Source organism: Alnus glutinosa, chromosome 10 (genome assembly GCF_958979055.1).
Source record: "Alnus glutinosa chromosome 10, dhAlnGlut1.1, whole genome shotgun sequence".
In the NCBI taxonomy this organism is placed as follows: domain Eukaryota; kingdom Viridiplantae; phylum Streptophyta; class Magnoliopsida; order Fagales; family Betulaceae; genus Alnus; species Alnus glutinosa.
Window position 1 is genome coordinate 13,632,068 of NC_084895.1, and position 129,918 is coordinate 13,761,985.

The 129,918-nt window shown below is 37.9% G+C and overlaps 4 protein-coding genes across 5 annotated transcripts; 3 read left to right on the forward strand and 1 right to left on the reverse strand.

Annotated features, from left to right (window-relative positions):
- The first annotated feature begins 6,601 nt into the window (after positions 1–6,601).
- On the forward strand, positions 6,602–60,207 carry LOC133879697 (phosphatidylinositol-3-phosphatase myotubularin-1-like). 2 transcript variants are annotated; one of them, XM_062318397.1, is made up of 19 exons: positions 6,605–6,866; positions 6,950–7,018; positions 18,510–18,584; positions 27,272–27,343; positions 29,334–29,403; positions 33,812–33,861; positions 38,433–38,722; positions 38,843–38,916; positions 38,993–39,056; positions 39,279–39,344; positions 40,341–40,440; positions 40,542–40,655; positions 41,616–41,785; positions 53,116–53,200; positions 55,786–56,013; positions 56,851–56,910; positions 57,054–57,118; positions 58,172–58,451; positions 59,158–60,207. In XM_062318397.1, exons 1-19 carry the CDS (start codon positions 6,750–6,752, stop codon positions 59,677–59,679), a joined length of 2,571 nt encoding a protein of 856 aa, XP_062174381.1. In that variant the 5' UTR covers positions 6,605–6,749; the 3' UTR covers positions 59,680–60,207. The 2 variants fall into 2 exon arrangements, with proteins under 2 accessions (XP_062174382.1, XP_062174381.1); XM_062318398.1 differs by lacking the exon at positions 58,172–58,451 and having other exon boundaries at positions 6,602–6,866; positions 59,158–59,307.
- A 1,753-nt stretch (positions 60,208–61,960) lies between these two features.
- On the forward strand, positions 61,961–71,565 carry LOC133879412 (receptor-like protein 15). Its single transcript, XM_062317976.1, has 4 exons — positions 61,961–62,409; positions 68,138–68,293; positions 69,091–69,234; positions 69,369–71,565. The coding sequence occupies exons 1-4, from the start codon at positions 61,998–62,000 to the stop codon at positions 71,450–71,452; spliced, it is 2,796 nt and encodes a 931-aa protein (XP_062173960.1). The 5' UTR covers positions 61,961–61,997; the 3' UTR covers positions 71,453–71,565.
- Positions 71,566–87,994: 16,429 nt separating this feature from the next.
- LOC133878803 (cuscuta receptor 1-like) lies at positions 87,995–109,800 on the forward strand. The gene is made up of 6 exons (XM_062317342.1): positions 87,995–88,416; positions 105,349–105,507; positions 105,830–105,985; positions 106,356–106,511; positions 107,306–107,449; positions 107,604–109,800. The coding sequence occupies exons 1-6, from the start codon at positions 88,008–88,010 to the stop codon at positions 109,592–109,594; spliced, it is 3,015 nt and encodes a 1,004-aa protein (XP_062173326.1). The 5' UTR covers positions 87,995–88,007; the 3' UTR covers positions 109,595–109,800.
- Positions 109,801–117,091: 7,291 nt separating this feature from the next.
- LOC133879064 (uncharacterized mitochondrial protein AtMg00810-like) lies at positions 117,092–118,405 on the reverse strand. The gene has a single exon (XM_062317616.1). It carries the CDS (start codon positions 118,403–118,405, stop codon positions 117,092–117,094), a length of 1,314 nt encoding a protein of 437 aa, XP_062173600.1.
- Positions 118,406–129,918: the final 11,513 nt, after the last annotated feature.

A 129,918-nucleotide genomic window follows, 5' to 3' on the forward strand; every position in this document is an offset into this window, starting at 1 on the left:
CCCAATATGCGAAATTAAAACTGAAGCAGTCTCATCATCCGCCAGCCAAGGTTCTACGAGACCCAAAACCACAAATGAATCTCTGCCCTTGTCCAACGAAAGTTGGCGAATTTCAGTAGCTAAACCCACGGCTTTTGAAGAAGATTCAAAATTCATAATCCTAGCTTTCAAACAAGTAGTCTTTTCCTAAACTTCAGGTTCAAGAGGAACATTTATGGGCCGATCAATCCCCATTTCCTCCACAACTTCATTCAACTCTTCTCCATTCTGTCCATCTTGCTTGGGAAAATCTAAACTATCATCATCATCGCCAAGAAATGTTGTTGAATCCAATTCATCAGGCGAAATAGGAAGCCAAGGGAGAAGAATATCATTGGCACCCACAGCCTCCTTAAGCCAACCCGGTACTGATTCAAACTCTTCATCCACGCCTTCTTCCCAGAATCCATACCCAAGCAAGAAATCCATTCGTAATTCGACTCAGACAATGCATCGAGCGGATTGCACGCAGCTCTCTTGACCCAAAGATCAATAACAGATTATGAGTAATACGAATGGAAATGAAATATGAGATCAAGAACAGAGGAAACAGAGGATGAAAACAGAGAAGTCTTTTGGAGAAAAATGATCTCTTGTATATTGAATGTACTGAATGAAATAAACTGCTTACAGAACAAAGTATTTATACAGAAAGAATGAACTAGAATTCATCTACGAACTAAACTGATTCAACTAACAATAATCTAACTTCTATAACTAACATGCCAGCTGGTATATAACTAACATACCAATCTGATATACAAAATATCACTAAAACTCCCCCTCAAGATGAAGCAAAAATATTAATGGTGTTCATCTTGGACAATAGATGAGCAAAAAGATTGGAACCAAGAGCTTTAGTGAACAAATCAGCAAGTTGATGAATAGACTTCACATGAAGAGTTCGAATGACATTTTCCTGAATCTTGTCCCGGACTAAATGGCAATCTATCTCAATGTGTTTAGTTCTCTCGTGGAAGACTGGATTTGCAGCAATGTGAAGAGCCGCCTGACTATCACAAAATAATAAAGCTGGTTGCAGATGACAAACTTGAAGATCAGAGAGTAGACTCAGCAACCAAGTAATTTCACAGGTTGTTGCTGCCATTGATCGATATTCAGCTTCTGCAGACGAACGAGAAACAGTGTGCTGCTTCTTTGATCTCCATGAAATCAAAGAGTCCCCTAAGAAAACACAATATCCAGTAATGGATCTTCTAGTGTCCGGGCAGCCAGCCCAATCAGAATCACAAAATGCTTTAAGATGTGAAACTGATGAAGAGGAATAAAAAAGACCTTGGCCAGGAGAAGATTTTAAGTATCGAAGGACCCGAGTGGCTGCATCCATGTGAGGTTGCCGTGGATTAGCCATAAATTGGCTTAGAATCTGCACTGAATAAGATATATCCGGGCGAGTAATGGTGAGATAAAGAAGTCTTCCAACAAGTCTTCTATAACTAGCAGGATCAGCAAGTAGATCACCATTAGAAGAAGATAATTTCAGGTTAGATTCCATGGGAAATTTTGAGGGTTTAGCAGCAAGTAAACCAGTATCCTCCAGAATTTCTAAAGTGTATTTTCTTTGACAAAGAGAAATACCCTTTGAAGTTCGAGCAACTTCCAAACCAAGAAAAAATTTCAGATCACCAAGATCTTTGAGTTTAAACTGGCTGTTCAAAAATGAAATGAGTTGAGTAATAGCATCAGCATCATTACTAGCTAGGACAATATCGTCCACATATACCAAAAGAGCAATGAATATGGTTCCTTGAGATCGAGTGAACAATGAGTAATCTGACTTTGATTGAAGGAAACCATGATTGATCAAAGTGGATGAAAATTTGGCAAACCATTGCCGTGAAGCCTGCTTGAGGCCATACAAAGATTTAGTAAGTTGACACACTTTGTTCTCCCCCTTAACAACATATCCCGGTGGCAACTTCATGTAAACTTCCTCATTAAGTTCGCCATGAAGAAAGGCATTATTAACGTCAAGTTGATGCAGAAACCAGCCATGTGAAGCAGCAAGAGCAAGAAGGCATCTTACTGTTGTGAGTTTTGCAACCGGAGAAAAAGTCTCATAATAGTCTAAGCCCTCACACTGTGTGTAACCTTTAGCGACTAACCGGGCCTTATATCTCTCAATAGACCCATCTGCCTTAAGTTTCACCTTATAAACCCATTTGCATCCAATTGGAACTTTATTGGAAGGCAAATCTGTAATAACCCAAGTATGGTTATCTTCAAGTGCAGCAATCTCAGCATTCATAGCATCACGCCAATGCTGAAGTTTGTTGGCTTGGTGAAAAAATTGAGGTTCATATGTAGAAGATATTGATAGACAAAAGGCTTGATATGAAGGAGACAATTTATCATAACAAAGAGAAGATGATAGAGAATACGGAATACCTGAATCAGACTTCACAGAATCAGAATTTGGAGAAGAATGAGAAGCAAGTTGACAATGATACTGCTGTAGATAACCTGGTTTTTGTTTAAAACGAGATGATCTTCGAGGTACAAAATCATGAGGCGCAATTGTAGGAGTAGGTGGTGAAGATATATCAGCATATGAAGACAAAGAAGGATGCTGATATATAGGATAAGAATTGTGAAGAACCGATTGTGATTGCTGAGGATCAGATGATATATCAAAATTTGGAATATCTGAAATTTCAGTAATGACATTTGGTAAAACAGACTGTGTAGGAGATAATGAAGGAGAGAAAACACCATCGGAAGAAGGATTAAGAAGACCAACAGCAAATGGAAAAATTGACTCATGAAAAATTACATCTCGGGAAATGAAAACTGAATGTGTATGAAGATCAAACAATTTGTAACCTTTTTGTTGAAAAGGATAACCAAGAAACATACAAGGTTTAGCTCTAGGAGCAAACTTGGTTCTGTTTCTAGATAGAGTAGAAGCATAGCAAAGGCATCCAAAAACTTTAAAATGATCATATGTAGGAGGTTTGGCATAAATCAACTCATATGGAGAGATGTTTGATAAATTTGGAGTTGGAATCCGATTGATAAGATATGCAGCTGTTAGAATGCAATCTCCCCAAAAAATGAGAGGAAGATTAGCTTGAAAACGAAGAGAACGAGCTACATTTAAAAGATGTTGGTGTTTTCTTTCAACAACAGCATTTTGTTGAGGTGATTCTACACAACTAAGTTGATGTAGAACACCTTTTGTAGAATAAAATTCTGTCATATTGAATTCTGGACCATTGTCCGAACGTAAGACTTTGATTTTAGAACTGAATTGAGTCTCAACAAAGTTAAAAAATGATTGAATGTAACTTCTGGTTTGATCTTTGGATTTCAATAAATGAATCCATGTATATCGACTATAGTCATCAACTATAGTGAGAAAGTAATGATGATCATTTCTAGAACCAACAGAATATGGACCCCATATATCACAATGTATTAAATCAAAGATAGATGTTGAAGAAGTAATACTATGAGGAAAAGATAATCGTTTTTGTCGAGCCAAAGGGCAAATTGTACAAGGAGTAGTCAACAAATCACATGAGATTTGTGGATTATTGGAATGTAAAAGTTGAAGTCTAGAATGAGACAAATGTCCCAACCTATAGTGCCAAATATCTGTAGAAACAGATTTGACATTTGCAGAAAATTGAAAAGGTACAGAATTGAAATTACAAGAAGAAGATACATCTGTTGAAAGCAATGCAGGTTTCTCCAGCAAGTAGAACAATCCATTTGCTTCTCTACCCACTCCAATCGTCATCCATGTTGTTAGATTCTGAATGAAGCAATGGTTAGCAAAGAAAATGAAACAAAAGTTGAAGGTTTTAACAAGCTTGCTAACTGAAAGAAGATTAAAAGAGAAAGAAGGAACGCATAAAACATTTGTAAGTGTTAAATGTGCTGAAATTTTAACTGTACCGATATGGGTTACAAGAGCAAATTTGCCATTAGGCAATTTCACTTTGCTAGAAATGGTGGCTGTGATAGATGTGAAAAGAGAAATGGAGTTGATCATATGATCAGTGGCTCCAGTGTCAATAATCCATGTATGAGGTTGACACAAAACAGAAGTATGATATGAGGAAAAAACTGAGTACTGAGGATTTAAGTTCATGGATTGACTATGAATGAGATTAAGATGATTACCTTCATTTGATTGAATCAGGCGATCAGATGTAGTATTTGAAATACTACCTGCTTGAAGGGCTGAGGATGAAGATGTGAAGGATGGGTTATTCTGCATGAATGCCATTAATTGCTGAAATTGACTTTGAGTGAATGGCAGAGATGGATTGTCTGCAGTCTGAACATGATTTGCAGAAGAATTGCTATCAGGCTTATTTCGAGTGAACTTGAAACCGGGCGGGAATCCGTGAATTCTGTAGCATTTTTCAACCGTGTGACCAAGCACACCACAGTGGCTACAAGTAGGCTTGTTCTTGCGTGAAAACGACTTAACATTCTGATTATTGACAGCAGGAGATTTACTTGACATCAAGGCTGAACTATCAACAAATTGAGGAGTTTGAAAAATTCCTCCAGAGAGCTCTTTCTGTCTCTCTTCTTGTAAAATCAAAGAAAAGACTTTGTTGATAGGAGGAAGTGGCTCAAGTAATAGGATTTGACCACGAATGTTTGAGAAAGAATCATTTAAACCCATTAGAAAATGGTAAATGTATTCTTGTTGATGAAAGTCCATGACTGTCTTCATACAACCACATATACAACGCCCACAAGAACATAAAGGAACTGGACGATAATTGGAAAGTTCATCCCAAATACTTTTAAGTTGAGTATAGTATGAGCTTACTGAATTGGAATTCTGAGTGATAGCAGCAATTGATTTCTGAAGCTGAAAAATACGAGGGCCATTGCCTTGAGAAAACCGTTCCTTCAGGTCTCTCCACATAGCTTCAGCATTGTCAATGTAGATTATACTAGCTGCGATCTCTTTTGAAACTGAATTGATGATCCAACTCAGTACCATATCATTGCATCTTGTCCAAGCCTTGAAAGTTGATGAAGAATCGGATGGTTTTGACATTGAACCATCGATCAAACAGATTTTGTTTTTCGCACTTAGAGCCATCAGCATTGATCGACTCCAAGAATTATAATTCTCACCAATCAAAGGTTGAGAAACCAGAATTGAACTCGGATTATCTCCGTGATGAATGAAAAGAGAATCCGAAGATTGATCTTGAAGAACAGCGGAAGAAGAAGAGGAATTAGGTATTTCCATGTTAGGCTCTGATACCATAACAGATTATGAGTAATACGAATGGAAATGAAATATGAGATCAAGAACAGAGGAAACAGAGGATGAAAACAGAGAAGTCTTTTGGAGAAAAATGATCTCTTGTATATTGAATGTACTGAATGAAATAAACTGCTTACAGAACAAAGTATTTATACAGAAAGAATGAACTAGAATTCATCTACGAACTAAACTGATTCAACTAACAATAATCTAACTTCTATAACTAACATGCCAGCTGGTATATAACTAACATACCAATCTGATATACAAAATATCACTAAAAATCAAGGCCCTTATTTCCACTCAAAACGTTCCGAGCCAGCGTCGACAAGTCCCGTGTGCAAAACCTCTGGCGCTCATAAGCCAGAAAAGAGAGAACCCGAGCCTGTACTCGGTAAAGTCTCTATAAACATGACCCTGTTGATCAAAATTTGTAACAAGTCAAATAAACCAAAAAAGTTCAATCAAAACGAAGATAGGTTGTATAGATTTTGAGTAGAAGATGACGAGCACTCGATGACAACGGCGTCGGAGGGTCTTGTGAGCAACGAAAGGAAAGCGCTCGTGGTAATTGGGGTTGTAGAAGATGAGGCGTTGAACGCTTGGTGTAACCGTTGAGATGCTTCGGTCTCAGGTTCCGGGGATTTCAGGAAGATCTCGAAGGGTGCGACCCATGACTCCATTTTCGCCCTCTCTTCCTCTCTGGCGTGAGGCTGAAGGAGTTGCGTCTTAGGGAAGAGAAAACGCGCGAAAGTTTTCAGCTAAAAGAAACTGTTCAGAGAAAAGGACTCGGCTTTCCTTTCAAACAACATCAAAAGTTTGTGGGCCTCTTTGCTTTTTTAAAAAATAATCAATTTTAAAATCTTTTATCTTTATATTACATTAATAATTTATTATTATTATTATTTAAATAATACATATATTTTTAAAAATAACGATTTTAAAATATGGTATGAAAAAATAATTTTTAAAAACACAGTTAAGTGTTTAGTAAAATTGTAGTTTAACTTTTAAAATCGCATGTTCGGCTTTTAAAATTTTGCGTTTTAAGAAAAACACTCAATTGCCTACGATTTGAAAAAATAAATCGCAATTTTTAAAAAATACATTTTCTAAATGATTTATTTTTTCCGAATTAATTAAAGATTGTATTTTTTTTATCTAAAATCCACAATTCCAAACCTACCCTCGATAAAAATAGAATACGTGTATAATTTGTATTGGATAAGACTATCTGATTTGTAGCGATCCTAAAAAAGAAGACTGTCTGATTTGTAGTGATCCTAAAAACTGCCAAAGGAAAGCATAATACAGCAAGTAATTGAACGCTTGGCAGCCGCTAAAGCCTTTTTTGAACGGCAGGTGACCCGCAACAAACTTCCCACCCACGTTTTCTCTCTCTCTATCTCTCTCGGACAACCAAAACTTCGGAGTCGGTTCGCCGCATATGGCCTCGCCTAAGCCACGAAGCAGCGCTCGGACGACGTCGCTCCGCGACTCCGAAGAGTCCGAAAGGCTCGAGGCCACCTCTAGCTGGGAGGCCCTCGAATGGTTCAAAATCGAGGTTCGATTTTCTATTTCAATTCTAGGGTTTATTTCTCAATCCTCTCGTTGTCTCAATTATATTCTTTGGTTTTGCTTGCTCAGCCTGTTTCGCGGTCAGTCTCGCATGTGAATTTGGATTTCCTGCTTGAAGCTGAAGAACTTATAGTCGAGGTGCGTCCAGTGCTTGCTTGAATTGCTGAACAACTCTAATTATTTGGAGAGTTTCAATTTTTTTTTCCTCGTATTTATATCTTGAATTGGAAGCGAAATTCATGCACTTTTAGTTGATGAATGTGTAAACAAAACTTACTCTTTTTGTTTTTGTTTTAACGAGTTCTTGATTAATTTTAGAACCCTTATTAGTGAATATTTACAGTATTTATGATTGAATAATTTCATATAAAATGGAAAGTAAGAATGAAGCAATGAGCTACAGTTGGCGCCCTAATATTTCAAAAAATTATGAATTAGGAATCTTAGAGAATGTGAATTATAACCGATGGAATCAATTTGTTTCCTTGAACATTTATGAAGTGTTTGAAATTGTTAATATTTAGGATATGAAATATTGGGGGCTGACTTTGTAAGGGTTTTATTTGAAGGTGTGTATGTGTATTGGGAAGGAAACAAGATCGGTCAAGGTTTGACAAGATGAGAGAGCGGTTATCTGCTTAAGCCATATAGGCATAGTACATTCTTTATACTTAATAAGCACGTAGTTACATTTCATAAAACATTACTGTTATAAGTAATTCTGTTTTGGTTCTTTCACAGTTTCACTGAATTACCGAATGTTTAGACCCTCGCGTAGGATGCGTCATGTAGATGCTTGCAATGGAGTAGTGTACAAGTGATAATTTTTTTTGGATAGGTAATCAGAGAAATTTTATAAAAAGCGTAGGCGGCCTTGAGCATACAAGAAGTATACAAAAGGAAATAAAGATAGAAAGGGCAAAGAAACAAGAAAAAAACCCACAAAGACCCAAACCACAACAGAAAACCCAATAAAACCCGGCAAAAACCAGCCAAAAGACCCTCAGCATTATTACATCACAGCAAAGCCCTCTTGCTTTTGCCCCGAGTAGAACCAAGACTCCTAGCATCATAATTGATATCGCACTCAAGGTTATGAAGTTCTCTATTCCCTTTAATCTTAGGAGTGGAGACAGAGACCTCAAGGCGTTGCCCCTCAACCACTTGAGTCATAACATCCAAAAAGCCCTTCTTGTTCCCTCAAAATAAATCGCCACAGCTTGAAGGCACAACATAACGTTGAACATTGCCTCAGGAGAACCAATAGCCTCTTCAGAATCACCTCCCCTTGGAGATCCTCCCACCTCAAATGACGGGGAAGAAGAAATGCGTGGAAGAAGGAACCAACGCCTAACAAAGCTAACCGGAGGCTCCCTAGCGGCCACGGTCTCCATAGGAGGCGAAGAAAGAGGACCCAGCAGGTTTTTTGAAAACCTGCTTCTGAATATTATCTTTAAGTATGAATATGCTTAAGTTTAAATATGTAAATGTTGGCAATGGTGCGTTATTTGAAATTTAAAGGAACTTGGTAGTGGTGGTCTTCACAAGTATATTGCTTAAGTTTCCTCTTGCCTTACAGTGAGGAGAAGGTACTGGAAGTGGGGTTGTTAGCCTATTGGCTGGCTTTAGGGAAGCAACGATTATTGGCGTGATTGATATTTATGTTTGAGAAGAATTTTCTATTGTCATAGGATAGGCAAGTAAGGCTCCTTAAGGTCCTTGGAACAGGGGCTCTTTTGGAAACTGTTGAGACAATTGCTAGGATGGTCTCTGTGCTCACATGGACTATGTATTAGTTAGTTTTTAGGCAGACTTTCTGGCTAGGAAGAAGGGTCATCTTTATTTCCTTAGGTTTGTTGGGATGGTTGGGTTGCTTTAATGATTTATTTAGTTTCCTATTGGGTCTTAAACTTATGACCTTACTTTCCATCTTGTTCTTGTGGGGGAAGAAAGTGCTGTTTGAGCAAGAAATCATTGGTGGATGGTTGGTTGGTGGTTTATGCTCGGTCCTTGTTGAAAATGAATGTAGAACATATTACTTTTGTTGAAGGTGAAGTTTGAGCGACTTTTACTTGAACTCATGCAAGAGAAATTGCAAGATGGTTGCAGAGGGCGACGTTGAGCGCGTGTGTGACGTGTCAGAGCAGGAGAAGTCTGGCGCATTCAGGAAACTTCTCAAGATATTTTAATTGTGGATAGGCTGGGCTTGCGGGCATAGGGCGAGATTGGGCTTGCTGTCCTCATTTGGATTGAAGCGGTTATTGGGTGGTTTTGGCTTGGGCTGGGTGTTTAAAAGTGGCTATGGGTTGGGCCAGGTGCTTTCTAGGGCTGGGTCCAGAGGATTGGTTTTAGGCCCAATTTTAAGAAGGCCTCTAAGCCGGGTTTAGATCCGATGTCTTCATTGGGTTTAGACCCGGTTCAAGGATCCGATGCTGTTTCAGTGGGCTTGGGCTTGGGTCCGGGTCTGAAGTCAGGCCCAACATCTTCAGAGTCTGCCATTGGGCAAAACCCGCCCCGCCCTGCAAAGTGCAAATTTTAGTGTTGAAATCGCGGATCTGGGTATGAAATTGGACTATTCGTGCGTGGAGGGTCACATATATAAGTTTTTTAAAATCCCGTGTACCTGCCCAACCCCGCATTTTTAACCCTAAAAAAACCCTAACCTAATTGCTCCTCCTGCAGTCCTGTGCCGCTCACACTTGAAAGAAGGACTTTCTTTCTTCTTTGCCACGGTTAGCTATGTTTTTATGAGAGGAGGATCATGGAGAGGCTCAAAACTTACGTTGCTATTGGTGCTCAATCTTTTAGAACAACTAAGCAATCTTCAGTGAGGAAAAAGTTGAAGAAATGAAACTTTGAGCTCTCTCTTTAAACATCATTTGTGGTGTTACCTCCATCAGGGCCATGGTCCAGCCAAGTGGGGGAGGGCTTGGTTTGGATCCCTTGATCCCAATGGAGACTAAACCAATGCAGCTCGCGAAGATGGGGGATTGTCTTCTTGCCGATGTAGTATCGGTGGCTGCGACGCCCGATGGAGTGGCAGCTTTCGTGAAGATTGATGTTAAACATTCTACTCTGAGGAGGAGTTTCCTTCAGCGGGGTTTTCTCAAACCGAGTCCGGCAGTGCATGTTTCTCCTCATCTATTGCCTAAAGTGTCCATCATGTCGCCATCGACTCTGGTTGTAAAGGAAAACGGGGTTGAAGGGGCTCCCTCCCTTTTGGGTGAGGTTTTCAATGGTTTGCTCCAATCTCAAAAGTGGCTGGTAGGTTTTAGTCTGTCTGGGGAGATCATTGTGTGGGATTTGGGCAATGAGGTTTGGGATGGGGAGGATGGAGACTCTCCTGTCCCTTTGAGTGTTTTTCCTCTAGGCATGCCCTTGGATTGGGCATTAGATGGTGTTGTGGACGAGGATACGTCATTGGCGATTTTGGATGCCATTGGAAACCATTGAAAACCTCACCCGGAGGAGCCTCTAGCTGGAAGGTCTTTACCCGGAGGGCCAGAAGAACACCTCTCCAAAGCGAAGCAATCCACCGCCTACCAGACCATCTCCCGCTCCCGACCTAGTGTGATGAACTTCTCCATTGCACACCAGTCCACTGCCGATAGGACCAGAGGCCCAACATCTAAGACAAAAACCGGCAAGCTCACCACCTTTACAAACGACAGAAGGACTGGAACCTTACCCAAACTTTTCCCCACTTGAGCCCCATTAGAGGACGAAGACATTGTCATGGCTCCAAAAAAGGCCAAAGCTTTGCTTAACTTACTAGAAACACGCCCCCAACCCCGCCCGTCACGACCTTGAGAAAACAAAATCATCCCTCTCCTGCCACCCATAGTGTAAACTGCCAACTCCAAAAACCGTCTGGAACTTTTCCCACCCCTTCAAACAAAGGTCGCCTTTGAGCCCTCCTTGAAAGAATTAATGAATTCCTCAGACCTAGGTTTATGCAGCATCTCTTCTACCATCGACAGCAACCAGACAACGCATCGAGAGCCCAGCATAACCACCACTGAGAAGCCTTTCCTCTTCTCCACCACCTTCAACTCAACAGACCTTTTCGCCTCTGAAAAATAGAAAGGATTTAGCCTCTACAAAGAATCGACTCTCCATCCCCAACCGCACACGGCAACCCCCGAAGGGGATCGCGATTGCCACGCCACCACGCACCATGCACTTCTCACATGGCCGCTATCCGCAGAGACGCAAGACTACAGGGAGATGACGGAGAGATCGAGAGAGAGAGGCGCTGGAAGTGGAACTTGGGGTTAGGGTTAGACCTTATCTTCAAGAATTACCTTGTATCGTTCTATAAACTCTCTCAACGAAGTCTCCCCTTGGACATATTTGTCAAACCAAGAGCTTAAGCTTTCTGAGCGCAAAGTTGTAGACAACCCAGCAAAAGAGATGTCTTTCAAGGCCGATTGGGATTTCTTGAAAGTTTTAGACAACCCAGCTTAAGCTTTCACACGATGGGGGTTTCTTTCAAGGGAAGTGAGAAGGGTTTTTTGGATTTCTTTTTGATAAGTAAGGGTTTTTTGGATTTCTTGACTTTAGTTGATGAGGAGCAGCGCTTTGTCTCTGCTCTTAAGTAAAAAGGGAAAAAAGAGGTCAAGAATATAGAATGCTCAATGAATCTCGATGCTAGGGGTGTTGGTTCTAGCCGGGTTAGAGGCAAGAGGGCCCTTGCTATTGTGTAAAGTAACCTAGGTTCTTTGAGGGCTCTGGGTTTCTGTGGTAGGGTTGGGGGTTTCTTTTGTTTTTTAGGTTTTTTCTTTACTTACCTATATATATAAAAGAAATTGCAAGATATGTCACAAAAAATGAGGAAGTGTATGGGGAAAACTACACTTAGCCCCTCAATCTACCATTCAATTTCCGTCCCCGCCAATCTTTCAATTTGGTTAATGTGCCCTACCTATCTACCACTCAATTTGCAATGGCCTCATTTTGTACCCAAAAAGACAAAAATGGCAATAATTTTATTTTATTATTATTATTATTATTTATTATTTATTTATTTTTGCTGCGAGGGGGGGGGGGGGGGGGGATGTTTAAGGCCATTTTTGTCTTTTAGGGCATTGAAGGAAGGTCTATGCCCGAGCCTGGACTCCTCGTTGGGTCGAGGAGGTCCGAGTTCTTTTGCTCGGTTGAGGATGCAACCCAGCTTGGCGGCGGTACATGTGTCTTCGTTCTTGGGCACGGTTGGTTATCCTAGTGGGTATGTTTCAACTCCGGCTCAGGTGATGGGAGTAGCCCAATTTGTTCCTGTCAATGGACAGCACAGCTGTCCATAATTGTTTCCTTATTGCCCACGATTGTTTCCTTATTTCTCCATCTCTTATTTTGTATAGCTAGCATATATATTTGATAGAATATAGTTTACATGTATAGGGCTAGAATCATGCAGTACCTTATTTTCTTTCCATGTATAGCATCCTTGTAAAGTCTATATAATATACAGAACTCAAGGCTAAAGGCAGAAATTCAGATAATATTTTGTCATGGTATCAGAGCCCAATTGCTAAATTTTTTTTCCCTGCAAATTTTTTTTTTTTCTCTCGGTTCTCGGTTTCTAGTTCTCGGTGTCTGTCACTCTCGGCCCAATTCTCTTGGCTCAAGTCTCTCGGATCGGTTTTCTGCAGCTTGTGTTGGTGTCTTCGGCAGCCTCTGTTTGAGGTCTCGGTGGTTTTTTTTCTCGGTAACTGCTGGGTAGGCGGTGCTGTCTTTCTCAGTGGTTTTTTTTTCTCGGCACTTCTCTGGGCAACAGTGTAGTTAATCACTCTCGGTAGGTTTCTCGGCAATCTTCTCCTCTCGGGTTCTCTTTATTCTCTATGGATTTTGCTCCTGTGTGTGTTAAGTTTACAGGCACCAATTATGCTACCTGGGCATTTCAGTTTGAATTTTTTCTCAAGGGCAAAGCCCTTTGGGGTCATATTGATGGCACGGATGTTGAATCATCGTCCACTTCTAAGAAATCTAAGGCTGACGGGTCTTCTCCGTCCTGGGCTGTGTTGGATGCACGTATCATGTCCTGGCTTCTTGGTTCAGTGGAGTCTCCTATTGTCACTCACTTGAGGCCTCATCGCTCTGCTCAAGCTATGTGGGCTTACTTGAAGAAGGTTTATCATCAGGATAATGATGCTCGTCGCTTTCAGCTAGAACATGCAATTGCCATGTTTCAGCATAATAGTCTTTCCATTCAAGACTATTACTCGGCTTTTTTGACTCTTTGGCACGAATATGCTGCTTTGGTTACCGCGGAAGTCCCTGTTGCTGCCCTTTCCACTATTCAAACTCTTCACACTACTACCCAGCGTGATCAGTTTCTTATGAAACTTCGTCCAGAATATGAATCTGTTCACTCCTCTTTACTGAACCGATCTCTTGTTCCGTCTCTTGATGTTTGTTTTGGTGAGTTACTTCGTGAAGAACAACGTCTTAGTACTCAAGCTATTTTGGAACAATCTCATGGCAGTTCTGGGGCTGCCGCTGTCGCCTTTTCTGCCCAAGGCCGTGGACCACCTGTGCATTCTCGAAACTTGCAGTGTTTCTGCTGCAAGGAATCTGGACATATTGCTGCTAATTGTCCTAAAAAATTTTGCTCTTATTGCAAGAAGAAGGGTCACATTATCAAAGAATGTCGTATTCGTCCCTCGAATCGTCCAGCCCAAGCATTTCAGACTTCGGTTCTTGCCACGCCTCCTGCCGCTCTTGCTACTCCTCCTGCACCAGATTATTGCACTCCCGCAATGGTGCAACAGATTCTCATTTCGGCCTTATCAGCAATGGGGTTTCAAGGTAATCCTTCCCCTAAACTCTGGTACGTGGACTCGGCAGCTTCTAATCACATGACTCCTACTCACACCGCTTTGAGTCGTGTGCGGCCCTATGATGGTCACTCGGTTATTCAGACTGCCAATGGCAGTTCTTTGCCAATAGCTGCTGTCGGAGATGCCTCTTCTACGCTCACTGATGTGTTTCTTGCTCCTCAGCTTTCCACGAATCTTATTTCTGTTGGCCAATTAGTTGAACATAATTGTGATGTTAAATTTTCTGGTGATGGTTGTGTTGTGCAGGACCAGATAACGGGGGAGCAGATCGCGAAGGGACCTAAAGTGGGGCGCTTGTTTCTACTATTTTTGCCTGTTCCAGTTTCTTCTTCAGTTTCTTCTATTAAGTCTTTTGCTTGTAAATACTTATCAAAAAAGTCTTTTGCTTGTAATAATATTTCCGATCTTAGTATGGTGTGGCATCGTCGCTTGGGCCATCCTAATACTCAGATCTTATCTCATGTATTGAACTTTAGTTTACTTGGTAATAAAAATAGTTATTCTCTCTCTCTTGAGTTTGCTTCTTGCAAACTTGGTAAAAGCAAAATTCTTCCCTTCCCTTTGCATGCTAGTCGGGCATCTCACTGCTTTGATCTTATCCATAGTGATGTTTGGGGTCCTTCCCCAGTGAGTTCACATGAAAAATTTAAATACTATGTGACTTTCATTGATGATCATAGCAGATTTACTTGGGTCTACTTTCTTCGCTCTAAATCTGAGGTCTTTCGTATTTTCACTGAGTTTTTTGCGTATGTTGCCAATCAGTTTTCCTCTTCTATTAAGACATTACACACCGATTCCGGTGGTGAATATTTGTCTACTGAGTTTCAGGCTTTCTTGGCGTCTAAGGGTATTCTTCATCAACGTTCATGTCCTTCTACTCCTCAACAAAATGGAGTAGCCGAACGCAAAATCGTCATCTCCTCGATGTGGTACGTACTCTCTTGTTAGAATCTTCTGTTCCGTCCATGTTTTGGGTAGAAGCTATGAAAACTGCTACTCACTTGATTAATCGTTTACCTTCTCAAGTCCTACATTTGGAGTCTCCCTATTTCCGCTTATTTGCTAAGCATCCTAGTTATGATAATCTTCGTACTTTTGGTTGTGTATGCTTTGTTCATTTACCTCCTCATGAGCGACATAAATTATCTGCTCAATCTGTCCGTTGTGCTTTCTTGGGATATAATGTGTGTCAAAAGGGATTTGTTTGCTATGATCCTACCTTACATCGTACTCGCATTTCTAGGAATGTTATTTTCTTTGAAAACCAACATTTCTTTCCTGTGTCCTCTCTGCCAACATCTTCTATTGTGGTTCTTCCCTCCTTTGAGGAGTGGCTCTCAGATCTTCCTCCCGTCAGTTCACGATTTAAACCAGGTATTGTGTATACAAGACGCTCCCGCTCACAGACTCTTCCGGTAGCTCACCCGGTATCTGATCCTACCACGCTCCAGATTCAGTCAGTGGCAGCACCTCCTGTGCCTTTGGTTTGTCACTCTTCTCGAGTGTCTGTCCCTCCAGATAGATATGGATTTTCTTCTTCCAGTGGTGGCAATTCTATTTCAGCTCTTACTGCTACATTGGCCAATTTTGATATTCCCAACTGTTACTCACATGCTGCCAAGCATGAGTGTTGGCGACATGCTATGCAGGAAGAGATTGCCGCTCTAGAGGCCAATCACACCTGGGACATTGAGCCCTGTCCTCCTACTATTGCGCCTCTAGGATGCAAATGGGTTTACTCGGTCAAAGTTTGATCTGATGGAAGTTTGGATCGTTACAAAGCTCGGCTTGTTGCTCTTGGGAATAATCAGGAGTATGGTGTCAATTATGAAGAGACCTTTGCTCCAGTGGCTAAAATGACTACTGTTCGTACAGTTCTCGCCCTTGCTGCTTCCAGTGATTGGCCCTTACATCAGATGGATGTTAAAAATGCTTTTCTTCATGGGGATCTTAAAGAGTGTATTTATAAGAAGCCACCTCCAGGATTGTTTCCTTCTCCGACTTCACATGTGTGTAAGCTTCGTCGCTCCCTTTATGGTCTCAAACAGGCTCCGAGGGCCTGGTTTGATAAATTCCGCACCACTTTATTACAATTTTCATTCAAGCAGAGCAAGTATGACACTTCCTTGTTTCTTCGGAAATCCGACATGGGTATTGTTCTTCTATTGGTTTATGTTGATGATATTGTGATCACTGGTTCCGATTCAATTTTACTTGACCAGCTCAAAACTCATCTCTCGGAGTCCTTTCATATGAAAGATCTTGGGTCTCTCACATATTTTCTTGGTCTTGAGGTGCATCGTGGTCCCTCCGCATTTCTCTCAATCAACATAAGTATGCTAGTGACTTGGTGGCTACAGCTGGTCTTCAAGAGGCTCTTTCTGTCGATACTCCCATGGAATTAAATGTCAAGCTTCGCAAAGAGGAGGGCAACTTACTTGCTGATCCCAGTTTATACCGGAAGTTGGTGGGTAGCCTCGTTTATCTCACCATTACTAGACCAGACATTTCGTTTGCTGTCTAGCAAGTCAGCCAGTTCCTTCAGACTCCCCGTCATCTACATTTGACTGCTGTCCGAAGGATCATACGCTATGTTCACGGTACTTCTGCTCGTGGCTTATTCTTCCCTGCCAGCAATTCTACTCGTCTTGTTGCTTATAGTGATGCTGATTGGGCTGGGTGTGCAGATACACGTCGCTCCATCACTGGCTGGTGTGTGTTCTTAGGTGATGCCTTGATCTCCTGAAAAAGTAAGAAGCAAGACAGAGTCTCTAAGTCATCTACGGAATCTGAATACCGTGCTATGTCCCTTGCTTGTTCAGAAATTATTTGGCTTCGTGGTTTGCTTGCTGAGTTAGATTTTTCTTTGACCGACCCTACACCTCTACATGCCGATAATACCAGTGCTATTCAGATCACGGCCAATCCTGTCTATCATGAGCGCACCAAGCATATCGAAGTGGATTGTCACTCTATCCGGGAAGCCTTTGAAGCTAGGATTATCACTCTTCCTCATATTTCTACTGATCTACAAATTGCGGATATTTTTACCAAGGCTCTCACTCGTCCTCGACATTGCTTCCTAAGTCGCAAATTGATGCTAGTTGATCACCCTGCATCAATTTGAGGGGGGCTGTCAATGGATAGCACAACTGTCCATAATTGTTTCCTTATTGCCCACAATTGTTTCCTTATTTCTCCATCTCTTATTTTGTATAGCTAGCATATATATTTGATAGAATATAGTTTACATGTATAGGGTTAGAATCATGCGGTACCTTATTTTCTTTCCATGTATAGCAACCTTGTAAAGTCTATATAATATACAGAACTCAAGGCTAAAGGCAGAAATTCAGATAATATTTTGTCAGTTCCAGTGTTCCCTTTGGAGCCCATTACTCAGTTGTTTCCTGCAATCGACAATTGGCAGCATGGGGCTACCCCGGTGAGGGCAGATATAGCCGGCGGGTCTCCTTAGGTTGCGGAGGTGTAAGCAGTCCTCCCCTGCTATGCCCCTCTTGCGTTTTCGTCAAAGCTCACAGCTTAGCATGTTGACGAGTCTCGAAGCCTAGCAGTCTAGGCCTTGTTTGGTTCTGCAATTTGAGGGCTCTGAAGTTCGACATGTGATGTTGACTAAGCCTGTTTTGGATTCTTTGATAACATTGGAAGCAAATCTTTTCACGAGCTGTGCTTTTCCCGTGGCTCAACCCTCGACTGTGGTGCAGTCTGAGAGTTCTGTAGTCGATTCCTTTCTGTCGCCTTTACCATGTTTGTCGGCAAGTCTTCGGTTGGTTGGGTTGGACCCCTCGATTCCGATGGAGACTAAGCCAGTGAAGTGCTATAACCGTAAAACCAAGGATAGCCGGTTCACGAAGATGGAGGATAGTCTGCTTGTCGAGCCAGTGTCGGCATTCGTTGCGCCGCTAGTGTTGTCTTCTGTCGTTGTTGTGCCGGAGCCTTTTGGTAAGATCACAGCTTGTGCTGAAGGTTGCCCAAGTCCCAGAGTCGAGTGCTAATGTGGGATTTCTCCGTAGGGGTTTTCTCAAGCCGAGCTTTTCTACGGTTCGGGGCTATCCTGCTCCGGTAGTCTCGGTGTTATCAATCTGTCACGTTCCCACACCCAGAAGTTTGAATTTGGTCAGTCTTTGGAGATGGTGGTTAGTGATGGGGAGGATGGAGATTTTTGAGGTGAGGAGGTTGGAGAGTTTCCGTTATGCTTTGGGTGATTTTCCCCTTGCCACCTTGTTCGATTGGGCTTCGTGGGTTTTGAGCTTTGTTGTCTCTCTGTGTACTTAGGGGCGTCTTACGCTTTAATAATAAAATTTTACATTACTTATCAAAAAAGAAATATTGGGGAGATTAGGGGGCTAAGTGTACTTTTCTCAAGTTTATACCGTGTCTAGAGTAGTATTAGAGTGGATCTTCTTAGTGGATGGGGAAAACTAAGCAAAGTGGGTCTTTTAGTGGATAGGGAAGACTAAGCAAGACTGGATTTTATCCACTTCTTTTTTGTTTGTTTGTGGCACTGCGTAAAACTGGTCAATCCGTGATATTGTCAGTGGAAATAAGATTTTCTCAATAATTCAAAGGTTGTGATGGATGTGATATGCATCTAATCATTAAATTATATATGTTGATGGATATTGAAGACATCTTTTTTACCTTTATAGCTGTGGTATTGCAGTACTTTATATGTAAGTAATAGCGGTTCAATTTCTTTTCTACGCATTTTCGGGTTGTCTGAATATATCAATGGGGTTAATTCATTATATGTACTTTCCTTTCAGGGATATGGCGTTGTTCTCGTTAATACTGATGAGGCGGGTACTTTGATAGTAACCAATTTTCGTCTTATTTTTCTTGTAAGTAATGAGTTACAATTTTTTTGCATGTCAACATTGTTTGCTTGATATCTCAATATTACTAGCCTTTATGTGCATTGCATTCCTAAGTGAATTTCTGGTACTAATCCATCTCTTTACTATGTTGTGTCTCATAAACATGTTAGAAGAATGAAGGCACTGTTGTAGCAGCATTAAAATGTAGAATTGATTCTTTTTATATCTGGAAACAAGAGCTTGTTTAATTTTCCTTTCCCTTTTTTTTTTTTGGGGGGGGGGGGGGGGGGGGGGTGGGGTGGGGTTGTTGTTGTTGTTGCCGTTGATAAGCTGTTTGCACTAGTGGCTAGTAGCTCTATGGTTTTCTATTAGGTTAATTTACACCACCAGCTTTAAACCCTAAAACAAGCGGATGGAACTGCAAAGCACATAAAGCACAAAACTTAAATGCAGGTATCGGACTGCTCTCAGTGTTTTTATAGATGGTGTCAGCCAACAAATGTTGCAAGTCTAACCTGTTATGATATTGGTCTTTGATATACTTCTCTGGTGGCAAGTTGGAATGTGTTATGGATGCCTCTAATGACAAGAAAGAAGAAGAGAAGAAAAATTGGCATGGAATAGGAGAGATTTAGAATACCCAGAGAGATTTAGGATACCCTCATTTTATATTTTAGTAAGGACAACAAATAAATCCACTTAAAACTTGCTGATAATTAGAAATAGTGCTATTGCATGGTCGTTTGGCTTAATCTTGTTTGTTGCATTTGTTTTAGCTTACATAATATTGTTAGCCTATCTGGTTTTCGTGAACTTAAAATAGATATTGTTGGTGTTGATGCTTAGATTAGAGTGAGAATATGAAAAGATTGTGAGAGCCCAACCCTAGAGTGGCTGGCCTCTCTCTCTCTCTCTCTCTCTCTCTCTCTCTCTCTCTCTCTTTATATATATATATATATATATATATGTTGATTAGTAGATAGATAGATACACATATTATTAAAGATATAAAATTACAAGATTAATTATTGAAAAGCGCAAACCATGCCAACCAAATAAGTTTGCCTTGGAAATTTCCCAAACCACTCCCTTGGTGAATGTTTTAGGCCGTACAAAGCTTCTTCAACTTACAAACACTGCAATGATCTTCCCTTGTGCAACAAACCTTGGTGGTTGCTCGATGTAAACCTTCCTCAAATAAGTCACTGTTGGAGAAATGCATTTATGACATCTATCTGGAATAGTGTCCAATCAATATTAGATGCTTGAGAAATAATCACACAGATAGAAGAAATTTTATCCTTAGGCGAAAAAGTTTCTTTATAATCGGCACCATAAGTGTAACGACCTATCCCCAATGAAACAATATTTTCTACTTTTGGCTCTCCCGAACTAGATTTCTCAGGAGGTCTCCCATCCTGGTACTACTCTCGTATAAGCACGCTTAACTGCGGAGTTCTGATAGGTTCATAGACATCACTGCTTTAAAACGCGTTGTGTCAAGAATGGTGCGAATATACATATAAGCACATCCTCATTCCTATACCCAAGCGATGTGGGACGTCACAATCACCCCATTTGGGATCTAGCACCCCCGCTGGCGACCCTAATGGGATCACCCCATTCTTGGCCCCAACGAGTGCCCACTAGGGACCCTCATGGGCTTGTATACACTCCCCTTCTTTTAGGTTGGACAATGGCTCTGATACAATTTGTAACGATCCACCCTCAATGACACAATGTTGTTCGCTTTTGGCTCTCCTGAACCAGACTTCCCAGAAGATCATCCATCTTGGCACTACTCTCGCCCAAGTATGCTTAACTGCGGAGTTTTAATAGGTTTATGGCCATTAGGGCTTTAAAACGTGTTTTGTCAAGAAGGGTGCAAATATACATATATGCACATCCTCATTCCCATATTCAGGAGATGTGAGACGTCACAATAGGTCTATGTATATCCTTGGGTAACTAACAATGCTTTCAACCCGTCAAATAAGGCATTGGGATTAAACGCTGTCCGTCGAAAATGTGATCGTCCTCTGGGTCAGCCGCTTGGGTTCCGGCTGTTTTTTGAGATGGAGATTAGTTTACCGTGGAGTCGAAGACATTTGTCTTCTCGGTTCTGGATGGGGCGTCGACGATGAGGGTGGGGGAGAAGAGAAAAAGTTTCTCCGGCGTAATTTTCATCAGTCCCTCGTGCTCTGAGTGGTTGGCTTCGACGTTGGAGTCACTTGTGGGTGTTCCGGAAGATCAAGCTTTCATCAAATCTTTCAGGGAAGGTTCGAGAGTTCTGATCGCCCGGAGAGGGTGTAACCAAGCCGGCCGTTTCTTAGAAGCAGCTTCTTTCGGGATGGGTGGTCGGAAAGGGTTTATCCTGATTCCTGAGGGACGTGGAGGGTGGGGATGGATCAAATTCTCCGAAGAGCTGAGGAAGTCCGTTGCTCTTTTCTCTGCTTCTGTGGGCGGGGAGAATGGGTCCTTGCATGAACTGGTGGAGAATAAGGGGAAGGAAGTTGAGGTTTGGCCAGGTTTGGTTCCCTTTTCGAAGGGGCCCTCCTTTGTGGAGGTGTTGAAGGCAGGCTCGGTCGATGTCGTGAAGAAGGGGCCTACCATGGGGGGTAAATTTTCCGGGAGTAAGGTCGTGCCAGTGGTTCACTGTGAGCCTGATTTTCTTCCGGCGGCGAGGGTGTTAGATGCAGATCTGAGGACGGCGTTGGACTGTTCTACTTTGGAGCCGTTCGATCCTTTGGGTAAGGACCAGTATCGCCGTCCACTGGGTAAGTCTTATCGTCCACGTGCGAGTTTGAAATTTGAAATCTCTAAGTTGCGCACGTGGAGTAAGCGGGTCATAGGGTCCAACATGGCTTTGGGCCGGGCTGTTAACAAGCTACTGGGTCGTCTTGCAAGGAATGGACTGTGTCGGAAAGTTTTGCGCTTGGGATGCTTCATGCCGAAACCTAGTTCTTCACGGTCGTCGTTGCCGGAGACGACTTCGGTGGATTCTTCTGGGCTGTGCAATGTCGTTTCGTCAGAGATGGTGGTTCCCAGTGGGGACCTTTTGAGCAGAGACTGTTCTGTGCCGGCTACTGTGTTCGTCTTTCCACTGCCGAGTGCGGATTTGCCGTCGCCGGCGACCTCTGTTCCTCCGGCGTCGTCTGGGTCTTTGAGTGGTGAAAAACTCTCTGGTTTTCCTTCTCTCTCAGGAGCCACTGAGTTGGGGAAGAAGCTTCGATCTTCCTCCTCCCCCTTCTTGCTTAGCAATCCTTTTAAGTATTACTACAGGAGGGCTAGGGAGATCAGGGCAGGGCAGAAAGTGGTATGGAATGATGGGTTGTTAGCTGATTCTTTGGTAGCCTCAAAGCTTTCCGCAGATCCTATTCCTTTTAAGGAAACGGGTGGAGAGTCTCGTGCGAAAAAGAAGATCCAGACCCTAGCTAATCAGGGGCTTTTTAAGAAGGGTTTCCTCAATTTACCCCCGATTGTTTCTGTCCCTCACGTTTTGCCGCGTGAGGTGAAGGACGTTGGGGCGGTTGGTCTCTCCTCTCCTTTGAGTGGATGCATCTCTCCATGTTACATTGAGGGAAATGGTATCTCTCAATCTCAGAGGTGGCCCATCGATTCTGATCATAAAGGGGAGATTGTAGTTTGGGAGGAGGAGGAAGAAGATTATTGGGATGGCTTGCCCTTGGATTGGGCACTGGAAGGGGCTTTTGGGGAGGAGGCCTTGGCAATTAGGGATGCCATGGAAGAAGAGTTTCAGCGGGAGAAAATGATTGCGTGCCAAAAGTCTAAAGGAAAAAGGGAGCTTCTAAACCTACAAAGTTCCATTAATTATGGGGATGAGAAAAATCACTCTAGGAGGAGAAATGGAAAGGCACACTTGTAGTAGGTTTGTGTGCTGTGGTGGGTGGTGGGCTGCCTTGTTCTTTGTTGGGTTTGTTCTTGGGTGGGGTGTGGATTGTTTTGGTTCTTGTTGGTTTTTATGGGTTTTTGTGGGTTAGCTTAGGCTTCTCCTTGTATACTGCCTGTGTACCTAGGGGCGCCTTACGCTTTCATTAATAAAGTCTTCTTACTTATCAAAAAAAAAAAAACATACCCATTTACATCCAACAATCTTCTTACAAGGGAGAAACTACTGATTATTATAACATCCGATTATTACCAGAGGAAAAATTTACCACTAGCCGATTATTATAATAGCCGGTAACCGCCATATTCACTTGGTATAGGATAGAAACTACCGATCATAGACATTAACCGTTTCCTTGAACCTTTTGCACCATCAGGGCACGATTTACAGTAACCCCAATATAGTTGATGATGTCAACATCTTTTTTTGATGAATAATAATTTTTTAAAAAAGAAAAATAAATGGCCCTTGTACACTAAAAGTAAACAAGAGAAAAAATTACCCTAAAGGTGTTTGAAATTTAAAAATTTAACAAGATTTAAAATATTCGATGAGGAGAAATTAGGAACATAGACTACAACCCAATCCAAGAGATATCTCATAAAAGAGGATTTTAAATACACATTGGATGGTGTCAACATCTTTATCGACGCAGTGATGTTGGTGCTACCTTCCTCCAAAGAACATCTCACCTTGGTCACAAGGTTCAGTCAATCACTAATGAACCAAGCAGAAAAAAAAAGGAAGAAAATCAGCATTGAGGAGGAGAAATAAAAGAAATAGTTAGGTTTATGTGGAATGATGTTTGAAGAAGGGTAAAATGGTAATTTTGTCTTATTGCTATGATAGAAAATGTGAGGTTATTAGATCTTGGTTGGAGGAAGATCTCGGTTTATCTCCGGAAGATAAGGCAAGGAAATGTGAGGTTATCAGAGCCCTGGAGATCTCCATTCTGCAAGAAGAGATTAGCTGGAGACAGAAGTCTAGGGTTCATTGGCTTAAAGAGGGGGATAAATGCACTAAATTTTTTCTCCAGATTGCTAATTCGAACAGGAGGTCAAATGCTATGGAGTCTCTCACAATCAATTGATCTAATTCTTCCGATCAGCAGGTTATAAGGAATCATGTCGCTCATTTTTACGAGTCTCTTTTTTCAGAACCTTATTCTTGGAGACTAGGTTGGATAACCTTGTTTTCGACACTTTGGATGCGGTGGAGTCTTCGTCCTTGGAACTTCCTTTTGAGGAAAAGGAGGTCTTTGAGGTGATTAAAGGCATGAATCCTGATAAGGCGCCAGGGCTGGATGGGTTTTCTTTAGCGTTCTTCCAAGATTGTTGGGATGTAATCAAGTCAGATCTTTTGGGCGTATTCCAGGATTTTCATACTCACAGCAGATTTGTGAAAAGCATTAATGCTACTTTTCTTGCCCTAATCCCGAAGAAGTCTGGGGCTACAGACCTGAAAGACTTTCGGCCTATTAGTCTTGTTAGTGGGTTATACAAGATCATTGCAAAAGTTCTTGCTAACAGACTGAGTAAGGTAGTGGATAAGATTATCTCGAAGCCTCAGAATGCTTTTGTGAAAGGAAGACAAATTCTTGATCCAGTTCTTATTGCTAATGAATGTCTGGACAGTCGTCTTAAATCAGGTGAATCAGGTCTGATCTGCAAGCTAGATATTGAGAAGGCCTATGATCACGTTAACTGGAATTTCTTGCTATATATGTTGAAAAGGTGTGGTTTTGGGACAAGATGGTGTTCTTGGATAGAGCATTGTATTTCTTCGGTGCACTTTTCCGTATTAGTGAATGGGTCCCCTACTGGCTTTTTTAGCAGCTCTCGTGGTCTTAGACAGGGTGATCCTCTGTCGCCTCTTTTGTTTGTCACTGTGATGGAGGCCCTCAGCAAGTTATTCTCTGTCGCTGTCCTAAGAGGCTTTTTGTCAGGTTTCTCAGTGGGTTCGGGCAGTAATGGGGTGGTTAATATTTCACACTTATTATTTGCTGACGATACTTTAGTTTTTTGTGGGGCTAACCTTGATTATCTTCGTTTTCTTCAGGTTTTATTTGTGTTGTTTGAAGCTGTTTCAGGTTTGAAGATTAATTTGGCCAAGTCAGTGCTGGTTCCTGTGGGTGCTGTGGACAATCTGGATGAATTGGCCGGTGTTTTGGGCTGTGGTGTCTCCTCTCTACCTATAAAGTATCTTGGGCTTCCGTTGGGGGCTCCTTTTAAGGCCAAGTTCATTTGGGATGATGTTGTTGGAAAGATAGAAAGACGGCTGGCTAGTTGGCAAAGGATGTACCTGTCTAAGGGTGGTAGAGTTACCCTTATAAAGAGTACTTTATCTAACCTCCCCACGTACTTACTTTCCCTTTTTCCCATCTCTTCCAGTGTGGCTAATCACATAGAAAAACTTTATCGGGATTTCTTGTGGGGAGGCCTAGGTGATGATTTCAAATATCACCTGGTTAGCTGGTCCATGGTTTGTACTCCTATTCCAGAAGGTGGTTTGGGTTTACGGAATTTGAGGATGTTTAATCAAGCGTTATTAGGGAAGTGGTTGTGGCGTTATGAGCACGAGAAAGAGGCTTTGTGGAGATCAGTTGTGGATGCTATGTTTGGTTCTATACGGGCTGGTTGGTGTTCTCTAGATCCCCTGGGTCTCATGGAGTAGGGCTTTGGAAGTTTATTAGGAAGGGATGGAGTTCGTTTAGTAGGCATACCAAACTTATCTTGGGTAATGGATCTAGAATCAGATTCTGGGATGATTTGTGGGTCGGAGAGATGCCCCTCAAGGAAGCTTTTCCAGGTTTGTATGACATAGCTTGTGACAAGAGCTCGCTAGTTGTAGCGCATTTGAGTTTGGAGTACGAGCCTTTCCAGTGGGATGTCAGATTCATTCGAGCGGCACATGATTGGGAGGTGGATGACTTGGTTTCTTTTTTCGCCTTATTGTATTCTATAAGAATAGAGCGTGATGCGGAAGACAAGCTATGGTGGTCTCCTTCTCGCAAAGGGAAGTTTGATGTTAGTTCCTTCTATAAGACTCTTGTTTACAAGGAGTCTGTTTGTTTTCCTTGGAAGAGTATTTGGCGAACTAAGGCTCCTTCGAAAGTGGCTTTTTTCGCATGGACGGTAGCGCTAGGGAAGATTCTTACTTTGGACAATCTTAGAAAGAGACAAATCATTGTGATTAATAGATGTTGCATGTCCAAAAAGAATGAGGAGTCTGTGGATCATCTTCTTCTTCACTGTGAGGTCGCTTGTGTTCTGTGGAATGCCATTTTTTGTCGTTTAAGTCTGTCTTGGGTGATGCCTCGTCGGGTGGTAGATCTTTTTGCTTGTTGGTGGACGGGTGGTCGCTCTTGGAGTGCGGTGGTGTGGAAGATGGTTCCTTGCTGCCTCTTATGGTGATTGTGGATGGAACGTAATGATAGACAGTTCGAGGACAAAGAAAGATCAATGTAGGAACTCATGTATTTTTTCTTTTCTTCTTTGTATTCTTGGACGGCCGCGTTCCTAGCATCTTCAGGGATTAGTTTTAATGATTTTCTTGTTTTATTTTCCTCTTCTTAGCAGCCGTTCTTGTATACTCCCTGTGTACTTGATCGCATTTTGCGTTTTTAATAAAATTTTACTTGCTTATCAAAAAAAGAAGAAAATATAGTGATTATTTCAAAATTCTAAATATCATATAGTAATATTTATAGGAGTAAACACAATGTTCTAACTTTGGGACACCTCACACTTGGACACCTTATAGGGACACCTAACCACCTTTTGGAAAGGGACACCTCATCACTCTAACAGAAGCTTTCTAGGGTTTGGGAGAAAAAGGAATCAAAAGAAGAAGAGAAAAAAGATGGGAAAAAAATTAGGAATTTAGGGCAATGTTTTATACCATATGATGTTGATAGCTAGAGAGAGATATAATATGAAAAGATTGTTATAGCTTAATCCTGTTCCATATTGGGAGATGATGAGTACTTCACATAGAGTGAGTGGTTTGGTTTATAAAAATAGTCATGAGTGCTAAATCTCATATTGCTTAGTTACTAGATGAAATTAGGCTTTATAAGGGATTATAGGGAAGCTCTAAGTTGACTAGTCTTTTTGAGGTAATAGTCCAGACGTGGCTAGCTCTTTTCCCTGTGTCGTTACAAATGGAATCAGAGCCACCTAGTAATGCCAGGCCTTGTGGTACTGGAGCACCGCATGACATGGCTTTTAGGCCCTCTAACGAGGACATGAGGGGTTTAAGAAGGGGAGTTTGTAATACCCATGTCCTATATTGGGAAGATGAAGAGTAGCTAACATATAGTGAGTGGTTTATAAAGATAAACATGAGTGTTAAGTTCCACATTGCTTAGTTACTAGGTGAAATTGAGTTTTATAAGGGATTTTAGGGAAGCTCCAAATTGACTAGTCCTTTTTGGGTGATAGTGTAGAACTGATTAGCGTTTTTCCCTGGGTCGTTACAGGTTACCTATAAAATTAAATTGTCTTTGTTGTGTTTAATATTCTTAAGAGATATCAAATCTGTTAGATTCAAAATATACTCCATGAGTGTATCTGTTTAAGTATATGCATATGAGTGTGCAATGTGAACTGATGTAGGTATGCATGTGTGGGTGTGCGCATGTGAATGGATGTATGTATACACGTACACCCCAAATGCATGTGTTATTCATGTATTTTGTATGTTTACTTGTAAATATTTGTCCTTATCCAAAAAAAAAAAACTTGCAAGTATTTGTCAAATCCTCCATGGTTTTCTAATATTCTTTATTTTCTTTGGTAAGAGTGAGGGAACAAGGAATATCATTGCACTTGGCACAATACCGCTGGCCACTATAGAGAAGTTCACAAAAACAGTGAGTTCTCATTTCTGTAGCTTCTTCGTTTGCATTTCTCTGTTTTGTGTTCATGTTGAGGTGACCTTGAGTAGGAAACTTATTTGGTTCTCCAGCCTGGAGTATAAATATGTCTATAATTTCATTGTGCAGTTACTTTTTTGAGACAATGATCTGATTACATTGTAGAGGAGTTTATGCAGATTCATATCTGTGTGTTTTATTTATTTATTTATTGTTATATTATGGTGTAAATGAAGTGCTAGGATGTATATTCTAGTTGCATTTGGACCAACTCTGCATAGATATCCCTACTGTGCAACCCTTTCCAATTTTACCAGGACTCCACTTCCATCATCTCTACCTTTATCTGTGCATTTTCATCAGGTCCACCTACATCTTGATTGCTCCTCTCATTTCAACAGCTGTTTCTTTTGTGTCATTTCACTTTGCATTCCTTGTCACTGTTTTATGTATCTTCCGTGGCATGTATATCAGTCAAGAAATTGTACTTTTAAAATTTCTCTGCTTGCTTATAGAAAAAAGAAAAAGAAATTGTCCTTTTAATGCCCTTGGCTGCCTCCACGGATCCAATAGCAGATAAGTGTTTTTAATCCCCTTACTGGTAATCCATTAGCTTATTAGAGTTTGGGAGTTGGTTAGTGTGGAACCTGTTACTATTATTGAATACTTCTTGTCATCTTCCTTTTCTAGTCACCGGGAGAGACTGCAGTACCACTTGATGCACTTATTTGAGCATCTTCACCCCTGCAGAGTGCAAATTAGCCTTCAACTTCTCTGCCTCTGTCCCTGGTGGACCAGGAAACCTCGTGTTTGATTTTGGTGGGTCAGTTCTTCAGTCCAGTTTTCCTTACGAGCTTGATTGTCTTGGTTATTCTTTCAGCCAAAACTCTGTAAGCTTTTTTTTTTTTTTTTTGATAAGTAAATGATTATTCGAGGCTAGCAGTAAGAGTCTTGTTCTGACATGAAGTTGTTGGAGTTGGGTTTATTGCTTTGCATCTCTCATTACATAGGGACATTTGCCATTGATGGAAGGTTAGAAAGCGAATGGCAGTGGGTTTGGGATGATTGAAGATAAGATGAAGTAGGATTAAGAAACAAGGGAGGAACTGAGGATTATCTCTTCCTTTTTTTTTTTTTTTTTTCAGGTTTTGCCCAATTATTCTTCTTATGCATGGAACGTTTAATTTTTTTTTTCTTCTCCAAGTCTGGGGCTATTGTCTACTTCTACCTAGGTTTGACATGCATAACTGTCTGGCTGACTCCTTGCTTCACGTTACAATGGATCATGAAGTCTGATATGATTCTGTCACTTGTATCACTGGTAAATCCGTCTTGTGAATTATAATTTTTACAAGTGACTCCACCCTCATAGGCGTTGATAAGATCTTGTCAAACGTCCTTTTTCCCCTACCACTGCCTTTAAAGGGGTTGCTTGACCCATGTGTCCTTCCTTAGACTTAGTTACTTTCCCGGTGCTTAACCTGATATCTCTCTTCTATTTCTTGAATAGTCGTCATAGTGTGATACCTTGACTCATTTAGCTTTTATAAGATGCTCTGTTTTGATTGCTTCCTAATTATGATCCCTAACTTTATATACGAGCTATATGACCCCTTTACTAGCTGTAATGCTCTCTTCTCTCTCTTTGATCTTCTGGGGTGGGTTGTGGCAATACTGAAACATAAAGTACAGACATAGTAAAAGGTATGGCTTTTTGGTAGGCAAGATGAGGGGTGCTGTAATCTTTTCTCAAGTTCATGCAAGTTTCTGCTCCACTGTCATCATGCTGATCGCACTCAGGAAATGACGCATTCAATTATCTGATGATATTGATTCCCTCGGTTCTATTCTTTTGACTTGATTGAAATGTTTATATTTTTATCACTCATGTTATTTGACCTTTGGATGTTGGTCCCACCCCTAATTTTTGTGACTATTTTAGTGTGAAATAGTTGCATGTTTAATTTACTACTTTAAGGGCATGTAGGCTGTAAGGGTTCAATCAACGCTTCGTCAGTTTGATAAGACACCATCACGACGACTTCTTCAGGTCATTGGTATGCTTTCTAACAATTTCCTTATCTTAATTTATAGTTTTGATGTGTTAAATAAATCATCATGTATGATGTCTTTATTCTTTAACATCTTGAATCTTTGGACAACTGCTTTTGTCTCTCCTTTGGTGATTAGTTATCATGATTTCTTTGTTCTTGTTACTCCTACTAGCTAGGTGATTTGTCTTGTATACATCTTGTGTACCTAAGAGTGCTTTACGCTTTTAATGATATCTCGATTATTTATATAAAAAAAAATATCATTCTAAGATTGTTTTGCAAGCGAATTGTTTTTTTTGAAGATTTATTGGACGACAAGATGTTGTTTGGATCTCATTGAATACTAAGGGATGAGTGGATGTGTTGGCAGTTGATATTAGTGCACAAGGTGGTGATCTAGATGTTGCCTTGGTAGTGGTAGTTGTGTGAGCAAGAGCCCGTGGTTGTAGCCAAAATTAGGCTTTTACTTTCTCTTATGCGGGAAAGCAGTGCCAATTGCCAAAGGGCTTTAAGGCTATTTTTTAGGAGAGCCCCTTCATTCAGTACACTATTTGTAGAGAAGGTTTGTACATGAGGTAAAGCTAAAGAAGGAGACTAATACTTGAGGTAGCTAGAATGCTAAAACACGTTAATTACAAGAGAGGAAATGCACAAAATCTGGAGGCAGAGCATGGTCCATGTTTTCTGTTGATAGCAGTTTCTGGAGGAGAGTGTCCTGAAAATCTGCAGCTGTAATTTTCCTTAAAGTCAGCAAGTCTTAGAAGTCAGCTGCTTGTTTGTTGGAGGATTTCTGTGAGATTCAGTCATGTGGTTGTGGTGAGAGAGGAGATCGTTGACAGTGCTGAGCTAGTAACAGTAAGAGAGTGCTTAGCAAAGTTCAGGCGGTGGATTTGACGCCGGAGTCAGAGAAGAGCATGGATTCTCTAGAGGTATCGGGAGGATTGGAGAAACAACAACAACCGAGATCGGCACCATCACTGGAGAGACTGAAGCACCATCCCGAATGCAAGAGACCTTTGAGCTGCGCTTGTTTTGGAGGTCTGTAACGATGGCTCGGTGAACGACAGCAGGCGCGGTTCTAAGTATATCAGAGACTGTGGGGTGAAACTCACCGTTTTGAACATAGGTAATTTTGGAACTTTGGCCTTTAAAAGGTCACGTGCCACTCTTTTTGTCTCTTTAGATGGACTAAGTGGACGGAAGGTCCAGATTGACACAAGTGGTAAATGTCAAGGGGTTTATCTACCTAAAATTGAACATTGGGTATCAGATTGCCAATATGTGGATACATCAGGGGGGTAAAATGTAATTTTTCCAAAAAATTATTAAGGATATTTTCGTCATTGGGGGGACATTGTCAATTGAGTAATAATTTGAGAGGGAATATGTGGAATTTTCCTAAAAAAAGAAAGAAAGAGTAATGTTGCATGTATTTCCAAGTGCTTGCTTCTTGGTGTGGCCGTGAAAATCACAATTGATATATTATATACATATTAGCTTGTCCAAAATCTACTAGTAATTTTTACTGTCAAATTAAGGAGTAAGCACTTTGAAGTACATGTAGCATTTCTCAAAGAAAAATCATCACATGGTAGTATCAAAACACTAGCGGGTGGGATACAATTTTTTTAGATGTGGGTTCTAGGCTCCCTGTGGTTAATATCTCACACTTGTTGTTTGCGGATGATACCTTGGTCTTCTGTGAGGCTAACCGTAGCCACCTGCACTATCTGCGTGTTCTCTTATTATGTTTCCAAGCTGTTTCTGGCTTAAAGGTCAATCTGGCCAAACCCCTCTTAGTTCCTGTTGGCAATGTGGATGATTTTGTTGAGTTGGTTGACATTTTGGGTTGTGGGACTTCCTATCTATCCCTGAAGTATCTTGGTATGCCGCTAGGGGCGTGTTATAAGGTTAAGTCTATTTGGGATGGTATTGTGGTAAAGATAGAGCGTCGCTTAGCTAGTTAGAAAATGTTGTATTTGTCCAAGGGTGACAAGGTTACCCTTATCAAGAGTACTCTCTCCAATCTACCCACATACTTCTTGTCTCTCTTCCCCATTTCTGCTAGTGTGGCCAATCGTATTGAGAAACTCCAAAGGGATTTTTTATGGGGGGGGGATAGGCGATGAATTTAAATATCATCTGGTTAGTTGAGATAAGATCTGCTCTCCGATTTGTGAGGGAGGGCTGGGATTAGAAATTGAGGGCGTTCAATTGCGCCCTACTAGGTAAATTGATATGGGGCATTTTGGGTGTGAGAGAGATGCGTGGTGGAGAGTAGTGGTGGATTCTAAATACGGTAGCCTATGGGGCGGGTGGTGCTCTCTCGAGCCGGCAAGTGCCTTTGGAGCGGGTGGTGCTCTTTCGAGCTGGCAAGTGCCTTTGGGGTGGGGGTGTGGAAGAACATCAGAAAATGTTGGGATTCTTTCTGAAGCTTCACTAGATTTGTTGTGGGGGGATGCGGCTCTTAAGGTAGCCTTTCCAACTTTATTTGGTATTGCTTGTGTGAAGGATGCCTCTGTTGCAGATAATTTGGAGTTTTTGGTGGCTCCAACCAGTGAAATGTGAGCTTTACTAGGGAGGCTCACGATTGGGAGGTGGACGATTTTGCTTCTTTATTCTAGGCGTTGCACTCAGTCAAAGTGAGAAGAGGCAGCGAAGATAAGATGTGGTGGGTCTCCTCCAACAAAGGTTTGTTCAAGGTCAAGTCCTTCTTTTACTTCTTGTCTTGCTATGGGGGTAGTCGCTTTCCCTAAAAAAGTGTTTGGTGCACTCAAGCTCTTTCAAGAGCTACCTTTTTTTAGCGTGGTCCGCGGCTCTTGGCAAGATCCTTACCCTGGACAACCTTAGGAAGCGGCATGTTATCGTGATAAACATATGCTATATGTGTAAGAAGATCGGGGGAGTCCGTGGATCATCTTCTTCTCAACTGCTTTGTGGAGTAGTTTCTTCAGTTGTTTTAGGGTGTCTTGGGTTATACCCAGACGAGTTATCGACTTGTTTGTTTGTTGGTGGTCTTCTGGAAGGCCACAGAGTGTTGTGGTGTAGAAAATGACGCCTATTTGCCTCTTTTGGTTCTTATGGAAGGAAAGAAACAATAGGAGCTTTGAGGATTTGGAAAGTACCTTGGAAGAGATTCTATTCTTGTTCTACCTTACATTATACTTTTGGACTACGGTTTATGTTAACCCTTTGTCTTTTAATTTGCTGACTTTCTCGCTCTCTTTTCTCTTTCTAATTAGGTGTTTCTTTTGTATACTCCCAGTGTACTAAGGGGAGCCTTACGCTTTTTTAATGAGATTGGTTTCTTACTTACATAAAAAAAAAAAGATGTTGTGCATGGTTTCTTTTATATTACTATTTATAACATTGTTGATATCATCTGCTGCTTACCATATTTAAATGTTTTTACTTATTTGTTAAAATAACTTTCTTTGCACTTTCTTTTATTAGAAAATTGAATTAGTTTTAAAGTGCAAATTGTATTTTCCTACCTTCAACTATGAGGTCTGTTGGGATGTCCCTCTAAACTTTAAATTTGAGTGTTTAACCTCCTAAACTATAGGTCTGCAGTATCACCCTACTGTTAAAGTTTCTCCAATTTCTGTTATATTCAACCATAAATTCATGTGTTTATCTCATTATCTGACGAGCTTGTGTCCATTTTTTTTTTTCTCTCTTTCATATAATTATGTGAGAAGCATATGAATATTATGGTTAAATATATTGAAAATTGGGAAAATTTTCAATAGTTTGGGACGTAGTAACTAATCGTATAGTTTGAGAGTTTGATTGCTCAAATTTAAAGTTTAGAGGGAACATTTCAAATGACACAATAGGTTAAAGTGGGAAAGTACAATTTGGCTACATTTAGAAGTTGTTGATACAAATGAACGCCCCTCAATATATATAAGTCCTAGGTCTCCAATTTATTATAGCATAGATTATTTTTTTGTTACGATATAGTTTTCCAATTTTTCTTATTTCAAGCAATTGCTTTTCATTACCAATAATTTTTGCTGGTTTTAGTGTTATATTTATATTAGCTCTTTATTCTTATAGCTTAGGGGCATTCTTGTAATCTTGTTATATTTACTCTATATAAAGTGCTACAGTGAAAGTGCTTCTTTACGGGTCCTAAAACTCTCACACATTTTCTCTCTTCTCTCTTCCATTACTCTTTCCTTTCAACTCTACAGTTCACTTTTACACTTCAACTACTGGAATAGTGGCTATATGTATTGCCAGTTAGCTAACTTAACAAAAAAAATGTATTGCCAGTTAGCTATTTCTTTCTTTAACCTAGTTGGTCTTGTATAGCCCATACAATATATCCAGTTAGTCTAATGATTTACTTGGCCCTTCTTTGTGAGATTGTAACAAAAATAATGGTTCCTCTTATATTTTGCAGGCAAAGATATGAGAATTATTGTTTTTGCTTTCCGCCCTAAAACGAAGCAGGTAAATTTCACTGCAAGTCCTTACTGTATTCGATTTACTATGTTTGATGTGCAATGTCATATTTTTCAATATATTTACTCTAAACCTTGTTTTAATGTTTATAGTAAAATTTCAATTATTAATTTCCAAGGAGTGAACAAATAATATGTAAGAGCTATCCACAATGGGCTCCTGAAGTGTGTCTGATTTAGATGACATCTTTAAAGACAAGTAGATAGCTCATAGGAAATATTCCATTAGCTTAGGAACGAATGATTGGATTTTACTTTTTAGATGTTACTGCATGCTTGGGTTTGATGTGCCTGAGTTTAACACCACCTTCAAAAAGGGAAGTTGCTAAAAGGAATGCATTTTAAGTTCTTCTAATAAAGGGAATTCCTTAAATTCAAGATTCCGCACTTGCACAATTATTTTATCTTCCAAAATTTATCTTTAAACTGGGAAAATTTTAATCCAACTGAAAATGCAATTACACCTTACGTTTTTTTTTTTTTTTTTTCGATAAGTAATCACACCTTTCGTTTTTTACAATAACAAGGAAATGGGGAGGGATGATAGTATGGTGGGGCACTACTGTTGGTATGAATGAAGCAAGCGATGATGGATTTCATAAATCTTTAAAGAAAGGATGAGATGAGGTTAATGTCATCAAATGGATTAAAGAAAGAGAAGGATCTTGGTGATACCTTAATTTCATGGAAGAAGTGCTTCATCTATACTCCCGGGTGCCATAACTCAGACATGGAATCATGAAGAGGGACTATGACTGAGGGATTTTGTGATTAGTTCTCTCTCTCTCTCTCCCTCTCCCACCAACAACCCCCCGCCCTTCTTCTTCCCCTTCATTTTTTTTTTCCTTTTCTTTCTTATTGTGCTCTTCTTCCCCATTAATGAATTCAAAATTTACCCATTGAAAACAAAAGTCAATACTGAGAATGCATTAGATTAATTCACTAAATTCCTTGGCACATTAACGTGATGCATTTAGGAAAGAAGGATTCAGACTGCTGAGATGGAGTGATATTTTTAAGTAACCTTTCTCTTAAGTGTGGGGTTGATATAAAACCCAAAAACCACTTGGGAGCATTAAAAGAGCTTCAACAAAAGTTTTCTCGTTCTACTCTCTCTCTCTCTCTCTCTCTCTCTCTCTCTCATCCCAGACCAAGCGTTGGCGCATGAGAGCGCGTCAAGCTAGGAGACCCATTCTCTTCGCTTTTCTGCTCTTCATTGTGTGGGTTCCTCTCCACCGGCGACCATGTAACTTTCTATGGGTCGGTTGTTCTGTGTTTTGGGGGTGTCTTGAGATGGAGAAAAGTTTTCTCGTGGAGTCGAAGATTTTTGTCTTCTCGGTTCTGGATGGGGCGTCAAGGCTGAGGGTGGGGGAGAAGAGAAAAAGCTTTTCCGGCAAAATCGTCATTAGTCCTCAGTGCTCGGAGTGGCTTGCATCGACGATGGAGATTCTTTTGGGTTTCCCCGAAGATCAAGAGTTCATCAAATCTTTCAGGGAAGGGTCGAACATTTTGATTGCTCAGAGAGGTAGTAACCAAGCTGGCTGATACTTAGAGGCAACAGTATTCGGGTTGGGCGGCCGGAAAGGACTCATTTTGATCCCGGAAGGCCGTGGTGGGTGGGGTTGGCTCAAATTCTCAGATGAGCTGAGAAAGGCCGCTGTTTTCTTTTCTGCCAACGTGGGATGCGGATCTGGATCCCCGTATGTGTCGGTCAAAGATGAGGGGAAGGAAGAAGAGGCGAAGTTGGGAATGGTTCCTTGCTGGAAGGGTCCCTCCTTTGTGGAGGTGTTGAGGTCAGGCAAGGTGCCTTTCGTGGGGGGTAGTTGTTCCAAGTTGAGTGCTGCGTCAGTGGAGCCGTGTGTTCTGGATCTTTCCCCATCGGTGAGGCATGCAGAGGACGATTTGAGAACGGCGGTAGACTGCTTCTCTCTGGAATCACCTCCGCTTGATTTGTTGGACAAAGACCGGCTTATTTGTCCTCTGGGTAAGAAGCTTCTCTCACATTCGAATTTGAAATTCGAATTTTCTAAACATCGTACGTGGAGCAAGCTGGGCAACAGGTCTAACTTGGCTTTGGGCCGGGCTGTAAGGAATATTTTGGACCCTTTTTTCGGGACTGGGCTAGGTCGTAAACGTTCGGGTTTCCGCTTAGCCCGTCTCCTCCTGAAACTTTTAGCCTCCCGTCCGTCGAGAATTCAGCTGGAGTTGACGCCGTAGATTTCTTCTGGGATTCCTCTGGTCCGTTCTTCTTCTGGTGGCTTGAAGGATGCTTCGTTGGATACTATAGAGTGTGTGGGTATGATGTTGTCGGGTTTGCTAGGGTGCCCTCTTTCGCCGGATACTTTTGGGGGCTTGAGGAAGGCCAGAGAGGAGCTTGCCCCTGGGGTTTCTCCGGTTCTGTCTTCTTCCAGGGGTGGTTCCAGCAGCTCGCCGGGTGTTGGTTCTACGGTTGGCTCACCGAATAGGATGGTTCCCCTTCCTCATCCTTGGAAGATCCTAGGTCGAAGTCTCTGATTCAATACAAGCGTAAAGGGAGGAAGTCGAAGTCGGAGGTGGGTCAAGGAGAGCACAAAGATGTGGACTTTCTCAGGCGGGGGTTTCTTAAGTCGAGTTCATCCTCTCATTCACAGGCAGATCGTGGTTTCTCAGGCCAAGGTTGTTCCAGTCCTAGTCGAGCTTCTCTTCTTAATTCTGTGGAGTGGTCTTTGTTTTGCTCTTCAATGGGGATCGGGAAGGGGCAAGAGGTTAATACTGTGGCTTACCTCTCTGCCTTGGATGAGGAACATAGATAGTGGGATAAGATTGAGGATTGAGAGTTCTAGGGTCTTAGGGTTGGGTTGTCTTGTGGGTTGTTTCTTGTCGGGTCAGTGGTGAGGCTTTTGCTTCTTATATACTCCGTGTGTACTAGGGGCGCCTTACGGTGTTCTTTTAATAAAGGGTTAAATACCCCAGAGGTACCTGAGTTTTACGTGTTTTTAAATTTAGTAAGTTTCATTTCGTATCACAAGTAGTACCTGAATTTGGAAGAAAAAAGCCCTAGGTAGTACCTGTCAGATTTCTCGTCCAAATTTCAACTTTTCGCCACGTGTCAACCGCTGAGGTTGACACGTGGCACCCAAAAAAAAAAAAAAATTAAAAAAATGATTAAAATTAAAAAAATTAAAAAAAAAACTAAAAAAAAAGAAAAAAAAGAGGGGTGGCTGAGCCACCCCCCTTGGCCGGTCTGTGGTGGCCGAACCACCCCCTATGGGGTGGTTCGGCCACCCCACAGTTGAAAAAAAAAAAAAAAAATTTTTGAAGGGTTTTGGCCCTAGGGGGTGGTTCGGCCACCCCAGACCGGCCAAGGGGGTGGCTGGGCCACCTCCTTGGCCAAAATGGGGGTGGCCGCCCACTCCCATGGTGGCCAAGGGGGGTGGCTCAGCCACCCCTCTTTTTTTTTTTTTTTTTTTTTTTTTTTTTTTTTTTTCATTTTTTTAAAATTTTAATCGTTTTTTTAATTTTTAATTTTTAATTTTTTTTATGTGGTGCCACGTGTCAACCTCAGCGGTTGACACGTGGCGAGAAGTTGAAATTCCCACGAGAAATCTGACAGGTACTACCTAGGGCTTTTTTCTTCCAAATTCAGGTGCTACCTGTGATACGAAATGAAACTGAAGTACTAAATTTAAAAACACGTAAAACTCAGGTACCTCTGAGGTATTTAACCCTTTAATAAAATTATAATTATTTATCAAAAAAAAAGTGTGGGGTTGATAATAGATTACCAGAAACATCTAACATGCTTAGACAACATGTTTAGAAAAGCATTCATTTGGAGATGACAATGGTATTACAATTTGAAATGCTCGAAGTTTCTTTTCAGGGAGCTTTGTGTATCATTGCATTATGAAGGATGTAGAACAAGTTTTTTTTTGGTGCTTCAGAAACTATGTCGTGAGGGTCACATGCTAATCATACGCTATGAGTTAATTTATAAAGTGTGTATATGGTGAAATCCAGGGAAACAATAATGAATCAGTGGGGTCCAATTTAGTTTAACATCATATATCATGAAACTCTAAAATATGTCTACCTGAGGTGCATTCGAAGTTTGCTTCAGGAATCACATACGTGAAGTCTATCCAAAAGTCAGTTAATATTAAATGTTAATAAAAGAATGGTATTGGGAAAGCGAGTTACAGAAGATGGTAGATGCAAGTGGATCAGTGCTGACCCAAGATTGCTATATTTATTATCTCGTTTGTTAAAAAATTATTGAGAGGTTTATGAACAACAAATTTTTACGCATCAGTAATTTGTTTTTCCAGTTAGTTAATGTTTTTCTTTCTTTTTGTCTCCAATTCTAAATTTTAGTGTTAACTTTGTAGTTATAATAGTAATTATTTCTAACTAGGTGTTTCTCTTGTATACTCCCTATGTACCTGAGTAGTACTATTTTATTTTAATGATATTTCGATTACTTATCAAAAACAAATTATGCCAGTGCCTGGGAGTAATTTAAGCCATGATGGGTTATTATAAGTCGCTTCTTGCATGTCATATGATTTTTGAATCTTACAGAGACGTGCAGTATTTGATGCATTACTGAGGTGTACTAAGCCAGCAAGTCTACGGGATCTTTATGCTTTTTTTTGTGGACCTTCTAAATTCAACAATACTAACCCAAAGGTGCGGTTACTAAATGAGTATTTTCGGCTTCTTGGAAAAGGCTCCTACCATGCATCAATGAGTATGATTGAGAGTGGGTCATTCACATTTTCCAATGATGAGTGGAGAATAAGTAGCATAAATTCCAACTATAACATGTGCCCAAGTTATCCATTTGCCTTTATTGTGCCAAGAGGCATTAGGTAAGACAGCTAGTCTATACTTTCTGACTTCTCTCTCAAATTTTTTAAGGTTGATAAAATTTACTTCATTTTGATACTGGAATTGTGAATGTAATAAATTTGCATGGCCATTGATGCTAGTGATGAAGAAGTGATTCAGGCTTCAACCTTTCGTGCAAGATGCCGATTGCCTGTAGTTTCATGGTGTCATCCTGGTATGCAACAATTCTTCTTTTTGTTCTTTTGTTTGTCAGGACTTACTTATGTTTTGCTATACGTGTTGAGTTGCAGTAACTGGAGCTGTCCTTGCACGTTCCTCCCAACCATTAGTTGGTCTCATGATGAATATGAGGAGGTAATGTGAAATATCTGTCAAATCAACCGCCCCAAAATCCAGAAGAATTTAATGGAAACAGAAAGAAAGAAAAAAAAAACACACACACACAGAAAAGGCAGTGCAGATAAAAGATGTTACATTTATGGAGTTTGAAGGGAGTTTGAAGTGTTAAATTTTGTGTTTGTTCCATATGCCTCTTGTCGAAATTACATGGATTCTCTTCTATGCATTTGTCTGCAGCAACACTGATGAAAAGCTTGTTGCCGCACTTTGCACCCAACTTTCTGGTGTAATGGGGGAGCGGAGGTAGGTGTATAAAATTTCTTCCCTCTGTTTGTTCTTTATTGTTGTTGTTGTTGCTGCTGCTATATTATTATTCTGTAGTATTCATATTACTCTTATTGTATAATATCTTCACAATGCTAAAGATCCCTTCAAGTGTAGGAAAGACAAGGCACACATGGTGTAGGTTGGTGTGCCTTGGTGTGGGTTGCCTTGTATCTTAGTTGGGCCCTTTTGTCGTTTGCTTTTGGGTGTTTTTTCGGCTTCTGGGTTTTGCGGGTTAGCTTCGGTTGTTTCTGTGCATACTTCCTGTGTACTTAGGGGCACCACCTTTTTTAATAAAGTCTTCTTACTATAAAAAAAAAAATAAATAAATAATATCTTCACAATGCTATGGCTCTCTTATTCTTTCTGGACCTTTCTTTCTTAGTTTCTTCCAAAATATTGACATTTACTTCCTAATTTAATAGTGCTGCTCTACATAATATCATCCAAAGCAACTTTTTCCCCCTTCAGTCCATATGATGCAAAACTTTCTGTTTAAATGCCACTCTGTATTCTAGTGTCTACAATCTTGCAATGATGAAGCTTGTGTGTAGTAGTTCAATTATTATTATTATTATTATTTTGATAAGTAATTGAATTCCATTAAAAGCATAGAGGTGTACAACCCTAGTACACAGAAAGTATACAAGATAAACCCCTAAGATAGAAATATAGTCTAATTATTTAACTACTGCATGAATGAATATTATCTGAATATGAAGTGTAGAACCCTCAAAGATTTGTATGCATGTTATTACTTCTTTGTGTTACGTATTGTTATATATTTTATTAATCTTAATAAAGTTTCTCTACTTACCTATCAAAGTGTTTTGTTGCAATAATTGACTTATGATGCTTATTTCTTCTATAATGGGGGTTTCGATAGTTAAAGAAGTTTTTCTTTGAAAAAAGTCTATATTTCTGTTTTTGTGGGTTAAAATTGATTGATTTAGTTTTTTTTTTTTTTTTTTAAAGGAAGCTATATATTGCTGATGCAAGACCTAGGAAAAATGCTTTGGCGAATGGGGCAATGGGAGGTGGCTCAGAGTCATCGTCAAATTATTTTCAATCTGAGGTCTCTCTATGGCTTCTGCTGTCAGATTGTCAATATCTTGGTCATAAAATTTGAATTCACATTATTTAACAGCGATTTTTCCTTTTTGTCATTTTCATCAGATAGTTTTCTTCGGGATAGACAACATACATGCAATGAGGGATAGTCTTGCTCGACTAAGAGACTACTTAGACACTTATGGTGCCTCTTCCTCAGATGGAATGTCATCATTCTTGGTTAGTCTCCAAATTTTATATGGATCCTGGCTGCTATATCAATGCTAGACTATGTTAATTAATAGGTTTGTTGGGAAGAGAAGTCCATTTCTAGAGATAGGATATACTGTTATTTGAATTTATTGATGAAGGCTATTCTAGTTAATCCTTTATGATGTTAGCATTGAAGCAGTTTGATATGTTCAAAATTTAAAAGTTGGCCTTGGACCCTAGCATTGTGTATAAGCAAGGAGTGTTCTTTACATCTTCAAAGTCATCAAAACCAATGAAGTTGCTAAACTTTCCATATCAATAAAAAATAGTAGAAAATTAATATCATATGTTTGTGTTGTAATGATCTCTTACTCCCTTTCTTCAAGTAAGATTGACTAAAGGTTATCGTGATAAGTAGCAATAATGTGGATTAGAATTCTCTATAACTTACACGGTAATTCCATTTGGAGTTCTTAAAATCCTAACTCTCATTTTTAATTAAATGATCCATATTTGCCACCTCATCATGCAACTTAACAAGATATAATGACTTGAAGAACAATTAAGGATCCTCCAAAGGTAAAAAATGCTAAGATGGCAAGCTTTGATTCATTTACAAAATATCTGTTTAGGATTTTAAGAAGTTTGCTGCAGAGTTATCCTTGAAAATTTAGAGCATTCTTAGCCGAGATAATACTATTTAGGATGAAATTATCGGAGTATATTCTTTAATAAGGTTCATTCTAAGTTGATGCATAATGTCCTGTAAGCCCAGTTTGCTTATAATTTCTGTGTATGTGAGCTACACTTGAAAGGGTTTGTGATGTCTGAAAGTCCTAAACGTTCTTAGGCCTATGAAGTGGAGATAATCTTATGAGTCACTTTTGTCAAACCTTTTAATTGATGTCATCCTATGACTTATTAATGAGTTTCTAAAATGTATTGTTTGTAATGGCTGAGAGTATCTGATACTAACGTTATTGACAGAGACATGGTGGATGGACTTGGGGTGGAGGCAACCTCAGCGGTATGTCTGCTTCAGTATCAACCCTTGGTGATAGTGGTTGGTTGATACATGTTCAGAATATCTTGGCTGGTTCTGCTTGGATTGCTGCACGTGTAGCTTTGGAATCAGCTTCAGTACTTGTACATTGCAGGTGATTGCTTTATGCCAATTTTAATGTCTTGATTTCTCTTTTGAGATGTCTCAAAACACATTCACTTTTTAAAAGTTGAAGTTTCGGGCCCTGTTTGGTAAAATTTTGCAGAACTCTTTTTGCTTTTGAATTCAGAAAGACACTTTTAAGAAAATAGTTATCCGAACAAGTTTTTAGATGTGGCTTCCACCACTAACACTTTTCGAAACAAAATACAAAACACTATTCGAAAAACCAAACACTTTTCAGAGTACGTCTATAGGGAGGTGGTGAGAAGTTTATGGGTTGTCTACATGTGGATTGGTGTTATTTAGGAACGAGGAGCTTCTGGAGGGATTTTGATAATATGGGATAGAAAGGTGGTGGAAAAGGTAGAGGAATGAGTGGGGCGATTCTCCATTGCATGTTCCTTCAGAAATGTTAGTGTTGATTTTCAGTGGGCATATGCAGGGGTTTATGGTCCTAATCATGGCATTGACAGTAGAGTGGTTTGGGATGAATTGGCTAGGATTTATGAGCTGGTGGGAGAACCATAGTGTATTTGGAGTGATTTTAATGCTATTCCATATCTTTGTGAGAGATCAGGAGATACCTGTCGTTCTCTAGCCAAGATAGAATTTTCAGATTTTCAATTTGAACAAGGCCTTATGGACATCCTACTTCTAGGTAGACAATTTACGTGGTCTAATAATCGTGAGAACGAATCTTGATCAAGAATTGATAGGTTTCTTCTTCCTCCTGATTGGAAAAAACAGTTTCCCTATGTCGTTCAAAGAAGATTTCCTAGACTTATGTTAGATCATTTTTCCTTTATTGCTCAGTTGTGGGGTTGCGAGTAGGAGAAGTCGGTATTTTAAGTTAGAGAATGTGGTTGAAGTTAGAGGGTTTTGTGGAGCAAGTAAAGCATGGTGGAAGTCTTACAATTTTCAGGGCTCTCCTAGCTATGTGTTGACATGTAAATTGAGAGGTTTGAAAACGGATTTGAAAAAATGGAATGAAGAGATCTTTGGTGATGTTGGAAAGAGGAAAAAGGAGTTAGTGGATGGTATTTAAGAGCTTGATATTATTGTAGAAGGTCGATCGTTGGTTGAGAAGGGGCGCAACCCTAGTACACAGGAAGTATACAAAAAGAGCCCCTAATTAGAGGAAATGAACGAACAAGAAAGTAAAAAATCAGCAAACGACATACTACCCGGGCTATGCACCGACACCCAAAGATATAACATATGAAGCACATTTCGACAAAGAGCCCCCACCGGAACCTCCACATCCTCAAAAAGCCTAGAATTTCTCTCACGCCACAGGCCCCACAAAACACATAAAGGAACCTGCTTCCAAATTCGGTTAATAGTACCACGACCCAACAAAGTACCCCACCCACTCAATAAATCCAAGACACTACTAGGCATAACCCACTCCACCCCAAACAAGCTATAAAAAGAACTCCAAACAACCCGAGCCACGTCACAATGAAGAAGAAGGTGATCAACGGATTCCCCATGCTTCTTACACATAACACACCACTCTACCACCACAATACCACGCCTACGTAAATTGTTATGAGTTAAAATCTTTCCTAAAGCCGCAGTCCAAACAAAGAACGCCACCCGCTTTGGAACTTTAACACGCCATATACCCTTCCACGGAAAAGAAGCCGCCTCGTGACAAACTAAAGCTCTATAGAAAGTCTTCACTTCAAAATTCCTCCTCTTAGAAAGAGTCCACACCACCCTATCAACCTCCCCATGCCAAACCCGAATAGAGTATAAATGTTCATAGAAGGACATCACCATCTCCACCTCCCAATCCTGAGCATAGCGCGTAAAGAGAACATTCCAATGAGTCACACCTCCTACCACCGACAAGTTATCCACCACCCAAGCATCAGGAGAACGCGCGATAGTAAACAAAGCTGGATAATAGAGCTTGAGAGGCCTATCCCCACACCATACATCGTGCCAAAAACGAATATGAGACCCATCACCCACCCCCAAACGCAAATACTTCGCAAAATTATCCCACCCCCTTCGAATAAACTTCCAAACACTGACACCATAGGGTCCCGTCACCGGTAGTGAACACCAACCTCCCCTCACACTCTCATACTTCACCTCAATCACCGATCTCCACAACGCATCGCGTTCCTGAGAAAACCTCCAGACCCATTTCCCCAATAAGGCATGATTGAACTTAATAACATTACGAATGCCCAATCCACCAGCCTTGATTGGAGCACAGACACGATGCCAATTTACTAAATGAAATTTAGACTCATCCCCCATACCACTCCACAGAAACTCCCTTTGAAGCCGCTCCAACTTCTTAGCTACACTCACAGGAATAGGGAACAGAGATAAATAATATGTAGGAATGTTAGAGAGAGTACTGTGAATCAACGTCACCCTACCACCCTTTGATAAATAAAGTTTCTTCCAGCCGGCCAACCTTCGTTCCACCTTCTCAATAACCTCATTCCAAATAGAAATAGATTTGAACGGCGCCCCCAACGGCATACCCAAATAGGTCATCGGCAGAGACCCAATTCTACAGCCCAAAATATGTGCCAAAGACTCCACATCTTCCACCTCGCCAATAGGGACCATTTCAGATTTGCCTAAATTGATCCTCAACCCTGACACCGCTTCGAAACAAAGGAAGGTACATCTCAAATTTCGAACATGTTCGGCTTGTGCTCCACAAAAGATTAAGGTATCATCCGCAAACAGCAAATGATTCACCACTAAAGCTTCACTATCCCTGATGCCCACCGAGAAACCCGACAGCAAACCTTGGATCATAGACTCATTCAACATCCTGCTAAGCGCTTCCATAACCACCACAAACAGCAAAGGAGAAAGAGGATCACCTTGCCTAATCCCTCGCGAGCTCTTAAAGAACCCTGTAGGGGAGCCATTAACCAAAATGGAAAATTTTACAGTAGAAACGCAAAAATAAATCCATTCCCTCCACTTCTCCCCAAACCCACACCTCTGAAGCATGTAAAGTAAGAAACCCCAATTCACGTAATCATATGCTTTTTCCAAATCCAGTTTGCACAATAACCCGGCCTCCCCTGACCGCATTTGGCTATCCAGGCATTCATTAGCAATAAGAACAGAATCCAAAATTTGCCGTCCACCAATGAAAGCATTCTGAGAGCTCGAAATAATTTTCCCCAACACTGATTTGAGCCTGTTAGCAAGAACCTTAGAAATAATTTTGTAGACCCCTCCCACCAAACTTATAGGCCTAAAGTCCTTAACCTCCACCGCATCCGTCTTCTTAGGAATAAGGGAAACAAAAGTTGCATTCAAACTCCTCTCAAACTGGCTACTATTATGAAATTCTGAACAAACCGCCATAATATCTTTTTTGAGAATCCCCCAACATTTCTGAAAGAAGGCCATAGAAAAACCATCTGGACCCGGTGCCTTATCCCCGTTCATGTCCCTCACCACCTCCCACACCTCCTGCTCCTCAAAGGCTCGTTCTAACCAGAGACACTCATCTGCGTCAATGGAAGAGAAAGAAATCCCATCCACCCTAGGCCGCCACGAACTCTGCTCAGTGTATAATGTGTCATAATAATTCACAATATGATCCTTAATTTCCACCGGATCGGTAGACAAAGCCCCATTGATCCTCAAAGCTCCCACATAATTGTACCTTCGATGCGAATTAGCCACCCGATGAAAGAATTTTGTGTTATTATCCCCTTCCTTTAGCCACAGAGCCCGAGATTTTTGCCTCCAATTAACCTCCTCAAACAGTAATGTTTTTTCCAACTCCCTAATCATGTCTGACTTCCGTATCCGCTCCTCCTCCACTAGCCCCCGAACTTCTTCAAAGCACTCCAACTCCTTAATACCTTCCAATAACTCTTTCTTCTTCTTCCCCACATCACCGAAAACCTCTGCATTCCATTTCTTCAAGTCTATCTTTAAAGCTTTCAACTTGTTTGCCAGCACGTAACTCGGTAAACCATGAAAATCATAAGACTCCCACCAACGTTGCACACGTTCCACAAAGCCATCGTATTTGAGCCACATGTTTTCAAATTTGAAGTATCTTTTCCCTTCTCTTTGCGTACCACAATCCAACATCAAGGGGAAATGGTCCGATAAAAGTATAGGCAAACGACTTTGTGACACATCAAGGTAATGTTCTTCCCACTCCGGAGACAATAGAAACCTATCAATTTTAGACCATGCCTGATTATTGGACCAAGTGTACTGCCCTCCTTGGAGAGGAATATCCACCAAACTCTGCCCATGAATGAAATCCGAGAAATCTTCCATAGCAGCAGAAAAACCACCAACTCCCGATCGCTCACTCGGAAACCGCACCACATTGAAATCTCCCCCAAAGCACCACGGCCTATCCCACCAATTCATCAAACCAGCCATCTCTAATTCGTAAGAAAGCTAGTGCTGAGGGTCCGAGGATATTAAGGACTTCCGTCTTTTAAGTTTAGTGGGTGGTATATATAAATCTGAATGTAAGGTACTAGGAAACAGGTTGAAAACAGTGTTGGAAAATATCATTTCAAATTCACAAAATGCGTTTTGTAAGGGGGAGAGATACATTGGATATTCAGTGTTGATTGTTAATGAATATATTGATAGTCGAATTCGATAAGGGATCCCTAGCTTGTTCTGTAAGTTGGACTTGGAATTGGAAGTTTCTGTTGTATTTATTGAAGTGAAGGTTTTGGGGAGAAATGGAATGTTTAGATAGCACAATGTATATCTACGGTGCGATTCTCCGTTCTTGTTAATGATGTTCCCTCTAGATTCTTTAGTAGTTCTTGTGGTTTGAGACAGAGATCCATCATCTCCTCTTTTATTTGTGGCTCTTATGTAGGCACTAAGAAAATGATGTCGGCCATAGTGGAGGGATATTATCAGGTTTTTCGGTGGGTTCAAGAAATAATGGAGATTTTGTTGTGTCTCATCTCTTGTTTGCGGATGACACTTTTATATATAAGTAATGTAGTGTATATTAAATCAAAACGCAAAGATGCGTAACCCTAGTACACAGAGTATGAAAGAGAACCCCTAAAATGTAAAAAATGAAGCACATAACTCCAAAAACTCAGTAAAATTAGAGACATGCACACTATTCCAGGCCACTTTCCATGTATACAGGGATTGTAGCATCATCTTCTTTATCTCCAGCAAACCACTCTCACGATCTTCAAAATTCTTTGTGTTCTGCTCTCCAAAAACACCACATTAAACACAAAGGAGCCAACCTCCAGATTTGCAAAGCATGATGAGCTTCCAATTGTCCCCTCCAACTTCCTAACAAATCATTTACCCTTTAAGGCATAACCCAATCAACACCAAACAGCTAAAAAATGGCATTCCACAATCCAGTTGCAAATTCACAATGAAGGAATAAATGATCAATAGACCCCTCACACTTCTTACACATACAACACCACTCCATTACAATAACATGCCGCTTTCTTAAATTATTCAAAGTTAAAGTTTTTCCTAAAACCACAGTCCAAACAAAGAATGCTACTCTTGAGGGCACGTTAACTTTCCAAATACTCTTATAAGGAAGACAGGACCTTACATCATTAGATAATACTTGATAATATGACTTAACTTCAAATGTTTTCCTTTTAGATGGAATCCAACAAATTGTATCATTGCCGCCATGCCTTACTCTTTGAGAATACATCTCAAAGAACCCCGAAACCACTTTCATCTCCCAATCAGGCACTGGTCTAGCAAATATAATATTTCAATGAATGTTTACATTCTATAGCTGCATATTATTCGCCACCCACGCATCCTTGCCACAAGCAATAGTGAATAATTCCGAAAATAAGACTTTCAAAGGTTGTGCTCCCCACACCAATCATCATACCAAAACAGCACATGAGATCCATCTCCTACCTCATATCTCACATTATTAGCAAAACCATCCCATGCGCTCCTTATACATTTCCACACACCCATGCCATAGGGCCCCCCAATCTCCTTAGAACACCAATCTCCTCTCATACTATCATATTTAATACTCACCACCTTTCTTCAAAAAGCCTCTCTCTATCGCATACCTCCATAACCACTTCCCTAAAAGAGCTTGAGTAAACTAAATAATATTTTTCACCCCTAGACCTCCTGATGTTAATGGAGTACATATAGTTGACCATTTCACTAGTTGGAACTTAAACTCATCGCCATTACCTCATACAGACAGCCCCTCTAGAGTTTTTCCAATCGATTAGCCACTCTTAGCGGAGTAGGGAAAAGGGATAAGTAATAAGTTGGCAAATTAGAAAGAGTATTTTTTTTTATCAAAGTTAACCTACCTCCCTTTGATAAATAAAGTCTCTTGCAAACTACTAATCTATGCTCCATCTTCTCAATAATGCTACTTCAAATCTTGGAGGCCTTATAGTGAGCACTCAAGGGAAGACCTAATTACTTTATTGGCAACAACACCACCCCACACGCAAGAATGCTAGCAAAAACCTCCACGCCCCCCCACATTGCATACATGAACAATCTCTAACTTAGACAAGTTTATCTTTAACCTTGACTGCTTCAAAACATATGAACAAACATATCAAATATTGAAAGTGTTCCACATTAATGAGAACGTGGAATGGAAAAACCGAATCGTAGAAATGCAGTGAGCTATCCAACCTCGCCATCTCTCCCCAAAGTTGTATCTCTTCAATAAATATAAAAGAAACTCCCAATTGACGTGATCATAGGCCTTCTCCAAATCCAATTTGCATAAAATACCCGATTCCCTAGAGCGAAGCCAACTATCCAAGCATTCATTCGCCACTGAAACAGAATCCAGAATTTTTCTACCCCTAATAAATGCATTTTGAGAACTTGAGACGATCTTTCCCAATACCAACTTCGACCTATTTGCCATAAAAAATAAAAATAATTATATAGCTTTTAATCTCTCTCTCTCTCTCTTTTTCTCTCACCAGTTCCTTTCCCCTAGTGGTGGCACGTGAATGCGCGTCCCACTAGGGTTCGTCTCGTTTTGTTCTTTAGAGGATGGCCACGGAGAGGCGGTTCTCCGTGGAGGCTAAAACTTTCCTCCTCTCGGTGGAGGAACGTAAGTCTGTGCTCAGAATGAAGGGGAGGAGGAAAGACTTCTCACGGGTTGTGCGTTTAGGTTTGTAGTGCACTGCTTGGGTTGTTGTGGTGGTGGAGGCTTTGCAGTCTTAGGGGGTCGAGGATTTTGTCAAATCCTTTCGGTAAGATTCGAAGGCTTGGATCATCTGGAAAGGCTATAAAAAGGTTGGTCGATTCGTGGAGCTAGCGGTCAATGCAATGGGTGGTCGAAGAGGGTTCCTTTTGTTCCCGAAGGGATGAGGAGGGCGGGGCTAGAATAGAGTGGTTGTTAAGCTATGTGAGGTGTTGGCTTTCTTCGAAGTTGTGTTTGGGTCTCATCTTGCTGGTGTGTTGTCTCTGACGGACTGACGGAGAATAAGGCTGGGAAGAAGGTGTCGGGCCTCCATGATTTCTCAAAGGATTCCATTTCAGGGCACTCGAGTGGGGCTTGGCCCATCGTGTGTAGTGTTCTATCGTCATTCACGAAATCGTGCGATCTTGATTTCCTCTCGGCGGTGAGGTATGCTATCTCTGAGGATTTGAGATCGACGGTGGACTGCTTTGTGTTAGAGAAGCTTTTGCTTGGTTCGATGGTCAAGGCCATTTTGCTGTGTTCGCTGAGCAAGAGGCTTCATGAACATGATCTCTCTGATTGAGGCACGTCAGGCTCTGCGAGGAAGACAAGGGCTCGTTTGAAATTGCGTACGTGGAGGAAGCTTCTAGTGAAGATCAAGTCAGTAGTGAGCCAGGCTGTTGTGAATTTGTTGGGTCGGTTTGTTGGTTTCAGTTCGGGCCAAAATTTTAAAGGTTTTTCGACTAGGCCAGTTCATGACTAAGCCCAAATCCCAGGTGACGGATGAGGGCTCTGCGGTTACGGGTTTTTCGACTAGGCCAAAGACGTTGTTGGCGGTCTCCGAGGGTGATCTTTCTTTGGCCAGAGACATTGTCGATGACAAGACTGAACATGACGAAGTTCTTCTGGTGAGTTTGATATGTTGTCGTCTGCTTCCATATGCCTTGCAGGTCTGGCGATCTACTCTGGGCCAGGTTCGTTAGGGTCTGGACAGATCGGCACAACAGGGGTTGCTCCTCCATCCTGGATTTTTACGGGTTCTGAGTTTGCGAAGGGTGTTCATTGGCCGGAGATGTCGGCGGTCGCCCAGGGTGGTCTTCATCTATCGGAGACGATGTCGACGACTCTGACCTATTCAAAGCAGGCTAAACAGGGCGAAGTTCTTCCGGTGAATTTGTTATGTCCTTGCCTACTTCTGGGGGTCTTGCACGTCCGACAATTGACTCTGGGCCAGTGTTGACAAGGTCTGGATGGATCGGCACAACGGGGGATGCTCCTTCATCTTGGATTTTTGGTGCAGACCGAGAGGTGGTTTGTGAAGTGTTTACGAAGGGTCCTTCACCCGTGCCGGAGATGGTCATGGGTTAGGCGAAATCCCAGGCATGGCTGGCAGGCAATTGGTCAATTGTTTCTGAGGCGGCAGCGCTGGGTGAAAGACTCCGTCTTTGGCTTCCTGTGATGTCGGAGGCTGGGGCACCTTTATATCTGTCGGAATCCATGCTGGTATTGAGGTATTCTCGAAAGCCGAAGGATGCGAAGTTGATCAAATTGATTGTTGAGACCATGGAGGCAACCACTGTCTCTCCTCTGTTGAAGGGCTTCCTTCGGTGGGGGTTTCTTGGACCAACTTCTACAGTGCTGGTTATATCTCCTAAGCCTGAATGGAGTAGAGAGGTTAAGAATTTAGAATACTTGATTAACTTTGTTGCTAGGGGCGTTCGTTCTAGCCAGGGTAAAGGTAAGGGGACCCTTGTTGTGATGTAATGTAGTCTAGGGTGTTTTGGCGGGGTTTGGGTTTTGGTTGTAGGGCTTTGGGTGTCTTGGTTTTTGGGTTTGGGTTTGGGTTGTGGATCTTTGGCTGTCTTGGTTGTTTGGGTTTTTCGGGTCTTTTCTTTCTTTCTTTCTTTTCTTCTTCTTCCTTTTTCTTTTTATTTTTTTATTTTTTTTTTATGGTTTGGTTTTTTTTGTATGCTTAGGAGCGCCTTACCCTTTTTATAATATATTTCTTTGCTTATCTATCAAAAAAACCTATTTGCCATAACTTCTAAAATAATTTTGTACAACCACCCACTGAACTAATAGGACGAAAGTCCTTAATCTCCACCGCTCCAGCTTTCTTAGGAATAAGAGAACCAAACGTAGCATTAAAAATCTTCTTGAATTTTCCACGTCTATGGAACTCCTTAAACACCGTCATAATATCCTCGTATAAAACCTCCCAACATTTCTAGAAAAAGGCCATGGACAATCCATTAGGTTCTGGCGCCTTATCTCCATTAAAGTTCCTCACCACTTCCATTACTTCACTTTCCAGCTAAGTACTTTCCCCATCATCAATGGAAAGAACTGAAAGGTCTTCCATCTTTGGCCCCCACATATACTGTTCAGAATACAATTGTTTATAGAAGTTCACAATGTGATCTTTTTTACTACAGAATCTTCAGTCATATTCCCATCAACCACTAAGGATTCAACCAAATTATTTCTCCTACGTGAATTTACCAAATGATGAAAGAACTTCGTATTGTTGTCTCCCTCTCTCAACCATAGAGCCCTGGACTTTTGTCTCAACTCACTTTTTTAAGATAGATGCTCCACTACAAGTCTCTAAAATACTCTTCTTTCTTAATACTTTCAACTTCAGTTAAAGATCTCTCCTCTGCAAGCAGATCTAGAGCACAAAGACCCTCCACCATCTCCCTCTTTCGCTTCCCTACATCACCAAAAATCTCCTCATTACATTTCTTCAAATCAGCTTTCAATGCTTTCAATTTTTGTGCTAACACATAACTAGAATTCCCCTCATAATGATACGAACCCTACCACATCTTGACCTTCTGTACAAAACCTTCTGATTGCAGCCACATATTTTCAAACTTAAAAGACCTACTACCCCTACATCCTACTCCACAATCTAACAGCAATGGGAAATGATTAGACAATAATCGAGGAAGACGTCTCTGAGTTGCGTCAGAAAAATATTCCTCCCACTCTGTAGATAGCAAGAATCTATCAATTCTTGACCATGATTCAATATCCCAATTATTAGACCAAGTGAGCCTTATAATACCTCACAATTTTTTTTAACATTTTTATTTTGTAGTTTTTTGTTCCTTTTCTCATTAAGGTGGTTTTTTCTTATATACTTAATGTGTACTAAGGTTGCGACTTTCCCCACCTTTATATATAATGTTTTGAAAATACATGTTAAAGTTTTTTTTAAAAGAAGTGAAAACACGGCTTAGTTTGTCCAACATGCACAATAACAACTGGAGGATGGCCTTGTTACTCATAAAAAAATTTAAAATTTAAAGTGAAGGCTGGCCTCCATGTGGTGGAGGTGGGTCTCCCTTTCCCACCTACCCTTGTAGAGGGTGGAACTCCACCCTCTCCACCCTTTGTTGTGGTGGACCGTGTGGGGGTGAGTGAAACATCACCCTTATTTGTAGGTGGATACTGGAGGGGGAAAGAAACCCACGCCCTGTGCCTCTCTCAAAGGCGCAGAGCTATCGCCCTTCTATGTGGGGTTGGGTCTCCAGCTCCACAGAGTGGGGAACACCGGAGAGGGGAGGGGGAGACCCACCTTCCCCCTAGAGAGAAAGGGTGGTGGCCTCCAGCCCCACAAACAGGGTGTGGCATTCACTACCTGTGGAGGCCAGCCTCTAACGGCCAATTTTTTGGGTTTTTTGCTTTGTTTCTTTTATGTTTTGAAAAATTATTTTTAGAATTAAATCAAAATACTAATCAGTTTTTTTTTTCATTCTTTCAGACACATTTTTTAGTTATCCAAACAAGTTTTTAGATGTGGTCCCCAGAGACGGTACTTTTCAATTTTCTTTTTTTTTTTTTTAAAAAAAATATTTTTCAAGTCATATAGTCGAAAACACTGTTTTGATAACTTTTTCAAATGGACCCTTTATTTCTTCGATTTCCTATATCACACTTACCTCGTTTAAAAACCCACCCAGAAGATTCTTTTTAGAAGTTATTTTGCCTCTATAGGGTCATTTTTAGAGCTTCATCTAGTTAATGGTTATAACAATTGAATAAAGATCTTTCAACTTATTGGTTGTTTTAATTTGTAGTCAATTCAAATGAGGGATGTTCTACATTTTAGCCTTCTCTATTTTTGATGGTTTGACATTCTTTATTTTGTGTAGTGATGGATGGGATCGGACAACTCAATTGGTTTCACTTGCTAATTTGCTGCTTGATCCATATTATCGGACATTCACTGGGTTTCAGGTATTAACTAGAAAATTACTGGGTTATGTTTTTTTATTACTTCTAGTAGTAATTATATTCTATTAAAAATCAAATGGGACTAACCCTAATACATGGGACGTTACAAGAGTAGCTAAAAGAAGGAAGGAAAAATCCAAGATTTAAGAATGATGAGTGAGAAAATCCAAAAGGAGGAAGAAGTAAATTCCCAATTGCTCTCATCCAACTTGAAAGAGATTTGAAAAAACAATAATAATGATTTCAATTGAAGCAATGATTCTTTAGTTCCATCGAAAGTCATAGTACTACTCTTCCGTCAAATACTCCGTTTAGACACAAGGCTAAAACATTCTACACTTCTCTGATTTGATGTCTTCTAAAGCCATTCCTAACATGCCTAACACACCCTCACCAAATCATTCATAACCCAAGACTTCCCGAATAAGGAGAAAACTAACGACCAAAGCTCCCTAGTAATAATGCAATGTAGAAGAATGTGAGCTGTCTCACCACTTGCTTTGAACATACAATACTAATGAACAATGATTTTCTTGCACTTCCTAGGGCTATCCGATGTTAAGATTTTACTTTGTGATGTTGTCCAAGTGGAAAAGCCACTTTTGTTGAAACCTTTCCAAATGTCTCACCATGGAAAATCAACCTCCGAGTCTCCTTGCAAAGCCCAATGATAAGACTTCACATTGAAATTCTGATTTTAGATAAATGTCTATTTATAGAAATTGCGAACAGATTCATGGTCCCAGTCCTACAATTCCCATGAAAATCTAGAACACCAATGATAGTTGCATCTCTATCCCCAGCAATTACAAACAATTTAGGGAAAAGGAGTTTCAAGGGCACCTCTCCGCATTATAAATCTTGTCAAAAGTGGGTGTGACTCTCATCCCAAACATTAAAATCTTATATATTTCAAAAACATTTAGGAGTGACTTATAATGCGCTTTCACAAACTTGCATCACGTGCACCCTAAACTTCACACTTGTAGATTATTGTCTAAGTTATTTCCCCATATGAGTTTGGTCAGAAGCACCAAGGTTCCTAATATCCAAACCTCAAGATTTACTTATAAAAAAATAAAAATAAAAAAAATCCAAACCTCAAGATTTAGTTGGGGAACAAACTGTATCCCAATTTCCAAGTGGTACTTCAACCCATCTGCTGCCCCTCCCCCCGCCCCCAAAATAAATAAATAACTTAAAAAAAAAAAAAACTAAAAACCTCCAAAAAAGAGAAGAATTGAAATTTGCAATATTTCTTATCAAAAAGAAATTTGTCCTCACTTTTCTAATTTTGCTGAATTTTTGGACTGGTGTTTCTTTTCTCTCCTTGATTGGGGGTCTCTCTTGTATACTTCTTGTGTACTTGGGTCCCCTTGTGTTTTCTATTGAAATTGATTTACTTATAAAATTGTAGTTTTCCTTATCTCTTGGCAACACAATGGCATAGGATAAAACAACATACAATAAGTAGGTACACTAGATAGAGTACTTTTAGTCAAGGTGATTCTTCCTCCTTTTGATAAGTATATATTCTTTGATGTCAACTGACATTTCCATTTGTAACGACCCAGGGAAAAACGCTAGTCATATCTGTGCTATCACTCCAAAAGGACTAGTCAATTTAAAACTTCCCTAAAATCCCTTATAATGTATAGTTTTATCTAGTAACTAAGCAATGTGGGACTTAGTACTCATGACTATCTTTATAAACCACCCATTCTATGTGGGTTACTCCTCTTCTTTTCAATGTAAGACAGGGATGTTACAAACTCCCCCATTTAAATCTCTAACGTTCTTGTCAGGGTCACGCCATGCAGTGCTCCAGTACCACATGACGTTACTTGATGGCTCTAATACCATTTGTAATGACCCAGTGAAAAGGGATAGCTACATCTGGGTTATCACCTCAAAAGCACTAGTTAATTTGGAACTTCCCTATAATCCTTTATAACGCTTGGGTTTACTTAGTAACTAAGCAACGTGGGAGTTAACACGTGATTATTTTTATAAACTACCCACTCTATGTGGACTGTTACTCATCTTCCTAATGTGGGACATGGGTATTACACCATTCTTTCCACAAATACACCCTAAGTTGATCTAGCCTTATAAAACAAACTAAGCGGCAAACAAGAGTAGGTCTGTGGAAAGGAGCGAACCTTACGCCTTAGTACTCTGCTATCCACCCCACATCTTCTACCTCCCCAACTGGAAGCAGCACACCCTTTCCCATGTTCATTTTCAAACCTGAGACTGCCTTAATAAAGGTAAGATGTATCATCTATTTCCATTATGATGAGAAGCATTCTGATTTGAGACTTAGGACTCTCCCATTTTAGGTTTTATTTCTTCATTATTTTTTCGTCATTGCTGGATTATACTTTTAGCTACATGTTCAGCAGTGTTTAGGAACTCAAATATGTCTTGCATTTCAAGTCTTACCTATGTCTTATGGGGTCGCTTTGTCAAACATTTTGTTTGATCATATCTATGTCAGATGCTGACACCTGCACTGGTGACTTAGTTACATAGGATTTATTCCTATTCCATGTGTTATAAATTTTAGATCTTTTATCTTTATACAGGCACTAATTGAGAAAGATTGGCTAGCATTCGGTCATCCATTTTCAGATAGAATAGGAATGCCAACAATATTTGGTAGCAGCAACGTTCCATTCGAGTTATCAAGGCAGTCTTCTGTAGGGAGCTTCCCATCATCACCAATGCGCCAGGCATCAGGATCGTTTACATCTCAAGCTCCTAGTTCATCTCATGCACAGAATTTGAACAACTATTCTCCCATATTTTTGCAGGTGTGTGCCTTCATATTGAATTCAGGGGGACCAAACAAAAAAAAGAGGCTGAGTCACTATAATTTATTTGCTGTTGCTTGTCATGTCATTGGTATTGGCATCCCAAGATGATTAGTGCTTTCTATGGGCTCTGAATTGAGCCCAAAAGCTATGGAAAGGTGCGGAAATGACTGCAGAACCCCAATAGGCCCTGCATGAGCTGGAATGATCTAAGCAAGATTCAAAGGGGCCTGCAAGTCTTGATGCTTACTTTTCTTACTTGTTTTTGTCAATGCATTTGTATATCTATTGGCTGGGGACCAGAAGCCTTCTTCAGGCCCCTGTAGATCCTGCCCATGCTCAAAATGGTATTTAGGGCTCAAAAGGGGCTACTTAGGCCCTGGATGGGCTCCAATAAGCCCTGACTATAGACCAAAAGGTTCAGATGGAGCCCCAAATGAGTTAGCAATTTTGGGAGTGGCAAGTTGGGCCCCTTTTCCTTTCAAAAGAAATCGTGTAAGCCTTTGACTCTCCAAAAAAGACAGAAACCTAGGGGTAAGAATGGGGTGGAGGCTGGGGTCTGGACCAAATGGCACTTCCTGACAACTTAAGTTGTCAGAATTAGTGGTTTCAAGGGGTGACGTCAGTAGTAGTACTAGTAGTAAACTATTATTATCATTTTTGTCATTCTGTTCTCTCATTTGAGTACCTACGGTTTCTCCACTTAAGATCATGTCAAGAATTGATGTCAAGCATGGCATGAATCAAGTTTAAGATGATAATTTTTGCATTCCCCCCTCCCCCCTTTTATTGCTTGATGATTTGGTATTAGTTAATGATCTGGTATCTATTTTGCAGTGGATTGATTGTGTTTCACAGTTGCTGCGGATGTATCCTTTTGCTTTTGAGTTCTCCTCGGTATGTGTCCTTGCATATGTGACACTAAGTTTTCATGAACATTTGACTGTGTTGATGAGCATCTTATTTTCTTCCCCTTTTTATTTTGTATTTTAGATCAGAAAATACTTGCTTGCTGACATCTATACCATTTGGTGGTTTAGGGTTTCCTGGTGGATTTCTTGGACTGCGTGCTTTCTTGTCGCTTTGGAAACTTCTTCTGTAATAGGTAATTTGCTTTTATCAGTGTTGCTCTTGATACAGTGGATTAAAGTCTGTAGTCTCTTGCATGTGTTTGCTTGATGTACCCTTGCTATTTTGAATTAGACTGCACAACGTGATATCACAAGCAAAAACTAGTTAACTATCCTGAGAGAAACACATTTTTGTTTCGATCTTGGACTGCAGCAGTCTTACTTGGTTCATAAAGCTAAAACGTTGCTGATCATTGTGTAATTGTCATACTGATGCACAAACTGCATTGGCATGCTTTGGTGCTTATAGTGAGTATATGTATAGCATGGTACTAAAAATAGAAAAAATTGTTTGAAATGCTTCTAAAGTTGATTAAAAAAAGAAGAAGAAGCAGCTTGAAATGGAATGAAATTCTTGAAAGATGTAAAATATGCTAAATAGGAAGCTTAGAAATTGGTGGACAAGGCTAAATTGAGCATATTATGTGATTGAATGGAAATATTTCTCAGGCGAATAAACTGAAATCATTGTATTTTCTGTGTTCATCAATGAAGTTAACAATTGTCATTGATTTCATATTTCTAGTGTTTCAGCAGTGGAATCTGGTAGTTCATCTGTGTAATCTTTATTTCCCTTGTAGTTGATATGTCTCTTACTTCTTTCTTCACGTTATATTGTGCTATTGATTATTCTTTTTATGGAATATTAAATTTATAACCGCCATAGAAATTTACTTATAAAAAAATCCACCATACTACCATTGACCTTCAAATCTTGTTAATTGTTAACCTGGTGGTAATTCTTTTTTTGTTGTTGCACTGATTACTCATTGTACTCCCTTTCTGATGTTGTTCTAATTATCCTGCACTCTGATACTGAATTTTTGTTCTCATTAACGAATTTCTGCAATTCTAAATCATCCTAATCACTGGTTGATCATCCAATTATATAAGGTTATATCAGGTTGTAAAAGAAAAAAGAAAAAACATAAGAGTGAAATACACAATAAAGGAGTTCTGACTTTGGTGATACTGGCCACTGTGGAAGCAATACGTACCTGTTTTCTCATTGCATACTCTGATTTCAGTGAAAAAGAGAGACAGCAATGCGTTGTTTCTGAAGCTTGTGGATGTTTGTGGGCATATTTGGCTGATTTGCGTGCTTCAGAGGGAAGCTCTCATGTGCATTACAACCCTTTTTATGATCCATTGAAACACAATGGTCCACTTTTACCTCCAGCAGCAGCCTTAGCCCCAACTCTCTGGCCCCGGTTTCATCTTCGTTGGGCTTGCCCTTCAGAGGCCGAAGCTGGGGAGGTTGAAGGTCAATGTAGAAAGATGGCTATAAAATTCTCTGAATTGCAGAAGGTATTAATATTACTTCTGTCCTCTGTCCAGTACATTTCCCCAATATCCCCCTCCCCCCTACGCAAAAAAATCTGTTTTCTGAACACTGCTGACATTCTAATGAAGTCTCTTTGTGGTGGTGGCTTTGCCCTACTGATCACAAGCAATTTTGAGCATCAGCTTCATTGTCAAGGATCTTAAGTTTCACCCTGCCATCTGGTCCAGCTTTAATTTTTTTTATAATTGTTTTTTTCATCTCTATAATTCTTTTTTCTTTTTTCACCGCAGTTATATAGTGCCTTGTTACGCATAAAGCAACAGTAATGCCAATTTTTCATTCATCAAAGATAACATGGTCATAGTCGAGGGTTAGGCTTGACTTTATGAAGTTAGCAAAGGGTTCGTTTTACTATAATGCTGGGTTGTAGGTGATCTGGAGTTGTCTGATGATATTCTTGTTCACTCAGATTAAGTAGGATACAACAGGTTTTGAGTCTAGCCGTTGTTGCAATGGATAATACTGTTTCTGTTGACAGACTATCATGTTTGCAGAAGTCGATCATGGTTTTCTTTTCTGTTTATGAATGTTGTTAGCTAAAAGCCTGTCTATCCCCCCCCCCAAAAAAAAATGAAAGACAGTATGTTTGGATGGGTTTTAATTTGTTCCAACATTGATATTTATATTTAGACTATTGTATTTTTTAACAATGTTGTATGTGTTAAACAGGCAAAAGAGGTAGCAGAAAGGAAAGCTAAAGAAGTTACAATTGCCATGGAATCATTAAGTGCAGATTTACGACATGAGAAGCAGCTCAGCAGCTCGGCTGTGAACCTGGCAAAGAGGGCTAGCAAGGAAAGTGAGGCCATAAAGCGAGCAGTACAGTCACTGGGGTGCAAGGTTCACTTCGCAAGCACTGGTGATTGTACTGTTGGCATTGAAAGCTACCCAGTAGATAATCCACAGAAATTCGCTTCTTCTCCTTCAAAAAGAGTACCAGATGGTACTGTGCAGCTTGATGAGAAGTCAGATCTCTCCGTTTCTATCACGGTAATGGCTGAGGATGCTATTCCCAGCAATCCCGTTGCTGGAGTGTGTGAAACTTTATGCCCACTACGCACTCGAGATGGAGTCTGTAAGTGGCCAGATGCTGGTTGTGCACAGCTGGGTAGCCAATTTCTTGGACTAAAGGCAAATTTTGAAGCATTTGATCAGCTTTCTATTTATGATAGTTACTTTCGGTCTGAGTAAAACCTGTGGATTTGAAGCCAAGCATGAGTTTCCACCTCCAACTTCTGTTGCAGTACTTGGTTGAGCTTATGCTTTGGGAAAGGGTTCAAGTAGGTTAGATTTAGAGCTTTTTCAGAACAGATTCAAGATTCTTTTGAAGCTCACCATCAAAATAAAATGGAAATGCATTAAGATGGATCCTGGCATTTGGAACGGGTCCCGGGACTGTTTGTACAGGGCATAGAGTCTAGCCGATAACCTTCTTCGTATAGACGGAGGAATGCAGAGGGTAAGCTTAAAATATACCTGCAAGAGCTAATGTATATTAGGGTGGTCCAGGTCCATATCTTCATAGTTTTTGACAAGGTGTTGGCCAGGTAGTTTTAATCACATTGCCATTCATTTCCTGAGTAAGAGTATGGCTTCTGTACATGTTTCGGACTAGTTACTTTTTGTCACATTCTTATACCAACACTATGTAAACCAGGGCTGTACAATTAGTAAAATCTTCTTGCTAGTGAATATTGAATAATGCCAAGGATTTCTGCATGCTTTCTGGTGGCCGTCCTGTACTAGGTTTTCCAGAGCAATTTGAAATTAAGATTTATACTATTCTGGGACTATGGAAGGGTATTAGAGCTATAGATGGGAGCTTTTTTTAGATTTGTAATTTTTTCAGATCCGTGACAGTGGATTTGGCTTAGGTGCTGTAAAAAAAACTACAGCATATCTCTTGTAATTTTTTAAACGATCCAGGTTTTATTTCAAGTTTTTCATGAGAAAGAAGTATAAACCAGCCCATGTGGCAACTTTTACCTTCTTTTTTTTTTTTTTTTTTTTTTTTTTAGAAAAAAAAATTCCTAACTAGGGGACCACCTTGTCACATGGACAAAATAATCAAGAAGTATATCTTAGGGTGACAAAATATCGTATCTATTGAAATATTACTTGTATTTTGTCCTCATTTTACCTAAAGGACAGGTCAAATTCAATTTTGTTTAAGATGGTTAATTAATTGTCCCAACTCCGGTGTTTGACGGTAAACTTTTATAATTAAGAGATACTTCAAGGATATGATTAAAGACGAGGTAATTGAATAATGTTTTGCCCACTATTTTCATTCCATCGAACCCTAATTTTTTGAGTATGTATCGTTTAATAATCAAACTCTAGTTTTATGTTCACGAATAGTTCATTTATTAATCGAGTCAAGTTTTGTCGAGCTGAGTTTGACTAAACTCGCAAGTAACTCAACTCGTTAATTTATATCCCTATTGAAGATCATCTATGCATGTACAAAGATTTACTATATGTGTTCTTTTTAAAAAAAAATTGAGGTGGGGTTTGCTTTTCATTTTGGGGAGCATCTTGTTCATGCGGTGTGTGTGAATATATAGGAATATAGTATTGTTCATTTTTCTTAGCTTGACTGGCTTTGTGATTTGGATTTTTGCTAAAAGTCTTGATTGGTGTTCTTGTCTTGGACGATCATGTGAATGTTGCTAAAAGTCTTGATGGGTGTTCTTGTCTTGGACGATCATGTGAAATGTACGTGGAGATGTTTCGATCTGACATAAAAAGTTAAAAAAAAAAAAAATTATTAAAAAATTATTGATATAGCATAAAAAGTTGAATGTTATGAATTTGATTTTCTTACACACACGTTTCAGTCTCTTTCTTCTTTTCTTCATGGAGAAGCTTCTTGACCGACATGTACAAGCAGGGGGCATTGGGTCTTTTGGGGAAAAGTAGCAACTTGGTGGGAGAGATGAGAGTGACTTTCAGTTGCACAGCAAAAGAAAGATAATCGTCAACTTTTACTGTTGTTATTGTTAGAACAGAGTTCGGTACTTTGTTGATTAAATCAATAAGATTTTAGAGAATTAAAATATAACAATGAATCAAGGTTCTTAAGAGGAATTTTCGTCCTTTTTTACCTAATACCTCATCCCCTTTATAAGGATATTTTGTAAGTAAGTTATTGTGTTTCATGTTCATGTCATGATCAAATGAGACCCCTAGTGAGATCAGATAGAGGTTGAGTGGTGTTTCTCGTTCATGTTATAATCGAGTGGGACCCCTAGTGAGATGAGATAGAGGTTGAGGGGTGTTTCACGTTCATGTTATGGTCAAGTGGGACCCCAATGAGATGATATAGAGGTTGAGTGGTTGAGAGTAGAAGAGTGGTAAAATGGGACTCATAGTCGGATTTTATTCCCAACAACTGTGGACCCATTGATCGTGGATTCCGAGGTGAGATTGTCGAACTTCTTTCTATATATATATATATATATATATATATATATATTTGTCAATGTGCAAACGAAGAAGCTAGAAAAATGAAACAATATTTGAGAATGGAGTGTCCTTTACTGAAAGTCTTGTTGTGGGGTTTACTTGTTTTTCTTCAAATTCATGGACACACAGCTGCCTGCCTCCGGGAAGAAAGGATTGCTCTGCTGGAATTGAAGGCGTTTCTGGAATCCAATACTATTCATGCTGATGCAGATGATCACCGCGGCCTTCTTCCGTCATGGATTGACGACACAAAGAGTGACTGTTGTGGTTGGGAGAGGGTCACATGCAACTCCACCTCCGCTCACGTGATCAAGCTTTCCCTCTACAACTTAAAGAAAGAAGATCCTTATAACAACCGTTGGTTGCTAAACGTGTCCCTGTTGGTGCCTTTTAAGGAGCTAACAACTCTTGATCTATCCTACAATGCAATTCGTGGTTGCCTACCAAACGAAGGTATGTTCTAAGCCACTCCTTTTTTTTTTTCCTGCTTTTTATTTATTTATTATTTATTTATTTATTTATTTTAATGCTACGTTGAAGAGATGCCTTTTGAACATCTTCCATCAATCTAATTCCCTCCATCCCAAAAGAAATAAAAAGTTAAAATATTTCATGGAGCCCTTTTGTTCTCTTTGGTCATAAAATTCAGAATTACAGAGGGTTTGATTTATAGTGTTACCTGTCCTTGACCTTCTTAAACTAATTACCAAAACTTCAAGTAATTCTAAATGTCACTTCATATTCTTTTTGTGTTTTTTAAAATTGATGTGGCTTTTAAAATCTTTATTAGATCAAAATCCAATAAGAATCTATCACAAGTACTTCAATAGTAACTTCAAAAAATACTATAAATTTTCAGAGGACACACGAAGGACATGTAGTAGTTTTTCAATTTTTTGCAATTCCTCTCCCATTTACCAGGGTAATTATGAAAACCCAACCTCTCTCCCAATAATTTTTCACGTATACCTATTTATTATAGTTTTGATTTTGTTGATAGGATGGAGACCTTCTTACAGATGGTTAAGTCTGACCGGTTAAAACTTAAAGTCTCACATTAGATACTAGTTAAAAAATGAATTTTCAAGTGCACTAATATGACCTATCAAACTATCAAAGTGTGCCAAAAATGCAATTTTTGTCGAAATATTCTTATAATACCCTTATTCTCTTAAAAATTAAAATAAAAAGTAGATAAAAAAAAAACTTTTTTAAGAGAATAGGGGTACTATTATAGGAATATTTTGACATGAGTAGTCTTTTTGGCATACTTTGGTAATTTGAAAGGTACACTTGAAAATTCAGAGGACTTTTTTATATTTTTCCCTTAAAATATATACATGTAAATAAGAGTGATTAAATCTAGGAAAAAATACAAATTAGTCTCCTAAACTACTGGTCATTCTCCGGATAGCCCCCCAAACTACCAAGGCTTGAACTTTAACCCCAGAACTACCAAAACCTTTGAAAAAAAGGCAAATTTTTCACGAAATATGCCCATAATATGCTTGCCATGTGTCATTTTTCAATTATTTTTTTTTTTTAAAAAAAAATTAAAAAGAATTAAAAAATATTTATAAAAATTAAAAAAAAATAGAAAAAATTAGATTTTTTTAATATATATATATATATATATATATTTAAAAAAATTGCAATCAACCGAAGGACGTACTGCTTCTTCCCAGCATTGTTGTTGGGCATGATGCAGGCTTGTAGCTCGGTGAACTCCTCCCGGCATCTCCGAATGTAGACATGACTAATTTCCTATCCTTCGATGTCTATGATATTGATCTTTTGAAGGTTATAAACGATTCTAATCTGAATTTTATTTTGTTACAAACAAAGAGCAAGTCTATTATCATTGTGAAAGACCTTGATCGGTTTTTTATGGAGAAATCAAATGCCGTGAGCTCATTCGTAGATGTTCATATCCATTTTCCTCTCTGTGATTTTTTGGCATTCAAAATGTTTGCCAATAGTTATTTGGGGCTCAAGGATCACAAGTTTTTCTCTTAGGTAGAAGATATTTTCCAAAGTAGGGCGAGCTTGAGCCCGGCCGAGATCAGCGATCTGATGATTACGAACCGAAACTCGCCAAGCTGAGCTATAAAATTAGTCATCACAGTGTTGCAAACGAATGGTGGCCGGAGGAAGTGTCCGGAAGATCAGATCACAGTTGGAAAACAACGCCACCCCAAAAATAAAATAAGAAATAAAATGTCAGTTTATTTATTTCTTTTATTTTTTTGAATTTTTTATTTGAAAAAAAAACGTGGCACGGGTATTATAAGGATATTTCGTCAAAATATGCATTTTTTAAAGGTTTTGATAATTTGGAAGGACAAAATCCAAGTCTTGGTAGTTTGGGGGACTATCCGAAGAATGGCTTGTAGTTTGAGGAGTTAAAGTGTATTTTTCCCTTAAATCTAACATCAGGGCAGCTCAATAGTAAGGTAAATTAGCCTCTGCTTAAGACTTCTTAATTGTTAGGGATAATTACCTTTTCTCCCTCATCAATTATCAGCCATTGTCAACATGCTCCCATGAACTGACACTTCGACCAAAAAGAGCATCAAACTATCACCTTTACATACTTTGGCTCCTTCTGTTAGGAAATTCTGTTAACTTGGATGGAATATACCATTTTTTAGCGTTAATTTTGGTTTAAAGACAAAAATGCCCTCTATAATAATCAATAAAAAAAATTAAAATTAATATATATATTTTTTTTAAAAAAAAAAAAAAAAAAAACCTAAGGGGGTGGCTGCCACCTCCTTTGGTGGAGGGGGGTGGCGCGTGAACCACCCCCAGAGGTGGCTCCGGCCACCCTAGCTATTTTCTAGGATGGCCGTGCGGCCACCCCAGATTCCAAGTTGGCTACGAGCGACCCTAGAAGTGGCCGGAGCCACCTTTAGGGGTGGCTTGCGGGCCACCCACGGCCTCTGGGGTGACCGCACGACCACCCTAGAGATAAATTGGGGTAGCCGCGCAACCACCCTTGATTCAGGGGTGGCTACGCGTTTCGGGGTAACCGTGAGCCACCCCAAAGGTGGTTGAAGACAGCTCTGGGGGTGGCTCGTAGGCCACCTAGCCACCTCAAGGGGTGGCAGCTTTTCCTTTATTTATTTATTTATTTATTTTTGTTTAAAATGAGGGCATTTTGGTCATTTTTGAAATTGAGTTAGAGCATTTAAGTCTTTGCATAAATTAGACTGACGGAATAGGCCAAAGTATGTAAAGATGGTAGTTTGATGCCTTTTTTTTTTTTTTGTTGAAGTGTCAGTTCATGAGGGATGTTGACAATGGCTAGTAGTTGATGGGAGAAAAGGTAATTACTCCTAATTTTTAAAAGCCCTCCCAAAAAATAAAGTCCTTTATATAAAATTTGTCCAAAAAGAAAGAGTGAGAGACCTCAAGAATACAGTGAGTCCGCCCTCTAGGTTTTTTCTCTGAGAGGACTCACGAGCTAGGTGTGTGATTTGAGTCTCTTGCCAATTTTCTTGGCTAGAAGTTTTAGTCTTTTTGTTGTTCTAGTACCATATTCTGCCATTCATGGGCACGAGGGGGATGGCTGAATATACAGATGGTGAGAAGCTGGGCCATAACCGAAGATGATATCGCTGACTTACGTATGAAGAGTGGAAGATGCCTCATTGAGAGACTCATGTCTGACCGCCGCATCCAAAAAGAAGCATTTCGAATGATGATGTCCTGGCTATGGAAAACTCTGGACAGTATGGCGTTTAAGGAGATCCATGATAACCTGTGGCTGATCGAGTTCTCTAACGAGAGTGATAAAAACAGAGTCAAAGACGGAAGGCCTTGGTTATTTGATCGAAGTGTCCTCGTCCTCAAAGAAGTGGAGGAATGTATTCCACCAACGCAAATGGATTTCACCAAGTCTCTCTTCTGGGTTCAAGTGCGTGCATGAAATGCCTCTCACTTGCATGAATCTAGAGGTGGGGCATAGGATGGGGTCAACTTTGGGGATGGTGGAGGAAGTGGATGTCACCGGTGATGGGTTGGATGGGGACGTTGCTTGTGGATCTTGAGTTAACATTGACCTTACCAAACCATTGGATAGGGGTCGAGCTCTTCATCTAAATGGTACATGTAACACCCCGGTCCCATATTAGGAAGAGATGAATAGTTCACATAGAGTTAGTAATTTATAAAGATACTTATGGGTGTTAAGTCTCACATTGCCTAGTTACTAGGTGAAACTGGGCTTTATAAGTGATTCTAGGGAAAGATTCAAATTGACTAGTCATTTTGGGGTGATAGCGCAGATGTGACTAGCGCTTTTCCTTGGGTCGTTATAGTATATCTCTCTGGGTGCCTTTTAAGTATGAGAAATTGCCACAGTTCTATTACACTTGTGGTCGGATAAATCATGCAAGTTACTATTGCAAGGGGAGTAAAGGATTCCGACTCAATGAGGATAGTCATGCAAAACAATGGGGGGGGTTTTTGGCTAAGGGACGATGATCTTCAGTATAAGAAGGAAGTACCACCAAGTTCATAGTCGGCACAAGCAGACTCTAATCCAGAGCTAGAAACTGAAACAAACTCTGGCACGGCCAGAAAATCCAAATGACAAGGGGTGGCGACAAGGAAATTTTCGACCCTACAATCATGGAGGCTCCCATAACAGACTATCAGGCTGATAAGGAAATTCATTATTTTGGGCGTGATTCTGGGAGCATGGAAGGGAAACAGATGCCCGTTACAAATGCGGAGGAAATCTTATATGTTGAAGGTGATTTGGGCTCAGGGGTGGTTTTAACCAACCCCCTACGGCCGATATGGCTACCCCCCAAAACCCAAACATACCGGACGACCCCAAAGCTGATATGGGGTGGCCAGCCGCCCCTTTTGTTATTTTTGGTTTTAATATTTTTAGTTTTTAATTATTATTATTTTTATAATTTTTAAGTTTTAATAATTTTTTATTATTAAGTTTAAGTTTTGCAATTTTTTTTAAATGGAAAACGGTATGTTTCCATTACAGCATGTATGCGGTAGTTTTAAACTACGGCATGCAAGTTGGATCCCCATTAAGGAGTCTATTCAAACGGTGGTTTTGGATGGGCCTGGAAATGGGCCACTCCAGACAAATCTGAATCTAATACAAAGGACTAGGGGTATCTAATCCACAGTGCATGAAATGCAAACACCGAAGGCCAACGGGGGTACGTAACTTACATGTCAATCCAACAGAAAAAAGGGGAGGATCCTTACAGGCCTGTAAGAGGAAGGCATGGGGAAGTTCCAAGGAAGATGAAGCAATCTCGTTGAAAACAGAACCAACAATCCCTAGCAACCAGATTCCCTAAAAATCCCTCAGAATTCCCAAGGGGGACATGTTAAATGGACCAAAATACCGAGTAAGGTATATCATCAGTTGGCAATGAGAGAGGCTGTTTCACAGCCCGCCTGCCACAATGATTATCATCAGCTGGAACTCTCGAGGGCTTGGGAATTCTTGGACAGTTCGTGACCTCTACCAGATGGTAAAGGAAAAGCAGCCCAACTTAGTGTTTCTTATGGAAACCCTAAGTCAGAAGTCTCATCTTGAAAAAATAAAGCAGAGGTTGGGGTTCGATGGTCTCTTTGTGGTGGATCTGGTGCACAAAAGTGGGGGATAGCACTTATGTGGAAAGTGGCTAGAGACCTTGGAGACCTTAGATATTGCGAATTGCATAGTTTTTTTTCCTACAATTTTTTAATAGATTTACAACAGGTTTTGAAAGTTTGTCAAGATTGGAGAACTTGAAGACCTTAGATCTTAGTCACAACAATTTCAACATAAGCATCATAGAATTACTCAGTTCAGTCAAATCCATTAAGAATCTTAATCTTGCTTCGAATCAGATAGAAGGATCATTTTCTACCAAAGGTATGTTGATCTTCTGTGTTACTTTATAGAAACAACAAGCAGTTCCAATCATATTTTAATTTTTCTATGCTCTCTTTTATGTAAAATTATCGAATTTTGAAAACTTAGAGAACTTGGATTTAATCTATTAGATCTCTCTCTCTCTCTCTCTCTCTCTCTTATATGTTTATAGGCCACAACACAAATATCTAGTTACTAAGCTATAAAATGCTATTATTCTTTTACATACTGTGAATAGCAAAGTTTTGTTTTACTACAAATTTTTTAATAGTTCTACGACAGGTTTTGAAAGCTTGTCAAGATTGGAGAACTTGGAGATCTTAGATCTTAGTCGCAACAATTTCAGCAGAAGCATCATAGAATTATTGAGTGCAGTCAAATCCCTTAAGAGTTTGAATCTTGCTTCAAATCGGATCAAAGGATCATTTCCTGCCAAAGGTATGTATGTTGATCTTTTGTACCACTTTATAAAAATAGCAAGCAATTCCAATTATATCTGAATTTTTTTTTATTTTTTGTTTTTTGCTAGATTAATTGGCTTTTGAAAAATTGGAGAAGTTGGATTTAAGTCATAAAGAATTCAATGGCTCCCTAACAATCAATGGTAATGAGAGAAATACACTTAAGCATGTGGTTTGTAGTTTTGGCAAATAGTAGTGTGAGCTTTAAAAAATAATTAATCACTCTATTGGGTAGGAAAAAAAAATAGTATTTAGAATTAGAAAAGTTGATAGAATCTGTTAATGTGACATGTTTCACTTACACTAAAAATAAAATTAAAATTAAAAACATTAAAAGCATGCGAAAAAAAAATGCAACATAAGGCGGTACAAAAATGTAATGTAAATTTGAATTATGTAAAAATATCCGCCAATGATATAGGAGTTGTAAGGATCACATAATAAGCAAGTTACTAAGAAAAGACTCAAGCTTTCATGGATTTTTTGATTGACTGCGTTGAGCTTTGATGATTCAATATAATCTTGAAATGTGAAAATAAAAATGTAAATGCTAAAGAAGAAACAAAAAATCTTAATTAACAATGAAATGTTGTCCTCGTCTTGGGAGGTAATCAACTTAATGGACGGCTACCGGTCTCAAGTAAAAAATTCCATCATCTAATCTCAGGACTAATATAATTTGCAATTGAAAGATGATGTCTATTTAATTTCAAGACTAATATAAATTTCCATCTTAAAGATTTTATTGACACTGTCTCTCTTCACTCGTGGTAGGTTTGTCTAATTTCAGTAGGTTGGAGATTTTAGATCTGAATGGAAATTCTTTCACTGGAAGTATTTCTCCATATATCGGGGCACTATCTTCTCTAAAATCTATATCATTAGGTTACAATGACCTTAATGGCACTTTACCTGAAGGTAAGAATCAATTTTTTATAATTTGTTAGTCTAACCTGTAATTAATGATCGACAATTTATTAGGAATATAAAAACAGATTATTTTTTTTTTACATAATTACAATGGGATTTGCTAATGTTATTCCTTTTGACAGAGTTGTGCAAACTGAATAAACTGGAAGAGTTAGACCTTTATGGTAATTTCTTTGAAGGGATCGTTCCACCATGCCTAAACAATATGACGTCTCTTAGATTGTTAGATATATGTCTAAACCAATTCACTGGAAACATCGCTTCAAATCTGATAGCCACCCCGACATCACTTGAGTACATTGATCTGAGTTACAATCTTTTTGAGGGCCTATTGTCATTCAGGTTATTTGCTAATCACTCTAAGCTTGAGGTGATTATATTGGTGAATAAAAACAATAAGCTTGAGATAGAAACTGATAATTCGTCAGGTTGGAACGACCTCTCATTTCAATCGTTAAAGGTCATTGTACTACATAATTGTAATTTGAACAAGCCCACTGGAAATGTTCCCAAGTTTCTGTTTGGCCAGCGCAAATTGGAAATAGTTGATTTGTCTCACAATAAGTTGAAAGGAAGCTTCCCCAATTGGTTGTTTGAAAACAACACAGGACTGCAAGAGATAAATCTTCAAAATAATTCTTTCGTGGGTCAAATTCATTTTCCACCAAATCGCAACAAGAGTATTTCGTTTATGGATGTCTCTAAGAATTGCTTAGATGGTCAACTTCAAGAAAATATTGGAAAGATAACTCCATACTTAAAATATCTAAATCTTTCCCAAAATCTTATTGAAGGTTATCTTCCGTCCTCAATTGCTGACATGAGATATTTGGAGACTTTGGACTTGTCCTTTAATAATTTCTCGGGAGAGTTACCAACAGAATTATTTGCCACTTGCACCTCCTTGACTCTTTTGAAGTTATGCAATAATCAGTTCACAGGAACAATTCCTGAATGGATAGGAAACAAGACACGTTTGTTGAGTTTTGTCTTGAGTAACAACTTTTTTGAAGGTCAGATTCCTTGTGGACTAGATTCAGTTCAATTAGTAGACCTTTCTCATAACTCACTTTCGGGATCGTTACCTTCTTGCTTGAATCTACGGTTTGTCGAGCACCTACGTTTGCATGGAAACAAACTTACAGGTCCAATACCAAAAGCTATTTTCAATTCATCGTCTCTTTCGACATTAGACCTTAGAGATAACAGCTTTTTTGGCAACATTCCCGATGAAATTGGTGCACTTTATAACTTAAGAATACTTTTGTTGAGTGGCAACTTTTTCAGTGGTATAATTCCAAATCAGTTGTGTTGGTTAAATAAGATAGGTATAATGGATCTTTCCAATAACTCTCTTTCTGGGACAATACCGCACTGTTTTTACAACATGTCCTTTGGAAATATAGATGATCTTGTCAATTATAGATATTCTTCTCTGTCCTGGCTCAGTGGATTAGGTTCCACATTCCAAAGGCTCCAAAAATGGAATTGGGAAGGAGATAATATGCTGATGTGGATAGAAAATGATGATCATGTTGAGGTTGAGTTTGTAACAAAATACAGGTCTTACTCCTACAGTGGTTATATCCTTAATTATATGACCGGATTGGATTTATCATGCAACAAGCTAACAGGTACAATTCCACTGGAACTAGGAGAGTTATCTTCAATTCATGCATTGAACTTGTCTAACAATCAGTTGACAGGTTCCATTCCACAAAAAATCTCAAATTTAGACAATTTGGAGAGTTTAGACCTTTCTCACAACAATTTAAGTGGAGAAATTCCTTCGGTAATGATTGATATGAACTTTCTAGAAGTGTTTACTGTGGCTTACAACAACTTATCAGGTAAAGTTCCAGACATGAAAGCACAGTTTGCAACATTTAATAAGAGTAGTTATGAAGGAAATCCATTTCTTTGCGGGCAACCACTAGAGAATAGCTGCACCAGAGTAGAGTCACATCCATCACCAACAAAATCTTCAAATGCAAGTGAAGGGAAATGGTATGAAATAGATCCTCAGGTCTTCTTTGCAAGCTTTACCGCATCTTATATTGTTTTCTTATTGGGTGTAGCTACTCTTCTTCATATTCATCCTTATTGGCAACAACGGTGCTTCAATTTAATTGAGGATTTTAAGTACCAGTGTTATTATCCTGCTTTTTATAGCTTAAAAAGATTGTCAAACCGTCTATATCCTTAGATATATTCGGTTTCCATGGACATCTTTGGTGGTAGTGATGATAGCCAGCTATATATTTGATTATGAATAATGGTTAATTGTTGTAATCTAATATGAGACAAGTTGTTCACTTTCACTTGCTTTCTTCTGTATTGTAATTCTTGTCATTTGATGATGTAGATTATTCATGTAGTTGGAAATATTATTAATAGTATGAATTAATAAACTTAGTTTCTCCATACACATGATTTTTGAATACTTTTCCAATAGGGAAACAATTCATTGTATGACATATCCTTAGAAGAAGGAAGAGATCGAAGGGATGAGTACTCACTAGTCAAAACAACAAAAGAGTAATTAGACATCTTTCACTTACAAAGACATACTCTCAAGCATGCACCAAGATTAAGAGACGGCAAATATTGTTTAATATAAAATTAGTTGTTGGAAATATATAAGATAGTATAGGGAAAATATGAAGGCAAAAATAAAATTTCAAGGTTCAATCATAACGACGATATATATCTTTACTATTTATTTTTCCCCCTTTCAAGTGCTAAGGGTATATGACAAAATAGTCCACAGGATACAATGAAGCTTAAAATGTGAGTTGAGAATTACACTTTTTAGAGTAACAAGGAATCACTCTTACAGAGAATTGAACAAAATAAATTTGTATGAGGAAGAAGAGAGATTGTGTGATGGTGTGCTTGCACATGACCAAATGGTCATGTTTATATTGATTTTTGGATCCAAATTAAATCAGTTAATCCAATGGTCACAAATTGTAAGCACCAAATCCAGCTTAATGGACACTTTAATAGCGTATTAATCTCTTTTGTAACCACCAAATCCTTAAATAAACTCCAAATCTTTAAGTAAAATATATTTCAAAATTACCCAAAATAATTAATTTTATTTATTTATTTAAATAAATATAACATTAGGCACTTGCCAGTAACCACTCAAAACTAATTAGTCCCAAGCACATGCCGTTGCTCCTATTCCTAAATTAATACTAGCTTACATGGATGCATTGATAATTTAGATTAAGCAAATGTCTATAGTTCCAAAAAGAGCATCCCCTGCTTTCACAGCCTCCTTAAAAGCATCCACATTTTTCTATCAACCAGAGCAGCTTCACTGCACTCAAATAGGTGCTTATGGGCAGACCACATATATACCTCCACAAAATATGAGTCCTTACCCCTCCCAATTCCTTCTCCAATTTTCTGTAAAAATTAAACCCAGAAAAATCCGAATAAAGTACACCAATTCTTCCAAAATAAGAAGAACTGGTGAAAAAATGCACAGAATGTGAAATTCGAAAAATATGTAAAGAACAACACACCTGATTGATAATTTGAATGGCAAAAATTAAATTAAAAATCAATGAAAAAGTAATCTATTAGGTGGAATGAGAGGTTTAAGGTTTAGGGTATGTGAGAGCCTTGTCCAATTAGGTTGAGATATTTTGTCCCATTCTTTGGCAATCTGTTCGTAGATGTTATGACTTATACAAGCTTAATTATTAAAGCTAATCTGACTCAAATTTATGAACAAAATAATGACTGATCTCTCAATATCCTTCTTTGATTAAATGGAGCTCTAATATAATTCATGCACTTGTCAGTTTTTAGCTGATCAATCTTGCGCATTGAAAAAACTGCTTTTCAGATCTTATACATCATAACAAAGGGTATTGATTTGAACTTATATTTTGGGTGAGATTACATATTATGTCTCTTTGTGCAATTTGGTTTTTAATTTCATTTGAGAATGAGGAAACAGAGGAATCAGGACTGCAACTGTATTTGATATCTTTAGATAATTAATAAATCATACTTAATGTGGTCAGCTTAATTACAGAGCCATCATGCTTTCTACTCTTAATTAAAGTTGACCCCTATGTATTCATAGACTATTTATGTTGGGTTGATCTTCTTCATCTAAATAAGCTCTAAATGGCTTATACATTTTTATCAATGTCGAAAAGAAAAAAAAAAAAAAAATAGGATTCACATTAGGAGAAAGCTCTCCTCAGTCAAAGAAATTTATTGAATCTATTATATTAAATTGGCATGTGTTTAAAATGTATATAAAAATTATATGTAATTTTAATTCTCATGTGCATTTTAAAAATTAATAACACATTTTTACATGTATTTATTATAAATACATGTGAGAATTATGTACATTTTTAATTCTCACGGCTATTTTTAATATAACATGTTATTCTCACTTGTATTTTTATAAAATACACGTAAAAATCACCAACATTTTTATATTGTTCGGTTGATGCTGCAGAAGAATATTAAATCTATTTCTTCGGCAGGAAGCATAGTGCTGATCTTAAAGCATATATAGGTAATATAATAAATAAATATAGACAGTATCTGTCAATAATTATATTCCATATTTCTTTTTTTTTTTTTTTTTTTGAAGAGAACATTTCTTTCTTTTATTTTTATTTCTCTATTCTTTTTCCAGCTGGTAGAAGGATTTCAAAGGCTCAAAGTGCTTGGTGCAGCACAATGAACTCTTTATTAATTATATTCCTCTTAATCTGTACGTTCAAGTCCTTGAAGGGCTCTCTGAGTACTCTCTCTCTCTCTCTCTCTCTCTCTCTCTGTGTGTGGAAACACACACATGCATGCTCCACGTCAAACATATATATATATATATATATATTTAATTAAAAAGTCGGGCAGGAGCGACTAGTGTAATTACCCACCTTAGGTGTGATCATCGGAGTTCTCACCCGTTGTGAAATATTTAATTTGAGCTATATCTATTATCTTGAAAGACGAATCCGTCATTACAGCCTCACCAAAATGTAAGTTGATAAAGCCCGATAGTAGCATCTGATTCAACAGATATTAATCCCACAGGACAAGTCTTACATGATATTTCCCAAATCCCAATCCAGATAAGATGATGTTAATTAAGAATAATATTATGGGATATACTCTTGGCTCCATTGACCAAAGGTAGCATAGAAGCCGACGGGTTTTCACCATGATCCTAGAAAATTTGAAACTATGACCATTCCTAGCATCTTTTTATTGATTTTTTTATTTTTTTAGAAAAAAAAAATATTTAGGTAAGACAACTACTTTTTGTACTTCTCTACTCAAATACATTCCATAATAACTTTACTTAATCTTTTCTTATACCATATTTTCTGTGTAATCTTCAATGACACCGAACTCAATATTCGCAAACAAAAAGCTAGTCTGCTTGGTAAAAAAAACTCAAAAAGTACTTCTTTAACTTTTTGCTAAAAAAAAATTGCTAAAACACACTTTTAGGAAAAGCTTAAAAATTAAGCTTTTTTAGCTAGCTTTAAAAGCTTTATTTTCCAACGCAATCTTAAACAAGCTATAAATTGTTACGGGCAATGATCATAATCTTATAACTCAGATTATCAAACGCTATGGCATGGTCGGTTTTTCATCCAAGATGTAGGTTCACTTCATTACTTTCTTGGATTAATTGAGGTGATTTCAATGTCCAATGGCCTCTTTCTCTCTCATCAAGAATACATGTGTGCGCAACCTTCTTCAACGATAAATGTTATATGCACTCCTAAATATACACTTTCAAGTATATGTGACAGTGAAAATTACTATTAAATTTTAGATGGATAACTATTAGATTTTGAATTTAATAGTGATTTTTACTGCTACGTCAAAGAATATAAACTTAAGAGTGCATGTAACATTTATCCGCACCACATATAATGGTGGGTGCCAAAGTGGTTCAAACTCGTTTTGCATGGACAAGTTCATTGCCCCTTCAATCTTCATGCATGATGGCTCTCCACAGTTGCCACTGAGTACTGTGATCATACCATTAGAGCCTTGCCATACTTAGACTCTTAGGAATGAAAATGAGTATTGGTAAGGATACATTATGCTGCTTAGGAAAAAAAAATGATACAAAAAGTTGGAATGAAATGACTATTTCTATTCTTTTGTTTGGTGACAACACGAGATTAAACAAATTTCCAAACTGAAATTAGATCATATTTCTACTAAATAAACTAAAATACCCTAACTCTTAAAATCATTTCTCAAAAAAAAAAAAAAAAAAACATTTATTTTTATTTTTCTAACCATCCAAAAAATAAAAATAAAAAATAAAAAATTTGTCCCTAGGGGTGGCCGATCACCCCCAAGGAGATGGTTGACCACCCTAATAGATTGAAGCTCTAAGGGCTCTAGGGGTGCAACTACCTTTGATGCCATCGAGGGTAGCCAACCACCTCAGAGTTATTAGGAGTGGCTGCAGCCACCCTTGATGGTGCGTCGGGAGTGGTGTAACTACAATCAAAGCTTTTGTTAAGGTGGGAGGTGATTGGCCACTCGTGAACAAGAACCATGCACAAACAGTATATTTTTTGGGTGCTTAGAAAAAAAGTGTTATTTTAGAAAAATGATTTTTAGAGCTATTTCGGGAGGAATATGAGAAATGCTACTCAGCATTCTTAAGTGTCAATCTCCTAGCATTCTTATCTACGTGGCACATTCATATCCATTTAAAAAAAAAAAAAAAAGAAAACAAAAACAAAAACAAAAACAAAAGAACAAAGAGAATGTTGGGGGATGGACACTTGAGAATGCTGAGTAGCATTTCTTGGGGAATAATTATTCTTTACCTTTTTGAAAAAGGAATAGCTATACCATGAAAATAATTATTCATAAAAATGCTGGTGCAACCACACTAAAGAATAGCTATTCCATTTTAGTCTATTTATGCATATCAAATGTCCCCTAAATTTTGCTTCTTGGTGGCAGTCGTATTTCTTGGGGTACTTGCAAACAACGACCAATTGCTCGTAATAGAACTCAAATATACTTTTAATTATAGTTGTCACTCACGCTACGATGGTGGAGACATCTCCATTCATTTAAATAAAGTTATTGTTACATGTGTATAAATAACAATTAAATACAACCATATTAGTTGAGACTATTCATTTTCTGTAACTATTGGAACGTTGAGTGGAATGGACTTTGGTAACAGCTGAAATGGACAGAAGTTTAATTGACTTTGGACTTTTGTGTAGTCTTCTTATCATCTAATAATTTTGTTCTAATACGCCCCTACAAACCCAACATTAAATCACATACGTTCAGGTTTGAGCAAAGTAACTTGTGATAAAACTGTCTTGAACAACAAATGGCTGAAAAATAGCTACTATGGCTTGAATTAGAACATCAATTGACATGATAGGAACTTAGACTTCGACGACTTTGGTCGGCATCAATTGCTATAGCCGGAACATAGGCATCAACGACTTTGGCTTGTAGAGGTTACTATGGCCGTAATTTGAACATCGACTATTTTGTCGTTGGACTGGGCTGAATCAGTTTTAAACTAGGTTGAACCGGTTAGAAATGCTATGAATCGGGTTGTGGTGATATGAAACATGTTTGAACCGAATTGAAATCATGCCGGTTTGGCTTGAAACCCAGTTGGATCGGGTTGAGATCGGATCCAATTATGTGGACCGGATTGGTGCGCGTAAGTCGCTTGTAGGGCGCGTGCGCGAGTGCATTTGAGGTACTGAAGGGGCTCCTGGCGCATGAGTGCATATCCATACTCACAAAAACTCTGAAAGAAGTCGTGGGTGACAAAGGAAGAACGACGTTAGTCATGTTATGAAAACAAAACGGAAACAAGGATTTATTTTGGTGAATAAAGAGGAACTTGGGAGATTTTTCTGGTCACGTGTATATATATATATATATATATATATATATAGCACTTTTTTTTTTAGAGCTTCAACAAGGCACTGCCCATGTCGGGTGGTGCTACCACTGAAGGATAAAATTCAAAGTCTACAAAGGCGTTAGCCAATTGGCTTTGATACCACAATAGAACTTAAACATACTTTTGATTATAATTATCACTCACACTACTACGATGGTAGAGACCTCTCCATTCATTTAAATAAAGTCATTATTACATTGTTTAAAATAAAAATTAAATACAACCGTATTAATTGAGACTATTCATTTTCTATAACTCTTAGAACGTAAAGTGGAATGCACTTTGATAACAAGTAAAACGGACGGAAGTATAATGAATTTTAGACTTTTGTGTATTCTTCTTATATCTAATAATTCTGTTCTAATAGCTCACTTCTCTCCCAAAGCAGAGTATCGTGCCACAGTAGTCAAGGCATTTGTAGTTTTGTGAGTTCAATCTCTCTTCATTGAGCTTCGTATCACACCCCAATAAACTCCTGTTATTTTTTGCATCAATATCAAGGCCACAGACCTCGAGTGTTATTCTGGTTTTTCATTCTCGAATAAAACATATTACTATTAATATTTTTTTTATTGCTCGTGATCCTGCGAATAAAGGACAAAGGAGTGAAGGACTACTTCAAGTCTCACTCGCCGGCGCGTGGATCTCGTGGATCTCAGGCGCTATTTTTCTTTGCGTGCAGATGTTGTTCGGCTTTTTGTGCTGTTTTGTATTTCCTTTTTTGAGTTTCTATTTTATGTATTGTTATTTTGTTTGTGTTGTATGGGTTTTGTGAGTTATTGTCTCCCTGTGTCACTGTAGTTTGATTTTACTGTGGAGTTCGTTCCTCTCTTCATCGGTTTTAGATGGGATTTCAATGCCTTTTTGTCAATAGTTTATGGGTTGTGTTCAAGCAGAAGTTTTTAAAGGGTTAAAGGGTCTTTCGAGGTTCGAGCTCTTTATAGTGTCATTTTTGCTTCAGTTACCGCTTTCTACAATTCATTTCTTGGCTTTGTTTAAGATATAGAGAACCCAATCAATTTATTTATTTATTTATTATTATTATTATTATTATTTTGCTTTTTGTTGAATGTTTTGCATTATATTTTTAATTTGGGTCTATGTTGGAGAGTCCACTCCGTTTTTACTTTTTGAATCCATATTCCCCTTTCCCAATTTGCTTAGAAATAATAATAATAATAAAAAAAAACATTTCAATTCTGATGTCTTATCCAAGCCACTATCTCACTAGAAATTTATCTTTAGAAAAAATTAAATTTAGTCCTTAGGTTTTAATGTAATTTCAATTTAGTCTTTAAATTTTAAATTTCAACATTTAGGTGCTTACGTTTTTCTTTAATTTTAAGTAAGTTCTTCCATCAATTTACTATCTAATCAATTAACGATACTTTATGTCAGACCATTCAATTAATGCCACAACTCTCATTAGACAAGACATATGGTAACAGGTGGCCCTCCTCACCAATTATGGATGGTTAGACACCTCTCTTAAAAAGAATGTTTTAAATTTTTTATTTCGGGTATATTAATAATTTAAAATAATCCGTTACATGACACATACAATTGCACAGTCACATGACGTGATGTGCCAAACAAGAGATACATGACATTAATTGATTAGTCTGACGTGACATACCGTTCATTAATTAGATGGTAGATTGATGGAAGGACCTACTTGAAACTAAAAAAAAACCTAATGACCTAATTGTTAAAATTGAAAACCTAGAAACTACATCAAAATTGCATAAAAACTTAGGGACTAAATTTATTTATTATTATTTTTTTACACTTTATCTTTCTCATACCCAATATCACTGTTTGCCTACGTCTTGGGGGTAGAGGTGGCAAAATATACGACTACAGCCTACCGACCGCCATTGAACCGCCATCGATTGCCTACCAACTCTATCGACTAATTGCAGTTCGGGAAATTTTGTTCTGAAAGTCGGTTTGGTACAGAACCGAATCGCTATTTAACCTGCTTACTGAACCGAACCGCCCTTTAACCGAACCAACATAAACGAAACGACGTCATTTTCGCAAGACAGAAATGACGTCATTTCGTTTCATCGTCTTTTTTTAAAAAAATAAAAAAATAAAAAAAAATAAAATCAAAATGACGTCGTTTCATTACAATTGAAATGACGTAGTTTTGAAAGATTATATATTCATTTCTTTCGACTAACCCTAAGACACATTCCTCATTTCGCATTTCCCCTCCTCTTTCTGCATTTCTGCCGAATCGGTGAACCCTAAGCCTCACATTCGAAGTCGACACAGCCGCTTGCCTCCCTGGAATCCGGCCGTATTAGGCAAGACTCCAGCCAAATCCCTGGAATCTGGCTTGCCAGAATCCAACAACAGCAACCGGACATTTCCAGATTTCGGCCACTTTCGCCGAAATTCGACCAACCCTGATTCTGACGAAACTGCCCTAATTCCAGCCTTTATCCCTGATTTCGACAATAGTAGCCGGAATCGGGTGAAAGTGGTGGGAATTCTGCTAGTCAATGACGGAATCTCGTCACTGATTATTTTTATATTATTTTGCATAAATATTTATATGTTGTAAATAAAAATTGATTTTTATGAGTTAATATGATTGAATGAAAATTGTAAAAATATTTGCGATTTTCTGTACGTGCCAAACACAGGAAAATTCTTTCGGAGAAAAACATTTTCCTAAAAAATGACTTCCCTTAAACCATTTTACGACGAAAATCATTTTACCTCGAAACAAACAGAGCATAAGATTTATACTATTCTGGGACTGTGGAAGGCTATTAGAGCAAGATGGGAGGTTTTTCTAGATTTGTAAAATTTCAGATCTGTGACAGTGGATTTGGCTTAGGTGCGGTAAAAAAACTACAGCATATCTCTTGTAATTTTTTAAACGATCCAGGTTTTATTTCAAGTTTTTCATGAGAAAGAGAAAATGATTAAATTTGGACCATTGAAAAAAGTACAAAGATTTCCAGTAATTGGTTTTACAGCACCAAGCCAAATTCGGTAAACAGTATGGGAGTCCATTTTTGGCTTATTTATTTTTACCTTTTAGGCTAAAATGGCTAATTAATTCACTAAAAAGTCCATCCATTTGATTATGCAAATCAAATGCAAAATGCATTTGTGATGCATATCCGAATAATACAACTCCATATGTAGAGTTGCACTATTCACACATGTATCTCTTTTTTTATTTGATTATCTTTCTTTCACTCTCTCTCTCTCTCTCTCTCTCTCTCTCCCTTCTCTTTCACCAAAACTCATTTATACTATAACAATATTCTAATATATCTATGACTATAAGAAATTGTATTTCAAAATATATCTATATGACAAAAGATATGTTTGTCATTTTAAGGTCACTCATGCGAACCACCTCAGATGAAAACAAGAAATTTACTAACTTTATAGCAAATAATTTGTTGAGACAGTTTCCAGCATGGTGACGTGTCGGGTGATGATTCGCCTGAAGATTCGCCTTGTTCTTTATGATCTACACAATAATAAACACTGCGTCGGGGGGGTGCCGACGATCCCCCTCCGATGCTTAAGTCAGATGATAGTTTGAATATGAGCAGAGTAATTTTTAGAAGCATAGAATGTCATGTACCTTAATATCTGATAGAGACATCTGGCCTAAAAAATATTAGCCTCGCCTGCGTCTAAACGGCACATATGTATGCATATATGTAGCAGAGTCTAGCAATTAACAATTTTTTAATGCAAAATATGCAAAATTGCACTGAGATTCAATCATGCGACTTGATATATAGTCTTCTGTTTCACTTTTCTATTTCACCGGGTAGGTACATGAAAGTTTAGGATATTTGTTTTGTACTACCGGAGGAAAAGTTTGTGGGTACCCCCCAATTTTTAGACTTGATGTGTAATCATTTTTGCGGTGAGAAGTTAATTTTAAATTTCACTAATCAATGCATGAGATATATATTTGACTGTCTAAAAATTTATGAGTAGGCTAGCATAAACAAAAATCGAAAGAGTGAACTTATCTCAATATTCTGATGAAGTTGTGCATTGGAGCTTCTCGGAAGAGACCTTTGAAATGTGCCATCGGATTGGACTCTCGGGAAATTAGACCCTCGGTCGAATTTGAGCCTCGATCGGATTGCTCCCTTGGCTCAAAATGTTTCCTCAGCTTGGGATGATCGGTGGCAGGGATTAGATCGTCGACTTGGATGGAATTCTTGGCTCGGAATGGACCCTCGGCTCGGGATGATCTGTGGCTCGGATGAGATCCTTGACTCGGATGGACCCTCATCTCGGGATGATCTGTTGCTCGGATGAGATCCTCGACTTGGATGGACCCTCATCTCGGGATGATATGTGGCTCGAATGAGATCCTCGACTCGGATGGACCCTTAGCTCGGGATGATCGATGGCTTGGATGAGATCCTCGACTCGGATGGACCTTTGGCTCGGAATGCACCCTCGGCTCGGGATGATCGATGGCTTCGGCTCGGAATGGATCATCGGCTCGGGATGATCGATGGTTTGGATGAGAATCTCAACTTGGATGCAATCCTTGGCTCGGAATGCACCCTCGACTCGGGATGATCGATGGCTTCAGCTTGGACAAGATCCTGGACTAGGAAGCAATCCTCGGCTCTGGATGGATCATCAGCTCGGGATGATCGATGGCTTCAGCTTGGAATGGATCATTGGCTTGGGATGATCGATGGTTTGGATGAGATCCTCGACTTGGATGCAATCCTCGGCTCGGAATGCACCCTCGACTCGGGATGATCCGCGGCTCGGATAAGATCCCTTGGCTCGGAATGTTTCCTTAGCTCGGGATGATTGGTGGCAGGGATGAGATCCTCGACTCGGATGGACCCTCAGCTCGGAATGGACCCTGGGCTCGGGATGATCCGCGGCTCGGATAAGATCTTGGACTCGGATGCAATCCTCGGCGTACAATTCTTTTTTTTTTTTTTGCAAACCTCTTCTTGTCGCCTTCGGGCACTTTTGCCTTCAATCGGCGATTTACTGTCCGAACGGTTTGTTGAAGAAGCACTGAGCGGGTCTGCCCGCATTACAAGTATCCATCGTCTAACATGCCAAAAGAAGGAGGATTCTGCAGAGATTCGCACCCTTCTCAGCTTTGGCAAACATATAATTGTTCTCCAGAATATTGCACCTTCGTGAGAAGTCTGTAATCACAATACACGAATGACCCATACTTTGGCCTCTGCATAAATTTTGGTATACGCAAAACATAGTAACCTCCTTTCTTTTTCCAGATATTGATCTGTGTTTGAAACTGAAGCCCAGATCCGTGTGAATCCAGATCCCAGATCCGTGTGAATCCACTTCTGTTGATAAGAGACGTGATCTGATCGCACGTCACCATTCTGAATTTTTTTTTCTTTTTTCGTAAGAAATGATTAGTCGTTCCCACAGACGGCGCCAAACTGTTTAGACAATTTCCAGCATGGTGACATGTCGGGTGATGATTCGCCTGAAGATTTGTCTTGTTCTTTATGATCTACACAATAATAAACACTGCGTCTGGGGGGTGCCGACGATCCCCCTCCGATGCTTAAGTCAGATGATAGTTTGAATATGAGCAGAGTAATTTTTAGAAGCATAGAATGTCATGTACCTTAATATCTGAAGAGACTCTGGTATTTATAGAGATTGAGGAGCAGTTACGATTGTTCCCGGTTTGTGCGGGGATCGGTAGTTGAGGAAGACGTGGCCTCGGGCGCCCGGACATTTCGGGTTCCATGACCGCCTATCTCGGGCGCACGATCTAGTTATGTATCGTGCGTCGTGTCTCTTAAATCTCTGGTAATACCGAGATGTTCTAGGACGCGGGTGTTACGAGGTATCCGGGTCGACCACTTGAGTCGGGTGGTCGGATCGGTTGAACCGGTTGGGCCCAAATGATTTTGATGGGATTTGATAAACTAATATTTTCCCTAACATAATTATTCAAAAAAAAAAGACCATGTTAGAAAGAAAAAAATGACTTATCGTTGAAAAAATGTCTTAGAATTAAAATATAGAAAGATAAAAAAAGAATAAAAAAATATATATTTAAATGATATAGTAAAATAATCGATAATGTGATATATGATACTTACCTTTTGAAACCCATTAGTTAAAATATATAAAGTAAGTTTTGACTAGCCATTTTGCATATAAAAATGTATAAGCTTTTGGGAATGCTTTACAAAGTTCAAATTTTTTAATTAATGATAAATTTATAATTTAAAAAATTTATAGGGGTATAAGAAACATTTTGTTTTAGTCGCTCGAGTTAACAAAAATCCCCAATGATGAGAGGTGGATTGAAAAAGTCTGAAAAATTCAACACCAACATTACCACTTTTGATAATTTGGTAATGACCTTGCATAACCCATCCTACTTTCTTCTTCTTCTTTTTTTTTTTTTTTTTTTTTTTTTTTTTTTTTTTTTTTTTTTTTTTTCTTTTGGTAGATGCGTAACCCATCCTACTTGGAGAGGGAAAAAAACTGAATTCATTCATTGAATATAAGATTGCGTACCTTGACTGGAAACTATAGGTAGCTTTTCAAAGTCACCAAAGTGGGGCGTGTGACGTTAGGTGGGTCCATTTGAAAAGAAAAGAAAATAAATAAACAAGATATTATACATTGTCACTTTCAAAATTAACTCTTGATTATCTTTGCTTATGTGATAAGGTGACCACCTTGCCACATGGATAAGAGGGTTAAGAGTTGTACCTTGGAGTGACAAAAGATCATATCTCTAAATGTACAGGATTGTAGTACGATTGTTTATTTTTCTATTTCTTTCCTTTGATGGAGGATTGAAATATGAGATATGATACACTGTCATCTCAAGACATATATAACTCCTAATCACTTTTGCCCACGTGGCAACTTTTATTCTTACCTTTTTTTTTTTTTTTCTTTTTAAGAAAATATTTCCTAGTGCTAGCTAGGGGATCACCTTACTACATGGACAAGATAGTCAAGAATTGTATCTTAGAGTAACAAAAGATTGTTTCTCTTGAAATATTACCTCTATTTTGCCCTCATTCTAACCCACATGTATGACATGTCAAATTCAATTTTGTTTCAGATGGTTAATTAATTGTCCCAACTCTGGTGTTTGATTTTCAAAAAAATAACTGGTGTTTGGCGGTAAACCTCTATAATAGATACTTCGAGAGTTCGAGGATATATATGATTAAAGACCAGGTAATTATTGAAGAATGTTTTGCACACTATTTTCATTCCATTGATTGTACGTTGGTATATATACAGGATTATTGATTGTTATACAAGAGAAAAAATAGCTCATACAATATATAGAATCGATGAGAATTATAGTGCTACCGTTGTGTTGATTTGGTTGCCTTTTGTAGATGATTTAGCCGTTGAGTTGATTTGATTTCCTTCTTAAGATTGTGCTAGCCGTTGTGTCTTTATTTGGTTACCTTGTATGGATTGTTGACTTTTTCCTTTGACGGTTCGTTAATGATCTTATGGCACAATATTATATAGTTATATGATCATATGGTTCTATTATATATTAAATGAATAATATGATCAAGTATCCGAATTGTCATTAGATCATATAATTAAGTATTGGTATTATTCACTTTTACTATTCAATATATATTTAACTAATTAATTACTGATGCTTAATATATATTGACTATTGTTATTTGTTACTTAATAAATAATATACTATATAACCTATTTTTTTTCATGTATATATATACACATTAATAAATATATACGAATCGAGCCTTATACGAGCGGAATCACGAATATTAACCGAGTCAAGCCGAGTTTATACGAGTATGTATCGATCGTTTAATAATCGAACCCTAATTTCTTGTTCACAAATGACCCATTTATTAATCGAGTTCGAATAAACTCGCAAGTAGCTCAACTTGTTTATATCCCTACGGATGATCATTTATGTATGTATTAAGATTTACTATGTGTTCTTTTTCTTTTTCTTTTTAATTTAAGAAAAAAAAAATTGAGGTGGGGTTCGCTTTTCAGTTTGGGGAGCATCTTGTTCATGCCTGTTATAAAGGAGGTGTGTGTGATGCATGTGAATAGGAATATAGTATTGTTCATTTTTCTTGGCTTGACTGGCTTTGTAATTTGGATTTTGATAAAAGTCTTGATTGGTGTTCTTGGACGATCATGTGAATGTGGAGATGTTTTTCAAAGTAGAAATCTAACATTTATTTCGCAATTGTTGAACTCTCTAATATCAACAAGTTTGTGCGCCAACTTTTTGACTTTCCAATAAACTTTTTCACACGATTTCGAATAATATAAGTCTTTTAGTAAAAAACAAAACTTATTTATAACTTTTAATAGGCTTTTAAATGTTAGGGGCCCTGCCAGTGTGTTGTTTCCTTTTAATTTTCTGTATTTTTTTTTTTGTTAATTTGTAGGTTACTCTTTGCAGTATGCCTTGATCGAATTTAGATCAAAACTAGACTTTTATGGCTAATTTTAGCTCAGACCTGCCCTCTCTTAGATCTTTAACTGTAGCTCATGTGTAATTAGAGGCAATTTTTGTTGTCCATGTAATATTTAGGCAGCTGTGTTCCAAGTCAGACTTTGTATGGTTGGAGGAAACTCTACCCTCTAACTCTGACTTTGTTTGATAAGGAGTCTTTATACTCTTAATTATCAAACCTTTTGGTCTCACATATATATATATATATATATATATATATATATATATATATATATATAAAAGAAGGTTTCTTTGTTCAAAATAAAAAAATTACCTCAGCCTTATAGTCATGCCAAAGTTTCGAGATGTACTAACTTTGTTATACACCATGTTTCTAAATGGAGGAATGCTAGAGTTCCTTCTAGTATCCATCTGAAATGATATAAATGTAATAAAAAAAATTACATCTATGTCCTCAATTTTGGATAATATGGATACAATTTTTTAATTTTTTTTATTATATTTATATCCTTCCACATGAATAGGTGTCCTTCCACATGAATATAACTAACTAGATGTCCTCCTGTTTATACGAACAGGTGTGGATCCAAATGCCACGTTTTTTGGTCTCTTTCTTGTTGGAGAAGCTTCTTGACTGGCATGTACAAGAAGAGGGCATTTCGGTCTTTTGGGGAAAAGTGGGACTTCGTGGGAGAGATGAGAGTGACTTTCAGTTGCACAGCAAAAGAAAGATAACCATCAACTTTTATTGTGGACCCATTAATCCTGAATTCGGATAAGGTGGCCAAGAATTGTGTTTTGAGGTGACAAAATATCATATTTCTAAATGCACAAGATTGTATTACAATGGTTTATTTTTTAATTTTCTTTCACTGGATGGAGGATTGAAATATGAGATATGATACATTGTCACCCCAAGACACAACTTCTGACAACCTTTGCCCATGTGGCAACTTTTACTTTTACCTTTTCTTTCTTTTTTTTTTTTTTGAAAAAAAATTCCTAACTAGAGGACTACCTTGCCACATGGACAAAATAATCAAGAAGTATATCTTAGGGTGACAAAATATCGTATCTATTGAAATATTCCCTGTATTTTGTCCTCACTTTACCCAAAGGACAGGTCAAATTCAATTTTGTTTAAGATGGTTAATTAATTGTCCCAACTCCCGTGTTTGACAGTAAACTTTTATAATTAAGAGATACTTCGAGGATATGATTAAAGACAAGAGGTAATTGAAGAATGTTTTGCCCACTATTTTCATTCCATCGAACCTAGTTTTTTGGAGTATGTATCGTTTAATAATCAAACTCTAGTTTCATGTTCAAGAATAATGCATTTATTAATCGAGTCAAGTTTTGTCGAGCCAAGTTCGACTAAACTCGCAAGTAACTCAACCCGTTAATTTATATCCCTATTGAAGATCATCTATGCATGTACAAAGATTTACTATATGTGTTCTTTTTTAAAAAAATTTGAGGTGGGGTTCGCTTTTCATTTTGGGGAGCATCTTGTTCATGCGGTGTGTGTGAATATATAGGAATATAGTATTGTTCATTTTTCTTAGCTTGACTGGCTTTGTGATTTGGATTTTTGCTAAAAGTCTTGATTGGTGTTCTTGTCTTGGACGATCATGTGAATGTTGCTAAAAGTCTTGATGGGTGTTCTTGTCTTGGACGATCATGTGAAATGTACGTGGAGATGTTTCGATCTGACATAAAAAGTTAAAAAAAAAAAAAAATTATTAAAAAATTATTGATATAGCATAAAAAGTTGAATGTTATGAATTTGATTTTCTTACACACACGTTTCGGTCTCTTTCTTCTTTTCTTCTTGGAGAAGCTTCTTGACCGACATGTACAAGCAGGGGGCATTGGGTCTTTTGGGGAAAAGTAGCAACTTGGTGGGAGAGATGAGAGTGACTTTCAGTTGCACAGCAAAAGATAGATAATTGTCAACTTTTACTGTTGTTATTGTAGAACAGAGTTCGGTACTCTGTTGATTAAATCAATAAGTTTTTAGAGAATTAAAATATAACAATGAGTCAAGGTTCTTAAGAGGAATTTTCGTTCATGTCATGGTCAAATAAGTCCCCTAATGAGATCAGATAGAGGTTGGAAGGTGTTTCACGTTCATGTTATGGTCGAGTGGGACCCCTAATGAGATGATATAGAGGTTGAGTGGTTTAGAGTAGAAGAGTGGTAAAATGGGGCTCATAGTTGGATTTTATTCCCAACAACTGTAGACCCATTGATCGTGGATTCCGAGGTGAAACTGTCAAAACTTCTTTCTATATATATATTTGTCAATGTGCAAACGAAGAAGCTAGAAAAATGAAACAATATTTGAGAATGGAGTGGCCTTTACTGAAACTTTTGTTGTGGGGTTTACTTGTGTTTCTTCAAATTCATGGACACACAGCTGCCTGCCTCCAGGAAGAAAGGATTGATCTGCTGGAATTGAAGGCGTTTTTGGAATCCAATATTATTCATGCTGATGCAGATGATCACCGCCTTCTTCCGTCATGGATTGACGACGCAAAGAGTGATTGTTGTGGTTGGGAGAGGGTCACGTGCAACTCCACCACCGCTCACGTGATCAAGCTTTCCCTCTACAACTTAACGGAACAAGATCCTTATAACAACCGTTGGTTGCTCAACGTGTCCCTGTTGGTTCCTTTTAAGGAGCTAACAACTCTTAATCTATCCGGCAATGCAATTCGTGGTTGCCTACCAAACGAAGGTAAGTTCTTAGCCACTCCTTTATTTTTTTTTTTTCTACTTTTTTTTCCTTCTTATTTTATATGCTACGTTGAAGAGATGCCTTTGAACGTCTTAGATCAATCTAATTCCCTCCACCCAAAAGAAATAAAAAGTTAAAATATTTCATTGAGCCCTTTTGTTCTCTTTGGTCTTAAAATCCAGAATTTAAGGGGGTTGGATTTATGGTGTTACCTGTCCTTGATCTTCATCTCTCTCTCTCTCTCTCTCTCTCTCTCACACACTCACTCAATTAAACCAATTATCAAAACTTCAAGTAATTCTAAATGTCATCTCATATTCTTTTTGTGTCCTTCAAAATTGATGTGGCTTTTAAAATCTATATTGAATCAAAATTCAATAAGAATCTATCACAAATTCAATAGTAATTTTAAAAATACTATAAATTTTCAGACACATGAAGGACATGTAGTAGGTTTTCAATTTTTTGCAATTCCTCTCCCATTTACCAGGGTAATTATGAAAGCCCAATCTCTCTCCTTCCAATAATTTTTCATGTATTGCTATTTATTGTAGTTTTGATTTTGTTGATAGGATGGAGACCTTCTTTCAGATGTTTAAGTCTGACCAGTTAAAACTTGAAGTCTCACATTAGATACTTGTAAAAAAAATGAATTTTCAAGTGCACTAATATGACTTATCAAACTATTAAAGTGTGCCAAAAATGTCATTTCTGTCGAAATATTTCTATAATACCCTTATTCTTTTAAAAATTAAAATAAAAAGTGGATAAAAAAACTTTTTTAAGAGAATAGGGGTACTATTATATATAGGAATATTTTGACAGGAGTGGTCTTTTTGCCACACTTTGGTAGTTTGAAAGGTGACATTAGTACACTTGAAAATTCAGGGAGCTTTTTTTTATATTTTTCCCTTAAAATATATACATGTAAATAAGAGTGATTAAATCTAGGAAAAATTACAAATTAGTCCCCTAAACTACCAGTCATTCTCCAAATATCCCTCTGAACTACCAAGGCTTGGACTTTGGCCCCAAAAACACCAAAACATATGCCCATAATACGCTTGCCACGTGTCATTTTTCAATTAAAATTAAAAAAAAAAATTAAAAAGACTTAAATTTTTTTTTTTTTTTTTTTTATAAAAATTAAAAAATAAATAAAAAAATTAGAAAAAATTAGATTTTTTTTTTTTAAAAAAAAAACAAAAAACTAAAATTTTATTTTTTAAAAAAATTATTGCAATCGACCGGAGGACGTACTGCTTCTTCCCAGCATTGTTGTTGGGCACGATGCAGGCCTGTAGCACGGCGAACTCATCCCCGCATCTCCGAATGCAGACATGACTAATTTCCTATCATTCGATGTCAATGATTTTGATCTTTCGAAAGTTATGAACGATTCCAATCTGAATTTTATTTTCTTACAAATAACGAGCAAGTCTATCATCATTGTGGAAGACCTCGATCAGTTTCTGACGAATAAATCAAATGCCGTGAGCTTGTTCATCGATGTTCATATACATTTTCCTCTCTATGATTTTTTGGCATTCAAAATGTTCGCCAATAGCTACTTGGGCCTCAAGGATCACAAGTTTTTCTCTTAGGTAGAGGATATTTTCCAAAGTAGGGCGAGCTTGAGCCCAGCCGAGATCAGTGATCTGATAATTGCGAACCGGAACTCACCTAGCCGAGTTATAAAATCAGTCATCACGGTGTTGCAAACGGACGTTGACCAGAGAAGTGTTGGGAAGATCGGATCGCGGTTGGAAAATAACGCCACCCCAAAAATAAAATTTTAGTTTATTTATTTCTTTTATTTTTTTGAATTTTTGTTTTTTTTTTGAATTTTTTATTTGAAAAAAGACACGTGGCATGGGTATTATGGGGATATTTCGTCAAAATGGACATTTTTCAAAGGTTTTGATGGTTTGGAAGGCCAAAATCCAAGCCTTAATAGTTTGGGAGACTATTCGAAGAATGGCTTGTAGTTTGAGGAGTTAAATTGTATTTTTCTCTTAAATCTATCATCAAGGCAGCTCAATAGTAAGGTCAATTAAACTCCGCTTAAGACTTCTTAATTTTGGGGTAATTATATTTTCCCCTCATCAATTATCAACCATTGTCAACATACTCCCATGAACTGACAATTCGACCAAAAATAGCATCAAACTATCATCTTTACATACTTTGGCTACTTCCTTTATGGAATTCTGTTAACTTGGATGGAATATGCCATTTTTTTAGCATTAATTTTGGTTTAAAGACCAAAATGCTCTCTACAATAATTAATAAAAAATATTAAAATTAATATATATATTTTAAGAAAACAATACAAAAATAAAATAAACCTAAGGGGTTGGCGCAAGAACCACTCCTAAAGGTGGCTCCGACCACCTCCGGGGTGGCTCCGGCCACCTCTAGGGTGGCTTATGCCCACCCTAGTTGTTTTCTACGATGGCTGCGCGGCCATCCTATTTTTTTTCTAGGGTGGCCGCGCGGCCACCCCAGATTTCAGGTTGGTCGCGAGCCACCCATGGCTTCTAGAGTGGCCGCACAGCCACCCTAGAGATAAGTTGGGGTGGCCGCCGTAGTTCTGGGATAGCCACGAGCCACTCTAGAGGTGGTTGGAGCTAGCTCTGGGGGTGGCTCGCGGGCCACCCGGCCACCTAAGGGGGTGGCTGCCGCCATCCCCTTTTCCTTTATTTATTTATTTATTTTTTTTTTTGTTTAAAATGAGGGCATTTAGGTCATTTTTGAAATTGAGTTAGGGCATTTAAGTCTTTGCATGAATTAGACTGATGGAAGGGGCCAAAGTATGTAAAGATAGTAGTTTAGTAGTTTGATGCTCTTTTTTGGTCGAAGTGTCAGTTCATGGGAGCATGTTGACAATGACTGGTAGTTGATGGGTGAAAAAGGTAATTACCCCTAATTTTTAAAAGCCCTCCCAAAAACTAAGGTCATTTATATTAAATTTGTCCAAAAAGAAAGGGTGAGAGACCTCAAGAATACGGTGAGTTCGCCCTCTAGGTTTTCTCTCTGAGAGGACTCACGAGGTAGGTGTGTGATTTGAGTCTCTTGCCAATTTTCTTGGCTGCGAGTTTTAGTCTTTTTGTTGTTCTAGTACTATATTCTGCCATTCACAGGCATGAGGGGGATGGCTGAATATACGATGGTGAGGAGCTGGGCATAACCATAACCGAAGATGATACCACTGACTTACGTATGAAGAGTGGAAGATGCCTCATTGAGAGACTCATGTCCGACTGCTGCATCCAAAAAGAAGCATTTCGAATGATGATGTCTCAGCTATGGAAAACGCTGGACAATGTAGCGTTTAAGGAGATCCACGATAACCTGTGGCTAATCGAGTTCTCTAACGAGAGTGATAAAAACAGAGTCAAAGACGGAAGGCCTTGGTTATTTGATCGAAGTGTCCTCGTCCTCAAAGAAGTGGAGGAAAGTATTCCACCAATGCAAATGGATTTCACCCAAAGTCTCTCTTCTGCGTTCAAGTGTGCGCATGAAATGCCTCTCACTTGCATGAATCGAGAGGTGGGGCATAGGATCGGGTCAACTTTGGGGATGGTGGAGGAAGTGGATGTCACCGGTGATGGGTTGGATGGGGACGTTGCTTGTGGATCTTGAGTTAACATTGACCTTACCAAACCATTGGATAGGGGTCGAGCCCTTCATCTAAATGGTAAATCTCTCGGGTGCCTTTTAATGAGAAATTGCCACAGTTCTGTTACACATGTAGTCGGATAAATCATGCAAGTTCCTGTTGCAAGGGGAGTAAAGGATTCCGACTCAATGAGGATAGTCATGCAAAACAATAGGGGGTTTGACTAAGGGCCGATGATCTTCTGTATAAGAATGAAGTACCACCAAGTTCATAGTCGGCACAAGCAGACTCTAATCCAAAGCTAGAAACTGAAACAAACTCTGGCACGGCCGGAAAATCCAAATGACAAGGGGTGGCGACAAGGAAATTTTTGACCCTACAATCACGGACGCTCCCATAATAGACTCGGTTGATGTGGCTCTCAATGCAAATAATATTGTCCTAATCCCCAAAGGACAGTCCCCCACACAAGTAACCGAATATAGGCCCATCAGTTTATGCAACGTGCTTTACAAGCTCATTGTCAAGGTACTTGCCAACCGACTTAAACTCATTTTGCCTCTCATAATATCTCCAAAACAAAGCGCCTTCATCCCTAGGCGGCTAATTACTGATAACATATTAGTGTCTTTTGAGACCCTCTATACGATGGATTCCCAGTTGAAAGGCGAGGAAGGATTTATGCCACTAAAGCTTGATATGAGCAAGGCATACGACTGAGTTGAATGGGCTTTCCTATAGGCTGTCATGCGCAAATTGTGTTTCGTTGAATAATGGATACAAATACTAATGTCATGTGTTCGGACAGTATCCTATTCTATCCTCATTGGGTAGTCACATAGAAATATCACACCTTACCGAGGGATCCGTCAAGGCGATCCTTTGTCCCTATATTTCTTTATAATCTGTGTGGAAGCCATGAGTTCATTGATACACAAGGAAGCAAGAGAGGGGAGAATAATAGGTGTCCCGGTTTTCAGGGGATGTATTAGCATCCAGCACCTGTTTTTTTTTTTCTTTTTTTTATGACAACTTGCTGTTTTGCAGAGCTAATACTCATGAATGGGGGAGAATTAAAGTTCTTCTAGTTCGTTATGAGGAAGCCTTGGGACAGAAAATTAACTGAGAGAAGACCTTGGTTTTTTTTAGTTGGAATACTAAGGAAGAGACAAGGCAGACTATTCTAACCGAGGTGGGAGTTAGTGCTACAAACCGGTATGAAAATACCTAGACCTTCCACCTTTGATAGGGACGTATCGGATTAGCTCTTTCAATAGCATCAAAGGCCATAGTTGGAACAAGATCAACGGTTGGAAGGAGAAATTCCTGTCGCATGTGGGTAAAGAAATTCTGCTCAAGGCTGTGATCCATACTATCCCAACATATATGATGAGTGTGTTCCAAATCCTGAAGGCATTCATTAGGGGAATAAACGCTATGATGGTGAAGTTCTGGTGGGGACATCTAGAACAAGACCAAAAAGATAGCATGGATGGGATGGGACTGGATGGAAAAGAAAAAGGGGTGGCCTTGGCTACCTCAAATTAGAGAGTTTCAATCGAGCTTTTCTTGCAGATTATAGTAAGCTCCTGAGTCTTTGGTGTAAAAATCTTTCAGGAGAAATACTATCTAGGTGGCATATTTTTGGAGTCCTCTCTAGGCAAACGACCCTCCTATGCATGGAGGAGCATTTGGAATGCCAAATCTTTTCTCGAAGAAGGACAACTATGGAACGTGGGAGACGGAATAAAAATCAAAATATGGGGAGATAAATGGGTGCAAGCAACATCGACACACAAAATCCAAGTTCCCAATCAATTACTAGATAGCAATGCATTTGTCAGTGAACTAATTAACTACGATGACAACTGGTGGAACGTACCTCTAATTGAGAGCCTATTTCCAGTGGATGTTGTTGAGCAAATCTGCAGCATGGCCACCAGTCCTCGCACAACGCTGAATCAACTCGTGGAGTGGCACAAAAACTGGAACGTTCTATGTGCGGAGTGCATATCACGTGGCTGTTGAAAGCAAGGTATGGGAAAAAGGCAGTATCTTGGTAAACCCCAATGCTAACCATGTATGGCAGCTTATTTGGAGACTTCAGGTTCCTTGAGCAGTTCAACTGTTTTTTTGGAGGGCTTGTAATGACATCCTCCCCACCAAGGAGAAATTGTTCAAATAGAAGGTCGCCAGCGAACCAGGTTGCCTAACGTGTGGAATGGAGATCGAAGCTACTAGCCACTCACTATGGTGGTGCAGGGCAGCTCCAGCAATCTAGACTGAATGCAATGGGCTTCTCTAGAAATGAGCAATTGAATCTGGTGATTTCCTCACTATTTTCAAACAATTGAGCAACCAATTGGATAGAAAAGAGCTTGAGTTGATTGCCATGATAGCCCAAAAAATTTGGCACCGGAGAAACAGGGCTGTCTTTGGAGGGACTATCATGTCATCAAGGTGTTTGCTGACTAGTGTCAAAGAAACCCTAGAGGAATTCAAGAAAGCCCAAGCACCTCTTATTTCCTCCAACCGTAGCAGTCCAAGCAGGCAAACAGAATGGTCCAAGCCGCCACTCGATTGGATCAAATTGAATTGGGATGTAGCCGTGGATTAGACTACCAAAATGATGGGCGCAGGTTTCATTGCACGAGATCATAAAGGGAAGGTTCAGGGCTCAAAATGTTCCTTTCAATGGTATATTACCGATCCAGTGGTTGTAGAAGCGATTGCGGCTAGGCTTGGAGTGGAATTTTGTAGCGAAATGGGTTCTCAACGATAGTGATGGAAGGGGATGCACAGGAGATAGACGACTTTGGGAAAGGCTGATCAATGCTCAAGTGTTTACGTGAGCATAATTCACGTCGCCAGAACCTAGTTATCAACTTTCCAGGCTTGGACAGTCCAACACGTTCAGAGGGAAGGAAACAATGTGGCTCACTCACTTGCACGATGGGCCGTTTCTCAACAACTGCACCAAACTTGGATCGACTCTTATTCACCTTTTATTTCTGATACTGTTTGTATTGAACGTTGTAATTCTAGTTGATTTTTAACAGTAAAAGCACAATTCAAAAAATAAAATAAAATGAGAGGAGGCCATTTGACGTGCTATATGAGAGTTTTTTGTAGAAAAAAAATAAAAATAAAAAGTCATATAGCATGTTCAAAATCTTAAAATATTCCAAACTAAAGCATGACCCACTTCTTTGTGTATTGCGCTTTTTTCTTTTTCTTTTTTGTTTCTCTCTCTCTCTCTCTCTCTCTCTCTCTCTCTTATTTTATGTTATTACTTCTAATATTTTGCTTTTTTGGTTTTATTATTCTTGATCTTTTTTTATAAATCATATATTATACTTACAATCACATGCCATTGATTTTAGTTGGTTGTTATTATGAGTTCTCATCGCTTATCATCACTGTGCCATTGATTTTACTACACACTCTAATTGAATTCTAGCTACATTTGACTATCTTACAAAAAAAAAAGAAGATAAAATGGAGTAACTATATTATTTATTAACAATAGCATATTAACAAAATTTGAACATGAAAATTTAATTAGTAATTTTACATCCACCTTGGATATTAAATTAATTTTTAATATTTAATATAAAAATTATTATATTAATATTAATTTCTAATCCACCTTGGATGGAGTGGACCTCAAGTAACGGGCATAGGATTTTTTCCTAAAGCTAGAAGTGGGCGGGGTCAAATATGGATTTTGATGGTCTACCCTATCCGGGCTGTGTTTATTAAAAGAATAGAAATTTTCTTCAAACTAGGTTGGAGGAAACTTCCTCTTAGGGATGTAAACCCGGAGTCGGTTATTGAAAATAAGTAATCGGCTCCGGAACTGGGTAACCCAGTTAACTGGGATTTACTCGGTTGACCCAGGTGAAACCGGTTATCTGAACCGGTAGTGAAAAAAAAAAGAAAAAAGAACACTACAAATCACAAAATTGAAGGGGATTTGTTGGCTGCAGAAATCCAAGACCAACGAATGTGAACATCGAGGAATTTCTAAATATCAAGCAGTTTAAAACCCAAACTAGAAATTAAAAACAACATAATAGAAACAAAATAATAGGAAACAACATTGCAAATCAATGATGGCTGCTGTGGTGGTGGAGGAAGAAGAGTGGTGGCAAAGCGTGAGCCACATGCGCCAGCGAGTGAGATCCATTCGCAGGCGCGTTCAGGCCACACTATGGTGAGCAGGCTGATGGAGATACCGTTAGTGTCGGTGGAAGCGAAAGACAACGAGGAACAAGGTGGGAACACACATGTCGAGCAAGAGCTTATGGAGGAAAACAGATTTAACTTCAAAAAAGTGGATCTAAAAACCTTGGCAAATTCGGCAAGAAACACGGTGAAGAAAAGAAAGAAAGGGAGAGGGAAAGGAGAGAAATCCATTCGATTATGAAATCAAGGGATATTGGGAGGTCTTTCTGATTTGGTGGCGGGGTGCTTTCTGAATCGGTCGAGTCCCATCTTGGACCATAAGGTTGATATACAGGGAGAGTTGGAGAGTGAAGGGTTTTTGCTGCTCAGCTGTGACGACCCTTTTTTTTTTATACAAAGCATTTGCTTAATCATTAATCTCTTGAAATACAAATAGATCCTCACAGTGGCACGACGATGTGTGGCAAAGCCAACATATGGTACATACCCCATAATATGTATCTGATAATCAGAGTTACATCTATTTAACTATGCAACGGAAAACATAAACCTAATATCGAAAATCACATCTTAAACATCTATCACAAATTAATAACAAGAGCCATGTAAAATCTATTTATTTAAGTCTTTCCTCAATATAAATACATAACAGAAATGGCTCAACAATACAAGTGTCACAGACGACATGAGCCATAAATCCAAACCAATAAAATAGTGAACACCAGTGGTCCGACAATTACAACTGTCGCGGAAAGCTTCAGTCATAATATCTCAAGTACACTTCTACAATGACATCAACTACGATCGGAGTACCTGTTGCTAAAGGGACTTCATTTATACGGTTGTGGGGGTTTGCCACATCCGTATAGGTGAAATGATGAGTTCACCACATCAGTACATAATACCGAGACCTTAGTGATATTAAACTAACTGAGTTTTCGCAAAGAACCAACTTTTCTTTTTAGTCTCGTGTACACTATAACATCTACTAATTCATAAAATTTTGTTTGAAAACTCCCATAGCTGATATAGCGAACACCGACTATCAAAAAATATTTAAAACATACTATGTAGTTGGGCTCATACGTAGAAGTTCCAATGGCTTGGAAGCAACTATGTATATGCCCACCTACAATAATATTTTTATGTTGGTAGCTTAAATGCACAAAGAGCTAACGTTACTAACTGTGATATCACCGTGCCTCAGGGCATTACAACTTCATGTCTATGGTACATAGTTGTCCATGCGGTTACTAGAGTAAAACTCTGATATCCAAGCACTTCTTACTGATGTACCACGACAATCCATCTACCTACTCCCAAGTCACACTGATATCACAACCAATAGCATCACAACCAACTACAGCAGCTTAAAACATGTCATCTTGCTCTTTAGTACGAGCTTACTATCATTTTCCGAATATGGTTAACACCGAATCCTAGGGCATTACAACTTCATGTCGAAGTCACATAGTTGTCCATGCGGTTACTAGAGTAAAACTCTAATATCCAAGCACTTCTTATTGATGTATCATGACAATTCATCTACCTACTCCCAAGACACTGTATTACTCATACCGAACCATGACAATACTCTTATACGTCCAAGCTCAATGTTCTTAAATCATGCAATTAGACGATAGAAGTATACATAAGTTCTTTGCCAGTAAAACTCTTAGGCATACAAATACGTCTAGCATAAAAACTACAATATTCTATATCATGAAAACATTACACAATTTAAACAATGATATGCATGCTCATGATCCTTGTGAGACTTTCCTTCCCTTTCATTCTTATGAGGCTTACTCTCTCTTTCATTCTTTTGAGGTTTACCCACCCTTTCCTTCTTATGCTCATGCCTTATGCTTTACAATTCAAACTTTATACTCCTATTTTTCGCAAATCATGCTTTCTTCAAATATGATAAACCAATCATGTAATTTTATCATTCTACCTTACATAATTTAAATCTCAACTGCAGCTCACATTCAAACACTTTCAATCATTTCAACACATTTCATCCATACATCATTTCATAACATCATTGATATATTTGAACATACTCTAAATTACTCAAATCAAGCAAAACAAATATATTCAACATACAGTTGGTTCAGATTTATAAAACAACATATAGATTTTGCAATTCTATAATCTTTAAAAATAACAATTTCTCAGTGAGTAAAATATCACCTGCCTGCATTGGACTCTTGACTTAAACATCCCCTTGGATTCTAGTCACTTGGACTCTACATTGGAGAATCAATTGAAGTCTCCATTTCGGACACTATCCTGCAAACATTATAACGTTAGATTATGCTATGTGACTCATTCTATGACACTAAAACTACCCATGTGCTCTCATGTCGCATTACTCGCTTCTAAAGCTAGTTACATAACTTAGGCTATTATTAGGTTAATCGTGGTTCTATATCTGTATTTATTTGTTATTAATAGTAAGATGTATTTACTATTTTATTTGCCTACTAATTATTGTTAATCCTTATCGCTTGTTTATCCCCTTAAGTTAACGAAGTGCATTCGGTCTATATACATATATGTTTATTGACATCTATGCAGAAAATGCTTATTAAGCTAGACCTAGTCTTATAACACACTTATATTTTTCTCAATACACATATAGACACATTAATCATAAAATTACAATACTAATTGCCTTTAGAACCTATTTAGGTATTTCTATAATATTACTATTTTGTGTTTGTTCTCTCAAAGTTATTTGGACAATTTACCATTTTATGACATCCACATTTTAATTATTATACTTAGTACTTAATCTTATGTGACATATCAATTAACAACTCATTTTTAGATTAGGTTACAATCACATATTGTGTAATATCTAATTGTATATTCATTTACTAACGCTTGAGGCACATACATAGATGTTCTATTAAAACTACATAGACACATACATTCCTCCGACTACATTCTCCATTGACCTAACACACAAATCCAAGTAAAATCCTAAAACATAACTTCAAATATGGAAAGATCTTCCTTCACATCAAACCATTAAAATTCCTCTAATCATAAGCCATAATCATCTCCTAAATTTCTTGCAAAACTAAACCCAATTCAACACAATCATCCCAAATCTAGGAACACAAACCAGATCTGAAATTTATCAAAATACACTTGCTAATCACCTTCTATTCCAACATCAAGCAATTATCACAAAGCATCAATTATAGTTTATCAACATCAAGAATCAAAACCCATAAGCAATTCATATAAGTCCATTTATTTCATTTTAGCCCTCATCTCACTCGGTCTTACCAATGTCATGCAATCCTAATTTTGAATTCTATCCATAGTTGGTTGTATAACGAAAGACCTATATGCATTAATTCTAACGTTAAACTTTAACCTATCACAAACAACCAATCTAGTTGATTTCCTTATCTTATTTCTCATTTACGTATCAAGACCAACCCAATTTACTTTTCAAAATCTCATAACAATAACCATCCTCAAACAATGAATGATCACATTCTAATATCTCAATGAATTTCCAAATCAATGGGTATCGGCAAATCCTTCACGTAGAGTCAATCCATTCAACCAATTACTCAAAATTAACCACAATCTTCCCAAGAACCGAACCCACATCCAACCAGCCAATTTCCATAGCTAAGACATACACGCAACCGGTCAAACACAAAAACCATCAACAATGCATAATATTCCAAAACTCAATAAATCTACCCCATAAAAATTGCAACCAAGAAAATGCACAATCCCCGACTCAATTTCCGGTTAACTTCAACCTCAAATCTGCAAAATCCAAGACAAAGAAATTATCTGACAACATACCCCAAATCGGCCCCCATACACTACCGAATTCCCATTCTAATTCAACCACCAAATAGCAAAATAACTAACTTGAAAATCATACCCATATAATCTACCGAAAATCAAGAAATATTCAAGCAAAATCAAAGAAGGGAAGAGACGTGTCTCACTGGAATAGGGCTGAAGTTCACGGCCCAGCTGTTGCCACCACGTCTTGACGGTGGCCTGACCACCGAGCTCCAAAATCGTACCACCACCGGCCGGACAACTGCAGGATCGGGCATTTCTCACGGTTTGGGTTCATGGGTTCAATGGGCTCCTGAGCTATTCCGGTTTCCTCTCTCTCGATCGGTCTCTCATGGGCTGGGGGTGTGTGATGGAAGAGGAAGGGAAAGGGAAGGGAAGACCAGGCGTGAGAGATGGGAGGAGACCTGGCGTGCGGGAGAAGAAGAAAGGAAGAGAAGAAAAGAAAAGGAAGGAGAAGAGAGGCGTGTGGGAGAGGTAGGGAGAATTGAGGAGAAAAAGAAGAAATAAAGAAGAAAGAAATAAATAAAAGGGAGAGGGGACACCTATAAGGTTGAGGGATAAGGGGAGAAGATAAGGCTATCTTCTCCCAGCCAATATCGGGCTGACACGTGGCATATTGGGATTTGCATTTTTTATTTTAAAGCCCATACTTTAATTAATTACATCAAGACCCCACTATATTAAAATCCTATCATTTAATAATTAATATTTGACCTCACATATATTTAAACCACACTTTTATTAAGGTAATTAATTATTTACTCAACTAGGACCTACTATAATAATTATTACTCTTTTTATTATTTTATCTTAAGCTTATTTTATTTTGATAGCACATTCATTAATTATTACCTAAAATATAATTATTAACCCCATCTATTAAATAAATGAAATTTATTAATTGGTAAATCTCCTATCTAATTTTCTTGGTCTTTACATTAGCTATGGCTTTGTTGAGAGAGAAAATAGAGCGTTTAGATGATGACCTGGGGTTAAGTTGTCAAAACTTGAGAGGGACGATTGGACAAAAACAGAAAAGAAAGAAGCTTAAAAAGACAAAAGAAACAAACTTAGAAAAGTCCTCCGTAAACTTGAATCTTCCAGAATCAGAGACATATTGGACCAGTATATATATATGGGTGTCTAGAAAATAAATAACCGGCTCCGGGCACCCGATTCTAAATAATCAGTTTCCTAGCTGGATATAACTGGTCTGGATCTACACCCTTACTTCCTCCAACCCAATCACTAAATTGTCATGTGTCTTCAAAACATGTGCTTCTCACTTTTTTTTTTTTTTTTTAAAAAAAAAAAAAAAAAAAAACACAACCAGAAGAAGCCACAGTTAACTACAAATCTTGTCCGTCTAATAAATTTTTTTTATTGACCTCTCTCTCTCATGCACGTCAACTTCTCTCTAGAAAACAATGAAAAATGTTTTTGGTCCATTCATCTTCTTCCTCTCACACTAAACCGTATTTTCACTTCCCCCTTAATCTGTCGTAAAAGCTTTTCTTCAATCTAAGGATTATTACTATGCCTTAGAGCATTCCTAGTTCTCCAAATATTGTAAATGGAAGAATCAAACACTAACCTACAAATATAGGCTTTTATAGGTTTCCCTTTCCACTCATGCAAACCCAAAGAAACTACATCATCCAAACAAGTGGGTGGATTCAACACATGCACCATACAACCCCATGACTCTTTTTCCAAATTCTACCACTAAACCCATAAGAGAAGAATAAATGATCTCTATCTTCAATCTCAAATCTACAAAAAATACATTTCACATCCACTTGAAAGCCCTAACCCAAAAGCTTCCTACCAGTCGATAATGCATCCCTCATTGCCAACCAAGTTTGAAGTTTGCTTAGGAATGAAAAAAGGAAACCAAACCAAAGACTACCAATCCACAATTTGTCACTTAACATGAATAGCATCCCACGTATGTGAGTAAGAATACATAACATTTTTTGAAGCAGACCAGTGCAAAATATCTTTATCACCAAAAGAAACCAAACTCAGCTTACTCTGAATATTTACAATATGATCAGAACGAGCAGGCCTCCAATTCCATTGACCATCTTTAATGTCTGAATCTAAACGGGCCTCAAGCTTACTATAAGCATCATAAATGACACAATGCCCGTACTTCTCATAAAGCACCCCATCTGGGTGCCAAGTATCAAATCAGAGATGTATATCCTTTCTAGTACCAACAAAATAAATAAATAAATAAACAAAATATCTATTATCATCTCTAAGCTTTAACAACTACCTCCAACTCCAAGAACAAATTTGAGGGATACGAACTTGCCAAAAGCTCCTCCCCTTCAACAATACTGCATGCACCCACACAACCTAAAGAGACCCTGACCTCACAAAGAAACTCCAAATATTTCTCATTATGGCAACATGGTTCCATTCCTCAAGCTTCTTAATGCCCAAACATCATTCTTCTTTAGGCAAACGCAACATATTCCAAGAAACTTTAGCTCTAGCAATCCTTTCATCCTTACCATTCCAAAGAAAACGATTGAACTTTTGTTCAATAGTTCAAATGATCTTCTTAGGTAATATGAAAATGCTAATTCAATACACTTGAACACTATAGAAACAAGTTGCAGCCTATCAGTAAAAGATAAATTCCTAGATAACCAAGAATTAATCCTAGCAGTATTTTTTTTCCAAAAGAGCATCATAATCTGCTACACAAAGCCGGGAGAAAATTATGGGAACACCCAAATACCGAACATGAAGTTTACGTTCACACATCTTTAAGAGGTTGACAATTTGAGTCTTAACCGAAAGAGGTACCCCAGCACAGAATAAAGTACTCTTCTCAGGATTTTCCTTTAAGCCAGAGAGAGATTCAAACTCATTAAGGACTTTTTGGATAGTAGCAATAGATTGCACACTACTCTCAGAAAAATAAAGAGGTCATCAGCAAAACATAAATGAGTGAGTCCAATTTTAGAACACCAATGATGATAGCCAAAGCCCCATTGTCTCCCTTCACACTCAGCCAACAAGCAAGACAAAACTTTCATTGTCAAAACAAACAAATAAGGTGATAAAGGATCACCTTACCAAAAACCTCGTTTCCCCTAAAAAAAACCAACAAGCGTGTCATTCACCGCCACAGAGAAACGAGGGGAAGTGATACACTCTCGAACCCAAGCAAGAAAATTTTCAAGATTCCTAAAGCAACCTAGACAATGAAGAGCAAAATCCAAATTTACTAAATCATAAGCTTTCATAAGATCCACCTTCAACGTACAATGAGCTTTATAATCAACCTTATAATAATTCTTCATTACTTCTTGGGCCAATAACACATTTTCAGTAATGCTTCGATGAGGAATAAAAGTTGTTTGATTAGGACTGATTAAATCTTCTAAGCAAGAGACCAACCGACTAGCCAAAATCTTGGTTATACACTTATAAATCAGATTACATCAAGAAATTGGACAATAATCACCAATCTTTGAAGGATTCACCTTTTTTGGTACCAAAGTAATGATAGTGGTGGCATTTGCTTGAACTAAACACATTTTGGAGAAGTAATTCACGGTGTGTAAGGGATGATGCATTTCTCATCATGGGATTCAGGAACTCCACAGTACTAGTCCATTGCTGCAAGTTTGTGCAAGAGGGAGAAGATGAATGGACCAAACACTTTTTTCATTGTTTCTTAGATAGAAGTTGAAAGCCTGAGTGAGAGGGAGAGAGACGTGCTTGAGAGAGAGAGAGTGTGTGTGTGTGTGTGTGAGAGAGAGAGAGAGACGCTAGTAAAAAAAAATTATTAGACGGACAACATTTGTAGTTAACGGTGCTTCGTCTCATAGTATTTTTTTTTTTTAAAAAAAAAAAAAAAAACTATGAATAACATATGTTTTGAGGACACATGGCAGTTTAGAGACTGGGTTGAAGTAAATTTTTTCCAACCAAGTTTAAACGAATATCATATACATGTAGTTCTTTTTAGGGTTTTTTCTTGATCTTATGTGTTCTCTCTCTCATACATGCGAGCACACACACATGTGACTAACACATCCACATGTTTATTCAAAAGAAGAAGAAAAAGAAACACATTCATCTGAACTATTTTTTGTATATGACTAATTTGCCCATAAATGCATTGTTTTAGTGATGTCGATAAGTTTTTTTTTTATTTTTTTATAAAAAATGACATAAAAGGATGGCCATGTGACATCACATTAAACAAATGGAACTCTTTTATGTCAGAGGTGTTTATGCGGCCACCTGTCAATTCAGATAAGGCAACCACCCCTTTGTGTCAATATTTTTAATCCATTTTACTAAAATGGTGCATTTATGGGTAAATTAGTCATGCAAAAATAGTTCAGGCACACATGCTAGTCATGTGTGATGATTTCCATCCAAATTGACGGGCAAAATTTGACACAAAGGATAACTAGAAACATTTTGGTAATTTATGGGTTCGAGTCGCAATGAGTCATAATTGGAGGTTTGAGCGTAAAAATACAATGGTAGTTTGCAGGATAAAGTGTAATTTATCCTTTCAATTTTTTTCTGGCTGCATCATTTATTACTATGATTTTAGGTAATTGGATTATTTTTTCTTGGGTGAAGGGTATAAAAAATTCTTGAATTCAAACATTAAAATATTAATTAGACTCTTTTTGTTTTGGTAATTAAGATATTTTGTTTCGAGTACACAAAATAAGTTACCTTGTAGATAGCATACTCCCTTGTGATGACAGTTTTTTCGTATTTTTTTTTTTGGTGGTGCATTTGTCCTCCTCCTTCCTTCGTTTCCTTTGCTTCCTTCTCTTTTTTCTCTCTTTTCCTTCCCCATGTAACTTGCAAATCAGATTGAGGTTCAATTTGGTGTGGACAACACTAAATTTTCAAGTAAACCATTGAATAATTTTCATGTTATGTAAATCCAATAATAGGAGTTTGGTTTTAATAATAGAGATTCTTTGAAATTAAATGAAGCCATGTTATGTAAAATTAGATTACTCTTGTATTAAAGTAGATGAATGGTAGTGGGTTGTTACACACATACTGAACCCATGCCTATATTGTATGTTTATTTTAGAAATATAGTACATGAATTTTGCGCCGCATAAAGAATTTTGTCTTGTCACATAGGTACATACATGACAAATCAACAATCATGCCATATATATGGTAAACAAATGTCATTGACAACTAGCATCATTTTTTAACTAAAGATTCCACATTTAACTTGTAACTTTTTTTTTTTTCCTTTTCTTTTGTAGGATTTGAAAAGCTGTCAAGCTTAAGGTATCTGAGAATTTTAGACCTTAGTTACAACTACTTTGAGAATAATAGCATTCTACAATCTTTGGGTACAGTGACATCGCTTCAGACTTTGAATCTTACTCACAATCAGTTGCAAAGATACTTTCCTGCTCAAGGTGGTTTCTTTTATCTTATATTTATGAGAGCATTTACAATTTGATAACATTCATCATTCATAGTTATTACCTAATTTTTATTTCTCTTTAAATTTTAATGCACAGTTAATTACACTGAGAAACTTGAACAAGCTAGATATTAGTCGTAAAACCAATTGGAGAAGTTGGATTTAATCTATTAGATATCTCTCTCTCTCATACGTGTTTTCCTGCCACAACACACTTATCAAGTTAGTAAGCTATAAAATGCTATTTTTTTTTAAAAAAATACTGCGAATTGCATAGTTTTTTTTCCTACAATTTTTTAATAGATCTACAACAGGTTTTGAAAGCATGTCAAGATTGGAGAACTTGGAGACCTTAGATCTTAGTCACAACAATTTCAACATAAGCATCATAGAATTACTCAGTTCAGTCAAATCCATTAAGAATCTTAATCTTGCATCGAATCAGATAGAAGGATCATTTTCTACCAAAGGTATGTTGATCTTCCGTGTTACTTTATAGAAACAACAAGTAGTTCCAATCATATTTTAATTTTTCTACGCTCTATTTTATGTAGAATTATCGAATTTTGAAAACTTGGAGAACTTGGATTTAATCTATTAGATCTCTCTCTCTCTCTCTCTCTCTCTCTCTCTCTCTCTATCTCTCTCTCTCTCTCTCTCTCTCTCTCTCTCTCTCTCTCTCTCTCTCTCTCTCTCTCTCTCTCTCTCTCTCTCTTATATATGTTTTTACGCCACAACACAAATATCTAGTTACTAAGCTATAAAATGCTATTATTCTTTTACATACTGGGAATTGCAAAGTTTTGTTTTACTACAAAATTTTTAATAGTTCTACAACAGGTTTTGAAAGCTTGTCAAGATTGGAGAACTTGGAGACCTTAGATCTTAGTCACAACAATTTCAACAGAAGCATCATAGAATTATTGAGTGCAGTCAAATCCCTTAAGAATTTGAATCTTGCTTCAAATCGGATTGGAGGATCATTTCCTGCCAAAGGTATGTATGTTGATCTTTTGTACCACTTTATAGAAACAACAAGCAATTCCAATCATATTTGAATTTTTCTATTTTCTGTTTTATACGAAATTATTGGCTTTTGAAAAATTGGAGAAGTTGGATTTAAGTCATAAAGAATTCAATGGCTCCTTAACAATCAATGGTAATGAGAGAGATACACTTAAGCATGTGGTTTGTAGTTTTGGCAAATAGTAGTGTGAGCTTTAAAAAATAATTAATCACTCTATTGGGTAGGGAAAAAAATAATATTTACCATTGGAAAAGTTGATAGAATCTGTTAATGTGACATGTTTCACTTACAATAAAAATAAAATTAAAATTAAAAACATTAAAAGCATGCGAAAAAAAAATGCAACATAAGGCTGTACGAAAATGTAACATAAATTTGAATTATGTTAAAATATCCGCCAATGATATAGGAGCTGTAAGGATCACATAATAAGCAAGTTACTAAGAAAAGACTCAAGCTTTCAAGGATTTTCTCATTGACTGCGTTGAGCTTTGCTGATTCAATATAATCTTGAAATGTGAAAATAAAAATGTAAATGCTAAAGAAGAAACAAAAAATCTTAATCAAAAAATGAAATGTAGTCCTCATCTTGCAAGGTAATCAACTTAATGGATGGCTACTAGTCTCAAGTAAAAAATTCCATCATCTAATCTTAGGACTAATATAAATTGCAATTGAAAAATGATGTCTATTTAATTTCAAGACTAATATAAATTTCCATCTTAAAGATTTTATTGACACTATTTCTCTTCACTTGTGGTAGGTTTGTCTAATTTCAGTAGGTTGGAGATTTTAGATCTGAATGGAAATTCTTTCACTGGAAGCATTTCTCCATATATCGGGGCATTATCTTCTCTAAAGGCTATATCATTAGGTTACAATGACCTTAATGGCACTTTACCTCAAGGTAAGAATCAATTTTTTAATAATTTGTTAGTCTTACCTGTTATTAATGTTTGACAATTTATTAGGAATATAAAAATAGATTTTTTTTTTTTTTTTTTAATTTTTTCTTTTTACATAATTAGGATGGGCATTGCTAATGTTATTCCTTTTGACAGAGTTGTGCAAACTGAATAAACTCGAAGAGTTAGAACTTTATGGTAATTTATTTGAAGGGGTCCTTCCACCATGCCTAAACAATATGACGTCTCTTAGATTGTTAGATATATGTCTAAACCAATTCACTGGAAACATCTCTTCAAATCTGATAGCCATCCCGACATCACTTGAGTACATTGATCTAAGTTACAATCTTTTTGAGGGCCTATTGTCATTCAGCTTATTTGCTAATCACTCTAAGCTTGAGGTGATTATATTGGTGAATAATAACAGCAAGCTTGAGATAGAAACTGAAAATTCATCGGGTTGGGACGACCTCTCATTTCAATCATTAAAGGTCATTGTACTACATAATTGTAATTTGAACAAGCCCACTGGAAATGTTCCTAAGTTTCTATTTGGCCAGCGCGAATTGGAAATAGTTGATTTGTCTCACAATAAGTTGAAAGGAAGCTTCCCCAATTGGTTGCTTGAAAACAACACAGGACTGCAAGAGCTTTATCTTCAAAATAATTCTTTCATGGGTCAAATTCATTTGCCACCAAATCTCTACAAGAGTATTTCGTTTATGGATGTCTCTAACAATTGCTTAGATGGTCAATTTCAAGAAAATATTGGAAAGATAACTCCATACTTAAAATATCTAAATCTTTCCCAAAATCTTATTGAAGGTTATCTTCCTTCCTCAATTGGTGACATGAGATATTTGGAGTATTTGGACTTGTCCTTTAATAATTTCTCGGGAGAGTTACCAACGGAATTATTTGCCACTTGCACCTCCTTGATTCTTTTGAAGTTATGCAATAATCAGTTCACAGGAACAATTCCTGGATGGATAGGAAACATGACACGTTTGTTGACTTTTGTCTTGAGTAACAACTTTTTTGAAGGTCAGATTCCTTGTGGACTGGATTCAGTTCAATATGTAGACCTTTCTCATAACTCATTTTCGGGATCGTTACCTTCTTGCTTGAATCTATGGTTTGTAGAGCACCTACATTTGCAAGGAAACAAACTTACAGGTCCAATACCAAAAGCTGTTTTCAATTCATCGTCTCTTTTGACATTAGACCTTAGAGATAACAGCTTTTTTGGCAGCATCCCTGATGAAATCGGTGCACTTTATAACTTAAGAATACTTTTGTTGAGGGGCAACTATTTCAGTGGTATAATTCCAAATCAGTTGTGTTGGTTAAATAAGATAGGCATGATGGATCTTTCCAAGAACTCTCTTTCTGGGACAATACCGCACTGCTTTCACAACATGTCCTTTGGAAATACAGATGATTTTGTTTATTATAGATATCCTTCTATGTCCTGGTTGTTTGGATTAGGTTCCACATTCCAAAGGTTCCAAGAATGGAATTGGGAAGGAGGCATGGTGATGCGGATAGAAAATGATGATCATGTTGAGGTTGAGTTTGTAACAAAATACAGGTCTAACTCTTACAAGGGTTATATCCTTAATTATATGGCTGGATTGGATTTGTCATGCAACAAGCTAACAGGTACAATCCCACCGGAACTAGGAGAGTTATCTTCACTTCATGCATTGAACTTGTCTAACAATCTGTTGACAGGTTCCATTCCACAAAAAATCTCAAATTTGGACAAGTTGGAGAGTTTAGACCTTTCTCACAACAATTTGAGTGGAGAAATTCCTTCAGTATTGATTGATATGAACTTTCTAGCAGTGTTTACTGTGGCTTACAACAACTTATCAGGTAAAGTTCCAGACATGAAAGCACAGTTTGCAACATTTGATAAAAGTAGTTATGAAGGAAATCCATTTCTTTGCGGGCAACCACTAGAGAATAGTTGCACCAGAGTAGACGAGTCACATCCATCACCAACGAAATCTTCAAATGCAAGTGAAGGGATATGGTATGAAATTGATCCTCAGGTCTTCTTTGCAAGCTTTACCCCATCTTATATTGTTTTCTTCTTGGGTGTAGCTACTCTTTGTTATATTCGTCTTTATTGGCAATAACGGTGCTTCAATTTAATTGAGGATTTTAAGTGCCAGTGTAATTATCCTATTTTTTATAGGTTAAAAAGATTTTCAAACTGTCTATATCCTTAGATATATTCGGTTTCCATGGACATCTTTGGTGGTAGTGATGATAGCTAGCTGTACCTTTGATAATGAATAATGGTTAATTATTGTAATCTAATATCAGACAAGTTGTTTACTTTCACTTGCTTTCTTCTGTATTGTAATTCTTATCATTTGATGATGTAGATTATTCATGTAGATGGAAATATTATTAATAGTATCAATTAATAAACTTGGTTTCTCCATACACATGATTTTTGAATACTTTTCCAATAGGGAAACGATTCATTATATGACATATCCCTGGAAGAAGGAAGAGATTGAAGGGATGAGTACTCACTAGTCAAAACAACAAAAGAGTAATTAGACATCTTTCACTTACAAATACATACTCTCAAGCATGCACCAAGATTAAGTGACCGCAAATATTTTTTAATATAAAATTAGGTGTTGGAAATATATAAGATAGTCTAGGGAAAATATGAAGGAAAAAATAAAATTAAAATTTCAAGGTTCGATCACAACGACCATATATATCTTTACTATTTATGTTTTCCCCTTTCAAGTGCTAAGGGTATATGACAAAATAGTCCACAAGGTACAATGAAGCCTAAAATGTTAGTCGAGAATTACACTTTTTAGAGTAACGAGGAATCACCCTTATAGAGAATTGAACAAAATAAATTTGTATGAGGAAGAAGAGAGATTATGTGATGTTGTGCTTGCATATGACCAAATGGTCATGTTTATATTGATTTTTGGATCCAAATTAAATCAGTTGATCAAATGGTCACAAATTGTAAGCACCAAATCCAGCTTAATGGAGACTTTAATAGCGTATTAATCTCTTTTGTAGCCACCAAATCCTTAAATAATAACCTCCAAATCTTTAAATAAAATATATTTCAAAATTACCCAAAATAATTAATTTTATTTATTTATTTAAATAAATATAACATTAGGCACTTGCCAGTAATCACTCAAAACTAATTAGTCCCAAGCACTTGCCGTTGCTTGGTAGCGGACTAACCGGCTACGTAGATTTTAAATTTATAAGTTTACCACAGAGATTACCACCCTTACTATAGTACGTTGGGTGATCGAACCACAGAGATTATTGGTTGTTTTGCACAATGGGATATCTAAAGAGCGTATTTAACTTAACTTTGAAATAAAAATAAAAGTAAAGATTGTAGAATTTAAGCTATAACAATAAGGTGAAGAAATGAAAGCGGAAAATGAAAATAACTTAAAGAAAACTTAGGGTATTGATCTCATCTAATCCTCAACCATTGAAATGCTTAAAGTCCATATGGATCTGCCTAACATGCATGATATGAGCGCGTAATGGGCGTCAACCATTACGACGACCTCAACATGAAAATACTTTCATTAGGACGTAGTTATAAAGCACCTAGTTTCACATCAAACACTTACCACTTAAAGATTAATCTATAATTGAAAAATGTTTATACTACCAAAGGTGTGGGACATTGATGCTCCCTAGCTTACTACTTTATAAAACATCCTAATAAGCATACACGATACATAAAAACCCTAATTAGGCCACAATGATAAGGTATCTAGTTTCACACCGATCTATTCCATGTAAAGCTTAAACTACAATGGAAAGACATTTTACACTACCAAAGGTATGAAATGACCGGTGTTCCCTAGCATACCCTATAAGGTGACTCTAATAGGTAAATACACATTATGTCAAATAGAACCATTACAAAAGACATCGTTCTTTTTCAAGAACGTTGATTTTACTCATGAATTCAAGAAAACTCATAGACAAGCAAATCCCTTTTTCATGAATACATGGATTGGAATCTTGAAGACAAAACCTTTTAGCATGGGTTTTGCAATCCTTTAGCCCTTAACAATCATCAAACACATCTAGAAAATCCTAAGAACATCAAGAACACTTCATGATTTTTGGAAAAGATTTTGATCAAACCCTAAGAACTAATTTAACTAGACATGAAGTAAACTAATCTAAGCATGAAATAAAAGAAAACCGTAAAGAAAACAAGATTTAAATAAACTAATAACACTATATTAATCTAAGAAGATTCATATTACAAAAGGAAATGAAAGCATTAAAATTAACTAAGAAAATACACCTGAGAAAATCGAACTCCCAAAAGATGCATGATATTACTCTCACCCATGCCTCATATATATAGAGGAGGAGATTCACAAAATAAAATCTAAAGAAGAGATAAGATAAGAGATAGGATAGGATAGGATATGATAGGATAAGATAAGATAAGATAGGATAGGATATGATAGGATAGGATAAGATAAGATAAGATAAGATAAGATAGGATATGATAAGATAAGAGATATTTGGAAATATCTAAGATATTTTGAAAATATCTGAAAATATCTAAAAATATCTAAAAAATATCTAAAAAAAATATCTAGGAAATATCTAGAAAATATCTAACAAATATCTAATATATTTAAAATATCAAGGAAGAGTGACATGTCAACATTGTTCAAGATTGTTCCGAAAATATCCAAATTTGATCGATCGATTATAAAGTCTATCGATCGCATTTCACTCGATCGCATTCGTGGTTGCCCTGTCTCAATCGATTGCATCTCGCACGATCGATTTTTCTTCGACTGATGATTCGATCGATCGATTATAAAGTCGATCGATCTATTTGCCTTAGCCGATTCTTTACTTGGCATGAGCAACTTTGAACTCTGGAAATGACCAAATCGCCCTTGATATATTTTGAGGTCTAATTCAAGTGTTTTGAACTAGATTTCAACTAAGACCTGAAAATAAGACAAAATACAAAACTACAACAAAACGTTATATTTACAACACAAATTAGGCATAACAAATGTAAATTAAGGGGTCTTGAATAGAATAATTCAAGATTATCATTGCTCTTATTCCTAAATAAATACTAGCTTACATGGATGCATTGATAATTCAGATTAATCAAATGTCTATAGTTCCAAAAAGAGCATCCCTTGCTTTCACAGCCTCCTTAAAAGCATCCACATTTTTCTATCAACCAGAGTAGCTTCACTGCACTCAAATAGGTGTTTATGGGCAGACCACATATATACCTCCACAAAATATGAGTCCTTACCCCTCCCAATTCCTTCTCCAATTTTCTGTAAAAGTTAAACCCAGAAAAATCCAAATAAAGTACTCTAATTCATCCAAAATAAGAACAGGTAAAAAAATGCACAGAATGTGAAATTCGAAAAATATGTAAAGAACAACACACCTGATTGATAATTTGAATGGCAAAAATTAAATTAAAAATCAATGAAAAAGTAATCTATTAAGTGGAATGAGAGGTTTAAGTTTTAGGATATGTGAGAGCCTTGTCCAATTAGGTTGAGATATTTTGTCCCATTCTTTGGCAATCTGTTCGTAGATGTTATGACTTATACATGCTTAATTATTAAAGCTAAACCGACTCAAATTTATGAACAAAATAATGACTGATCTCTTAATATCCTTCTTTGATTAAATGGAGCTGTAATATTTTAGCTTGGAAGGGTGCATTGTTAATATCTTGGGTGTGGTTGCCATACATTGAAGATGGGGTCATGCACTTGTCAGTTTGGATTGTTTTTGTCTGATCACAATTTCTGTTTACAAATATCTTTAGATTAAATAGAGCTCCAACATGATTCATGCACTTGTCAGTTTTTATTTGATCAATCTTGTGCATTGAAAAAACTGCTTCTCAGATATACATCATAACAAAGGGTAATGATTTGAACTTATATATTGGGTGAGACCGCATATTATGTCTCTTTGTGATATTTGGTTTTTAATTTCATTTGATAATGAGGAAACAGAGGAATTAGGACTGCAACTACATTTGATATCTTTAGATAATTAGTATATCATGCTTAATGTGGCCAGCTTAATTACAGAGCCATCATGCTTTCTACTCTTAATTAAAGTTGACCCTTATGTATTCATAGACTATTTATGTTGGGTTGATCTTCTGCATCTAAATAAGCTCTAAATGGCTTATGCATTTTTTTATCAATGTCGAAAAGGAAAGAAAAGAAAAAAAAAGGATTCACATTAGGAGAAAGCTCTCCTCAGTCGAAGAATTTTATTGAATGTATTATATTAAATTGGCATGTGTTTAAAATGTATATAAAAATTATATGTAATTTTAATTCTCATACGCATTTTAAAAATTAATAACATGTTGTTTTTACATGTATTTTTAATAAATACATGTGAGAATTATGTGCATTTTTAATTCTCATGGCTATTTTTAGTATAACATGTTATTCTCACTTGTATTTTTAAAAGATACACGTAAAAATTACCTACATTTTTATATTGTTCGGTTGATGCTGCAGAAGAATATTAAATCTATTTCTTTGGCACGAAGCATAGTGTTGATCTTAAAGCATATATAGATAATATAATAAATAAATAAAAGACAGTATCTGTCAATAATAATTATATTCCACATTTCTTTCTTTTATTTTTATTTCTCTATTCTTTTTCCATCTGGTAGAAGGATTTCAAAGACTCAAAGTGCTTGGTGCAGCATAATGAACTCTTTATTAATTATATTCTTCTTAATCTCTACGTTCAAGTCCTTGAAGGGCTCTCTGAGTACTCTCGCGCTCTCTCTCCCTCTCTCTGGAAACACACATGCATGCTCCACGTCAAACAGAGATATATATATATATATATATATATATATATATATATATATATTTCTAATTAAAAAGTTGGGCGGGGGCGACTAGTGTAATTACCCACCTTGGACGTGATCATCGGGGTTCCCACCTTTTGTGGAATATTCGGTTTGAGCTATGTCTATTGTCTTCGAAGGCGAATCCGTCATCACAACTCCACCAAAATGTAAGTTGGTAAAGCCCATTAATTAGTAGTATCATATTCGCGGAATGTCAAACAGAAATTAATCCCACAAGACAAGTCTTACATGAGATTTCCCAAATCCCTATCCGGATAGGATGATGTTAAGAATGATATTATGGGATATGCTCTTGGCTCCATTGACCAAAGGTAGCATTGAAACCGACGGGTTTTCACCATGATCCTAGAAAATTTGAAACTATGAGCATTCCTAGCATCTTTTTATTGATTTTTTTTTTTTAATAAATTTTAGGAAGACAAGTACTTCTTGTACTTCTTTACTCAAATATGTTGGATAATAACTTTTCTTAATCTTTTCTTATACTATATTTTCTGTGTAATCTTCAATGACATGAACTCAACATTCGCAAACAAAAAGCTGGTCTGCTTGGTAAAAAAACACTCAAAAAGTACTTCAACTTTTTGCTCTAAAAAAATTGCTAAAACACACTTTTAGGAAAACCTTAAAAATTAAGCTTTTATAGCTAGCTTTAAAAGCTCCATTTTCCAACGCAAGATCAAACAAGCTATAAATTGTTACGGGCAATGATCATATCTTATAACTCATATTATCAAACACCATGGCATGGTCGGTTTTTCATCCAAGATGTAGGTTCACTTCATTACTTTCTTGCAATTGAGGTGATTTCAATGTCCAATGGCCTCTTTCTCTCTCATCATGAATACATGTGTGCGCAACCTTCTTCAACGATAAATGTTATATGCACTCCTAAATATACACTTTCAAGTATATGTGACAATGAAAATTGCTATTGAATTTTAGATGGATAACCAGTAGATTTTGAATTTAATAGTGATTTTTACTGCTACGTCAAAGAATATAAACTTAAAAGTGCATGCAACATTTCTCCGCACCACACATAAAGGTGGGTGCCAAAGTGGTTCAAACTCATTTTGCATGGACAAGTTCATTGCCCCTTCAATCTTCATGATGCATGGCTCTCCACAGTTGCCACTGAGTACTGTGATCATAACATTAGAGCCTTGCCATACTTAGACTCTTAGGAATGAAAATGTGTATTACTAAGGATACAATAAGCTGCTTAGGAAAAAAAAAATGATACAAGAAGTTGGAATGAAGTGACTATTTTTATTCTTTTGTTTGGCGACAACATGAGATTAAACAAATTTCCAAACTAAAATTAGATCATATTTCTACTAAATAAACTAAAATACCCTAACTCTTAAAATCATTTCTCAAATATATATATATATATTCTAAGCAACCAAAAAAAAAAGAAAAAAAAAAAAAATTTGTCCCTAGGGGTCGCCAATCACCCCCAAGGAGATGGTTGACCACCCTAACAGATTGAAGCTCTGAGGGCTCTAGGGGTGCGACTACCCTTGATGCCATCGAGTGTGGCCAACCACCTCAAAGCTATTAGGAGCGGCCGCAGCCACCCTTGATGGTGCATTGGGAGTGGTGCGACTACACTCAAAGCTTTTGTTAAGGTGGGAGGTGATTGGCCAATCGTGAACAAGAACCATGCACAAACGGTATATTTTTCGGGTGCTTAGAAAAAAAAATGGTATTTTAGAAAAATGATATTTAGAGCTATTTCGAGAGGAATATGAGAAATGCTATTCAGCATTCTTATCTACGTGGCACATTCCCATCCACTTCTTTTTTTAAGAAAAGAAAAGAAAAACAAAATCAAAAACAAAAGAACAAAGAGAATGTTAGGGGATGGACACTTGAGAATGCTGAGTAGCATTTCTTGGGGAATAATTATTCTTTACCTTTTTGAAAAAGGAATAGCTATACCATGAAAATAATTATTCATAAAAATGGTGGTGCAACCATACCAAAGAATAGCTATTCCATTTTAGTCTATTTATGCATATCAAATGTCCCCTAAATTTTGCTTCTTGGTGGCAGTCGTATTATCAGATTATGAACAATATGAAGGAATGCGAAGAAAGAGATCAAGAACAGAGAGAAGAAAATAGAGAATGAGGGAAAATATTCTGGAGAGAAAAATGATCACTTGCATTACTGAATGAACTGAATGAATAAAATGTATTACAAGTTGTTTATTTATACATTGATACAATCGAAAACCGACTAAAACTAAACTCTAACTACAATTACAAGTAACTACTTGCCAGCTGGTATGTTAGTTGCATACCAGACTGTGTATATCTAAAACTCCCCCTCAAGATGAAGGAAGATATTAATGATATTCATCTTGGATAATAAATGGTCAAAAGGAATTACAAGTTGTATATTTATACATTGATACAATCGATAACCGACTAAAACTAAACTCCAACTACAATTACAAGTAACACTTGCCAGCAGGTATGTTAGTTACATACCAGACTGTGTATATCTAAAACTCCCCCTCAAGATGAAGGGAAGATATTAATGATATTCATCTTGGATAACAAATGGTCAAAAAGAACAGACCCGAGAGCCTTAGTAAATAAATCCGAAAGCTGATGATGAGAAGTCACATGAAGAGTGCGGATAATGTTCTCTTGAATTTTGTCTCGGACCAAATGGCAATCTATTTCTATATGCTTTGTCCTTTCATGGTATACAGGATTCTCAGCAATGTGAATGGCAACTTTGCTATCGCAGAAGAGTAAGGCAGGTTGTGGATCAGAAATCTGAAGATTATGCAATACACTAAGCAACAAACAATTTCACATGTAGCAGCAGCCATAGAACAATATTCAGCCTCTGCAGAGGATCGAGACACTGTATGTTGCTTCTTAGATTTCCAAGAGATTAAAGAATCTCCCAAAAAAACACAAAATCTAGTAACTAATCTTCGAGTGTCAGGACATCCGGCCCAATCAGAATCACAAAATGCCTTAAGATGTGGAGTTGAAGAAGCTGAGTAGAACAACCCTTGTCCAGGGGAAGACTTTAGATACTGAAGAACTCGAGTGGCTGCATCCATGTGAGGCTGCCTTGGACTGTCCATGAATTGGCTAAGCAACTGAACATAATAAGATATATCCGGTCTAGTGATGGTAAGATAGAGAAGTCTCCCAACTAGTCTTCTGTAACTTGTAGGATCTGGAAGCAACTCACCACTAGATCGAGACAACTTCAAGTTAGTTTCCATAGGAAACTTGGATGGCTTGGTAGCAAGTAAGCCACTGTCTTCCAGAATCTCTAAGGAATATTTTCTTTGGGAAAGAGAAATACCCTTTGAAGTGCGAGCTATCTCCAATCCAAGAAAAAATTTCAAAGGACCAAGATCTTTAAGCTTAAGTTGAGTATTCAGGAACACAATAAGCTGAGTAATGGCATCATCATTGTTACTAGCCAAAACTATATCATCTACATAAACAAGTAGTGCTAAAAAAATCTTGCCTTGAAACCTTGTGAACAAAGAGTAATCGGATTTGGATTGAGAAATACCATGAAGAAGCAAAGTAGATGAGAATTTGGCAAACCATTGTCGAGAAGCCTGTTTAAGCCCATATAAAGATTTGGTGAGCTTGCACACCTTATTCTCCCCCTTAACCAAATAACCAGGAGGTAACTTCATGTATACTTCTTCATTGAGTTCCCCATGCAAAAATGCATTATTGACGTCAAGTTGGAGTAGCAACCAACCATTCGAAGCAGGAAGAGCAAGAAGACACCGAACAGTTGTGAGTTTAGCAACTGGAGAGAAAGTGTCATAATAATCAAAATCCTCTTGTTGTGTGTAACCTTTAGCTACAAGCCTTGCTTTATAGCGTTCAATGGACCCATCTGCCTTCAGTTTCACTTTATAAACCCATTTGCATCCAATTAGGGTTTTGTTTGGAGGCAAGTCAGTGATAAGCCAAGTGTTATTATCCTCAAAGGCAGTAATCTCAGCATTCATGGCAGTGCACCAATTGGTAGCCGCAAACCGCCTGCGTGAATTTTAAATTTATAAGTTTTACCACTTCGCTATAGTACGAATCAATTGTACTATAGTAAGGGTTATCGAACCACAGAGATTGTGGGTTGTTTTGCGCAACAGGATACTTAAAGAGTGTATTTAACTTAACTTTGAAAAAGAAAATAAAAGTAAGGGTTGTAGAATTGAAGCTACAACAAATAAGGTAATAAATGAAAGCGGAAAATGAAAACAATTTAAAGGAAAACTTAGGGTATTGATTTTATCCAATCCTCAATCGATGAAATGCTTAAAGTCTATATGGATCTTCCTAACATGCATGATATGAGCACGTAATGGGCGTTAACCATTAAGACGACCTCGACATGAAATTACTTTAGTTAAGACGTAATCATAAAGCACCTAGTTTTACAGTAAACAACTCCACATAAAGATTTAAACAACAATTGAAAAATGTTTACACTACCAAAGGTGTGAAGTGATTAATGCTCCCTAGTTTACTACTTTATATCACATCCTAATAAGCATACATAATATGTGAAAACCCTAATTAGGCCACAATGATAAGGTATCTAGTTTCACACCGATCTATTCAATGTAAAGATTAAACTACAATGGAAAGACATTTCACACTACCAAATGTATGAAACGACCGGTGTTCCCTAGCATACCCTATAAGGTGGCTCTAATAGGTAAACACACATTATGTCAAATAGAACCATTGCAAATGACATCGTTCTTGTTTCCAAGAACGTTGATTTTATTCAAGAAATCTAAGAAAACTCATAGACAAGTTTAACTCTTTTTCATGAATAAGTAGATTGGAATATTGAAAACAAAACCTTTTAGCATGGGTTTTGAGATCATCTAGCCTTTCACAATCATCAAACACATCTAGAAAATCCTAAGAACTTCAAGAACACTTCATGGTTTTTGGAGAAGATTTTGATCAAACCCTAAAAACTAATTTAGCTACGCATAATTGAATCTAATCTAAGCATGAAATCTATGGAAAACAGTAAAGGAACAAGAAGAAAATGAACTAAAACAGTAGATTAAAACGTAAGAAATTTGGATTACAAGAAAGAAAAGAAAAGAAAATACAAAACTAAACTAGAATATGAAATTTAAAGGAAGAACAACAAAGGAATTAAGCTCTCTGGGTTTCGGTCCAGAGAGTTGCATCAAAGGAAACTAAAAATACAAGAAATTAAGTTGATACACCTGAGAAAATCCGAAACCCACAAAAGATGCATAAACTAAGCTAAAACCCTAATCTCATATATATAGAGATTTAATTTACAAAAGACTCATCAAGGATCAATTCTAGCCGCACAAACAAAGCTGGTTGCCATCCATTTTTGTCCACAAAATCCAACTTATGATTTGGATCGCACAAAGATTTGAAAATATCCGATCTTCTAGAAGACGAAAAAAACGATCTGTCAATTATAAAGTCGATCGATCGCATTTCGCTCGATCGCAGTCGGGCTGTCCTAGTTCAATCGATCGCATTTCTCTCGATCGATTTTTCTTCGACTGATGAACTTCGATCGATCGATTATAAAGTCGATCGATCGATTTGCTGATGGATTATGTAGGCCAACAGCAAAAGGAAAAATCAACTCATGAAAAACTAAATCTCTTGAAATAAAAACTGAGTGAGAATGAAGATCAAAAAGTTTATATCCTTTTTGTTGAAAGGGATAACCGAGAAACATACAAGGTTTGGCTCGGGGATCGAATTTGGTTCTGTTTCTAGAGAGAGTGGAGGCATAACAAAGACAACCAAGACCTTGAGATGATCATAAGAAGGTGGTGTGTGATATAACAATTCATAAGGTGAGGTGTTTGACAAATGAGGAGTTGGAATCCGATTAATGAGGTATACAGCAGTTAAAACACAATCTCCCCAAAAAATAAGAGATAAATTGGCTTGAAAACGAAGTGATCTAGCAACATTTAATAAGTGTTGATGTTTTCTTTCAACAACTACATTTTGTTGGAGAGATTCTACACAACTAAGTTGGTGTAGAACCCCTTTAGTGGAATAGAAATCAGTCATGGCAAATTCCAGACCATTGACTGATCTTAGAATTTTGATTTTGGAATGAAATTGGGTTTCAATGAAATGAAAAAAATCTTGAACGGTTTTTCTGGTTTGATCTTTGGATTTCATTAAATGTATCCAAGTAAAACGACTATAGTCATCAACTATAGTAAGAAAATAGTGATGACCATTCTGAGAACTAGTTGAATAGGGTCCCCATATATCACAATGAATAAGATCAAAAGCAGAAACTGAAGAAGTAATACTTCAAGGAAAAGGTAATCTTTTATGTCGAGCCAATGGACAAATTGTACAAGGAAGTGATGACAATTCACATGATATGTGAGGATTATTAGAATGTCCAAGCCTAAGCCTATATGGAGATAGATGGCCAAGTCTATAGTGCCAAATATCTGTAGAAATAGATTTAACATGTGCAGAAAAAGGAAAAGAAAGCGAAATGAAATTACAAGATGAAGATATATCCGGTTGATGTGACTCAGGTTTCTCCAACAGGTAAAACAGCCCATTTGCTTCCTTATCCACTCCAATCGTCGTCCATGTTGCAAGCTTCTGTATAAAGCAATAGTTAGCAAGAAACAGAAAACAGAAATTGAAGGTTTTAACAAGTTTGCTAACTGAAAGAAGATTAAAAGAAAACGATGGAACACATAAAACATCAGTAAGTGTTAAATGTGTGTAAATCTGAACTGTGCCAACATGAGTGACAAGAGTGAAATGCCCATTTGGCAGTTTTACTTCGGTGTAATATGTAGCAGTGATGGATGTAAAAAGAGAAATGGAATTGATCATATGATCAGTGGCGCCCGTGTCAATGATCCAGGCATGAGATAGACAAGAAATAGTGGTATGACATGAAGAAAAAAGGAATATTGAGAAAATAAAGACACTGATTGAGGATTAGTAAGAGCAACAGATTTACCTTCTGTGGAAGAGGTCAATCGATCAGTAGTGGTAGTGTTGGAGATACTACCTGCTTGAAGCGCAGAAGGAGAATTTGGGAAAACAGGATTGTTCTGCATAAAGGCTAACAATTGCTGGCATTGAGCCTGAGTAAATGGTATAGATGAAGGCATGGATGAGGATTCTGTAGCTTGAACCTAATTAGCAGATGAACCAGTAACTGGTTTGGTCCGAGTGAACTGAAAGCCGGGAGGGAAGCCATGAATACGATAACACTTCTCAACTGTGTGTCCAACCTCACCACAGTGGCTACAAGTAGGCTTATTCTTGCGGTTTGGTTGCTGCTTGAAATTTGGAGAAGGAGCAGAAGAAGTGCATGACAAAAGAGTCGAGCTATCAGTAAATTGAGAAGTCTAAAAATTACCATCAGAAACTACTCGTTGACGTTCTTCTGGTAACACTAATGAAAAAGCTTTTTTTATCGGCGGAAGAGGCTCAAGCAACAAAATTTGTCCACGAATATTGAAAAAAGAATCGTTTAAACCCATTAGAAAATGGTAAACATATTCTTGTTGATAAAAATCCATGACTGTTTTCATACAGTCACAAATACAGAGACCACATGAACAATGAGGAACTGGACGGTAATTATAGAGTTCATCCCAAAGACTCTTGAGTTGAGTGAAGTAAGAGCTTATAGAGTTGGAATTCTGAGAGATAACAGCAATGGATTTCTGAAGCTGGAATATGCGCAGACCATTTCCCTGAGAAAAACGCTCCTTTAAATCTTTCCGGACAACTTCAGCACTGTTGATGTAAATGATGCTTGCCGAAATCTCCTTTGAAACTAAATTGATGATCCAACTCAGAACCATATCGTTGCACCTCTTCCAGGCCTTGAAATCTGGTGACGAATCTGACGGCTTTGGCATTGATCCATTGATCAAGCAAAGTTTGTTCTTGGCACTTAGAGCCATCGACAATGACCGACTCCAAGAATTGTAATTTTCACCAATCAGAGGTCGAGAAACAAGAATCTATCCCGGACTATCTCCGTGAGGAAGAAAAAGAGAATCCGATGATTGATCATGAAGAACAGCGGAAGAAGAAGAGGAATTAGGGTTTTCCATATTATGCTCTGATACCATATCAGATTATGAACAATATGAAGGAAAGCGAAGAAAGAGATCAAGAACAAAGAGAAGAAAATAGAGAATGAGGGAAAATATTCTGGTGAGAAAAATGATCTCTTGTATTACTGAATGAACTGAATGAATAAAATGTATTACAAGTTGTATATTTATACATTGATACAATCGATAATTGACTACAACTAAACTCTAACTACAATTACAAGTAACTACTTGCCAGCTGGTATGTTAGTTACATACCAGACTATGTATGTCTAAAAAATATACTCTTTATTATAATTGTCACTCACACTACAATGGTGGAGATCTCTCCATTCATTTAAATAAAGTTATTGTTACATGTATATAAATAACAATTAAATACAACCATATTAGTTGAGACTATTCATTTTTTGTAACTGTTGGAACGTTGAGTGGAATGGACTTTGGTAACAACTGAAACAGACAGAAGTTTAATTGACTTTGGGCTTTTATGTAGTCTTCTTATTATCTAATAATTCTGTTCTAATACACCTTTGTAAACCCAATAGTAAATCACGTACGTTGAGGTTTGAGCAAAGTAACTTGTGATAAAACGGTCTTAGATAAAGAAGAGAAAATCATAAAATGGTATCAGATAAAGAAGAGAAAATCACACTTAAGAGAGGGACAGCTTTTAAGACATTTGTCCTTTAGCGATTGTTGATCTTGAACAACAAATGGCTGAAAAATTGCTACTATGGCTTGAATTAGAACATCAATTGACATGATAGAAAATTAGACTTCGACGACTTTGGTCGGCATCAGTTGCTATTGTCGGAACATAGGCATCAACGACTTTGGCTGGCAGAGGTTACTATGGCCGTAATTTGAACATCGACTATTTTGTCCTAAAACCCGTTGGACCGGGCTGAATCGGTTTTGAACTAGGTTGAACCGGTTAGAAATGCTATGAATCGGGTTGTGGTGATATGAAACATGTTTGAACCGAATTGAAATCATGCCGGTTTGGCTTGAAACCCAGTTGGATTGGGTTGAGATCGGATCCAATTATGTGGACCCGATTGGCACGCGTGAGTCGTTTGTAGGGCGCGTGCGCGAGTGCATTTGAGGTACTAAAGGGGCTCCTAGCGCATGAGTGCGTATCCACACTCACCCACGACTTCTTTGAGAGTTTTTGTGAGTGACAAAGGAAGTACGACGTTAGTCATGTTATGAAAACAAAACGGAAACTAGGATTTATTTTGGTGAATAAAGAGGAACTTGGGAGATTTTTCTGGTCACGATATATATATATATAGCACTTTCTTTTTTAGAGCTTCAACAAGGCACTGCCCATGTCAGTGCCCATGTCGGGCGGTTCTACCACTGAAGGGTAAAATTTAAAGTCTACAAAGGCGTTAGCCAATTGGCTTTGATACCACAATAGAACTTAAACATACTTTTAATTATAATTATCACTCACACTACTACGATGGTAGAGACCTCTTCATTCATTTAAATAAAGTCATTATTACATTGTTTAAAATAAAAATTAAATACAACCGTATTAATTGAGACTATTCATTTTCTATAACTCTTAGAACGTAAAGTGGAATGCACTTTGATAACAAGTAAAACGGACAGAAGTATAATGAATTTTAGACTTTTGTGTATTCTTCTTATATCTAATAATTTTGTTCTAATAGCTCACTTCTCTCCCAAAGCAGAGTATCGTGCCATAGTAGTCAAGGCATTTGTAGTTTTGTGAGTTCAATCTCTCTTCATTGAGCTTCGTATCACACCCCAATAAACTCTTGTTATTTTTTGCATCAATATCAAGGCCACAGACCTCGAGTGTTATTCTGGTTTTTCATTCTCGAATAAAACATATTACTATTAATATTTTTTTTATTGCTCATGATCCTGCGAATAAAGGACAAAGGAGTGAAGGACTGCTTCAAGTCTCACTCGCCGGCGCGTGGATCTCGTGGATCTCAGGCGCTATTTTTCTTTGCCATTGCAGATGTTGCTCGGCTTTTTGTGCTCTTTTGTATTTCCTTTTTTGAGTTTCTATTTTATGTATTGTTATTTTGTTTGTGTTGTATGGGTTTTGTGAGTTATTGTCTCCCTGTGTCACTGTAGTTTGATTTTACTGTGCAGTTCGTTCCTCTCTTCATCGGCTTTAGATGGAATTTCAATGCCTTTTTGTCAATAGTTTATGGGTTGTGTTCAAGTGGAAGTTTTAAAAGGGTTAAAGGGTCTTTCGAGGTTCGAGCTCTTTATAGTGTCATTTTTGCTTCGGTTACCGCTTTCTACAATTCATTTCTTGGCTTTGTTTAAGATATAGAGAACCCAATCAATTTTATTTATTTATTTATTTTTTTATTTTTTTGCTTTTTGTTGAATTTTTTGCATTGTATTTTTAATTTGGGTCTATTGTTGGAGAGCCCACTCCGTTTTTTACCTTTTGAATTCATATTCCCCTTTCCCAATTTGCTTAGAAATAATAATAATAATAATAAACATTTCAATACTCAGGATGTCTTATCCAAGCCACTATCTCACTAGAAATTTATCTTTGGAAAAAATTAAATTTAGTCCTTAGGTTTTAATGTAATTTCAATTTAGTCTTTAAATTTTAAATTTCAACATTTAGGTGCTTACGTTTTTCTCTAATTTTAAGTAAGTTCTTCCATCAATTTACTATATAATCAATTAACGATACTTTATGTCAGACCATTCAATTAATGCCACAACACTCATTAGACAAGACATATGGTAACGGGTGGCCCTCCTCACCAATTAGGGATGGTTAGACACCTCTCTTAAAAAGAATGTTTTAAATTTTTTATTTCGGATATATTAATAATTTAAAATAATCCATTACATGACACATACAATTGCACAGTTGGCACATGACGTGATGTGCCAAACAAGAGATACATGACATTAATTGATTGGTCTGACGTGACATACCGTTCATTAATTAGATGGTAGATTGATGGAATGACCTACTTGAAACTAAAAAAAAACCTAATGACCTAATTGTTAAAATTGAAAACCTAGAAACTACATCAAAATTGCATAAAAACTTAGGGACTAAATTTATTTATTATTATTTTTTTACACTTTATCTTTCTCATACCCAATATCACTGTCTGCCTACGTCTTGGGGGTAGAGGTGGCAAAATATACGACTACAGCCTACCGACCGCCATTGCACCGCCATCGATTGCCTACCGACTCTATCGACTAATTGCAGTTCGGGAAATTTTGTTCTGAAAGTCGGTTTGGTACAGAACCGAATCGCTATTTAACCTGCTTACCGAACCGAACCGCCCTTTAACCGAACCAACATAAACGAAACGACGTCATTTTCGTAAGACAGAAATGACGCCATTTCGTTTCATCGTCTTTTTTAAAAAAAATAAAAAAATCAAATCAAATCAGATCAAAATGACGTCATTTCATTACAATTGAAATGACGTAGTTTTGAAAGATTATATATTCATTTCTTTCGACTAACCCTAAGAAACATTCCTCATTTCGCATTTCCCCTCCTCTTTCTGCATTTCTGCCGAATCGGTGAACCCTAAGCCTCACATTCGAAGTCGACACAACCGCTTGCCTCCCTGGAATCCGGCCGTATTAGGCAAGATTCCAGCCAAATCCCTGGAATCTGGCTTGCCAAAATCCAACAACAGCAACCGGACATTTCCAGATTTCGGTCACTTTCGCCGAAATTCGGCCAACCCTGATTCTGATGAAACTGTCCTAATTCCAGCCTTTATCCCTGATTTCGACAATAGTAGCCGGAATCAGGTGAAAGTGGTGGGAATTCTGCTAGTCAGTGACGGAATCTCGTCACTGATTATTTTTATATTATTTTGCATAAATATTTATATGTTGTAAATAAAAATTGATTTTTATGAGTTAATATGATTGAATGAAAATTGTAAAAATATTTGTGATTTTCTGTACCCGCCAAACACAGGAAAATTCTTTCGGAGAAAAACATTTTCCTAAAAAATGACTTCCCTTAAACCATTTTACGACGAAAATCATTTTACCTCGAAACAAACAGAGCATAAGATTTATACTATTCTGGGACTGTGGAAGGCTATTAGAGCAAGATGGGAGGTTTTTCTAGATTTGTAAAATTTCATATCCGTGACAGTGGATTTGGCTTAGGTGCTGTAAAAAAAACTACAGCATATCTCTTGTACTTTTTTAAACGATCCAGGTTTTATTTCAAGTTTTTCATGAGAAAGAGAAAATTATTAAATTTGGACCATTGAAAAAAGTACAAAGATTTCCAGTAATTGGTTTTACAGCACCAAGCCAAATTCGGTAAACAGTATGGGAGTCCATTTTTGGCTTATTTATTTTTACCTTTTAGGCTAAAATGGCTAATTCATTCACTAAAAAGTCCATCCATTTAATTATGCAAATCAAATGCAAAATGCATTTGTGATGCATATCCGAATAATACAACTCCATATGTAGAGTTGTACTATTCACACATGTATTTCTTTTTTTATTTGATTATCTTTCTTTCACTCTCTCTCTCTCTCTCTCTCTCTCTCTCTCTCTCTCTCTCTCCCTTCTCTTTCACCAAAACTCATTTATGCTATAACAATATTCTAATATATCTCTGAATATAAGAAATTGTATTTCAAAGTATATCTATATGACAAAAGATATGTTTGTCATTTTAAGGTCACTCATGCGAACCACCTCAGATGAAAACAAGAAATTTACTGACTTTATAGTAAATAGTTTGTTGAGACAGTTTCCAGCATGGTGACGTGTCGGGTGATGATTCGCCTGAAGATTCGCCTTGTTCTTTATGATCTACACAATAATAAACACTGCGTCGGGGGGGTGTCGACGATCCCCCTCCGATGCTTAAGTCAGATGATAGTTTGAATATGAGCAGAGTAATTTTTAGAAGCATAGAATGTCATGTACCTTAATATCTGATAGAGATATCTGGCCTAAAAAATATTAGCCTCGCCTGCGTCTAAACGGTACATATGTATGCATATATGTAGCAGAGTCTAGCAATTAACAATTTTTTAATGCAAAGTATGCAAAATTGCACTGAGATTCAATCATGCGACTTGATATATAGTCTTCTGTTTCACTTTTCTATTTCACCGGGTAGGTACATGAAAGTTTAGGATATTTGTTTTGTACTACCGGAGTTTGTGGGTACCCCCCAATTTTTAGACTTGATGTGTAATCATTTTTGCGTTGAGAAGTTAATTTTAAATTTCACTAATCAATGCATGAGATATATATTTGACTGTCTAAAAATTTATGAGTAGGCTAGCATAAACAAAAATCCAAAGAGTGAACTTATCTCAATATTCTGATGAAGTTGTGCATTGGAGCTTCTCGGAAGAGACCTTTGAAATGTGCCATCGGATTGGACTCTCGGGAAATTAGACCCTCGGTCGAATTTGAGCCTCGATCGGATTGCTCCCTTGGCTCAGAATGTTTCCTCAGCTTGGGATGATCGGTGGCAGGGATTAGATCGTCGACTTGGATGGAATTCTTGGATTGGAATGGACCCTCGGCTCAGAATGATCTGTGGCTCGGATGAGATCCTTGACTCAGATGGACCCTCATCTCGGGATGATCTGTTGCTCGGATGAGATCCTCGACTCGGATGGACCCTCATCTCGGGATGATCTGTGGCTCAGATGAGATCCTCGACTCGGATGAGATCCTTGACTCGGATGGAATCCTCGACTCGGATGGACCTTGGGTTCAGAATGCACCCTCGGCTCGGGATGATCGATGGCTTCGGCTCGGAATGGATCATCGGCTCGGGATGATCGATGGTTTGGATGAGATTCTCAACTTGGATGCAATCCTCGGCTCGGAATGCACCCTCGGCTCGGGATGATCGATGACTTCAGCTCGGATAAGATCCTAGACTAGGAAGCAATCCTCGGCTCGGGATGGATCATCAGCTCGGGATGATCGATGGCTTCGGCTCGGAATGGATCATTGGCTTGGGATGATCGATGGTTTGGATGAGATCCTCGACTTGGATGCAATCCTCGGCTCGGGATGATCCTCAGCTCGGATAAGATCCCTTGGCTTGGAATGTTTCCTCAGCTCGGGATGATTGGTGGCAGGGATGAGATCCTCGACTCGGATGGACCCTCAGCTCGGAATGGACCCTCGGCTCGGGATGATCCGCGGCTCAGATAAGATCCTGGACTCGGATGCAATCCTCGGCGTACAATTCTTTTTTTTTTTTTTTTTTTTTTGCAAACCTCTTCTTGTCGCCTTCGGGCGCTTTCGCCTTCAATCGACGATTTACTGTCCGAACAGTTTGTTGAAGAAGCACTGAGCGGGTCTGCCCGCATTACAAGTATCCATCGTCTAACATGCCAAAAGAAGGAGGATTCTGCAGAGATTCGCACCCTTCTCAGCTTTGGCAAACATATAATTGTTCTCCAGAATATTGCACCTTCGTGAGAAGTCTGTAATCACAATACACGAATGACCTATACTTTGGCCTTTGCATAAATTTTGGTATACGCAAAACATAGTAACCTCCTTTCTTTTTCCAGATATTGATCTCTGTTTGAAACTGAAGCCCAGATCCGTGTGAATCCAGATCCCAGATCTGTGTGAATCCACTTCTGTTGATAAGAGACGTGATCTGATTGCACGTCACCATTCTGAATTTTTTTTTCTTTTTTCGTAAGAAACGATTTGTCGTTCCCATAGAAGGCGCCAAACTGATTAGACAATTTCCAGCATGGTCACGTGTCGGGTGATGATTCGCCTGAAGATTTGCCTTGTTCTTTATGATCTACACAATAATAAACACTGCGTCGGGGGGGTGCCGACGATCCCCCTCCGATGCTTAAGTCAGATGATAGTTTGAATATGAGCAGAGTAATTTTTAGAAGCATAGAATGTCATGTACCTTAAAATCTGAAGAGACTCTGGTATTTATAGAGATTGAGGAGCAGTTACGATTGTTCCCGGTTTGTGCGGGGATCGGTAGTTGAGGAAGACGTGGCCTCGGGCGCCCAGACATTTCGGGTTCCATGACCGCCTATCTCGAGCGTACGATCCTTTATGGGTGACATGTTTGTCGAGACAGTTCGGGCGCACGATCTAGTTATGTATCGTGCGTCGTGTCTCTTAAATCTCGGGTAATACCGAGATGTTCTAGGACTCGGGTGTTATGAGGTATCCGGGTCGACCACCTGAGTCGGGTGGTCGAGTCGGTTGAACCGGTTGGGCCCAAATGATTTTGATGGGCTTTGATAAACTAATATTTTCCCTAACATAATTATTCAAAAAAAAAAAAGACCACGTTAGAAAGAAAAAAAAAATGACTTATCATTGAAAAAATGTCTTAGAATTAAAATACAGAA

Bases quoted from the DNA above. Each gene is read 5' to 3' on its own strand.
- LOC133879697 (XM_062318397.1), top strand. From the start codon at position 6,750: ATGGCCTCGCCTAAGCCACGAAGCAGCGCTCGGACGACGTCGCTCCGC. The intron at 33,862-38,432 runs GTAAATTTCACT...TGAATCTTACAG, and splicing joins TCCGCCCTAAAACGAAGCAG to AGACGTGCAGTATTTGATGC. The intron at 41,786-53,115 runs GTGATTGCTTTA...TATTTTGTGTAG, and splicing joins TCAGTACTTGTACATTGCAG to TGATGGATGGGATCGGACAA.
- LOC133879412 (XM_062317976.1), top strand. From the start codon at position 61,998: ATGAAACAATATTTGAGAATGGAGTGTCCTTTACTGAAAGTCTTGTTG. The intron at 62,410-68,137 runs GTATGTTCTAAG...GTTCTACGACAG, and splicing joins TGGTTGCCTACCAAACGAAG to GTTTTGAAAGCTTGTCAAGA. The intron at 68,294-69,090 runs GTATGTATGTTG...CACTCGTGGTAG, and splicing joins AGGATCATTTCCTGCCAAAG to GTTTGTCTAATTTCAGTAGG.
- LOC133878803 (XM_062317342.1), top strand. From the start codon at position 88,008: ATGAAACAATATTTGAGAATGGAGTGGCCTTTACTGAAACTTTTGTTG. The intron at 105,986-106,355 runs GTATGTTGATCT...GTTCTACAACAG, and splicing joins AGGATCATTTTCTACCAAAG to GTTTTGAAAGCTTGTCAAGA. The intron at 106,512-107,305 runs GTATGTATGTTG...CACTTGTGGTAG, and splicing joins AGGATCATTTCCTGCCAAAG to GTTTGTCTAATTTCAGTAGG.
- LOC133879064 (XM_062317616.1), bottom strand. From the start codon at position 118,405: ATGAATGCTGAGATTACTGCCTTTGAGGATAATAACACTTGGCTTATC.